Source organism: Apium graveolens, chromosome 7, assembly GCF_009905375.1.
Source record: "Apium graveolens cultivar Ventura chromosome 7, ASM990537v1, whole genome shotgun sequence".
NCBI classification, from domain to species: Eukaryota; Viridiplantae; Streptophyta; class Magnoliopsida; order Apiales; family Apiaceae; genus Apium; species Apium graveolens.
This window is the reverse complement of record NC_133653.1, coordinates 253622114-253766292: the sequence shown is the minus strand read 5'-3', so window position 1 is coordinate 253766292 and position 144179 is coordinate 253622114. Positions and strand designations below refer to the sequence as shown.

Genomic DNA, 144179 nt, shown 5'->3' with positions numbered 1-144179 from the left:
CATAATGATTGTAAATGGTAATTAGGCTAACTTCACTTGTGTGTAAACAAAAACGCTAACAAGAAATTTTCAAACTAATAAAAGTAAAACTGAGATCCAGTAGAATGGAATGAATGCAGCTGGTTTCATAGTTAAAATGCTACCAGAAGAAGCACTTGATCCAGTCATTTAGTGCTAGAGATTTCGATGTAAACATAGACATTTCTTGTGTCCTCTCAGTGCAACCATATAACAAATCAAAATGCCAATCAGAAAGCATAATCACTTTTATTTATCTTCAACAAAAATATATGCCGGCATCCGTTACTTACACTCGCTTCATCAACAACATTTGAATCATCGCATCAAGTACAAATCTTAGTTCCGAACTTCCAATTTAGGAGAGAGCAGAACTAACATTTTCAAAAGAAAAAGGCTCGGGGGAGGAGGACAAACCAGCAAACAACCTCTCATCTAGCACCCATAAAAAGCATTCGAAAGTTGCCAAGCCAAGAAAAAGAGAACGAAGAATATACAAAAGAATTATGAGCCATTATGATTGATTGTTAGTCGAAGCTTGATGAGCGGCTCCATCTGTCCCCCAGATAGTCCTCAAGTGTGATACTTTGTTCAATGCTGCTTGTGGAAAGAGACTCTTCCTCGACATCAAGTAATGCGAGGTTTAGGTGGTTTTTAAGATTTAAAGATGATAATCCGTCATCATCAAATGTATCACACTCTTCTGAAGTACTATTTGGTAATATGGCATCACAATTTTCTGAAGTATCTACTTGGACTCTTGCCCACTTCATCATCTCAACATCACCTTGGAGGAGCTTTAAAATCTGTGATCAAATATAAAGAAGTTATAAAGTTGTTCAAGAAGCTTTGTCCCTGGTAATTACATGCTTACTCTAGCGATGTTAGTAAGAAGTGGTTTGTCCAAGTTGATTAAACACGAAAGAGCCCGAAAATTGTCAGTATGATAAGAGATCAGAGAATTTTCTTAACAGTCTATGATAATCCACAAATATCGAGTAGGATGATGTCTGAAAAATCCAAATTATAAAGGCCGCCTATGTAATCATCTCCATCAAATGATGAATCCGTAAGATATAGTTGTGCAATTTTTCATTTTTTTTGGTTAGGGAAACCTTGCATGATTGGGAGAAAACACAAGCAAACAAATACAGAAGCTTGACAGGACTTACAGGGGTGATTTGCGGCCTAGCTCGTGGTGAACGTCTGATACAAAGGGTAGCAGCTAACACCATCCTTTCCATCAGGTCACAGTCATAGTCGGTGTCCAAGCTTGGGTCTAAAATTTGGACAAATTTTCCTTCATTCAAAATTGGCCTCGCCTGTGTTCAAATATGATATTAGGCGTTCGGTTAAAAGTGAAACTAAAACAGACCTCTAAAGGCCAAATAGATATTAGTAAGCAAAAGACATACCCACATAACCAAGCTCTCTTGCCCTTTGGGATTAACACTGCTTATAGGCTTTCTTCCTGAAAGAAGTTCAAGAAGTACAACGCCAAACGCAAACACGTCAATCTTGTCATTCACTTTTCCGTACATGAAGTACTCAGGAGCCAAGTAACTGCAGGGAATTTGTTTCATAGAAAACTAGTCAATGATCAGTAACTACTTTGTGGATTATAAAGAAGTTCTGATAATTTATGCTAAATTACTAGCAGTTTCCTTTATAAAAACTTTTTTCTCATGATAAATATAGATCTGATGTCTCCGCGGGAATACAAAAATAGGTGGATTTTACAAAACAAAACTTCAATCTTCAAAACCATTGGATGGTCCAGAAAGGTACTAACCCAAATGTTCCTGCTACATCAGTGCACGTCAAGTATGATGAGGTGGTTGATGCCCATTTAGCGAGTCCAAAATCAGAGAGCTGCAAACAATAAACAACAGACCATGAACATCGACATTTTCTTGTGGCTAAGAGTTCGAGAAATTGAAGGGGAACAAAAACGATACCTGTGGCTCAAAATCATCAGAAAGGAGAATATTTGAGGATTTCACATCTCTATGGATCACAGGTTGAGAACATGTATTGTGTAGATATAGAAGAGCCTCAGCTATACCCACAGCCACCTTATATCTCTCACTCCATCCGAATGCAAAAGCATCTTTCTTGTTACCTGCATTTAGAGGGGTATCCAATGGGGTCAGAGATAGCATTGTAAAAGATAAGACTTTTGATCCAGTAATCACGATAACTAACCATGAAGATTGTCCTCAAGACTTCCTCTCGACAAGAAATCATAAACTAAGAGGAGGTTGTTGTCCTCAAAACAGAATCCAAAAAGAGAGATGATGTTTTTGTGACACAGAGAAGTAATTATCTCAATCTCCATAACAAATTCTTTTAAAATGTCTTCAGATTGCTTGAGAACCTTCACAGCAAGTTCTTTGCCATCAGGTAGACAACATCTGTAAACCTCGCTATTGCCACCTTTTCCGATCAGGTTGTCTGAAATAAAAAAATATTAATAAAATTTCAGTAAGTGCAGATATATCTGGGAACAAAGGTCTATTCAAGTAATTGTATAGACTTCGGTAGAAGCAAACCAGGACTAAATTTGGACGTTGCTGAAAGAAGCTCGTTGTATTGAAATAATCTGCAAGTTGCTGAGTACTTTTCATAAAGACCCTCCAGTTCTTCTGGCAGGCTTTTTGTAGTACTACTTGGAGAAGATGGGGAATTCAAACCTCTGTCACCAACAGGAACAATTGCGCCATTTTCGCCATTTAATTCTGAAAATTGACCTTCATTACACTGAAAAAAGCTTTGTTTGTCACTAGAATCAAAGCTTGAAGAACAACTTCTACTAGGCAACCGCATTGCCCATTGAACAACAGAGATCTGCCTCACCAAAGGGAACATAGTCCTGCCAGTGTCCCAATTTGTTGAAATAGCTCGGCAAAGAAGTGGCCATCCAGGTTTCTGTTCAGGTGACTCTCTCCTCGACAGAGACCATGACCTGGATGGAACTATTGGCTTCTGTACAGGCACTATAGCCATAGAGTTGCATTCATCACCATCCGCAGAAGAGTCTTCTATTAACAAGGCACATGTATTATCCGTAGAACGACAATCAGGTGAGCAAATCGAACAATTATTAACACTCTCATTCAGATCAGCACCAGACTTTGGTAAGGTCTGTTCTAATTTTGTAGAAGTATCAAGTCCACATTTTAACATGGAATTTGCCAAACTTCCGTCAAGCAATATCTCATGTTCCTTACTCACTGAGCTCTGAAGTGCAGACAATATGCCGTTCCTATGATGCTCTTCAGCTCCTGTAGAAAATAGATAGTCACAAACATCTCTACAATCAAATAGCATTTGTTTCATGTAAACATCTAAACTAATTAAACACCTTTTGCAGCACCGATATTAGATCTCGAAGAAGTTTCTTTATGAAATGCAATTTTTCCATTATTTACAGCAAGTACGGAACAATTTTTCGATAGTTTCTTAGCACAGTATTTTGCCACTGAAACAGAAGAGCGAAGTGAATGATGATTTTGAGCAGTGCCTACTATAACTTCAGTTGCAAAGTAAGCTTTTGCTTCACGAACTAGTATTTTTCGAACTGATGATCCTCTACAGATCTTGAGTTTAAGGTCCACCTGTAAAAGATCTCAACATAAGTCTTCAAGAGTGAGCTAAAGTAAATTTAAATTACTCATTGTTTTCCTGATTAGAAAGTACTTATTAACTAAAAACCCCAACACACTTATAAGAAAAATATCTAAAAGTAAAAAAGACAAATTGCTTGTAGCTACTGTTGATATCCACCGACAACATCTCTATTATCTCTGGAAACTCATTAATATTTTGCCTTGTTGCAAAGGTAAATCAACAACACTGAGGAAACACAAGCATAAACAAAGAATTTCATATCTGAGGAAATCAAGCAGATTGCGAAAAATCCAAAACAAAAGAAATTTTAAGGGTAAAACTTGTATTTAAAAGGGAAAAAAATGTGTAACCTGTTTCAAGTTGCAGAAGCCTTCATAAACAGCAAGAACAGAATCAAAAGCTTTTACCAGCGACAGCAAAGATGATTTCCCATCTTGATCCACAATTTCTACAATACACAAATTCAACAAATTATTCCATAACTAAAACTCCTAATTAACGCCTAAACGTTCAATTACAAACTAATTTAGCTTACAAACTGAAAATTCGAAGTAAATGATTTATACATGCAAGATACATAACATGATTATTGATCACTACTCAACACCTCTTGGTACAGTGGCATTTCTCTCTTTGCTTTACGAGATATCAAGGGTTCGAAACTTGAAAAGACAAGATGGGTGCGCGAGCATGTGTAACTAATTAAATCATTTATCACTGCCCTAGTGCATGTAAATTTCATTCTCATGTAACAAATTTTTTTAAAAAAAATCGAATTTGCAAAAAATAAAACCATATCATAAATATAAAATAAAAAAATTTCAAACAAAAATCTAACCGTGATCACCAAGAACATGAAGAGCAATGACACGATCACCAGTTTGCGCAACTTTAACGAGAGCCCACGTAAGTAATTCTTTACTATGTGAGTCCATCTTCACTCCCACCACTACTGTCCTTTCTGAACAACATTCCGGCTGATCTCCGACGACTGCATTATGGATCATCTTTGATTCTTGATATTCCGGCCAAATAATGTATTTTTCCGGCAACTTCACCAACATTTCATTTAAGTAGTGAAAAATAGTTCCGTTTGCTTTTTAAAGTGTCTCTCTCTCTCTCTTAAAACTAAAACACCACCAGAATAGGAAAGAGAGAGATGTAGATATGAGATATGATTCGGTACTGATATTACTCTCTTGTTGCTGTTAGTATAATTATGAATGTATCTACCTTCATGGCCCCACTTTTATAGCAAAACTGTTTGTTTTCTTCGTTATGTTCTTTTCAATTTTCTAAATTTTTTGAATACTAATGACCTCTGCGTATTTTTTAAATCGGAACTAATTGATAAAGTTATTAATTTATAATTTATCAAGCAATGACGATTTATTAACAATTTATTAAATCAGTCAAGTATTTTTAATTTCAATCATTAATATTTTGTGAGATATCAAGAATCTCCGATCATAAAACATGAGATAGTTGTTTTATTATATGACAAGTTAAGATTATATTATCCGAGTTTTCTTTTTGAAAATAATTATATTATCCGAATTCATTAATTTAAAATGTGCAAGATAGTCGGTAAATAAATCATAAAATTTTGTTTTATCGTAGATGATATTAAAAACCCATATTCTAAATTTTTTGTCTTTTTTAAATTTTAAATGTGCGATCTTTATTCTGTGTTTGATGGGCTGAATTAATCAAGTGGATCTTAAAAGAACAATTTTGGATTTTTCATAAAAAGGCTAATTTCCGCACCAATCTTTGAGCTTAATCACATGCTCACGTTATCATATCTCCATGCTATCATATATTACAAAAGTAACATAAAAATGAAAGTGTTCATAAGAAAAGTGTGTAGTTTTTGGTGTTAAACTATATATTATCAAAAGGAAATATTATAAACTTGAAAAGATGCCTTGAGAGTTAGGTAAAACCGGTAGTTTATGCACACGAAAAGAACCAAAGTAATGTAAGTTAGGATAATGTTTTGTATTACAAATCACCATTGTATGTGATACCGTACACGAATGAATAAAATACCAAAAGTAGAACATACTGCTGTGCTGGTATATATCCTTGTGTTTTACCCAAATTCTTGTATATCCTCGCATTTAATCAATGTATCATCCAGACGTGTCCTGCTTCTCTTTCTAACGAATCAAACTGCCACGTGCTACTATGCATATTGTCAAGTGTTAATTATATGATATTATTAGGTTTTTGCTTAACATCTTGAAATTTTAGATTAATTGATTATTTAATGATATCAGAATTTACACTAAAAAAAATTTAAGTTTGAATCTTTATCAATTTTAATATTCTTACAATTTATTATGAACATTAAAAATAACTAATATCCCAAATATTAATGTCAGTGTTCTACTATTCTTTTCATATATGAACTTTCGAGTGAGAGTGGGCGTTAATTATATGATTTTGTTAAAATCTTTCTCTAACACTTAGTAATACTCCACCTATAAATTTTAAAAAAAATACGAACACGAAAATATACAATCCTAATTTAATTTCATGTATATTTACAAACACAAAAATACATAATTTTAATTTAATTTTATATATTCACAAACACGAAAATATACGATCAACATTGATTTAGTCTCGTGTTTGGGTACGGTGCAGGGGCAAGACAAATGTTAGTTCTTTTACCCATTTGTATTTTGTACATACAAACTTGCTTAGTAGTTGATGACACGTTTTTATATTTAATTAAATTAACCATCAAATGAACAATGAGTTATAATAATGAAAATCGTCCCATCATTTCAGCAGTAGCACACCTGCATGGCTATATACGTACTGTAATTGATTTTGCATTTGCAGATGTGTATTGTGCTACTATTGTTTAACAATGAATTGGCCGGTCCGAGGCTCCAAACTTTAGTTACTTCACGTGCAATCATCCTAAGCCATTGAATTTGCGCCTCTTGTCTTGGTTCATCAACTCAAAAGCAATGTGGAACCTTCTATTGTTGGTCCTTCTGAAATTATTAGTCCTTTTTAGAATGATTGGTTGATTATATTAATCCCAATCAACAATGGTACAATTACCATTAATGATTTACCCATTTCCTCTTGAATAATTTACATTCATTTGAAAAAAACTATTAATTTTATATTAACCCCGAGGTCTTTGACTTGGTACTCCTCTATCAAAGGAGATACCCTGCCATAAATAAAATGTTTTGGAGAATAACGGCGGATTCAGGTAGGGAATATGTGAATTCAAAAAAATAAAAATTAATAATTTTTATTAATATTTTAAAATATAAATATGTATATTTTATAAAGTATTTTAATCAAAAAAGTTAAGTATCCCTATGAGATTAGTAATTTTTTTTATAATTTAAGTTATATTTAATTTTATTTATAATTATATAATCACAAGTAGAGGATGCTAGAATTTAAGTTAGACTAGCACTTATATATAAAAAAATGAAAAGTTATTAAAAATGACAAAAAAATAAATAAATTTGTACTACCAACTCCTGACATATTTAGTTAAGTACATGTATGTAAGAATATTTGGTTTGGTTAAATTTTTATCTCAAAATGGATCTAATTCGAACTGCGAACATCACCACCAGTAATTTCTATTTATGGGTTTGCCTAGTTGAATTCGTTCCGTTAATAACTCTATCTCTTAAGAAAATAATTTTATAATCTGTACGAATTTATTTTTAAAAAATGCATATATAGTAAACAATCACACTTCACACAGTCCAATCGGCTAGACAACAACTTAAAGTGCAGGCTCCACTACCAGTGGTATTATGTAATTGCGAGAAAGACGATCTCTATTTTGATTCTCATGGGACTTTGATTGCTGAATTCTAACCTCCCACTATATTTCATATTGTTAGTAGGGTACTCTTATCAGTCTTGTGTGTCTTTGCTTCTTATTTTTCATTTTGTTAGTCTCACCATGTATGCTGGTCACTCTTGATAGATGTACAAAATGGACATTGTGAAATCATCAGAAGAAAATAAACGCCTCTTTTCCAAGCTCTACACAAAGTTAATTATTATCCAAAATTTAGGATTATTCAAATAAATTTTGTACTTGACATCCCCAACATGCCCCTCAAAATTTTCAAATCTAGCTATGCCTAATATAAATGGTGAAGTTTATATTACGAGCACATTGTCATTTGTGACAGAATTTTTATAATGAAATCGCCATAATTTGTTTAATTATAATGAAAATAACCATATCTCATGTATGTATAATAATCTTAAACTGATTTCCCTTAACATCCTCTAAACCTCCGATTGCTCCGTCTTTTTATATTTTAGATTTTATGTTGAACAAATTTTTAAAAGTTTATATTACAAATTGAATAATATATTATTAAAATTCAGTATATATAAATAATATCCTTCCACCACAATCAACGCCTTTAGAGTTTACCATCAAACATGCAAACACATATTGGAGTGAGACCCATACAGAATCCAAAAGACATTGAGATCTATCAACTACTACTTGATGAGTTGCAACATTATTATATGCCCTAATAACAGGTAACATGAAATATAAATGTGTTACCACGTACTCCCTCTATTTTTTAATAGTTAATTTGATTTTTTTCGCATATTTTTAAGTGCTTTGATACTATAACTAAAATAATAACTTTTACATTTTTAAAAAAAAATATATAACTTACAAAAAGATTTTTTTTAAAATAGTAATTTTTATTATACGGTCAATACATTTTTAGATGTGTACAGAAAAATTAAACTAGAGTTAAAATTAAACTGAATATGTTTGATCGATAGTATGAATTTTCTCATATCCAGATTCTTTTTTTACATGTTGATAAACGGTACACACATTATAATACCTATTCTTACTCGATTAATATCTATACATTTAAAATGACCAAAAATTTACTTTAAAATATTGGCATTGACTTAAACAAATTTGTCTACCTGCAATTTTTGTCAGAGCAAATGAGTACTAGATAGTAGAAATTTTTGTTTCAACAAGATTATTAGTATATAGAGAAGTGTATTTAAATGAACTTTAGATACTAACTAACCTATAGATTAAAAAATTATCTTACAGAAAAAGGAACTCATAAATGCAGTTTTAATAAATTTTTGGAGTGGTCAGTATCTTTTTAATATTTTTGACTTGTTGTTTTGTATCGTTGAGAATGATTCAATTGGTGTTTCGGGAAATCTTAAAAGATCGCATCGAGTCTGAATCGGTGGTGAAAATCGCAAAAGTTCACCTTTCACAACGGAAAATTGTTCATATTACGAGGACATCTGTACCTTCAATCACTTCTGAACATTGGATTACAACTAAAATTAATTGTGTGAAGGTCAATTGTGATGCTACTGATTTTGGAGATGGTGTAGGATGGATTTTTTAGGAAATTATTGTAATCTTTTTCAGTTCAAATAATATTTATATTCTGTATGTTAAGCGATCTGGAAACAAAACGGATATTCATTTAGCTCGTTTATTTGTTTGTCAATATGATCGTATCACCGGTTTTGGGGTTTGTCCAAACTGGATTAAGTCTCTTTAATGAAATACATAATATTTTGGCAAAAAGAATAAAATACGGAAGAGGCTGGCGGCTACTTGTAATGATAATTACTTTGAGTTTAAAATTTCAGATAACTTACAATTAACTTTACAACATGATAGGGATTTAGAGAAACAACAGCTTACCATAATTAACGACATTCTTTTAATAAAAATATTCATTAACAACAATCCTTCCAGCGCCATCTTTGATAAAACCATTGTTAACTAACATTTGAAGTTATAACTAACTGAAAAAGAGAGCCAGGCCTCCGTTTGGCTTGCAGTTTAACACTACTTAACATGTAACCTAACTAGATTGACAAGTAATTATACATATAATGATTATGACTTCTATTATTCAAATCTGAAAAAATGATTTCATTTAATAAGAGGTCATTATTTTATATTGACAGAGAGGGCGTCCGGGAATTGCGGAATTTTTAAGATCTTATATATATTTATGAATAACAATATTACTCGTACCATATATGATAAATGGGCTTACTTTGATAGCAATTGAAATTGGACTTTTGGATGAAGTGAATGTCGAAAGTGTTTTAAATAATTTTTTTACAAAAAATGTATATGAATAAACTTTCTTAATTCGTAAGAAGAGTCTATATTTTATTTGTCAAAATAAACATATTTTAAATTTATATTGAAGTAACAATAATGGGCCCAATTTTTTTTATTTCCGATTATCTTGTCTCGACTTGTAAAATAATTTAGCAAAAGTGTCAAGGATCTAAGAGAAAGAAACTCAATCACAAAAACACGCATTTTATTTTGTATTAATAATCATTTATTTACTAATTAATATTATATAAAATATATTTTCTTTCAGAAAACATGCAGCAAAAATTTATCATTTATTAAAAATTAAATGTTTGGATAAGTCAAAATCAAATTAAAAAATCATAATATTAGGGGGGTTGGGGCAGGAAATGTAACAGTCTCTTGAATAAAACAATAAATTTGACATGTACACGCACCTACAAAGTAAGGGTTCAAATTGAACCCCTCTTCACAAGCATTCACTAACAAATCAATGTAACAAATTTATTACATGCTTTCCCTTTCATTTCCCCCATTCATTTAAATATGACTATTCCAAATAAAAAAACATGGGCAATCTATTAGTTAGGGGATGGGCGGTGATTGAACGGTGATGAGGATAGTTTGTTACGAGAATCACAAGAAATATATGAATTGGTTGGTTAATTTTCAACCTTAATGAAGTAGACCATGTAAATGGATAGGTTGATATTGATTAATGCATTTTAGTTTAATTTCTTTAGCTGGGCTAACAATGTTTGGTGTGTGGGGCTGTTTGTCTCTCTGTCTCTCTTTATATCTTCTCCCACGTGATACATTTTATGTAAGAGAACATATATGGATTCATCTTTCTCATCATCAGATTCTTCACAAATATGGTATTTGTTTGATAAGATTGAAGTTTATTTTCGGTTTTTAAATTTTAATACAATATATTAGTATACTCTTCAATCCACCTAATTGTTAACATTTGAATTAGAGACAGGCCACTGATCATATTAAAAAAAATGGATAAGTGGTGAAATTTACTAAATTAGAGAAGAAATACATGATATTTAAGAAATATTAATACGGTTTTTCTAGTACATGTCAATGCGCATGTGCTAAGCGCGGAATATCATGAATTTAACTTATTTTGATTGGTGAATTTTGTGTGTATGAGGGGATCCACTATTATTAATAGATATCAATCAATCAAATTGAATTAAAATTATGAAATTTCGCGTATAGCATGTGTTTATGGTGGATATACACTAGAAAATTCGATTTTAATATTAGAATGTGATATTTCGGAAAACGGAAATGATAACAATTTGTTGGATGGATCGAGAAAATTTTAGTGAACAGCAATGGTATTGATCCGTTAGAACGAAAAAAACATGCAGATAACTTGATTCCCAATTTTTAAGAAGTTGTGTTATCATCATAGTGGAAGCTCCTAAAATTGGATAAAAAGGCAATTGATAAATTCTACCAGTAAAAAATTATAGTCACTCGAGCCTAATGCTTTGGCCCAAATTAACAAAAAGGAGTTCACAAAGAATATGGGCCAAAACTTGGGTAGATCCAGTCCCGGAAGTGAACCCAAATTGTCTTGAACCTGGAGCCCAATATAAAGTGTTCCCCCATATTCGTATGAACACATGCCGGGTAACATCTCTGGTCTACGTTAAACTTCTCTATTTGCATAAATTGATCCAATTTTAAGTCGTTACTAGTATTTCATAGTTTAAATACTTTCATTCACTCGCTGGTCCAAGATTTCTGAAACAATGTCGTTGAAAAGGTTCAATTCCGAATGTAATAATGAATGTTTGTAAGTTATTCGATCGAGTTCAGCTTAATAAAGATTTACGTACGGTTCAATTTTTATCAAGTCGAGTATGAGTTTAAACTATCCATAAAATTTTATAAAATTTTGTGATTTGAGTCCAAGAGTTTTGAGTTTCTTAATAAACTCAAGCTATTCACGTAGATTATTAAACCGAGTTCAAGAGCTTTATGTGTCTAATCGAGTTTATATTTTTGTTAACCAAATACTTTTATTAAGTTATATACCGAGTTTCGAAGTTGAAATCTATAAGTTGATGGAGTTTGATTTCGAACTCGATCGCGAACTATTTAGCCAAAAACTAGAAAACCATATGTCATCGGGATATTGGTAAAAGTACTAATCAGCTGTCATGCAGAGTATGAAAACCATTCGAATCTGCAATACTAGTTGATCTCTCACGCTCTTAATTCAGAGTTAATCAGGCTGATATAAATAGTAACATGATCCTTGTTACATGAACATTATAAAACTTATATACATAACTATTTTATTTTCATTCAAACTTCACATTTTACGCACGTGGAAACTAATTTAACAATTACAATGACAATAACGCATAGGACTTCCTGGGTATTGTATGCAATAGCCTCCTAATCCTTTGCCACACCTGAGATTACACATACCATTGCATCTTATTTCCTGAGCTGTCCCTGGCATGCAATTGCTTCCCATTGGATTATCAATGCAACATGTTAATGCTTCCACTGGCCCCACACCCATTTCATTATCTGATGATCAACATCAAAATTTAAGTTTTAGAAAATGCAGGATCAATTATATATCATCCCTGATCTTAAAGAAAATAAAAAGTAAACATATGATAATCATACCTGAATAAATTATTATAAGAACAACAACTAAGATAGTTCCAATACTTGACTTGGCCATTATGTATGTCTGTGTGTGTGCAAAGACTAGAGAAGATCAGTGTTGCACCATTATATATGCAGTAAGTTGTCAAGTTGATTACCTGATTTTATATATTGTTAAGTGCTTGATTTTGATTTGTTTCCCATACAAGCAACCAAGCAAACACGTGTTTGCAATTACAAACAATTATGGACTAATCTTTCTAAATTAGTAAAATATTTATGGATTACTAGACGGCTCTGCATGTAGGCTAAACTTTATAGATCAGCTAGCCAGGTAGGGCTGTAGGTTTATTCAGAAATTAAACACGAAATCTCGGGCTTAAAAATGAAATAATACCGTGAATAGTAGACAGTGAATAGTAACTAATGAATAGTAAAAGGTACATGAATAGTAAAAATGAAAATAAAATAAAATTTGAAGGTTAAATGAGACCTCCGACAAGAATAAATAGAGTAAGGAATAAAAGATATAAATCTAAAATAATAGCAATTCTATTAATTTTATTTATAGTAGAAAACAAAATAACACAACAGATGTGTAAGAAAATTTTATACAGACAATTAATCTGACTTATGGAAGATTTAAGGATACGATCAATTCAGTATATAACTGATAAAGAACCAACATATAATAGACTAATAAATCAACATATTGAAAGTTGTAAGATAAGCATGCAAATAATAAATGAAAAATCATTCATATCGATTTGGGTTTTTCTGCACCATATTTTGATCTGCCTAGATATTATAGCTATATTACAAACAATGTTGGAAGAAAGAGATGAAACAATTAGGAGACTAGAGGAAGAAAAGCTTTTATTAAAACGAGAAAAATTTATTAAAGAAACTAATTTAGAAATCGAAATAAAAGACTTAAAAGAAGTATTAACTAAACAATATAGATTAATAGACGATTTAAGACAAAAAATTAAAAAATGAATTGGACAGATCCAAATGCAATAACTAGAAATAATAGAAAACTAAAGCAATTAATAAAAAATCAAGAAAAATTAGAAATAGATCTGGAAAAATTACTAGAAAGAAAAAAAAATAACATGGACAAGAGAGAATAACGAAGAAATTATGAGAATTTACCAACAACTTGGAAATATGATAATAACATTTAGAAATGATAAACTAAGAATACAAGGACTTAAAAGAATAATTTTAACAAATAATGTAACTGGATAAAATATAGATGGATAAAATGTCATTAGAAGAAATAAGTGAAAAACAAGATATATATTATCAAATGGATGAATACGAAGGAGGAACATCACAAACCCTAAGTTTTAAACCAGATATATATAATCAAATTCAAAGTGAAACAGAAGAATTAACAATAAAAAAGATATTCAAGACATCATATTTTGAAAGAAATAAGGAAGTTAGGTATATAGCCCAAAAACATGAGAATGTAATAGATATAGATACAATAAATGGAAAAACAAGAATAAATTTAATAACAGATGGATTAATAAAAAGAGAATTATCCAAATTAAAACAAAAGGAAGCAAATAAACTAAAATATATATATTTTGGAGTAATAGAATTTACAATAAAAGCATATTTTCATAAAAATATCGATACTCCTATACAGATATATGTATTGGATGATAGAATAATAGGAAATATACAAGATTCATTAATAGCGGTAATAAAAGGAAACTTGATATATCAGAAATTAAAATTTATAATACAACCCGATTTCAGTATATCACTAAGGGATGAAAATAAAGAAAGATCTTTAACATTATACTATAAGTTAGATGGAATAAAAATGCAAAAAGGAAGTAAAGTTATTAGTATAGAAACCAAAATGGTTTATGCTATGACTGGAAACCATCACGTAAAGAAACAAACGGAATTAAGAATAATAGTACCAAAGTTATATAATGATATATTAGAAAAAATTGAACATAAAGAAGAATCTCAAATAACAATCCCAGAAGAAATTACAATAGATTTTAGTAATAGACAAATGATTCCAAGACAAAGAATTAAACCAATATTAGAAGGATCTAGATTAAGTTTTAGAAAAGAACAAAATCCTATAAGATTAATTAGATCAATGAGTATGACGAGTAGAAAGATAAATTTAATAAAAATAGATACTGATAGTTTGAAAATAAAAATAATAATATTTGACGAAACAATAACAAGAGACTGTATAGCAGAAATTAATACCGGAGCTACCAAAAGTTTTATTCATATAAGCAAGGTAAATGAAGAAAATTGTAAATGAATAGAACCTCAGACTTACAGATATGCAGAAAATGATAGAGAAATATTTATTACTAAATGTACTAATTTAAAGTTTAAAATATTAGACTTGGAATATAATATAAATATATGAGTAATAGAATATGATAGTTCGAGTGAATTATTATTAGGAAGCGACTTCTTAAAAATGATAAATTATAAAATTAATAATAATGGAATAAAGATAGTAGATCAAGGAAAAGAAAGATTTATAGAAAAACTATGAATATACAAGAAAAATTAAGGAATAAGAAAGAAAAGTTAAAGAAAATACAGAGTATGTTAGAAAGCGAAATAGATTCACAAATAAAATACTTAGAATATAAGGAAAGACAAACAAAGTTAGAAAATGATATTAAGAAATTAGAAGAACACAGTAAAAATACTAGTAAATATTGGATAGATGTTGGAAATGGTTGGAAGAAGCGAATCAACAAATAATATAATGTCAGACTCAGAATTTATAAAAAAATTATGGGAAGAAATAATAGTTAAGGAAAAACTAAATGCAATAATGAGATTGGTAGAAAAACAAGATAATCAAGAAAATTTGAGACAAATAATAAGAGAAGAATTAACAAGCTTATGGAATAATTCTGAAATACCTACTTTAAAAATGATACTAGACAAGTTAATAAAATTAGAAGAAGGAAAACAAAAAATTATACCAGAAAAAGAAATTACAAATAAGCCAGAACTAAAAACCATAAATGCATGGAGAAGAGTTAATGAGCCAATGATGATAGATATAAGTAAAATGAAACCTAATATATCTGAACCAATAGGAAAGGTATTAGATAATTTGGGACAACTTAGTAAAAAAGGAAAGTTCTAATGGAAACTAAAGAACAAAAAGAATATAACGTGATAACATTTTTAAAGAATCATGGAAAAGAAATTTTAGAAAGAGAAAAATATAAGTATGAACCATTAAAAAAGGAAACAACTAGTGAAAGCAAAACTGAGTTTAAGATTGATACAACTGTGATAGAATATTTAAAGTCAAAATTAGAACAACAAAAGGAAGAAGTAGAAGAAATAAGGACGGAGAATAAAAAACTACGATTAAATACTAATGAAGAATGGTTAGAAAAATATAAAAAATATAAAAATAAATATAAAGAAACTAAAAAGGAACTAAAAGAGGTAAAAAGAGATTTAAGACAAACAAAAAAGGAATTAAATGAAAAAACAGAAGAAAATAAAAAAGAAATAGAAATATTGAAAAGGCAATTAAATAAGTTAAAAGACAAAAAAAAGGATACAAGTGAAGTTTCTAGTACTGTATCTACAAATAATAATACAAGCACTAGTGAATCGGAACAAGATAATTTAGGAAAAACGGTGAATATAATAGAAGAATATAATAGTAGTTATGAGGAAAATTCTGAAATGGAAATAGAAAATAAAAATATAATAGAAGCTTTAGAAAGAATGAAAAATGTAAATGCAGTAATAAAACAAGAATCGAATAGTGACCAAGAAGATAAAAATAATTATACTGATATAGAAACTGAAGGAATAAAAAATGAGGAGATGGATAACTACCCAGAAGAAGAAGTAACCGACCATAATATGGAAGTTATAACAAGATATAGAAACACGATACCAAAACACATACCAATAGGACAACATAATGAATTTAAAGAATTCATAGGATCAATGTCACAAGGCGTAAACCTAAATGGATACTTTTTAGACTTAGATAATGTATATGAAGAACAAGAAATTAGCAGGAGAATAACTGATTGGAATTTAGGAATGTATATAGCATTAATGAATTCCACTCATACAGATGAGTTAGAATATACTTATAACTTGATCTCAAAAACGTTAATTGGAAAGGTAGCATATTGGATAGAATCCATAGAATATCAGTTAAAACTGAAGTACTAAGGTATGCAACGGATTGGAAATCAATGTTACAAATATTTGATATGATATTAAAAAGAGAATTCTTAGGGGAACCTTGGATAGTAGCTAGAGACCAAGTTCTAATAGAAAGAAAAATAGAAATAATAATGAATCTAAATAACATGAAATGCTGTAAAATTAACAAGTTACCAGAATATACTATAAGTTTTACTAAATTCTTTTATGAAGCTAGATTCTTACCCGAAGAAGGACATATATATCAATAATTATATTATGATCATTTACCAGAACCTTATAATACTGAGATAACTAAGGAATATAATAAGTTAGAACCTCGTGAGAACACTCTGGGTGAAAGAATAAGAGTATTAAGAGGATATCTAATGAGAAAATGTGAAGAATATAGGGTACAACAGAAGGTTAAAAAGGATAAAAAACTAGGATTAAGAGAAATATGTGGATTCACTGAAAGAAGACTAGTATTTGGATGTGAAGATAAAAAACCCTATAGGAACTATAAGAAGAGGTATAATAAGAAAAAATCATATGATAAGTACAGAAGCAAACAAAATAGAAATAATTATCCTTATAAATACAACAGATATAAGAGAAAAAGATTTAGGAAATTTAGAAATACACCAGAAAATAGGAGAAGATATAAAAATAAGAGAAAGTTTAGAAGAAAACCTTTTATAAAGAAAGATATAAGTGAATGTAAATGTTGGAATTGTAATGAAAAAGGACATTATGCTAATAAATGTCCTAAACTGAAAGAAAAGAAAGTAAAATATATAAATACATCACAATTCATAATGGAAATAGAACAAATTAAAGAAGATGACAATAGATGGTATGAATATGAAGAGTTTTATATTAGTGAAACTGATAATGAAATAAACTTTATAAATTATGAATCATCTAGTGAAAGCAATTGGGAGGAATGGTAGCAATATACATAGAAGCAGATGTAGAATATAAAAAATATAAATTCCTAAAACAAAAAATATTTATAGATAGTGGAGCAGATCTATGTCTAGTAAAAAAGGAAGTTTTAGCTTCATATAGATGGGAAAAATCTAATGCACATAGAACTAGGGTATCAGGATTTAATGAACAAAAGAAGGAATTAGATGTAATAGCAAAAAATATGAGAATAAAGCTAAATAAAACATTATTCAGTCTACCTATTGTATATCAGAATAAGATGAAGCAATCTATATTATTAGGAAATAACTTCTTAGATTATTTTAAAACACATATAGTAACTTCAAATACCCTATCATTACAAACTCCGTGTAATAAGTGGATAGTATTAAAAAGAATTATGTCAATAAGTACTATAAATACTATAAGAATAAACAATCTAAGAATAGAAAGAAATAATAATCTACAAGAATTAACTGAAAAATATAATAATTTATTAAAATCCAACTTCGGAGAAAATCCTATGAGTTTATGGGATAAGGAAAAGATATATGCTGAAATAAAATTATTAAACCCTAATGATATAATAAGATCTAAACCTATAAGGTATAGCCCTTCAGACCAAAAAGAATTTGATAATCAAACCAATGAATTATTAAAACTAAAATTAATACAAGAAAGTAAAAGTCCGCATAGCAGTCCGGCTTTCCTTGTAAGAAAACATAATGAACAGAAAAGGGGAAAAGCCCGTATGGTAATAGACTATAGAGAATTAAATAAGAAAACTATATTTGATGGATATTTCTCACCATATAAAAGAAATCTTATAAATAGACTAGGAAATAAGAAATGGTTTAGTAAATTCGATTGTAAAAGTGGATTTTGGCAAATAAAATTAACCAAAGAATCAAGGCCTTTAACAGCCTTTAGTGCTCCGCAAGGACATTATGAATGGATAGTATTACCCTTTGGATTAAAAAATGCGCCACAAATATTTCAAAGAAGAATGGACCAAATTTTTAGAAAATTAAAAGATTTCTGCATAGTATATGTAGACGATATATTAATATATAGTGAAACTCTAGAAGAGCATATAAAACATTTAGAGCAATTTATAAAAACAATAAACCAACATGGAATATTATTGTCTGAAAAGAAATCTGAAATCTTTAAGAATAAGATAGAATATTTAGGATACAAAATAGATAAAGAAGGTATACAATTACAAGATCATATATAGTAACAAAGATTGTAAATTTTAAGGATAAATTAGAAAACAAAAAAGAGGTACAACAGTTTTTAGGAATAGTAAATTATGCCTCAGATCATATTAAAGACTTACCTAAATTAAGAAAACCATTACAGGAACTAACAAAAAATAAACCTTTTGAATGGACAAAAGAACATGAAAATTGTATAAAAATTCTTAAGGAAAAGGTGAAAGATTTACCAAAACATAGAATACCCATAGAAACAGATCATTTAGAATTATATACTGATGCTAGCGATATAGGATGGGGAGCAGTCCTAATAGCATATGAGAAGGATGACATAGATAAAGAAAAGCCACATATATGTGGATATGCAGGAGGAACTTGGAAACCTAATGAATCAAACTACCACATAAATGAAAAAGAACTATTAGCTGTAAAATATGGGATTAAGAAGTTTCATTATCATTTATTGCCTGTTAAATTTGTAGTATGAACAGATAATACTCAAGTAAAAGCCTTTATTACTAATAAAATAGAATTATTACCAGAATTAAATAAAAGAAGAAAATGGCAATCTTTTTTCTGTTGTTATGATTTTGTAATAAAAAATATATCAGGAACAAAAAATGTGTTAGCTGACTATCTTAGTAGAGAAAATAAACAATGAAAATAGAATATACTAGCAGACAAGCTCAACCATGGAAAATAATATCAGGATCTTTAATAATATGGACTACTACTTTAGAAGCAGTAGAATTCATAAAAAAATTTGCTCTCGAAGGATTAGATGAAAATAATACAGAAAAACTAGAAGAAGCATATAAAGGATTTCTAGAAATAGAAAAACACATTGGTTATTATTTCACTCCTAATAGAAGGTATATTGATGAATTATTAATATCAATTATTAGAAAATTAAATGCCATTGAATGTCATGCATTTTGTTTTTGTAAAGGGAAAATTTAATTGTTTGTTGTTCTTAGCAGGATATGGAAAATTTTGAGAAATATATCACTGATGTCACTTCTCATATATCAACCAATAATGAGAAAATCACCAAACTCCAAAAGGAGATAGAAACCCTGGTTCAGGAGAACCAACATTTTCTGAAACAAATTATGGAAGCTATAAAAGACAAAACAACTCTACAAGCTTCAGTTGCAATCCCTACAATAAAACCTATAACATTTTCATCAAAGCTTGCAACCATGCCATCACCTTCAACCAACATATCAACTACTCTGTCAAATTTATCAATGAGTGATAGGCTGAAACACTCACCTGAGATAGTGAAAACATATGAGCAAATGATGAAATATTATGATTATAAATCTAACCCTGATGTTTGCAGACTGACAAAATCTATAAAATATCCCAGATATATTTGTTGTGAAAATGCAAAACCTGACATAGTCTATAACCTGTTTATACATGGTTTTGTTGACAAGATCTTAACAAATGAAACCATGTATTGTATATCAAAACTACCAAGTATAATTGTCAAATCCATGGAAGCTATGGTACGGGAAATGGGAGCAGGCTCATACGGAATACAAGTTTTTGATGCATCAACTGATCTGGTTGGAAAACCCATAGTAATATGCCAACTATTCAAATTAGGAAGGAATATGGCAGATATTGTGGGAGAAACCAAAAGCTTGAAATTGCCAAATCCCTGTGATATTAACAAATTCCAAGAATGGTTATGTGAAAAACGAGCCATTGGTCTAGCTACCCTCAGGTCCAAAATACAAGATATACTACGAGCTCGGAAAGTTATAATCATTTCTGAAAGCCATGGTGGAGGTTTCACCGAAAGTATAATAACCTTATATTATGATAATACTATACAAAATTCAGGTACTATGGCATTAGGAATAATGCTTGATAAAATAGAAAACCTGAAATATAATCATGCAAAACATACTACTGAATATTATCAAAGAATAACAGGTCCTAGAAAGAGACCTATTATCAGTCTAAAAGATAATGATAAAAGGAATTCTGATCCCTTTGCATGATACAAAAATGGTGTGATACACCAAAACACTGTAAATTGAATGGTGAAAACCAAAAAATATGAAAGAGCTATATTACCAGAAGATAAAAGATTCCTTTCAACAACAAAATATCAACGCAAAATGACAAAAATGGAAAAAGAAGAAAAGGAAAAGCAGATTTCCTGGAAAAGATGACAGATCCTGCAAGATATCATGGCAGACACAGAAGATAAAGATGAAGAAAATATGAAGAGACGACAAAAGAAGAAATGGCAGACAAAGAAATGGTAGACAAAGAAAATAAAAGATTCGTGGAAAAAACCTGCAAAAGAGAATTATTAGTAATTATGTAAAAGAAACCGGTTATCTCGGTAATCTATAACCATATAGAAGGACTACTATAAATAAGTCCATACATAAAATGTAAAGGATATCTAAAAATTTCTGAAGTTCAATTCTCTCTTTGAATATGTCTGGCTAAACTTCTTCACTCTCTATAAACTCTACTAAGAATACATCATAATAATAGAAAAGATTATTTTATATGTATCATATACAATCAAGATTAATTCAGGAAAATAATACCTTGGGAAATAGCAATATGGAAGAGACCGTGTGAGGACTCCTGCATTCAGCCAAGAATATCCAAAGGAGCTTGGAGAGCGTTGAGGATAATAGGGCAAGGGTGAGTTGAGACTTCCGGTGACCAGAAAGCTATTGTAAGAGGTAAAAATTCTGATTTAAATCTAAAATGTGTATGATAACATTATAAAATAATGTTCTCTAAGATTATGATGTTTAATTAGTATGAGGTTATAGGGATGATTTCATTTAAAATAATGAATTCTTCTGGATCATTTATATATTCCAATTTTTGGGGGAACCAATTTCTGGATCGTTTATATATCTCACAACCCTAATGAATTCATTTTTGTCTACTGCTTACTACATGCAAATATTAATCGATATGAATATGTATTTTAATGTGCCTTCCCTCTTTAGGGTTGTGAGATATATAAACGATCCAGAAATTGGTTCCCACAAAAATTGGAATATATAAACGATCCAGAAGAATTCATTATTTTAAATGAAATCATCCCTATAACCTCATACTAATTAAACATCATAATCTTAGAGAACATTATTTTATAATACTATCATACACATTTTAGATTTAAATCAGAATTTTTACCTCTTACAATAGCTTTCTGGTCACCGGAAGTCTCAACTCACCCTTGCCCTATTATCCTCAACGCTCTCCAAGCTCCTTTGGATATTCTTGGCTGGATGCAGGAGTCCTCACACGGTCTCTTCCATATTGCTATTTCCCAAGGTATTATTTTCCTGAATTAATCCTGATTGTATATGATACATATAAAATAATCTTTTCTATTATTATGATGTATTCTTAGTAGAGTTTATAGAGAGTGAAGAAGTTTAGCCAGACATATTCAAAGAGAGAATTGAACTTCAGAAATTTTTAGATATCCTTTACATTTTATGTATGGACTTATTTATAGTAGTCCTTCTATATGGTTATAGATTACCGGGATAACCGGTTTCTTTTACATAATTACTAATAATTCTCTTTTGCAGGTTTTTTCCACGAATCTTTTATTTTCTTTGTCTACCATTTCTTTGTCTGTCATTTCTTCTTTTGTCGTCTCTTCATATTTTCTTCATCTTTATCTTCTGTGTCTGCCATGATATCTTGCAGGATCTGTCATCTTTTCCAGGGAATCTGCTTTTCCTTTTCTTCTTTTTCCATTTTTGTCATTTTGCCTTGATATTTTGTTGTTGAAAGGAATCTTTTATCTTCTGGTAATATAGCTCTTTCATATTTTTTGGTTTTCACCATTCAATTTACAGTGTTTTGGTGTATCACACCATTTTTGTATCATGCAAAGGGATCAGAATTCCCTTAATCATTATCTTTTAGACTGATAATAGGTCTCTTTCTAGGACCTGTTATTCTTTGATAATATTCAGTAGTATGTTTTGCATGATTATATTTCAGGTTTTCTATTTTATCAAGCATTATCTCTAATGCCATATTACCTGAATTTTGTATAGTATTATCATAATATAAGGTTATTATACTTTCGGTGAAACCTCCACCATGGCTTTCAGAAATGATTATAACTTTCCGAGCTCGTAGTATATCTTATATTTTGGACCTGAGGGTAGCTAGACCAATGGCTCGTTTTTCACATAACCATTCTTGGAATTTGTTAATATCACAGGGATTTGGCAATTTCAAGCTTTTGGTTTCTCCCACAATATCTGCCATATTCCTTCCTAATTTGAATAGTTGGCATATTACTATGGGTTTTCCAACCAGATCAGTTGATGCATCAAAAACTTGTATTCCGTATGAGCCTGCTCCCATTTCCCGTACCATAGCTTCCATGGATTTGACAATTATACTTGGTAGTTTTGATATACAATACATGGTTTCATTTGTTAAGATCTTGTCAACAAAACCATGTATAAACAGGTTATAGACTATGTCAGGTTTTGCATTTTCACAACAAATATATCTGGGATATTTTGTAGATTTTGTCAGTCTGCAAACATCAGGGTTAGATTTATAATCATAATATTTCATCATTTTCTCATATGTTTTCACTATCTCAGGTGAGTGTTTCAGCCTATCACTCATTGATAAATTTGACAGAGTAGTTGATATGTTGGTTGAAGGTGATGGCATGGTTGCAAGCTTCGATAAAAATGTTATAGGTTTTATTGTAGGGATTGCAACTGAAGCTTGTAGAGTTGTTTTGTCTTTTATAGTTTCCATAATTTGTTTCAGAAAATGTTGGTTCTCCTGAACCAGGGTTTCTATCTCCTTTTGGAGTTTGGTGATTTTCTCATTATTGGTTGATATATGAGAAGTGACATCAGTGATATATTTCTCAAAATTTTCCATATCCTGCTAAGAACAACAAACAATTAAATTTTCCATTTACAAAAACAAAATGCATGACATTCAATGGCATTTAATTTTCTAATAATTGATATTAATAATTCATCAATATACCTTCTATTAGGAGTGAAATAATAACCAATGTGTTTTTCTATTTCTAGAAATCCTTTATATGCTTCTTCTAGTTTTTCTGTATTATTTTCATCTAATCCTTCGAGAGCAAAATTTTTTATGAATTCTACAGCTTCTAAAGTAGTAGTCCATATTATTAAAGATCCCGATATTATTTTCCATGGTTGAGCTTGTCTGCTAGTATATTCTATTTTCATTGTTTATTTTCTCTACTAAGATAGTCAGCTAACACATTTTTTGTTCCTGATATATTTTTTATTACAAAATCATAACAACAGAAAAAAGATTGCCATTTTCTTCTTTATTTAATTTTGGTAATAATTCTATTTTATTAGTAATAAAGGCTTTTACTTGAGTATTATCTGTTCTTACTACAAATTTAACAGGCAATAAATGATAATGAAACTTCTTAATCCCATATTTTATAGCTAATAGTTCTTTTTCATTTATGTGGTAGTTTGATTCATTAGGTTTCCAAGTTCCTCCTGCATATCCACATATATGTGGCTTTTCTTTATCTATGTCATCCTTCTCATATGCTATTAGGACTGCTCCCCATCCTATATCGCTAGCATCAGTATATAATTCTAAATGATCTGTTTCTATGGGTATTCTATGTTTTGGTAAATCTTTCACCTTTTCCTTAAGATTTTTTATTCAATTTTCATGTTCTTTTGTCCATTCAAAAGGTTTATTTTTTGTTATTTCCTGTAATGGTTTTCTTAATTTAGGTAAGTCTTTAATATGATCTGAGGCATAATTTACTATTCCTAAAAACTGTTGTACCTCTTTTTTGTTTTCTAATTTATCCTTAAAATTTACAATCTTTGTTACTATATGATCTTGTAATTGTATACCTTCTTTATCTATTTTGTATCCTAAATATTCTAACTTATTCTTAAAGATTTCAGATTTCTTTTCAGACAATAATATTCCATGCTGGTTTATTGTTTTTATAAATTGCTCTAAATGTTTTATATGCTCTTCTAGAGTTTCACTATATATTAATATATCGTCTACATATACTATGCAGAAATATTTTAATTTTCTAAAGATTTGGTCCATTCTTCTTTGAAATATTTGTGGCGCATTTTTTAATCCAAAGGGTAATACTATCCATTCATAATGTCCTTGCGGAGCACTAAAGGCTGTTAAAGGCCTTGATTCTTTGGTTAATTTTATTTGCCAAAATCCACTTTTATAATCGAATTTACTAAACCATTTCTTATTTCCTAGTCTATTTATAAGATTTCTTTTATATGGTAAGAAATATCCATCAAATATAGTTTTCTTATTTAATTCTCTATAGTCTATTACCATACGGGCTTTTCCCCTTTTCTGTTCATTATGTTTTCTTACAAGGAAAGCCGGACTGCTATGTGGACTTTTACTTTCTTGTATTAATTTTAGTTTTAATAATTCATTGGTTTGATTATCAAATTCTTTTTGGTCTGAAGGGCTATACCTTATAGGTTTAGATCTTATTATATCATTAGGATTTAATAATTTTATTTCAGCATATATCTTTTCCTTATCCCATAAACTCATAGAATTTTCTCCGAAGTTGGATTTTAATAAATTATTATATTTTTCAGTTAATTCTTGTAGATTATTATTTCTTTCTATTCTTAGATTGTTTATTCTTATAGTATTTATAGTACTTATTGGCATAATTCTTTTTAATACTATCCACTTATTACACGGAGTTTATAATGATAGGGTATTTGAAGTTACTATATGTGTTTTAAAATAATCTAAGAAGTTATTTCCTAATAATATAGATTGCTTCATCTTATTCTGATATACAATAGGTAGACTGAATAATGTTTTATTTAGCTTTATTCTCATATTTTTTGCTATTACATCTAATTCCTTCATTTGTTCATTAAATCCTGATACCCTAGTTCTATGTGCATTAGATTTTTCCCATCTATATGAAGCTAAAACTTCCTTTTTTACTAGACATAGATCTGCTCCACTATCTATAAATATTTTTTGTTTTAGAAATTTATATTTTTTATATTCTACATCTGCTTCTATGTATATTGCTACCATTCCTCCCAATTGCTTTCACTAGATGATTCATAATTTATAAAGTTTATTTCATTATCAGTTTCACTAATATAAAACTCTTCATATTCATACCATGTATTGTCATCTTCTTTAATTTGTTCTATTTCCATTATGAATTGTGATGTATTTATATATTTTACTTTCTTTTCTTTCAGTTTAGGACATTTATTAGCATAATGTCCTTTTTCATTACAATTCCAACATTTACATTCACTTATATCTTTCTTTTTAAAAGGTTTTCTTCTAAACTTTCTCTTATTTTTATATCTTCTCCTATTTTCTGGTGTATTTCTAAATTTCCTAAATCTTTTTCTCTTATATCTGTTGTATTTATAAGGATAATTATTTCTATTTTATTTGCTTCTGTACTTATCATATGATTTTTTCTTATTATACCTCTTCTTATAGTTCCTATAGGGTTTTTTATCTTCACATCCAAATACTAGTCTTCTTTCAGTGAATCCACATATTTCTCTTAATCCTAGTTTTTTTATCCTTTTTAACCTTCTGTTGTACCCTATATTCTTCACATTTTCTCATTAGATATCCTCTTAGTACTCTTATTCTTTCACCCATAGTGTTCTCACGAGGTTCTAACTTATTATATTCCTTAGTTATCTCAGTATTATAAGGTTCTGGTAAATGATCATAATATAATTGTTGATATATATGTCCTTCTTCGGGTAAGAATCTAGCTTCATAAAAGAATTTAGTAAAACTTATAGTATATTTTGGTAACTTGTTAATTTTACAGCATTTCATGTTATTTAGATTCATTATTATTTCTATTTTTCTTTCTATTAGAACTTGGTCTCTAGCTACTATCCAATGTTCTCCTAAGAATTCTCTTTTTAATATCATATCAAATATTTGTAACATTGATTTCCAATCCGTTGCATACCTTAGTACTTCAGTTTTTAACTGATATTCTATGGATTCTATCCAATATGCTACCTTTCCAATTAACGTTTTTGAGATCAAGTTATAAGTATATTCTAACTCATCTGTATGAGTGGAATTCATTAATGCTATATACATTCCTAAATTCCAATCAGTTATTCTCCTGCTAATTTCTTGTTCTTCATATACATTATCTAAGTCTAAAAAGTATCCATTTAGGTTTACGCCTTGTGACATTGATCCTATGAATTCTTTAAATTCATTATGTTGTCCTATTGGTATGTGTTTAGGTATCGTGTTTCTATATCTTGTTATAACTTCCATATTATGGTCGGTTACTTCTTCTTCTGGGTAGTTATCCATCTCCTCATTTTTTATTCCTTCAGTTTCTATATCAGTATAATTATTTTTATCTTCTTGGTCACTATTCGATTCTTGTTTTATTACTGCATTTACATTTTTCATTCTTTCTAAAGCTTCTATTATATTTTTATTTTCTATTTCCATTTCAGAATTTTCCTCATAACTACTGTTATATTCTTCTATTATATTCACCGTTTTCCCTAAATTATCTTGTTCCGATTCACTAGTGCTTGTATTATTATTTGTAGATACAGTACTAGAAACTTCACTTGTATCCTTTTTTTTGTCTTTTATCTTATTTAATTGCCTTTTCAATATTTCTATTTCTTTTTTATTTTCTTCTGTTTTTCATTTAATTCCTTTTTTGTTTGTCTTAAATCTCTTTTTACCTCTTTTAGTTCCTTTTTAGTTTCTTTATATTTATTTTTATATTTTTTATATTTTTCTAACCATTCTTCATTAGTATTTAATCGTAGTTTTTTATTCTCCGTCCTTATTTCTTCTACTTCTTCCTTTTGTTGTTCTAATTTTGACTTTAAATATTCTATCACAGTTGTATCAATCTTAAACTCAGCTTTGCTTTCACTAGTTGTTTCCTTTTTTAATGGTTCATACTTATATTTTTCTCTTTCTAAAATTTCTTTTCCATGATTCTTTAAAAATGTTATCACGTTATATTCTTTTTGTTCTTTAGTTTCTATTAGAACTTTCCTTTTTTACTAAGTTGTCCCAAATTATCTAATACCTTTCCTATTGGTTCAGATATATTAGGTTTCATTTTACTTATATCTATCATCATTGGCTCATCAACTCTTCTCCATGCATTTATGGCTTTTAGTTCTGGCTTATTTGTAATTTCTTTTTCTGGTATAATTTTTTGTTTTCCTTCTTCTAATTTTATTAACTTGTCTAGTATCATTTTTAAAGTAGGTATTTCAGAATTATTCCATAAGCTTGTTAATTCTTCTCTTATTATTTGTCTCAAATTTTCTTGATTATCTTGTTTTTCTACCAATCTCATTATTGCATTTAGTTTTTCCTTAACTATTATTTCTTCCCATAAATTTTTTATAAATTCTGAGTCTGACATTTTATTATTTGTTGATTCGCTTCTTCCAACCATTTCCAACATCTATCCAATATTTACTAGTATTTTTACTCTGTTCTTCTAATTTCTTAATATCATTTTCTAACTTTGTTTGTCTTTCCTTATATTCTAAGTATTTTATTTGTGAATCTATTTCGCTTTCTAACATACTCTGTCTTTTCTTTAACTTTTCTTTCTTATTCCTTAATTTTTCTTGTATATTCATAATTTTTCTATAAATCTTTTTTTTCATTGATCTACTATCTTTATTCCATTATTATTAATTTTATAATTTATCATTTTTAAGAAGTCGCTTCCTAATAATAATTCACTCGAACTATCATATTCTATTACTCCTATATTTATATTATATTCCAAGTCTAATATTTTAAACTTTAAATTAGTACATTTAGTAATAAATATTTCTCTATCATTTTCTGCATATCTGTAAGTCTGAGGTTCTATCCATTTACAATTTTCTTCATTTACCTTGCTTATATGAATAAAACTTTTGGTAGCTCCGGTATTAATTTCTGCTATACAGTCTCTTGTTATTGTTTCGTCAAATATTATTATTTTTATTTTCAAACTATCAGTATCTATTTTTATTAAAACTATCTTTCTACTCGTCATACTCATTGATCTAATTAATCTTATAGGATTTTGTTCTTTTCTAAAACTTAATCTAGATCCTTCTAATATTGGTTTAATTCTTTGCCTTGGAATCATTTGTCTATTACTAAAATCTATTGTAATTTCTTCTGGGATTGTTATTTGAGATTCTTCTTTATGTTCAATTTTTTCTAATATATCATTATATAACTTTGGTACTATTATTCCTAATTCCTTTTGTTTCTTTACGTGATGGTTTCCAGTCATAGCATAAACCATTTTGGTTTCTATACTAATAACTTTACTTCCTTTTTGCATTTTTATTCCATCTAACTTATAGTATAATGTTAAAGATCTTTCTTTATTTTCATCCCTTAGTGATATACTGAAATCGGGTTGTATTATAAATTTTAATTTCTGATATATCAAGTTTCCTTTTATTACCGCTATTAATGAATCTTGTATATTTTCTATTATTCTATCATCCAATACATATATCTGTATAGGAGTATCGATATTTTTCTGAAAATATGCTTTTATTGTAAATTCTATTGCTCCAAAATATATATTTTTTAGTTTATTTGCTTCCTTTTGTTTTAATTTGGATAATTCTCTTTTTATTAATCCATCTGTTATTAAATTTATTCTTGTTTTTCCATTTATTGTATCTATATCTCTTACATTCTCATGTTTTTGTGCTATATACCTAACTTCCTTATTTCTTTCAAAATATGATGTCTTGAATATCTTTTTTATTGTTAATTCTTCTGTTTCACTTTGAATTTGATTATATATATCTGGTTTAAAACTTAGGGTTTGTGATGTTCCTCCTTCGTATTCATCCATTTGATAATATATATCTTGTTTTTCACTTATTTCTTCTAATGATATTTTATCCATCTATATTTTATCCAGTTACATTATTTGTTAAAATTATTCTTTTAAGTCCTTGTATTCTTAGTTTATCATTTCTAAATGTTATTATCATATTTCCAAGTTGTTGGTAAATTCTCATAATTTCTTCGTTATTCTCTCTTGTCCATGTTATTTTATTTTTTCTTTCTAGTAATTTTTCCAGATCTATTTCTAATTTTTCTTGATTTTTTATTAATTGCTTTAGTTTTCTATTATTTCTAGTTATTGCATTTGGATCTGTCCAATTCATTTTTTAATTTTTTGTCTTAAATCGTCTATTAATCTATATTGTTCAGTTAATACTTCTTTTAAGTCTTTTATTTCGATTTCTAAATTAGTTTCTTTAATAATTTTTTCTCATTTTAATAAAAGCTTTTCTTCCTCTAGTCTCATAATTTTTTCATCTCTTTCTTCCAACATTGTTTGTAATATAGTTATAATATCTAATTTTTCATTTATTATTTGCATGCTTATCTTACAACTTTCAATATGTTGATTTATTAGCCTATTATATGTGGGTTCTTTATCAGCTATATACTGAATTGATCGTATCCTTAAATCTTCCATAAGTCAGATTAATTGTCTGTATAAAATTTTCTTACACATCTGTTGTGTTACTTTGTTTTCTACAATAAATAAAATTAATAGAGTTGCTATTATTTTAGATTTATATCTTTTATTCCTTACTCTATTTATTCTTGTCGGAGGTCTCATTTAACCTTCAAATTTTATTTTATTTTTCATTTTTACTATTCATGTACCTTTTACTATTCATTAGTTACTATTCACTGTCTACTATTCACGGCTACTTTTGCTACAGTGTTTTACTGTTCATTTCCCGCCTATTACTGGCTCTGATACCAATTTTTGGGGGAACCAATTTCTGGATCGTTTATATATTCCAATTTTTTGGGGAACCGATTTCTGGATCGTTTATATATCCCTGGTTATCTATAAAGTGAAAACACGTTTTCACCTCTCAAACTTAGTAAGTTTCTTCAAATTTTTGGAGCACAGGAAAATAATCTATCTATACTATCTATAATAACGAAACATTAAAAATTTGGTATTCCATCAGTAGATACCTGATTAAATTATTTAATGACCCTTAATATAAATATTAATAAATAATAATTATTCTGACAAGAAACATTAATAATACTTAATTACTGTTGTTATATAATATTAAAGTAATTCAAATAGGAATTGACTTCTTTTTTTTGAAGAAAGAGATATTTCATTAAAACATCAAGTTTCTGACAATATTGTCTCCAACAAAAGGTCTGGAGGATACGGAAAAATCCTGAAACTATTTAACTAGCTCGCAAGGAACTCTAGCCATGTTACGAGCTACCTTGTTAGCTACGTTTCATATAAAACTAAGAGAGAATCGTTGATTACACATCAAAATTTCCCTACACTATTGCGCTATATCCCCAACCTCAAAGAGTTCTCTTGACCATGTACTACTAGAAATAGTAGATACGACATCGGTGTTTAGACATCGGCACGTAATGCACCCGATGTTAGAAGTTTTTTTAACATCGGTTTTTAATTAAGCGATGTTGAATAAGAATATTGACATCGATTTCTTATACTAGCCATTGTCTATGTTTGAAAATAAAAACTACCAAATATACGTTTTTAACTTTGACATCGGTCATTTTTACAAACCGTTGTCTATGACCAATTTTTAAAAATTTAAATTAACTTGTCCTTTTTCCCCCGTTTCAGTGCCAAAATTTCCCCCCTTTTTTATAGAAAAAATTATTTCCCCCCTTTACATATAATTTTTTCCCTCTGACTGAAACTATATCCCCTCTTTTGCTCACACCCCCGATTCTCTCTCTCTCTCTTAAGATGGAAACTCTCTCTCCCTCTCTGTGAAACCTCAACTTCATCTCAAACCCTCCGACTCTCTCCCTCGTCTCTATGATCTTTCTCTCCTTTCTCACCATTCCTTTTTATAAACCCTAATTTAGAACTGGTACAAAAAATCTCCTCTCTCATCGTTCTCTCCTTTCTCACCACTCCCTCTTACAAACCCTAATTTAAAACTACAAAAATGACACTGAAATTTGACCTAATTAAGCATCAAATCCAGCATCAAATTGGTAAGCTTAGTCCTTGATAGCAGTTTTAGAGCTTTAAAGGAGACCTGGGTTTCGTCCGATTAAGTTCCAATTTTAAAATTGTTTTAGTAAATTTTAATTTTACAGATGTCAATATATATATAGTTGGTTAATTTATATGTTTACCCCCTCTCTTACCTTCTTTCTCCCTCGTTCTCTTTTTTTATGTTTTACTTTGTCTCTCGATTGTTGCAGGGAACTCTCTTCCATTTGGTTTTGAGAAGGTTTCATATGGCTCTGACAAGTTAGAAAGAATAGCTTTATGCGGGTCAGGTGTTTTAACTTTTTTATGTGTAAATCTGAAAATTTTGTATGTTTATTGGAGATATTGATGCATGATTTATTCACTTGATATTCATAGTGTTGCTTATAAGAGGAAAGAGGCGGTCGAAAGTACTCTTAATATTTACAAGGCTGCTTAGTAAATATGTTTTATATTGTGTATTTGACTTCTTATGTATATGTTTAAATCATTAGTCTTTAGGATCTATAGTTATTTATAATGTTGTTAATATTGTGACACTAATTATTTTGAGATCGCAGATGAGGAAGAAGCGTTTCACTTCAAAGAAACGATAATGTAAGTACAATATTTTACCGATGTAGCTGAAATAATATTTCTGTACTTGCTGTTTTTACCTCCATTTTGGTCTGTGTACTAGAGCTACATATATATATAAATTGAAACTAAGAGTAAACTAGAAGTCTATTTCCACATGACTATTAAATCTTTAAAAGGTATAATCCACATGCAATGTTTTTATTAGATTTTTTCATGTCACTTCAATTACTAAACTATAGTTTAATCTTGCATGGTTCAATTTTATATGATCTGTTTGTGGGCTAAGGTCTATGTGCAAGTTTTGTTAGTTATGGAGTCATTGATAGACTTTGCATGTGTTAAATCCTGATTAAATATAGTACATCATGTTGTTTTTTATATTATTTGTTAAACATTACTTTGCCTTTTCAGATTCTATAAGTATGTCATGTTTCTTTTATCCAGCACACATTCAAAAATGTTAGGAATTAGCATATACAAAAAGGGAACCAGTTATGTGGTTTTGTAAAATTTGGTTTGTAGGGGTAAAAATAGCCTCCCCTTTAATGGAGGAATATTTGGTAACTATTAGAGTTAATGAGATTGGCAGCATGAGATGGATTATAATGCTTGGGTTGTGTTTTTTTTTCTTTTATCCAATGAAATCTTCATGTTCATAGTTGAGTGATTTTGTTCGCAAAAGTGCATGAAAGGCAGACTCCTTTCGCTTTAGGTGGTTTCTGGAAAGCCTGACTTCAAATTTGTTGCAGATGATGATGTATGTGCAATCTGCTTTGGTGATTTTAGTGTTCCTTGCATGACTAATTGTGGCCATTGGTTTTGTGGTACCCCCTTCCCTTCCCTTCCCTTTTCTTTCTTACCCTTGTTTTCATTGCTTGTTTTTTTTGTGGATATTTGGTTACACTATTTTTGTAACTTTTTGTTTGGAAATTGATTGCTCTATCAATCTATTAGACTTCATGTTATGGTGTTAGGGTTGGTCATTTCGGGTTGTGTTCGTAAAAGTGTTAATATGTATTGTGTCTATCTTATTCTATAACATAATGCAATACGATGAATGATGAGAATAAAAAGATGAGCAGGAAGCTTACCGATATGAAATTTTAAGGAATGAATGAACGCTCTTTTTTTGCTGTCATATTTAGGTTTACAAATTTGCAGCATGTTATTCTGAGTATTTTCTATCTTCTGTAATCCTATCTTTTTTTAGATGTTTTCTTTTTTCCTTGACTTGCCCTTTTGTGTCAACTTTGGTTGTTTCTTTTTATATAAAACAACTATTTGTCAGTATTTTTTTCCATTCTAGATGCTATTATGGATTGATTAACATCAATGGCCTAGAAATCGTCTATAAATGTAACCATATTTAACAGATTCCTTATATGGTTTTTACTTATGTTTAGTTATATTAAAATACCATATTGAACTTGAACCAAGGTGTATAATTTTGGTTTTTCGGCTTGGTGTTTTTTTAATGGTTTTGTTTCAATTTCAGTTCATTTACTCACCCCTAGTTTGGCCTGCGTGAGCTAACTCATCCAGTTCTACACTCAACTAACCAATGCTTAGGTGGTTGTATCATATGTTTATATCACTTTAGAATCTTTTCTGCAGATAAAAAGCATGTAAAATCAGTGTTCTTAAACTTTTTTCTGGCTTAAAAATTTGAAGCATGCCTTTTGTAACCTGTGATATTTTAGCCTGACTTCAAATTTTGAACCTTCAAATGACTCAGAAATTGCACAAGTTTTTACTCCTCTGTTGTTATACTTATGTTCTCAACATTGAAATCTTGTTCTTCATTTCCCTCGATTATTTTTTCTTTGTGTAAATTTGTGGATCTGACTAGACTTTGTGTTGTAATTTTTTTGTTTCAAGTAGGTTATTTCTAAAATGGGTGGATGCACTGGCAATGGGAAAAGTGCAACAGGCAACAGTATATTGCAGGAGGATGCATTTGTATCTGATGCCGACTCATTTGGTGTTACTCGCACATGTGAGATGCGTACAACTGTCTTAGAAAACGGCCAGACTCTTAATATTATTGACACGCCTGGTATAGTTTCTTTCTAGTTGTCTAGTTGGACTTCCATAGTTCTCTACTACAACAAACAAATAGTTTCCTTTAAGCTTTATTTGATCTAATAAATCTTACACAATACATATGGCAGGTTTATTTGATTGTTCTACAGAAACATAATCCACTCTTAAAGAGATTGCTAAATATATCAAGATGGATCAGAATGGTATTCATGCGGTCCTTGTTGTTCTTTCGGCCAAGAGTCATTTCTCATAAGGTGAAGAGACAGTCATAAATAGCCTGAGGACTCTGTTGCAACATGTGAAAACAAGACAAAGTCTCCTGGTGCTACATATATATATAAATTGCAACAGGTGGAAACAAGACAAAGTCTCCTCGTGCTCAGTCTGCACTTCGTGCACTTGCTCGTTCATGAATAAAATTGGTCGCATTGGTAATTTTTTCCTTATTAGCTTATGAACTTGGAAATGAGTAGACTATAGCCATGTAAGGAGTACATAATTGACTTTCTATTTGCCTCTTTTCAGAGGATGTTACTCCAATCCCCACTGATAGCACTCGCAGAAAGGGTGGTTGAAGAGGAAGGAGGCTGTGAGTTCTGGTACAGCAGCACAGAGCAAGTTGCTTTTGGTTTTAGTACTTAAAAATTGTATAGTATGAGTTGGCTAATGGAATGCTTGTATTTTATTTGAAATGTATGTATAGTATGGTATGAGTAATATTTTGGTATTAGAATTGTAATTTGGATGAGTACCTTTATGCTTCTGTTTGAATGTTTTTTGTTGGGATGTTGCATTGTTTCGGTTCCCTGTGGCTGTAAATAGTACCAGGATGGCATGCAATTTACAGAATATTAACATCACAATGGTACATGTAAACCGATGTAAAAAACTATACAAAAGACATCATGTAAAATAATATTAAATGAAAAAGAACTAAAAAACCCGATGTGAAATAGTCATTTGACATCGGTTCTGAAAAGAAACACAATATATTTTAAGTCAAATAACATCGGTTAGAGAAATTGGCTGATGTTAAACAAAAAGATTTAACATCGGTTTCGTGAATAAAACCATGTCTTATCCATCATTTCAAATCGGGGGCTAACTTAACCGATGTCTGATCAAACATTTCACATCGGGCAACTAATCTAACCGATGTCTGATCTAGCATTTCACATCGGTTTGTTCGAAAGAATTTTAATAAATGGCGTTTAGAGCTTGTAGATTTCATGTTTTAATGGATAAATACCTCATAATATACCCATATTCACCTATAAATACTGTAATATAAGCTGAAATTTGTTGCAAAGACATCACATTTAATCTTAAAACCGATGTATAGCACTGTAATAGACATCGGTTGTTAACCGATGTCAAAGGCTGATGACATTTAACATCACACGCGAAGACATCGGTTCAGATTTTTTTTAACATCGGTTCTGAACCGATGTCTGATCCCATATTTCTAGTAGTGATGTTGCACTGCTTGGATACTAAGAAGTGAATCACTCTCAACAACTACCTTTCCAAGTACAATATCTCTGGCCCATAGTAATGCTTCGACGATGCCTGTGAGCTCTGCTTCCAAGACCGAAAAAGCTCCAACTTTCTTCACTTTCTTCATAACCTTTCCTGATTCATACTGACCTAGATGGTTCCTCAGAACCATACCCACGAAAAATGAGTTCTGGCCTACCACAATAGCAGCATCGACATTAAGTTTAAAACTTCCAGCTTCTGGAGGTTGCCATCTTCGATAATTCAGATATCTGCTCCCATTTTCATTTTTTGCATCAGTTGATCTTTTGTTAGTTGGTTTCCAATCCAGAATTTGCTTCTTACTCCAGACCATAATCGCTTCTGGGGTCATAGTTTTACCTTCAAAGATACTTTTGTTCCTTAAGAACCAAATACCCCATAGAACTTGTGAAATATTTATAACCTCCAGTTTAGACCCCTGTGCTAATTTTTGTAGGAGCCAATCATGACTGCTTTCTATCTCCCAATCATCAACATTAATACCAACTTGATGCCAACAACTTTTCGCAAAAGGGCATTCAAAAAATAAATGTCGTAGATGCTCGATTTCCCCAGTACACATATTGCAAATTATAGAGGTTTGCACACCCCTTCCCCTTAATAAGTTTCTAGCAGGAAGGGTAGTACGGCAAAATCTCCATAGGAACACTCTAATTTTGTGGGGGATTTTCAGTTTTCAGAGAACACTCCAACCTTTAGATTGTTGAACTTCTGCCATAGTTGCTTGACTCTGACACCACTGATAATACCCAGACTTCACCGTGTACTTTCCATTCTTTGAATGGAGCCAGGCCACCCTGTCTCTAGTACCTCCCTGTGGAATTCGGGTCCTCAGAATAGCATCAACATCCTCGCTACTAAACCCTAATTTAAGAAATTAACAGATTACCTATTGTTTGAATGATTTGATGGCATAAACAGAAAGAGCATGAAAATCTGAACATTTTGGTTACTCATACTTCAAAAACTGAGATCTGCATCACCCTCAAATTTGGGTTTGATTCTCAGAACTCTTCAAGAACACCAATAACACATATTCAAATAATTTTCAGAGAATCAAACCTTAATTTCTATATGATATTGAACTCTATTTTGAAGTATAATATACCAAATTGACCATAAAAATATTATCTACAAGATGGAAGCATCAAATCACATCAATAACATCAAGAACAAATTTTCATAATTTAATCTATAATTAATTCGAATTAAAATAATTAAATAAGAAAAATACCTTGATTTCTGGACAAAAACTGATGATTGATTCAGAAAGAAGATTTCGAGACCTTCGTTTTGATATGCTGCACGCCCGAATCGGAGTTCGATAACGCCTTCGTTCGTGCGATTGATTCTCAGGAACGTATCAGTTTCTAGGGTTTTTCTCTGTATTTCCCGTATTTTTACTGGTTGCAAATGAATAAACGGAATAAATGAAATAAGAAATAGGCTATTTATATTTACGGAATATTGGTTCGTTCTGGATCATTTTGGATCGTTAAATTAGTTGCTTAGCCGCTAAGTAACTACGAAATGATCCAAAAATAGATTACTTAGCCGCTAAGTAACTATAAAAATGATACAATTTAATACCAGAATTGAATAATTATCAAAACCGAGATTTTCATAAAACACTATATACGAAAATAATATAAAAATATCCCATCTCTCGAGAATACGGGTTTTGTTGATTTATCGAAATGGTTATCGTACCGAAAATCTTCTGCCAGGCCGCGTACGGGTCAAACCGTAATCCGGATCGAAAAAGTCAAAACACGGAAAATGTCCGGAATTACCAGATTAGGTTAGGAAGGTGTTTTCGGAAGAGTTTCGGGTTGTAAAAACGCAAAAACGGTTAAGGTTGAACGATTCCCGACTTTATAAAATAATTTTGTAATTATTCAGAAAATAATTAATAAATCCATAAATCATTATAAAATCATGTAACCATCCAAAAATTACCAGAAAAATATCACAATTATCTAAATTTTATTCTGCACATATAAAAATTCAAATACTCAAATAATATCACATATAAACACCCAAACATCAATTCCAATTACCAGATAATTCACCAAAATTCACATAAAATCACATAAACAATTCCAAATAATTATAATAATAATATTTGAAAATATGAGATATTACACTCTACCCCCTTATAAGGATTTCGTCCTCGGAATCAGCAGAAGAAAGCACTAAGGGATCTTCTCGCCAACTTTTCATTTCCAAATAATCTCAATTTTCCATAATCTCAAATAAATCTCGTATTCCTTGTATAATAAAACTTTTCAGGAGCTTCACTGTGCACTTTGTTCCATCCCACCTCCTTTGACCAACTCTTCAATAGAATTACTTTTACCGATTGCGAGAAAGAAGAATAGAAAGAAAGATGGAGAGAAAGAGAAAGAAAAAGAAAGAGAGATAGAGAGAGAAATAAAGGAACAGATCGACTTCGTTGTACGCCATTGATATTTTAATCGCATTGCATTCCACTCTCGTCCTTTGTAATTCTATCACATCGCCTTACTTTGACTTGACCAGGATACTCAGCTTAACTTGATTGGCATACCTTCGAATATTTGGAATGATAAAATCATGAAATTTCAAAAAGAAAATAATTTGATACCATAACGGGACCAAAAATCTGAATTTGCGAAAAAAAATATTGTTGAAATAAAAGAATAACTGAGAGATCAATGTGATCAAATGAACTTGGTATTGCGTGCCCAAATTTAGACACTACTAGAGGTTGTTAACCTTCATGTATTCACAATACACACAAGTGATGACGTCCCATCCAACTCCTATCACACGGACAGGTATACCTTGTGTCCCCTATAGTTAGGGTTGTTCATCTTAGTCAGAATAAAGAATATCAAAGGGATCCAGAATCAAATGAATAGAACTGAAAATATTTCAAAGATGATATATCTGAAGGAAATGAAGTCCAGAGAATAAAAATTCTGGTACAAAATGAATAAACTAGTGTTAGGAATTATATCTTCTAACTGATATTTCTTTTTGAGAGAAGTCAAAAGAATTTATAGAATGAAAAGGTCTTGCCAAAGTCTTAATATTTATCTTTTATTTGAACTCTTCTGTTGACTCGCCATTCGATTGTAGACACTTCTTCAAGTTCCAAAGATATCGATAATCTTCATCATCATCGAATCGTAGTAGCCTCGAAAAATTCCGCCATAAAAGTTTGCAGCTTCCCAGAGTTCCATCCAGCTCAGCACAATCGTCTCAAATGAATCTGCCTTATCTTAACTTAATCGTTGGTACTATATCCGATAGTACAAAACGAACTCGATATGAGCTCAAACGTTCTCACATAGCTATACACACTCCTACACACTCTCGTTTCTAGTTTACTATAACCTCAGCTCTAATACCAACCTGTAACGCCCCCAAATTCGGGGTCAAGAGATTTGATCGTCACGATGAAACCTCAATCCAAATCAACCTGTTTAATCGAAATGCAAATGCCAGCGGAAGATATTTAGCATCTATGACCCCAAACTAATCCAAGATCTTTTAAGTTTACAGTTCTAGAAACAAGATATCCAAATTCCATAAATAAATTTTTCACTTTTTTTTAAAACTCCTTTTTAACAAAATCTAATTCAGAACTAAACCCACTAGTATAACTTCGAAATGAAGTATACTAGGCCCAAATAAAATATACAACTATAATATAATATAATATAAACAACTTTACACAATAAAACTTACACTAGCCCGCAAACCCTTGACCAACCACCTTCCAAGAGCTTTTTCTTTGCTTCCTCGAATTTCGCAGCTAAGTAGCACAACACTACTAGAAATAGTAGATACGACATCGGTGTTTAGACATCGGCATGTAATGCACCCGATGTTAAAAGAGTTTTTAACATCTGTTTCTCTGAAAGCGATGTTAATCAATAATATTTATATCGGTTTTATATAGCAATTGTTGTCTATGTTCAATTTTAAAAAATACCAAATAAACATTTTTTACTTTGACATCGGTTATTTATACTGGTCGTTGTCTATAATCAATTTTAAAAAAATAAAAATAACAAGTCATTTTCCCTCGTTAGTACACATACATTTCCCCCATTTCATTTCAACAAAAATTTTATTTCCCCCTTTTCAATAATATCTTCTGTTTCCCCTTTCTCACACCTCGACTTTCTCTCACCTGCCTACCTCTCTCCGTCTTTTTCGGTCATCTCTCACCTCACTCTCTATCCCGACCTCACTTTATCACTCTCCTCTCTCTCTCTCTCTCTTAAATTACATTACATAAACCCGATTATATGAATCATTAATTGTTCGATTATTTGAAGGTCAAACCCTAGATCTGTCTTCTTCAATTTGTTTGAGTTTTGCTTAATTTTAGTGTTAAATTAGTTGATTTATGTGTACATGTTACTATAAATTTTATGAGAAAGTGGCTACGATGGAAAGAGGGGGATCTGGTTATTATTCTAGAAGTCTGATGATTTTTGTGGATCTGATGAGGTGAAGTCTCTCTCTCTCTCTCTATCTCCCCCTCTCTCTCTAATTTTAGTGTTAAATTAGTTGATTTATGTGTAAAGGTTGAAGAACTTATTCTATATGTTTCATTGACAGTTCAATACTGGCCATGTGCTTTTTCAGGCGAGCGAGCAAGTTAAAATAATGTTTATGATATTGAAAAGGGATCTGTTTTTGTTTTTGATTAGGCTGGAACATGAATCTGGTTTCTACTTCAATATAAAATACTTTGACGAGCAAGTTCAGGCGGGCGAGTGGGATGAAGTTGAACGCTATTTATGTGGTTTTACGAAGGTTGAGGACAATCGCTACTCGATGAAGATTTTTTTCGAGATCAGGAAATAGAATATCTAGAAGCTCTTGATAGGTGAATTCTTATTACTGATTCTTCCATCAGTCTGTTGAAAGAGGCCAAGTTAATCTTTAACATAATATTTTGTTTTTATTCTCAGGAATGACCGATCTAAAGCCGTTGAGATTCTTGTGAAGGATCTGAAGGTGTTCTCGTCTTTCAATGAAGAACTCTTCAAGGAAATCACTCAACTACTTGCTCTGGACAATTTCAGGTGTTAACCTTGTATTTAATACCTCTGTTTTTAAGATACACCTTCTCTGATTCCTTGTCATTTTTATGTTATTTTTACTGGTTGAACAGGCAAAATGAGCAGCTCTCTAAGTATGGGGATACAAAATCAGCACATAGCATTATACTGGTTGAACTCAAAAAGCTTATAGAGGCGAATCCATTATTTCGTGACAAACTCGCCTTTCCAATATTTAAAGCTTCACGGTTGCAGACATTAATTAACCAAAGGTCACAGGCCAGCCTCATATCATATTATTTTCCTTTATTATGCAATATCATATTGCTTGTCATGACAATTAAACATGCAAACCAACACATGTAAACAGTGCTCCAGAACAGGTAGTTTATTACTCAAATCTCCTTTGTTTTCTTTCGCGCAGTTTGGTTTCATGTTTATCGCTCTGATATGGAAGTTCGACTTATCTCCATTCTGTACAGACACAATATATCTATGTTATGTTTATAAGGAACTATTATGACAATCTCAAAGGATCGAGTAAAACCATCTCCACTGCCTGATAGCTGGAAGTTGAAAGAGATATTTGCTACTGGCATAGTGCTTGGAGGTTACTTGGCATTACTAACTGTTATCTTCTTCTGGTTGATGAAGGATACTGATCGGTTTCCGGTATGACTTTTTTTTTTGTCTGTAAATTACTCCGACTTTTTTCCCCAGAAGATCTACTTCTAAAATTGACAGTTCATTTATTAATATATTGTTTTTTGGTTCAGAACACATTTGGTGTGAGATCTATCAGATATAATCCTGAGGAAATGATGGCAGCCCTCTACCTCCAAGTCAGTATTGTAAGCCAGGCTCTTATTTTCGTCACAAGGTCACGCAGCTAGCCCTTTGTTGAGCGCCCTGGATTCTTGTTGCTTGGTGCCTTCCTAATTGCACAATTGGTATGATTAAATTCCTTCAGAATATAGTTTGCACATTTTTGTTGGTTAGATAAATTAAGCAGATAAAATTTGAAAACCATTGTTCTTCAGATTGCAACTCTGGTAGTTGTGTACGCAAACTGGGGTTTCGCCAGGATTCATGGATGGGGATGGGCTGGTGTCATATGGCTATACAGTATTGTATTCTATTTCCCGCCTGATATCATGAAATTCGCTACTCGTTATGCTTTGAGCAAAAAGTCTTGGCAAAGCATGATTGACAACAGGGTACTTTCAATAAACATCTCCAGCAATAAACTACCCGTAAGAACAATGACAAGGCGTGCCAAAGTTTCCATTTGTATTAGTTACATACATGTACACTTATGATTATTGATACAAAAATAATTGTGAACTATGCTACTTCTAGTTGTGCAGTGAAGAAATTTGGTATCAATGTAGCTTTATGTTTATGTTGCATTATTTGGTATTTTTTTGTTTGTAAATGTAATTTATTCATGTGGATGTGAACAGTATCAGGATGGCATGCAATATACAAAACATTAACATCATATTGGTAAATATAAAACGATGTAAAAAATATAAGAAAGACATCAGGTAAAATAATATTAAACGAAAAAGAACTAAAAAACCGATGTGAAATAGTCATTTGACATCAGTTTTGAAAAGAAACTCAATGTATTTTAAGTTAAATTACATCGGTTGGAGAAACTGGCTGATGTTAAACAAAAAGATTTAACATCGGTTTCGTGAAGAACACCCATGTCTTATCCATCATTTCATATCGGGGGGCTAATTTAACCGATGTCTAATCAAACATTTCACATCGGCCAACTAATCTAATCGATGTCTGATCTAGCATTTCACATCGGTTTGTTCGAAAGAATTTTAATAAATGGCTTTTAGAGCTTGCAGGTTTCATGTTTTAATGGATAAATACCTCATAATATACTCATATTCACCAAAAAAATACTGTAATATAAGCTAAAATTTGTTGCAAAGACATCACATTTAATCTTAAAACTGATGTATAGCACTGTAATAGACATCGGCTGTTAACCGATGTCAAAGGCTGATGATATTTAACATCACACGCGAAGACATCGGTTCAGATTTTTTTTAACATCGGTTCTGAACCGATGTCTGATCCCATATTTCTAGTAGTGCAAGCTAATCCTCACTAGAGGTTAAATTTGAAAATAGGCAAGTATGAGCGAAAGAAATGCTCAGCAAGATCATTATAGCGAATATAGGGTCGTTTTGATATAAAACCAACATCTGCATCAGAGCAGAATATTTAAAAATCATAATTGCTGAATCATAAGATTTTATAGTTAAGGAACCCCTGAATTGATTCCTTAATTGTATTCAAAACCATTTTGATATTTTTGAGCGAAATGCTTCAGCAATACTTTGAATCTTGACGAGAATAAAACTCGTAAAGTGTTTACGGAAATATCGTAAACCGCAATAACATGAAACAATGATTATGGATTGAATCATAAACTTTACTCAAAACCGAACTCTTGATATTAATACTTATTTTGCTGTCATATCAAATTTGATATCAATACGAACTTTGATGCTAACAACATTCTATACTGAAGTCAACATCAATCATCTATATTAATACCACCTTTGATATCTAACAACAACGTAAGTATCATCATAAATTAGAATCTGTATCAAAACTGCATTTCACCATTATTCCAAAACAGAAACAGTTGATAATTCATTTATTCTATGAATATAAAAAACGATATGATAATTTAGATTAGGATCATCCTCCGACAGACGTACTTTCACATTCTGATCAGCCCGTGTGATAACACAAGGTCATGAATCGTAGAAACGTGACCCCAAAAACACGAGTACTCAAATAAAAAGGCAATATACCTGCCTGTGGCAAAAATTGTGTCATAATATTCCATATGGCACTTAGAAATAGCCCTCCGCTGGACCGTCCGTCCCGGACACTTACGCAATTATGATCCAATCTTAAAACCATTTATTGAAATGGGGTCATAATAATCGACACCCGAAATAATTTTATTCCCCCAATTCTTGGATAGGAATATTCGCAACCAAATCACTTTTCTCAAAATCCAAAACATTTATAAATCCGATAATTGGTTAAGTAAAATCATTTGACTATCCTGAACATAATAGCAGATGAGTATTTGCATAAACAGAATTATTTAATTCAGCGATATGTAAAACATTTATCTACTTTGAACTGAGAATAAGAGAAATCAATACTTGCATAATAGGATTCAAGATAAATATCACTTGAACAATAAGTGATGATAAGGATACTTGCCTTTGGGATTTAGCTGTTAGTCACACTCGCAATGACGCATCTATTCTGACATTCCGTCTCAAAATATAACCGTCTTTCCTTTCAACACTTTACTGATATGATGCTCCTGCGATTTCTAAAAGCCAGATATCCAATATCATTCCATCTCATTCTTTATCCAACGTCTTGTCCCGATCAACTTGAGAGATCTGCATCTATAACTAAAATATAGAACTTAATCGTCTAATCGATAATCACTCGACGAACTACGCGTCAAAAGCCTATCGTCTACCCATACGATATCCCACATATAATTAAAACAGTCAAACACAAGACTTTTGATCCACATACACACATAATTTGCATAGCACATAACACATATATCACATAATTCATATCACATATGACTCGATTCGTCAAAAGGGTCGACTCGGTACGTTTAAAACTGAAATCGGGTCAAAAATATGATTTATCGATCAAAAATTGACTCAGAATGATTCGTAAAATAAGCAACCTTTTGAAACAAAAAGGATTTGGGTCTCGAAAGTATTTTTATTGAAAGCGGAATATTTTTCTGAGTCTGGAGGCGTTTGTTTCGTATTAAACGGACGCACGGTTGATTTATTATGAATTTTTGAACATTTTTAGAATAAAAATTGGACTCCGAATCATTTTATAATTAAATAATAGGGCTCGAACACCCGAAACTAATTTTATAAGAATTATCGAGCCTGGAAAATAATTTAAAATAATATTTTAAAACTCGAAACTATTTTTCTGAATTTTTAAATCAAGAATAAATAATTAAATCTAATTAAATAATCAATTAAAATTAATTAATAACTAATTAAATTAATTAATCAATTAATATTTAAATTAATTAACTAATTAAATAATTAATTATCAACTAAAATTAATTAATGAAATAATTTGGATTTATTTATGAATTATAAATAAATTTTCGGAATTAAAATAATGATTTTCAAAATAAAAAATGAATTTTTAGAATTAAAAACTGCATTTTGATTTATTTTTAAATATAAAGCTGCAGAAACATGAATACTTGGGTTTTGTTTCAGCAATGAGGATCAAAAGGGTTCAGGGGAAGGGGGTGACCGGAGTTCAGGATGAACTCGGCCAGAAACTGGGAATCTTATCCAGAAACGGCCGAGTTCCGTCCGGTTCCGGTGAGCCTGAAAACAACCCAAAAACCTCTGATTTCAACACGGGTTTTCAGCAAAATCGAACCCAAATGAACTCAGCAATTACATCAGGACCAAAACCAAATCAAAACGTGACTGAATCCCCGATTCCGATCAAAACTCGAACTCGAGTTCATCTCTTCCGGCGACAATCCGATTTCAGTCATTTATCTACCAAATTTAATGAAATAAAGACGAAAATGAAGCTCAGGAACTCCCCAATCATATCATATCATTATAACTAACACCCACATCATCTATAGTCCGGAAAATTCAAAAATAAAAATAATAAAACTTAATAGCTCGGCTCACACCATCCGGTAATAGAATAAACACAAAATTGACATAAATCGATTGCAAATGATGCAAGAAAGCTATTGGTATCATCAAATCGAATCAAAAATCTTTCAAACAAAAACCCCCAAATTTCAACATAAACCCTAATTTAAGAAATTAATAGAGTACCTATCGTTTGAATGATTTGATGGCATAAACAGAAAGAGCATGAAAATCTGAACATTTTGGTTACTCATACTTCAAAAACTGAGATCTGCATCACCCTCAAATTTGGGTTTGATTCTCAGAACTCTTCAAGAACACCAAGATCACATATTCAAATAATTTTCAGAGAATTAAACCTTAATTTCTATATGATATTGAACTCTATTTTTGAAGTATAATATACCAAATTGACCAGAAAAATATTATCTACAAGATGGAAGCATCAAATCACATCAACAACATCAAAAACAAAATTTCATAATTTAATCTATAATTAATTCGAATTAAAATAATTAAATAAGAAAAATACCTTGATTTCTGGACAAAAACTGATGATTGATTCAGAAAGAAGATTTCGAGAGCTTAGTTTTGATATGCTGCACGCCCGAATCGGAGTTCGATAACGCCTTCGTTCGTGCGATTGATTCTCAGGAACGTATCGATTTCTAGGATTTTTCTCTGTATTTCCCGTATTTTTACTGGTTGCAAATGAATAAACGGAATAAATGAAATCAGAAATAGGCTATTTATATTTACGGAATATTGGTTCGTTCTGGATCATTTTGGAACGTTAAATTAGTTGCTTAGCCGCTAAGTAACTACGAAATGATCCAAAAATAGATTACTTAGCCGCTAAGTAACTATAAAAATGATACAATTAATTACCAGAATTGAATAATCATCAAAACCGGGCTTTTAATAAAATACTATATACGAAAATAATATAAAAATATCTTGTCTCTCGAGAATACGGGTTTTGTTGATTTATCGAAATGGTTATCGTACCGAAAATCTTGCGCCGGGCCGCGCACGGGTCAAACCGTAATCCGGATCGAAAAAGTCAAAACACGGAAAATGTCCAAAATTACCAGATTAGGTTAGAAAGGTGTTTTCGGAAGAGTTTCGGGTTGTAAAAATGCAAAAACGGTTAAGGTTGAACGATTCCCGACTTTATAAAATAATTTTGTAATTATTTAGAAAATAATTAATAAATCCATAAATCATTATAAAATCATGTAACCATCCAAAAATTACCAGAAAAATATCATAATTATATAAATTTTATTCTGCACATATAAAATTTCAAATACTCAAATAATATCACATATAAACACCCAAAGATCAATTCCAATTACCATATAATTCACCAAAATTCACATAAAATCACATAAACAATTCCAAATAATTATAATAATAATATTTGAAAATATGGGATATTACACTCTACCCCCCTTATAAGGATTCCGTCCTCGGAATCAATACAAGAAAGCACTAAGAGATCTTCTAGCTAACTTTCCATTTCCAAATAATCTCAATTTTCCATAATCTCAAATAAATCTTGTATTCCTTGTATAATAAAACTTTTACAGGAGCTTCACTGTGCACCTTGTTCCATCCCACCTCCTTTGACCAACTCTTCAATATAATTACTTTTACCGATTGCGAGAAAGAAGAATAGAAAGAAAGATAGAGAGAAAGAGAAAGAAAAAGAAAGAGAGATAGAGAGAGAAATAAAGGAACAGATCGACTTCGTTGTACGCCATTGATATTTTAATCGCATTGCATTCCACTGTCGTCCTTTGTAATTCCATCACATCGCCTTACTTTGACTTGACCAGGATACTCAGCTTAACTTGATTGGCATACCTTCGAATATTTGGAATGATAAAATCATGAAATTTCAAAAAGAAAATAATTTGATACCATAACGGGACCAAAAATCTGAATTTGCGAAAAAAAAATTGTTGAAATGAAAGAATAACTAAGAGATCAATGTGATCAAATGAACTTGGTATTGCGTTCCCTAATTAAGACACTACTAGAGGTTGTTAACCTTCATGTATTCACAATACACACAAGTGATGGCGTCCCATCCAACTCTTATCATACAAACAGGTATACCTTGTGTCCCCTATAGTTAGGGTTGTTCATCTCAGTCAGAATAAAGAATATCAAAGGGATCCAAAATCAAATGAATATAACTGAAAAGATTTCAAAGCTGATATTTCTGAAGGAAATGAAGTCCAGAGAATAAAAAATCTGGTACAAAATGAATAAACTGGTGTTAGGAATTATATCTTCTAACTGATATTTCTTTTTAAGAGAAGTCAAAAGAATTTATAGAAAGAAAAGGTATTGCCAAAGTCTTGATATTTATCTTCTATTTGAACTCTTCTGTTGACTCGTCATCCGATTGTAGACACTTCTTCAAGTTCCAAAGATATCGATAATCTTCATCATCGTCGAATCGTAGTAGCCTCAAAAAATTCCACCATAAAAGTTTGCAGCTTCCCGGAGTTCCATCCAGCTCAGCACAATCATCTCAAACGAATCTGCCTTATCTTAACTTAATCGTTGGTACTATATCCGATAGTCCAACACAAACTCGATATGAGCTCAAACGTTCTCACATAGCTATACACACTCCTACACACTCTCGTTTCTAGTTTACTATAACTTCAGCTCTGATACCAACCTGTAGCGCCCCCAAATCCGGGGTCAAGAGATTTGGTCGTCACGATGAAACCTCAATCCAAATGAACTTGTTTAATCGAAATGCAAATGTCAGCGGAAGATATTTAGCATCTATGACCCCAAACTAATCCAAGATATTTTAAGGTTACAGTTCTAGAAATAAGATATCCAAATTCCATAAATGAATTTTTCACTTTCTTTTAAAACTCCTTTTTAACAAAATCTAATTCAAAACTAAACCCACTAGTATAACTTTGAAATGAAGTATACTAGGCCCAAATAAAATATACAACTATAATATAATATAAACAACTTTACACAATAAAACTTACACTAGCCCGCAAACCTTGGACCAACCACCTTCCAAGAGCTTTTTCTTTCCTTCCTCAAATTTCACAGCTAAGTAGCGCAAGCTAATCCTCACTGGAGGTTAAATTTGAAAACAGGCAAGTATGAGCGAAAGAAATGCTCAGCAAGATCATTATAGCGAATATAGGGTCATTTTGATATAAAACCAACATCTGCATCAGAGCAGAATATTTAAAAATCATAATTGCTGAATCATAAGGTTTTATAGTTGAGGAACCCCAGAATTGATTCCTTAATTATATTCAAAACCATTTTGATATTTTTGAGCGAAATGCTTCAGCAATATTTTGAATCTTGACGAGAATAAAACTCGTAAAATAGTGTTTATGGAAGTATCGTAAACCACAATAACATGAAACATTGATTATGGATTGAATCATAAACTTTACTCAAAATCGAACTCTTGATATTAATACTTATTTTGCTGTCATATCAAATTAGATATCAATACGAACTTTGATGCTAACAACATTCCATACTGAAGTCAACATCAATCATCTATACTAATACCACCTTTGATATCTAACAATAACGTAAGTATCATCATAAATCAGAATCTGTATCAAAACTGCATTTCACCATTATTCCAAAACAAAAACAGTTGATAATTCATTTATTCTATGAATATCAAAAATGGTATGATAAATTAGATTAGGATCATCCTCCGACAGACGTACTATCACATGCTGATCAGCCCGTGTGATAGCACAAGGTCATGAATCGTAGAAATATGACCCCAAAAATACGAGTACTCAAACAAAAAGGCAATATACCTGCCTGTGGCAAAAATTGTGTCTTAATATTCCATATGGCACTTATAAATAGCCCTCCGCTGGACCGTCTGTCCCGGTCACTTACGCAATTATGATCCAATCTTAAAACCTTTTATTGAAATAGGGTCATAATAATCGACACCCGAAATAATTTTATTTCCCCAATTCTTGGGTAGGAATATTCGCAACCAAATAACTTTTCTCAAAATCCAAAACATTTATAAATTCGATAATTGGATAAGTAAAATCACTTGACTATCCTGAACATAATAGCAGATGAGTATTTGCATAAACAGAATTATTTAATATAGCGATATGTAAAACATTTATCTACTTTGAACTGAGAATAAGAGAAATCAATACTTGCATAATAGGATTCAAGATAAATATCACTTGAACAATAAGTGATGATAAGGATACTTGTCTTTGGGATTTAGCTGTTAGTCACACTCGTAATGACGTATCTATTCTGACATTCCGTCTCAAAATATAACTGTCTTTCCTTTCAATACTTTACTGATATGCTGCTCCTGCGATTTCTAGAAGCCAGATATCCAATACCATTGCATCTCATTCTTTATCCAACGTCTTTTCCCGATCAACTCGAGAGATCTGCATCTATAATTAAAATATAGAACTTAATCGTCTAATCGATAATCACTCGATGAACTACGCGTCAAAATCCTATCGTCTACCCATACGATATCCCAAATATAATTAAAATAGTCAAACACAAGACTCTTAATCCACATACACACATAATTCACATAGCACATAAGCACATAACTCATATATCACATAATTCATATCACATATAACTCGGTTCGTCAAAAGGGTCGACTCGGTACGTTTAAAACTGAAATCGGGTCAAAAATATGATTTATCGATCAAAAATTGACTCATAATGATTCGTAAAACAAGCGACCTTTCGAAACAAAAAGGATTTGGGTCTTGAAAGTATTTTTATTCAAAGCGGAATATTTTTCTGAGTCTGGAGGCGTTCGTTTCATATTAAACGGACGAACGGTTGATTTATTATGAATTTTTAAACATTTTTCAGAATATAAATTGGACTCCGAATAATTTTATAATTAAATAATAGCGCTCGAACACCCCAAAATAATTTTATAAGAATTATCGAGCCTAGAAAATAATTTAAAAAAATATTTTAAAACTCGAAACTATTTTTCGAAATTTTTAAATCAAGAATAAATAATTAAATCTAATTAAATAATCAATTAAAATTAATTAATAACTAATTAAATTAATTAATCAATAAATATTTAAACTAATTGACTAATTAAATAATTAATTATCAACTAAAATTAATTAATTAAGTAATTTGGATTTATTTTTGAATTATAAATAAATTTTCGGAATTAAAATAATGATTTTCAAAATAAAAAAATGAATTTTTAGAATTGAAAACTGCATTTTGATTTATTTTTAAATATAAAGTTGTAGAAACATGAATACTTGGGTTTTGTTTCAGCAATGAGGATCAAAAGGGTTCAGGGGAAGGGGGTGACCGGAGTTCAGGATGAACTCGGCCGGAAACTGGGAATCTTACCCAGAAACCGGCGAGTTCCGTCTGGTTCCGGTTAGCCCGAAAATAACCCAAAAACCTCCGATTTCAACACGGTTTTTCAGCAAATTCGAACCCAAATCAATTTAGCAATTACATGAGGACCTAAACCAAATCAAAACGTGACTGAATCCCCGATTCCGATCAAAACTCGAACTCGAGTTCATCTCTTCCGGCGACAATCCGATTTCAGTCATTTCTCTACCAAATTTAATGAAATAAAGACGAAAATGAAGCTCAGGAACTCCCCAATCATATCATATCATTATAACTAACACCCACATCATCTATAGTCCGGAAAATTCAAAAATAAAAATGATAAAACTTAATAGCTCGGCTCACACCATCCGGTAATAGAATAAACACAAAATTGACATAAATCGATTGCAAATGATGCAAGAAAGCTATTGGTATCATCAAATCGAATCAAAAATCTTTCAAACAAAAACCCCCAAATTTCGACATAAACCCTAATTTAAGAAATTAACAGATTACCTATCGTTTGAACGATTTGATGGCATAAACAGAAAGAGCATGAAAATCTGAACATTTTGGTTACTCATACTTCAAAAACTGAGATCGGCATCACCCTCAAATTTGGGTTTGATTCTCAGAACTCTTCAAGAACACCAAGAACACATATTCAAATAATTTTCAGAGAATCAAACCTTAATTTCTATATGATATTGAACTCTATTTTTGAAGTATAATATACCAAATTGACCAGAAAAATATTATCTACAAGATGGAAGCATCAAATCACATCAACAACATCAGGAACAAATTTTCATAATTTAATCTATAATTAATTCAAATTAAAATAATTAAATAAGAAAAATACCTTGATTTCTGGACAAAAACTGATGATTGATTCAGAAAGAAGATTTCGAGAGATTCATTTTGATATGCTGCACGCCCGAATCGGAGTTCGATAACGCCTTCGTTCGTGCGATTGATTCTCAGGAACGTATCTGTTTCTAGGATTTTTCTCTGTATTTCCTGTATTTTTACTGGTTGCAAATGAATAAACGGAATAAATTAAATAAGAAATAGGCTATTTATATTTACGGAATATTGGTTCGTTCTGGATCGTTTTGGATCGTTAAATTAGTTGTTTAGCCGCTAAGTAACTACGAAATGATCCAAAAATAGATTACTTAGCCGCTAAGTAACTATAAAAACGATACAATTTAATACAAGAATTGAATAATCATCAAAACCGGGCTTTTCATAAAACACGATATACGAAAATAATATAAAAATATCTCGTCTCTCGAGAATACGGGTTTTGTTGATTTATCGAAATGGTTATTGTAACGAAAATCTTGCGCCGGGCCGCGCACGGGTCAAACCGTAATCCGGATCGAAAAAGTCAAAATACGGAAAATATCTGGAATTACCAGATTAGGTTAGGAAGGTGTTTTCGGAAGAGTTTCGGATTGTAAAAATGCAAAAACCCAAAAACGGTTAAGGTTGAATGATTCCGGGCTTTATAAAATAATTTTGTAATTATTTAGAAAATATTTAATAAATCCATAAATCATTATAAAATCTTGTAACCATCCAAAAATTACCAGAAAAATATCACAATTATCTAAATTTTATTCTGCACATATAAAAATTCAAATACTCAAATAATATCACATATAAACACCCAAACATCAATTCCAATTACCAGATAATTCACCAAAATTCACATAAAATTACATAAATAATTCCAAATAATTATAATAATAATATTTGAAAATATGGGATATTACATTTGTAAATACCTAGAACATCTTTGATCTCACATTGCTTATCCCTCCTTACGTTCGAGCTAAAGAAAATGTCAGATTTTTGATAGTTGACAGCTTGGCCAAAGTAGCTTGCATAGTCAATTAACAAGGACTTTACTGCTAATGCTTCTTCTTTGGTTGCTTTGAAGAAAAGAAAGCTGTCATCAGCAAATAGTAAATGGGTTATTGCTGGTGGAGAACTACAGATACGACTCCCGTTAATACCTCCCATACCAGCTGATGTTCTAAGATCACGAGATAAACCTTCAACACAGAGTAAGAATAAATACGGGGAAAGAGGGTCCCCTTGACGAAGGCCACGCGTAGGACTGATAGGGCCTATCAATGATCCTTGAAATGAGATAGAATAAGAAACAGTAAATACACAGAGCATTACCCATTGAATCCATTTTTCTGAAAACCCTATTGTTACCATTCGGTAACGAAGATAGTCCCAATTTATTCTGTCGTATGATTTGCTAATATCCAGCTTTAGGGCCACCTCACCAACTTGACTATTATGCCTCCTTTTCATATAATGCAATAACTCAAACGCCGCCATTATATTATCTGTAATATTTCTACCCGGGACAAATGTCGACTGCTTCCCCGAGATGATTTCTGGGAGAATTTTCTACAACCTATTTGCTAAAACTTTAGCAATTATCTTATAAAGCACGTTACATAATGCAATTGGCCTGAGGTCTGCAGGGGTCTCCATATTGTCTTTTTTTGGAATCAACACTAAGGTGGTATCATTTACTCCAGGCGAAAAATTGATCTCTATTAACCACTGCTTACAACACTTAAATACTTCTTTCCCAAGTAGCTGCCAAAGTTCTGAAAGAAGGCCGGATTAAGTCCGTCTGGGCCACTAGCCTTATCAAGATGATGTTCTTTACAGCTTGAGTGAATTCTGAGAAAGACGTCCTTCGTTAACAAATCATTTTGACTTCTTGAAATTCTTATGGCAGAATTGTAACGCCCCCAAATCCGGGGTCAAATGATTTGGTCGTCACTATGAAACCTCAATCCAAATCAACTTGTTAAATCAAAATGCAAATGCCAGCGGAAGATATTTATCATTTATGACCCCAAACTAATCCAAGATCTTTTAAGGTTACAGTTCTAAAAACAAGAAATCCGAATTCCACAAATAACTTTTCACTTTCTTTTAAAACTCTTTTCAACAAATTCTAAACTCAAAGCTAAACTCCCTAGTATAACTTCGAAAAGAAGTATACTAGGCCCAACTATAAAATACACAACTATAATATAATATAATATAAACAACTTTACATAATAGAACTTACACTAGTTCGCAAACCCTGGACCAACCACCATCCAAGAGCTTCTTCTTTATTTCCTTGAATTACGTGGCTAAACAACGCAAGCTAATCCTCACTGGAGGTTAAATTTAAAAATAGGCAAGTATGAGCGGAAGAAATGCTCAGCAAGATCATTGTAATATATAGGGTCTTTTGATATAAAACTGACATCTGCATTAGAGCAGAACATTTAAAATCATAATTGCTGAATCATAAAATATTAGTTGAGGAACCCCAAAATTGGTTCCTTAATTGTATTCAAAACCATTTTGATATTTTTGAGCGAAATGCTTCAGCAATACTTTGAATCTTGACGAGAATAAAACTCGTAAAACGGTGTTTACGGATATATCGTAACCAACAATAACATGAAATAATGATTATGGATTAAATCATAAAACTTTACTCAAAATTGAACCCTTGATATTAATACTTATTTTGTTGTCATATTAAATTAGATATCAATACGAACTTTGATGCTCACAACATTCCATACTGAAGTCAACATCACTTATTTATACTAATACCACCTTTGATATTTAACAACAAAGTAAGTATCAGCATAAATCAAAAATTGAATCAAAACTGCATTTCACCATTAGTCCAAAACATAAAAAGTTGATAAATAATTTATTCTATGAATATCAAAAATGATATGATAATTTAGATTGGGATCATTCTCCGACGGACATACTATCACATTCTGATCAGCCCGTATGATAGCACAAGGTCATGATTCGTAGAAACATGTCCCCAAAACACGAGTAATCAAATAAAAAGGCAATATACCTGCCTGTGGCAAAAATTGTGTCATAATATTTCATATGACACTTAGAAATAGCCCTCCGCTGGACCGTCCGTCCCGATCACTTACGCATTTATGATCCAATCTTAAAACCTTTTATTGAGAAGGGGTCATAATAATTGACACCCAAAATAATTTTATTCCCCCATTTACTTGGGTAGGAATATTCGCAACCAAATCATCTTTCTCAAAGTCCAAAACATTTATAAAAGCAGTAATTTGATAAGTAAAATCACTTAGCTATTCTGAACATAGTATAGCAGAAAAGTATTTGCATAAACAGAATCATTTAATTCAGCGATATGTAAAACATTTATCTACTCTGAATTGAGAATAGGGAAAGCAATACTTGCATGATAAGATTAAAAATAAATATCACTTGAACAATAAGTGATGATAGAGATACTTGTCTTTGGGATTTAGCAGTTAGTCATACTCGCAATAACATAATTATCTCAGTCTGGTATCTCAAGACATCACCATCTTTCATTTCGCTAAATCTCTGATATGTTGCTCATGCAATGCTGCAACCCAATATTCCATACTATTCAACTCTAGTCTTCATCCATACCATCTGATCTTGATCGTCTTGAAAGACGCGTATCTAAAATTAGAAAATATTATTTTAATCGTCTAAACGATAATTACTCGACGAACTGCGCGTCAAAACCCTATTGTCTACCCATACGATAGCCCACGCATAAAGAAAATAGTCAGATACAAGACTCTTGACTCAAATACGCACGTAATTCACATAACATATAAGCACATAATCCATGTATCACATAATTCATATCACATATGACTCGGTTCGTCAAAAGATTCGACTAGGTACGTTTAAAACTGAAATCGGGTCAAAAATATGATTTTTCAGTTACTACACGACTCAGAATCGATTTACAAAATAAGCGACCTTTCGAAACAAAAGGTTTCGGGTCTCGAAAGTATTTTTATTGAAAGCGGAATATTTTTCTGAGTCTATACGCGTTCGTTTCGTATTACTCAGACGAACGGTTTATTTTCTACGAATAAAATACGAATCATTAGGAATAAATCAGTTAATAATAATATTAATTGATTTTTAAATACCAAAATATAATTTTAAAAGCTTAAAAGTAATTTTTAGGAATTACTTGAATTAATTATAAATAATTTAAATTTATTTAACTATTTATAAATGAAATTAATTGAATAAACGATTTTAATTAATTAATTAAATTCATAAATAATTAAATAAAATGAATTATAAATAATTAAATCAAATTAGATTTTTGAATATAATAAAAGAAAACAATTTTTGGAATTTAAAACAATTAAGAAAATATTTTTTTAGGATTTAAAATAATAAGTAAATGATTTTTAATATTAAAATAATTGATTTTTGGAAATAAGGAAAAGGAATTTTAAATTATTTTTAAATCAAAAATGCAGAAACAGAATTCAGAAATGGCAGTTGGGGTTTTTGGTATCAAACCCGGGTCAAATGACCGGGTTGAAACCGGGTTAGGAGGGGGAAACCGGGTCGGCAAGAACACCGGCCGGTTTCTGGAACGAACCCAGATTCCGGCACGGTTCGCCGGACTCCGGCGAGTTTAGTTACAGCCGAAAACAACCCCGTTTCTATCCATTTTTAAGCCACATCAATCCTACATCAATCCAGCAACATAATAGTACCAACAGCGACAAGAACGAAGTCGCAGAATTCAAACTCCGGCCAAAATGGCCATTAAAGCCGGCGATAAACCGAGCTTTTCCGGCCAAGTCCGATTTCGTTCAATCCTATATTAACTCGATGATTTATAGCTCAAATCAAACCCATGAATATCTACAATTTATCCATATCATCAAACATAATCACCAATTCAAGAAAACTTCCAAAAATTGATTCGAAAATTATATAAAAAACAAAACTCGGATTAATCATTTCGGGGATCCAACAATCGAAATAAACATGTCAATTTATTCTAGAGATCAAATTAAAGCTATATATAACATCAAAACCCATCAACAACTACCCAAAATCCAAAAACGAATTCCAAGTTCATAAACAAGAACACAAAATCGATTTTTTCATAATACTTCACCTCAGATGCTAAAACCGGTACCAATAGAACGGGCTTGAAACAAGGATCAAATTGATATGCAGAGCGTTTGATATGGTTTCCAGAATCAATCAAAAATCGTGTTTGAAGTTGAGAAAGAAGATTTCACCCCCAAGAACTTGTTCTTGGGTTTTATGAATTTTCTGAATTTTAATAAAATAAAATGAATAAATAAATCAGTTTCAGCTATTTATATTAATTGTAAAATAAATATCCAAAATCAAATAAGGGTGTTTTTATTCCCAAATTAAAATAAATAGGCCCCAAAATAATAATTACGGGGAAAAATTTTAAAATGATAAAATATAAAGTTCGTATCAAAATTTCCCAAAATTTACGAATAATTCAAAAATGCAGAAATATTGGGTATTCGAAATATGTATAATTTTCTAAAAATAAAAGCACAGATTTTGTGGGGTTTGACGTCTCGGTGGGGTCCCGGTTCGTTTATTTTTGAAAAATAGAAATGATCCTTAAATAAACAGAAAATCCCCAAAACACATAAAATACATTCAACACACATACAACGAGATAAAAACGAATAACATAATTAAACACACGCCCAAATTACATATCGATTCTTATAAATACATCTTAAACACGTAACAAGTATCCTATTAGATCATATCGGATCCGAAAATAGGTTACTTAGCCGCTAAGTAACTATAAAATGATACAATTTTAATATCACATTTGGATAATTATCAAAATCGAGCTTCTTAAAAACACTTCATACAAAAATAATTTAATAATGTCCCCTCTTTCAATAATACGGGTTTTGCTGATCTATCAAAACGTTTATCGTATTGAAAATTTTGCGTCGGGACGCGTATGGGTCAAACCGTAATCCGGATTGAAAAAGTTAAAATACGGAAAATGTTCAGAATATCCAGATTAGGTTAGGAAGGAGTTTTCGAAAGAGTTTCGGGTTGTAAAAATGCAAAAACGGTTGAAGTTGAACGATTTCCGGCTTTATTAAATAGTTTTATAATTACTCAGAAAATAATTAATAAACTCATAAATCATTATAAAATCATATAACAGTCCAAAAATTACCAGAAAAATACCATAATTATCTATACTTTATTCTGCACATATAAAAATTAGAATACTCAAAGAATGTCATATATAAACATCCAAAACATCAATTCCAATTACCAGATAATTCACCAAAAATTCACGTAAATAATTCCAAATAATAATAATAATAATATTTGAAAATATGGAATATTAAAAGAATCCTCATTCACAGGAAGGGTACAGTTATCCGAGCTTTTAAACACCTGACTAAAATAATTTTCCAAGAGTTGGCACATACCTTCGTGATTTGACACCACCACCCCATCTCTGTTTTAAGATTACCAATATGATTTAATTTTTTCCTACTCGAAGTTGCTTTATGGAAGAATTTGGAATTGGTATCTCCTTCTTTTAGCCAAAACTTCTTTACTCTTTGTTGCCAATACGTCTCTTCATGAATTAGCAGTTCATGAAATTTATCTTTCTCCTCAAAATACATTTGAACCCCATCATCATCTTCTCTATCCTTAAGGTCATCAATAATCTTCTTCTGCCTCATGATTTTATCTCTGAATTTATGGAAAACTTCTCTGCCCCATTGAGCCATATATTTTGAGATTTCTACTAACTTTGGGAGAAGATGCATAGCTGGAAGATGTTGCCAATAGTTCGAGATTTCAGAATAAAAATTAGGCTCCTTCAACCATGTATTCTCGAAACGAAAGCGAAAATTCTTTTTTGATATGAACGTATTCAGCATGTCAAGTTTGATAGGATCATGATCGGAGACTGCGACATAAAAAACTGTAAGAGTGCATAACGGAAATTTGCTCCACCACGAGTCATTTGCAAAACACCTATCTAGTCTTTCTCGAACCCAACTGGACGTCCCTTTGCTCTTTTCCCATGTATATTCTCCACCTGTAAGCTCCACTTCTATGAGAGAGCTATCCTCCGCTACACTTCGAAACCCTTCCAACACGTTATATAGATGTCCATGCTTTCCTTTCTTATCACTGCTATAAATTAAGTCATTGAAGTCCCCAAACACGCACCAATGCATTTGATAAATTGAAGAAAGGTGTCATAAAAAATCCCAAGAAGTTTGTCTCCTCTCCCTTTCCGGAAATCCATAAAAACATGTTAATCTCCAATCCACTCCTGACCTTTCATGGATTTGAACATCAATGTGATTATTCGAAGCATAAAAAACAGAATAGTTTAACTTATTACTCCTGAAAATTGCTAAACCTCCTCCCCTACCCTGCTTGTCTACTGAATAAAAATTAACAAAACTAATTTTTGGTGCCAGAGATGCAACCTTATTACTGTCTTCTAGAGTCTCAGATAAAAATAGTAAATCGGGCTTATGAGATTTTATCATCTCCTTCAACACACGAACTGTACGAGCTGAGCCCACACCTCGACAATTCCAGGCTATGGCATTCATTTTGAATGGCTTATTCATCCCATGCTACAATTGCTTTTCGACAAAGTTAGTATTAAAATCTTTTACCAACTGTACCAGTTCTCCGACATTACTACGACAACAATCGGTACCTTTCTTTTGTTGTCATCAAAATCTAAAATAAGACTAATACTACATAGGGTAACAATCTACGAAAAACCGTCTTCTATAAAAAATCATGGAGAACCATTATTTAAAAAATATAAAATATGTAATTTATTTCATTTTATATTATATATAGTTATATATTTTAATTATCAAGTTAAAAATTGAAATTACTTAATTTGTTTATTTAAAAAATCATTAAAATTAATGAAAAAGTCTAAATTGGTTCTATATTAGAATCACACTTATTAAAAATTATTCCACTGTAAAATCAAATTTAAAATCAAGTAATTTTATCAAATTTTAATTGTTAAATTTTTATTATATTCAAATATAGTTAATATTCTAGATTAGCGTCAAATTTTATATTTTTTGAAATAAAATTTTATAATTTATGATGAGATTCTATAATAAAATCAATGGTTCTCCACGGTTCTCCATAGAAGATGGTTCTACACAGAGTAAAGGTCATACTATATATGTGGTTCTCCATAGAAGAGATTCAGGCAATGTCAGCTAATCTGGTGGAGCCGCGTGGCAAAGAGGCAAATGGATTGGCAATGCCGGTCTATGTAATGACTAGTGTGCTGGTGTTTACAATGTGGGCTCTAATTGCAGCATTTCCTTGCCAGGAGCGTAATGGATTGCCTACACATTTTCCTGTGGCGAAAAATCTGAACCGGGCTCAGTCGTTAATATCTTTGCAGGCAAGCAAATATACAGATCACTTCAATGACTAAAATTTAAATGAGAACCACTTTAGCCTGAAAACATTGGTTGTTCATGTTATGCTAACAATTTTAAAGAACACCGAATTAAATAAATTGCGTTACAGATAATTAGCGTTCTATTGGAGTTGCTCTAAGACCTGACTGTGTTATGTTTAGGTCAAATTTAAAGATTGATCCTGTTAGTTTTGTTAGGATTTGTCTCACATCGGAGAGTTTGCTAGAATATTAGCAACCAGATAACTTAGAATGAGGCCTTTTGGGATGCTCAAAACCAAATCCGTGCTGGCTCGGCCCAGAGCGGACAATATCATACTAATGTCGAATTAGGTCTGCTTAGCAAGCTCAACAAGTTTAATTTTATAGTATTGAAATTTTTTATCCGAGTAGCCCTAATTGTTGACTATGAACCGTGTTTTCAGGAGAAGATAGGCGAAGAATGGAAGAAGAAGGAGAAGAAAGGCAAAGGTGGATTGTTAGATGAGGTGCAGAAGATGGAGAAGGTGGCAACATCACTCGTTGAATTCATGGATGCCTTTAAGTTTCCGGCAGAGGAAGAGAAACTGAAAGAGTTAGAGGAGCAGGTGAAAGAACTATCGGAGATTTGTAAGAAGTTGGACGAGGATTAGCACCATTGCAGCAATAAATAAGGGAGGTATTTCATAGGCTTGTAAGAAGCAGGGGTGAGATTATGGACCTTGTTGAACAAGCTAGCTACATGATGGGTTCATCAGCTTAACATTAATAACCAAAATCTCTGCTTCCTGTTATTATCTTTTTTGTACAGTTTTCTACATTTATCAAATGTATCAGTTTGTTTTTGCCTCAAATTATTGAGGAATTTTTGCAGAAGCATGCTGATCGCTCTACGCTCACCTTCTTATAGAAACGAATGGTTTTAAAAAAATCAAAGTGTCAAGTGATGCTCTGCGCTCACCTTCTAATAGAAACGAATGGTTTTAAGTAACCAGTCCCGTCTAAAACCAATACTAAGTACCACTATCAACACGACTCAGACCGGGATCACTCCCTAACTAAGCACTGACGACATGTTAAGTAATCAGTCCATCTAAGATGTTAAGGTGTCAGACGAAGGTCCCAACAAGATCTTATGTTTTTCAACACAAACCATGTCAACCGTTTATCTCAGCATAAATATATCAAAGTATTAAAAAGTAATATTTAAACTAGAATATGATCTTGACCATCTAAATTAGATATCATATCTGGTATTAATAGTTACAGGCCGGTTGACAATGGGAAGGCTTGTGTCATGTCGCTCTTGTAAGTTGTACCTAAATCTGACCTTTATTTCAACTATTGACATGGGGAGATTCTTTTACCGGGGACAAAAGAGCAGATTCTCCTCTTTTTTCTTAATTTTCTGATACGAACACATTTTAACGTGAGAACATAACATCATGCTCTAAACAGAATAGACTAATCACCCCTCTTCCTAACTACTCTGTCCATTCGAATCTTGAAAGTAGCACTTACATTTCTACTGAATTTTATCATGTCAATATCTCCATAGTCCATACGTTTACGAAATAAACTTATTTAAACTACAATCATTTCACAAGATAATAAAAAAGATTATTTTGTAGTTAAAAAATGCATCTAACTTTTGGGGAAAGGATTCAAACAAAGGCAATGGATTGACTTTGATGAAACCTTTTACCTGTAGCCCTGTTAAAATCAGTTCGGATTTTGCTTGCGATTGCTGCTTACTACGACTATGAGATCTGGCATATAGCCAGATGGTTTTCTTTCCAAGGGAAATGAAAACCTAGTGTGTAAGCTGCTGCGAACCATATGTGGTTTAAAGCAAGCTTCTCGAAAGATGGAACATTCGTTTTGATGAGACAATCAAAGAGTTTGATTTTATCAAAAACGCAGATGAACCATGCGTCTACAAAAGGGTTAGTGGGAGCGCGGTAACATTTCTTGTATTGTATTGAAATATAGTTGACACACATAACAACATAGCAGACCCACTCATAAAGCTACTTTCTGAAAGTCACTTTGATCGTCATAAAGACTAGATGGGTATTAGATACCAGAGTGATTGGCTTTAGTACAAGTGGGAGATTGAAAGGAATATGTCCTAAGTCCAATCATGTATTAGGATTTAGGAATAACTTTTTATGTAATCTGTTTTGATTTCATTGATATTAATAAAAGACTTGTTTTGTTTTTATTACGGGCTCTATCTATTTAAGTGTTTAAATAAGATATACCATAGTTTAGAGTAAAGCTTTTTATGGATAATGATGAGATCATAATAGTGAGACCTAAAAGATGATAACTCTAAACTTAAATAGTTCCTGGTCGTAGGATTACTAACTGGTAATTAATAATCCGCAGAGATCGGTACATACTATGCTTGCTTCATTATGAAGGATGTCTGTTCTCATAGACATTTGTGTGGTGACACTATAGCTAGTATGTAGGTGCTTATTATGGAATAAGTTCACTGAACATGACTCGCACAGCTGAACAACTGATGGAGTTCACTCATGTGTCAGCAGTTGTTCACAATAGTGATAGTTGTACAAGTATCCTTAGACTTGAGGTCATCATAGTCATCTTGTGTACACTGAACTATGCTTTTGTTTAGTTCTTAGTCTCCAGGGACAATTATTAGGGCTCTACTGGGTATAGGAATTTGTACACGAAGATAGTGTATGATCAATAAAGGATCTACCCCTTCCAGTGAAGGAAGCGAATGTTCAAGGCTGATCCACTTATGCTAGTTCAGGAATCTCTGGCCAGAGTGAATAAAATTAGAAAGGAGTTTCTAATTTGCATAGAACTAAGCATAGTAAATGGTAAGCAAGTGATTGAATTAGATAGGCTTGACACGAGATCCATGCCTTGTATTTAATCGGGACATTGTAGGGTAGAAGGAGTTTATTGTACGGTAACTATTCACTGAATAGGTTCTTGGTATTCTAAGCAGTGAATTCATATTATCCGGATAGTCGCGATATGCTGAGAAGTATCCCTCACGATGTAGAATAAATGTGATTATTAATTAATCATATTTAATAAATTAGAGAATTTATATAAATAATGATAAAATAGTTTTATTATTATTTATTTCTACTACCGGCTTAATATTGAACTTACAGGGTCACACCATAAAAAGAGAATGATTTAATGGTGGAGGAATTAATTAATAATGCATAATAATTATTTATTTGTGAAATAAATAATTAATTGACAAATTTAATAATTGATTAAATGAGATTTAATTGATTATAAATTAATTAAGAAAAGTTCTTAATATTATTAATTAAGGATTTAATTTTTGGAAATTAAATCAAGAGAGATAATTATTTCTAAAGTGTTTAGAAAAAGGATTAATAATTAAAAGGTGTTTTAATTATTAATGAGAATAATAAATGGGATAATAATAATAATATTTATGGGAAAATATCAGCTGAAAATTTTGCCTATAAATATACTATTATAGACCCTATTTTTAATTCGAACCCAAAAACCCAAAAGTTTTAGAAAACCAAATTCTCTCCACCTCCTCCTCCTCCTTAACGTCGTTTTCTTGGTGGATACCGGTGGAGTGCTTCACGTTTGAGGAGCAGCTGCTAAGGATCTCCGACGTTGCTTTTGGATCGCATATTAAAGGTTAGTAATCGATCCCTATGTTTTTACCATGATTTATATGCTTTTATTTGGATTTTATATGTGTAAAAGTGTTTTACCATGCCTCCGCTGCGTTTAAAATCCAACAGTTACTTGGCCTAGTGGCCCCAGAATAAAAAAGTAATATACAATATTAATTTGGGCCTCAACGAAATTATATTATTAATTAGTGATAAAATAAAAATAAAAAAGATATAAAAAGATATAGTTAGTTGGATTTAATGTATCGGGATAACAAAATAATAAATAATATTGACGCGGTAAAAAAATATGCAATTAAATCGACCAAAATAAAATTAAAAATGAAAGATAATTTATTGATTGATGTAATGACAACATGCTATAAAACAAAATAATATATACAACTCATGTGGACTTAAACAAAATAATCTTTAAATCGCATTAAAATAAATCAAAAACAAAATAATTATAGTTATTTAAATTGGGTTGATATGAAGATGTTATACCAAAATACCCAATTTTTCAATTTCAAATAAATAAAATACCTACAGACGTGAAATTTAGCTTAAATACCCGTTTTTTATGTATTTGGAATATATATGCATAATCATTTTTTCCTAAATTCTTGTTAAGAACACGCATGTCACTCATGCATGTTTTTTTATTTAGAATAAATATGCACCATGAGCATGCGTGTTCTTTATAAAACTCGAAAAAAAAATTGATACGCATTTTTCAGATACGTATATAACGGTATTTTGCATTTTTGGTAGTTAGATATACTCCAAAAATAGGTATATTTGTCGTTCTATCTTCGTATTGATAACTCTGTTTCTTCCCCGGTCTTCTCCTCTCTCACTCGAGTTCGAGCCCAGCCCACGGGGCAGGTGGTGTGTGGTAAGTTGCGATGTGGGGGCTTCTGTAAAACAAAACCGAAGGGGGATGTGTCCCCGCGGCAACTCCGGCGTGGGAGTAAGAATGGGGTTTCTTAAAGAAGAAGAACAAAAGGGAAGAGGGAGCTATTCAAAAATATATGCAGTGGTGTGTGTATATGTGTGTATTAGGTGAATATTTTCCAACCCCTAAAACCCATTTTTTGAGGCCTTTTATAGGCTCCCAAATTTAGGGTTTTTAGGGGTTTGTACCTCTTCATCCCAGCCCTTGGTGATTCTTGGTTGGTGAATGATTGGATGGTTTAGATTTCTAGTGGGGCCCGACTGTCCTTTTGTAGCTGGGGTGTCTTGAGATTCACCCACGTGGTCGGGTGGGATGTTGTTGTTTCATTTCGGGTAATATGGGACAATTGACATTTTGGTCCTTTGCCACGTATCCCAGGGACCACCCTGTTTTGGGCCCGGGGTGTCCTCTCTTTATGCTTTTGTAACATTTTTTTTGGGCTTGGTTATACATTGCCTATCATTTGTCTCCCACTCCCTTATGCGGGTTTACTCGGATGGGGGAGTAGTATGGTGGTCCGGAGTTGTGCTATTTGATTTCTGTAACTTGGAGAAAATTTACAATTTTACTTTGATTTATGGCCCCTAATACCGGGGTGTTGTTGGGTACAAGTCTCCGGGTTTGTGTATGGGTAGACCCTTTTGATTTCTGTAGCTTGGAAAAAATTTGTAATTTCTTCTTTAATTTATGACCCTTAATCCCATGGTGTTTTTGGGTACAAGTCCCCGGGGTTGTGTTTTGGTAGACCCTTTGATTTCTGTAACTCGGAAAAAAATTATAATTTTTTCTTTGATTTATGGCCCTTAACCCCGGGGTTTTGTTGGGTAGAAGTCCTCGGAGTTGTGTTTGGGTAGGCCCTTTGATTTCTGTAACTTGGAAAAAAATTGCATTTTTTCCTTTGATTTATGGCCCCAAATCCCGGGGTGTTGTTGGGTACAAGTCCTCGGGGTTGTGTTTGGGTAGACCCTTTGATTTCTGTAACTTGGAAAAAAATTGCAATATTTTCTTTGATTTATGGCCCCTAACCCCGGGGTTTTGTTGGGTACAAGCCCCCGGGGTTGTGTTTGGGTAGGCCCTTTGATTTAACTGGCTGGGTACGGACGTGACTGATGTACAGTATTTTGTCGCTTTTCCGGGGTGTCAAGCGGCGGTTGAGTTTCTTGTTGGGATATATATATATATATATATATATCAAACGTTGCAGTTTCCTCCTCCTTCTCTCCTTAAAAGACGCGCCAGTTAAATAATTACAGTTAAGTAATCATTAACTACTGTGGTTGTTTTTCGGATGTCCGGGACCGTGCCACGTTGTCCCAAACTGGCGGACACGATTGTTCAGCAGTTGAATGGGTTTTCACCCCACTTTCGCCTATAAATACCTGTCATTTAGTCTCTCTTCACATTTTACGCAATCACAAACACCCAAAAAGCACTTCGAGTTCTTTTTCAAGGCGAATTTTGGAGATTTCTTTCTTGAAGCCTTTTTATATCTCCTGCTTTCTTGTAAGTTTTTGAACTTCTCTTCTTGTTTTGATCTATCGTATTTGTCCTCGATTTGATGAGTAGAGTAGGTGGATTCTTATTTCGGATGCATGCATTTATTTTCACATGTAACTGTTGATTTGATTGTGGGTTTTGATATTTCATATGCGAAACTGTTGTTTGTGTTTAAATTTTTGGTTCGAGTATGTTTAGTTTTAATGTTGCATAAAACTGGGTTTGTTTTTCGGTCTTTTGTTTGTATGAGAAAGGGGGTTTGATTTATGTAAACACTGGGTTTGTGTTTGTTGTTCGTTCTTGTTTTTGGTGCTTTAGGTGTAAGTATATTGTATGTATAGGCTATAGGACGTACTTTGGTTATTTTTGATTTCGAAGTTATTTGTTTCTAGTTTTGTTTCTGTTGGTCTGTTTTTTGTACCCGAAAGGGCATAGACTCCATGTAGTTATATGAGACCTAAACAGTTGGCTAACCTTAGACTTAGATCTGTCTGTCCCCAATTCGGTTTTCCTGACTATTCTTCTAGTGACTCTTCCCCGGAACCTGAGAATATGCCTCCCCGTCATCAGCCTGTAATTGAGGAATTTCCCACCTTCCTTCTACACCCCGGGAAGACTTTGGGCAGAAGGGACGGGTCTTGGATAGATATAGATCATTATTTTGTACAGACCCGGGAGAACAGTCTCCCCACGACTACTACTTTAGGGACCTCTCTGATGCTTACAAGCCCATAGGGAAGGAACCTTACGACCGGGCCCGAATGGATGAGCTTTTCTATAATGCTCCGGGGACTGGCTATATTCCTACCACTCGTCACCCTGACCTTGGTATATACACCACCAGCCAGATAGATGACCTAGTTAAGAGAGTATTCCACTTCGGGGAAGGGATGGAGTGGAGGTGGCCCGAGCCTCATGAGAGGGTTTATCATCGTCCCGAGGGGGTTGGGTAGCTATTCCGCTAGAGCATCTGCGTAATATGAGGCCTAACCTTCACCAATTCACCAAATCCCTTTGTCGTGATGTCTACAGAATTTCCTTTACCGAACTTTCCCTGAACTCGGTTAAGTAGATATCCTGGTTTCTTTCCTATTGCCATGTGAAGGGTTACTTGCCACCCTTAAAACTTTTTCACTATCTCTTCAAAATTAAGAAGTCCACCAATCATCCCATGCATGAGTTTACCTTTAATATAGATGGTTATGGGTTCCCTGTTGATGCCAGGAATTTGCCTGTGTTTATGTTGAATTCTCTCCGGGGTTGGCATCAGGAGTTCATCTTCGTCCGGGACGGGGACCTAGAGTTTATGCCGGTGTATAAAAATATTCTTAAAAATAGCGTGTTCCTAACCCAGCGGCTCAGGGGAGCTGCCTTGACGAAGATGTATGACTTTGTCGTGGCTCTGGGGGCTCAGTGGACTCGGGACACTTTTTAAATAATCAAACATTATTTAATGTTGGATGTAAGTGCTTTTATTATATGTAGCCTTCTGTTTTATCTTATCCTAATGTGTACTTGTGTTTCTGAATTGTTATTCCGTTGTGCAGGTCTCCTTTTCACTACAAGATGTCGAAGCAATTTCAGGACTTGGCTGACAAATTCAAGAAGATTGGTGGTGTTGTTCAGCTTGATTCGGGTAAGAAGAAGGCTGATGGTGGAGGCAGCGGCTCGCAGATCCGGGACACGGGGTCGTCTGGAAATAGTGTAAGGCACAGTATCCCAGAGAGGGTCGCTCCTGTTGTTGCTGAGCCCGAGGAGGAGGTTCAAGTTTTAGAGATGGAGAAGGAAAAAGTTGGTGCTCTGAACCCTCGTAAGAGGAAGGCTGTTGAAGATGCTGCTGGCAGATCCGGGACCCCGCAGCGTAGGAGGGTGGCATCCCAGACACTTATAGAATAGGAGAGCCAGAAGTTGGTGGAAGAGGATGCCCTGAAGAAACTCTTGGCCCGGATATCTCTGGACGACCGGAGGAGTGAGATGTTTGATAACTATGCCACCCCTGGGGACTTTGAGGTTTACGCTAAGGAGGACGTTGACACCTTCCTGGATCACCTTGTTCGGGATGTCACGGAGGTTCGTGTATTTTGTTATTACATTTTTCTTTTTTCCCTTGTATTTTTGCTCAGCCTTTGTTTTTTTTTCAGGCTAATGCCCGGATCAGCAGCTGCTATACTATTATCCACAACTATTGGGTTAGGGTGGCGAAGGCGAAGACCGCAGTGAAGGAGTTGGCTGAGGAGAAAGAGAGATTCACCAAGTATTGGGAGGTCAAGGAGAGGGAGTCCCGGGAGCACAAGAAATCTCCTGCGGAGGAGGTCAAGGCTCAGGAGGAAGCTACCCAGGTTGTAGGTACCCTCCGTGCGGAGGTTGAGAACCTGAAGAAGGAGCTTGCTGCTCGGCCTCGGGAAAAAAATGTTCTTGCAGCCTTCCGGGTACTCCTACCTACTACGAAGAGCTCAACAACAAAATCTTCGAGAAGGTTAACATGTGCTGGGAAATTGTCACTTCGTATCTGGCTGAGAACCCGGGTTGCGACATGGACGGGTTTGTAGAGCTATACCTTGCTGAGGAAGCTAAGGCTGCTGGAAAGGGCACTTCCGGGAACCGCCACCTCCTCCTTCCAAAGATCGTGAGAAGACTCTTTATCCTCTCAAAGACTGATCTGCTGTGATGATCCAGGCTTTATGCCTTGTAATTTCCCTTTAAGTTTATTTTTCTGTGTTTGTAATTAAGCCTTTATGGCTTCTTAAACATTTATTTGTGTTTCGTTGGATTTGGTCCTGGGGTTCGTCTACCTCGGGTGGTTTATGTAAATATATTTCCCTTTTCTGCATTTTGCTTTAACAGCTTTATTGTGTGTTGGTAGCTTTTTATCCCCGGGATGGGGCTAAAAAAGTTAAATGGGTAAAAATTTCCTAAGTACACATAGTTTGTGAAATCGTCCCCAGGATGGGGTTAGAAACCTTTTTGACTGAACAAAATTTTACAAGTACACATGGCTTGTGTAATCGTCCCCGAGATGGGGTTAAAACGTTAAATGGGTAAAATTGTCCTAAGTATACATGGTTTGTGTAATCGTCCCCGAGATGGGATTAAAAACCTTTTTAACTGAATAAAATTTTACAAGTACACATGGCTTGTGTAATCGTCCTCGGAATGGGGTTAAAAACCTTTAACTGAAATTGATTGTGCATGTGGGTATGCAAACAATAATTGTAATGTAATCATAAAAGTGACATCATTCTAATTTGAAGGAGTACAAAACATGACCTTTTTTATTGCAAAATAGGCATCGAGTATCGGTTATATTCCAGATGGGGGAGATACAGATTTGAATTTCTTAATGTTCAAAAACTATGCAAACATACACACCTTTCTACTGGTAGAATTTTCTGAGACGAGCTCCGTGCCAAGTGTTCGGGACCTCAGTTTCATTGGGATAGCTTAACTTGTAGGTCCTCGGGTGGAGCACCTTTTTAACTATGTAGGGCCCTTCCCAGTTGGGCTATAGCTTCCCTTGGTTAGTTGGATCTGAAGCCTCAGTGTGCCGGAGCACCAGATCTCCCATTTCATACTCTCTGATCTTGGCCTTCTTTGCAAAATAGAGTTTTGTCCTCTCTTTGTAGTTTTCCATCTTTTGCACAGTCCGGTCTCTTACCTCATCTAAATGTTCCAGGTTAGTTTTGAGGCCTTCAATATTTAAGACTTAGTTGAAATTGACAACTCTGTGAGAGGGTAATCCGGTTTCAACCGGTAGTCGGGCTTCGGTGTCGTAGGCAAGTTTGAACGGAGTTTCCCTAGTTCATGTCCTGGGGGTAGTCCTATAGGACCATGAGACCTTCGGGAGTTCATCTGGACAAGTCTTCTTAGACTCTTCCAATCTTTTCTCTAAGCCTCAGAGTATGGTCCTGTTGGTTACCTTCACTTGTGTGTTGCCCTGTAGGTGGGCTACCGAAGACCTTTTATGTTTGATGCCCAGTTCCTTGAGGTAAGTTTCAAAATCTGAACCCACGAACTGGGGGCCGTTGTCTGAGACCAAGATAACAGGAATCCCAAATCTCATGACTATAGAATCAACGAACTTGATGCAGTCTTGCGGATTGATCGTCCTCATAGCTTTGGCTTCTGCCCATTTAGTCATGTAATCGATGGCCACTAGGACGTAGAAGAGGTCTCTTTTTACCCGGGAAAAGGGACCCATGATGTCTATGCACTAGATGGTAAATGGGATCAGAGAGAGAACGGACGCAGGTAGGCTCGGGATCTACTTAGGGACATTGCTGAATTTCTGGCATTGAGTGCACTTCTTGACATAGGCAACAATGTCGGAGTGGATCGTGGGCAAGTAGTAACCTTGCCTGATAATCTTGTAAGACAAAGCTTTGGCTTCCAGGTGATCTCCAAAAATACCTTTGTGGACCTCCCGGAGATAGTAGTCTACTTTTTCCGAATCCACGCATTTCAGAGTGGGTGCCGAGAAGGTTCTTCTGTATAGTTGATCGCTTTCCAGGAAGAAGCGGGCGGCTTTGTGCTTCATGTACATGGCCTTGTTCTTGTCTTCCGGGAGTGTTCCGTCTTTCAAATATGCTATGAAAGGAGTCATCCAGTTATCCGGGCTCTGCTGATGCATAAGATCTCTATCTTTTCAGTGCTTGGTGTCTGCAATTCTTCAAAGTAGACCGAAGAACTTAGGTATGATGAGTTTTTCACTAACTTGGAGAGCTCATCTGCTTTGTTGTTCTCTTCCATGTTGATTTGTATGATGGTGGTGCTTTGGATGGATTCCAAGAGACTTCTAACCATAATCTGGTATTGGCCCATCTTTTCATCCTTGGCGACATATTCACCATTCTTCTGTCTGACGACTGCCTGGGAGTCGCTGTGTGCAACCAGGCTCTTCACTCCAAGGGACTTTTCTAACCTGAGTCCAGACAACAGGGCTTTATATTCGGCTTGGTTGTTTGTCGCTTTGAAGACGAAGGTAATTGCTTGCTGAATGATGAACCGTTCGGGACTAATCAGAATAAGTTCATCTCCGGACTTTCGGCTGTTGATGATCTGTCCACATAGAGCTTCCAGGAATCTGTGCTAGGAGTTTCATTTTCAAAGATGGTCTCACTGGGAGTGAGTTCTTGTGGCTCCGGGAAGGTGCACTCCATTACAAACTCAGCCAGGGCATGGGCCTTTATTATTGTCCGTGGTACGAATTTGATGTTGAACTTGCTTAGCTCGATTGCCCAGTTGACCAATCTCCCGGAAGCGTCCGGCTTGGGGATGATTTTCCTTAGTTGCTGATCTGTAACCACTCTGATTTCTCGGCCTTGGAAATATTGCCTTAACTTCCTGCTCGAGTGCACAAGGGCTAAGGCGAATTTTTCCAAGTTTGGGTACTGAGTTTTGGCATCTTTGAGGACTTGGGGGACATAGTAGACAGGGATCTGAACTCCTCCCTCTTCCCGTACAAGAGCAGAAGAGATGACTTTCGGGTCGGCAGCGATGTAGAGGGACAGGGGCTCTCCGGGCCTTGCTTTTGTCAGGACTGGGGGTTCATCAAATGTTGCTTAACTTCTTCGAAGGTTGTATTGCACTCCGGGGTCCAATCTATCAACTTATAAATATCCAACATTATTTTACAAAATTCAACAACCAAGTATGTTTATTTTACATTAAGTATCGAGGTGTATTAGAAATTCAAATTGAATATAACATGTCAATATTTTTGCATAAATATAATTTTTACCAAGTTACTGGCCTCAACATTTCGGGTGGTCGTTAGAATGAAAGACCTCTGTATAAATATAGACCTTTGTATGAATATTTGTCAGAAAGTAAAGGATTTGATATATGAATAATAAAGTAATTACAGAGAGATTGTATAGAGAGATTACAGAGAGACTATGGACTAAAGAGATTGAAGAGATTACATTATCTTATTTAGAAAGAAAACTAACTAACTAAGAGCTTATATACTAGAATTTTTTAACAGAATTGATGCTAGCCGGCACCTCTGGTACACCTCTGGCATCTTATATGCAATATGTTGCATCAGCCGAGTAGTATTAGTAGTATTAATACCAACATCCCCCCCTCAAGTTGGATATAGGAAAGAAATTGAGAATATCAAATTTGAAGATCAACATCGAAGAAGTAATAAGATCTTTGAATTTAGACACCAAACTTGTATGACGCATAAGAAGATAACCTCAAGTCAGGATGAAAGTAACAATTCGCAACCAGCACTAGCAGGAGCAGGAGTATATAACCAACTCCACGTAAGATGAGAATAACCCACAAAGGGCAACAAACTCACTAAGGAGCATCAGACCCGCAGAGGGCATCTACCATGTTGACAATAGCGACAATGGTACAATGGTCAAGAAAAAAAATGCAACAATGCATTATGCATCTAAATGCAGTAAGAAACAAATCCACAAGGGGAGAAGAAACCCATAAAATGACACAATAAACCCATAATGTGCCTTAAATTCATAAAAGGTGTAGAACCTAAGAAGAGGCTTAGAATATGACTTTAGAAAATGTCATAACCAAGAATAGTTGGATATCGAATCAAATGTCACAACCAAGAATAGCTGAAACAACCAACCCACAAAGGGGCACAAGCCACAAAAGGTAAACAAATTTGAAATGTGAAAAATTCACAACCAAGAAATACTTGGACAACATATGAGATGTAACAACAAGGCATTGAGGTACAGGTTTAATGTGTAGAACTTAGAGGAACATTTCAGAAAATGGAGAGCAGAATTTAAAGTATAAATTTGCTTTCTGAGTAAACATCAATCCTAGGCATTATAGCATGTGCCTAATCATGTGAAAGCACAAACAAATCAATTCTGGAGTAACCTGAACAATAGCTCCATTCTTACAAACCTCTTCAATAGCATATTGTTGTACCACTAATCTTCAACAGACAACAAGTTCAATCACATCTACAAGGTGAGAACAAAAATCTTCTTCCATTTGTCAATTACACAGCAGTACACAACCTAACTACTTCTATAGTGACAGCACAACTTCAAAAATCACATTGTATCAGGACTTCACAAATGAATAATAACACCTCCAGTAATTCTTTTGAAACATTACAAACAAACATGACATGCGGCAATTCTCCAATCGCAACACAACACCAATACTAGATATAAACTGAAGAAAAACACGTCAATGCACAACTTCTATGTATACTGTTGTATTTCAAAAATCCACCACAACATACAATAGAACTACACTTTTATGAACAAATGACTCAGAATTAACATAATTGTGATGAGTGTTTTGTAACGCCATCATAGATCAAGAAACGTAGAAGAACGAGTGAATTGAGTTGTAGAAATGATAAAGTTTCGAAAAGAACAAGTATCAAACACATCCTGTGTAACAAAACAAGAACGAGATGAACATATAGATAAGAAATCGCAACGAAGAACCAAAGCAAAATTCAATGCAGGCATCATGATAACATATCAATGAAGAATTGTTAATAAAACGGACGAATATACTCAGATCAAAGAAAACGAATTGAGATCAAAGCACACATCGAGTGAGAAGATGTGACAAACATTTTAATTGCACAGAGATAATTGTTTAGAAGAAGATGAAATCAGGTAAAAATTGGAGGAAAAAACAAAAGAAACTAGGCTAAGCAATTAATCAAACAGTTGATGTACGAACTTAGCTATGATATGTATGCCCTGAAACTTAATTCTGTTAACCAGTAAGTTGAAGTAGAATCGAGAAATTAAAACTCGAAATCATCGGAGATTAATCAGTGATCAGAGATAGAGAAAACGATACAAAATCACAACGCAAAGTTTACAGTAGCAGTACTTGAACATCAACTTGATAGATCGAAGCTTCGATAAGAATAACAAACAAGCAGAGTGAAATCAAGTGCAAATGCGTAAAAATCGAGCTCGTGACTCTGATACCATGTTAGAAAGTAAAGGATTTGATATATGAATAACAAAGTAATTACAGAGAGATTTTATAGAGAGATTACAGAGAGACTATAGATTAAAGAGATTGAAGAGATTACATTACTTTATTGAGAAAGAAAACTAACTAACTAAGAGCTTATATACTAGAACTTTGTAACAGAATTGATGCTAGCTGGTACCTCTGGCACACCTTTGGCATTTTATATGCATTGTGCCGCATCAGCTGAGTAGTATTAGTAGTATTAATACCAACAATATTTAGAGCATCTTCGATGAATTACACATGTTAGTTAGCTAAAAAATTTGAAAATATATCTAATATGTATATTTTTAGATGACAGAGAAATCATACGCTATATATATTCATCTATATCAAATTCACATCATTTCCCTCTACAATTTAAATCTACCGCTATAACCTAGAACTAAAATTTGTATATGTGCATCTATATTATCTTTTAATAATTATATTATATATATAAATATCTTATTTTTATAATTTTATATTTTAATTTTATGTAATGTTAAGTGTAAAAAAATTATTTATAAACTTATAAATATTTTTATTATTAACCGAATTTATTAATTACTTTTATAAAAATTAGTAATAAACTAATAAAATAAAGAAATGAGTAATTTTTCTGTAATATGTAAGTAATATTTGTTAACTAAGTTTTTTCATGTTTAAATATTACAATAATATCATTAAATATGCTTTTATTAAATATATAATTTATTTTCACTTTTATTAAATGAAAATAATTATTTTTTCTATTAATAATTTCTTCACAATCTTTGTTATCAAAAGATAGTCATTAAAATATAAGTGTTGAAATTTAAAAATAACAATTAAAATTATTTTTTTAAATATAGCTAATTATTATAATTAACACATATCATTGATGAAAAATTTCTTAAATATTCAATAAATTTTAGATGATATCTGTTTTTTACTATTTTAACTAATAATTATAGCTATTTTATAATTCAAGATGCTCGGAACTAGAGTCACGATTTCAATGTCATGCACCGACGGAACTGGACTAATATTAAGAGCAACTCCAATTGCTACTCTATCCTCTCTCCTAAGTCATATTTTAACAAAACTAACACACAAATCATATCCAACACTCTATTTGGGCCTCCCTATAAATTTAAAATCTTCAAAACCTTCCTCATTATTAAGGAGCATATAATGCTTCCTCAACCAATTTTATATAATATATAGTACTTCCCTCTAAAATATGATCAGCCCTTCATTACTTGCGGCATATCCTAGTGTTCATATATTTATTTTTAAAATAAATAGAGTTTAATTGAGGAGAATTGTTGGAGCTGGGTCATAATAAATGACTTAGGAGTGTATATAATGGGCCTCTGTGGGCACGACTTATAAGTTAGCTTATAATTTATAAGTCCGTAACAACTTATTAACGAGTGTTTGTTGATCCAACTTATAAATTGAATTTCTAATTTTTAAGGTAATAAGTTGAATGTTAGTGTAAACATATTTATTTTCAACTTATTTTAATTTTTCACTTTTTTATTAATTTGAGTTTTAAAATATATGTTTCTAAATGTTAATCTAATCTAAGTTTCACAAATTAATACAATTATATTTAAAAAAAATTTGTTTAAGTAAATTTTTTTTTTACTTATAAGTGAAATTATTCAAACACTTATATAACTTATAAGTATTTATCTACTTATCACTTATAAGTCATTTATTCATTTTAAGTTATAAATTACTTATTTTAAAATTTTTCAAACGAACAAAAGTTTATTTAGGAGTTTGTCAAGCAACTCTTAGAGTTGCTCTAAATCACTCCTGTCATACATATTTTCTAAGTTCATTGTTTTAAAGAGGGACGAAGCCAGTAAATATATGGATAAGGAGGTAAAAAAAATCATCGATGTAAGTAAAATATTCAATAAAATAAATACAAAAATATTACTAAAAAATTTATATTGGACTTTAACATTCCTTCAAATTTAGAAACTCGTATATAATTGAGTCAATACTTAAAATTTTCATTATTTCTCTTTCAATATGAATAAGCATACAACCATAAAATGAAAGAGAAATTCATCATGATAATTCTAAGTTATGCTCTTTAATGAACAATAACACACATAAAATTAAGTTATATTTTGAAGAGTAGTAAGTAACATTTTCACCAATGACTCAAAACAAAATTTTTTACTTGCTTATAGAAAGATAATAAGTTATATTAGAACAAGAATGTGGATAACGAAATTTGAATTGACTAGTTGAGTGGGTAAATATAATTTAAAAAACCTAATAATACAAGAGAGTATTATCTATATTTGTGCTAAAAAATGAAAAAGTAAGTTATAAGTTTCCGGAATAAGAATGGAATAAGAATACCAGAAGACTTTTAGTTTTAAAAAAAAAACACATTGACGTTCACCTTTACTATATTCCACATTTTATAACCGATTTTTTTAAAATAGTATAATTGTTTATATGCATATTTTTGTTAATTTTTATATTTGAATTTGGTCTAATAAAATTAATAAGAGAATGTTACTGAATTAAAGTTTTATTTTATAAGGTCAAATACTTTTTAGGGGCGGTCAAATATTTTTATTAGGTGCGATTATGGTTGAAAATTTAAAAAAATCGCTATATGTGATTTGGTGCGATTTAACCTTCTAACCGCACCAAAACTAACCGCGTACACCCCTATTAAAAAGTACCCATACAATAATATAAAGATGATTTTCATGAAAGAAAGGGAAAAGGAACACCCGTGAAATATTTATATAAACATAATACTAACGGAATTAAAATCTCGATTCCAATATTGGGTACGAGAAGATGAGGAGTTGTTCATTTTTTCTTTGATCGATGTTATCTATGTCCATTCGCCGTATTGTGTAATTAGTTCTCATATTATTCTTAATTGTTGATTGAGTTGTTCTTAATCATCATTTGAGCTTTAATTGGATTTTATTTGTGATATGATTTGTGTTTAATGGTAATAAACCTATGATTACTTGAAATTTTGCCTCTCTCGAATTTTGGTGTCAAAATGTTTTACCTCTTAATAAGTATTATCACAAATCAAATATACGTGACTAAAATCATTTTAAAATTGGAGATTATAATAAAAGCTGTAACTCATAAAAAGGCCGGGAAAGAATTTATTATAATTATATAAAAACTGCAACTCACCAAAAGAGGAAGGAAAAAAAACACTTGTAAAAGATTTGTATAAATACGCATACAGCGGAATTAGAATTTCGATTCTAACATCATGCAATGACCGTAAAATGACTGATCTATTTTTAATAAAAATAAATAAAAAATTAGCCTTACACCAACACTACTATTCCAGGCTCGAGAAAAGACATGAAATAACACATCATTTGGCTGTTGAATAAAATGAAATAAGAATAAATCTTGCATCTGATTGATTCAAATGATATATTTACACTTAAAAAGAGGAAAATGTTATTTCCCGAGCTCCTTTTTTATTTCCAGAGCAAAAATGTGCAAAAAGATAAAATTATCCTTATATTCATATTTTTTAGGGCTTTTATTGTAAATGCGGGCAATTTTGTCATTTAAGTCTTTTTTTCTCTGGAAATAAAAATTTTGCTCTGGAAATAGTAATTGTTACTGCTGAACCATTATATTTTTCTAAAATATAATGGTTCAGCAGTAACAATGACAATAACGAGCAGGTGAAATAACTTTACAGTAGCCTCCTTTGCCACAGGCTCGTTTGCACATACCATTGCATCTTATTTCTTGAGCAGTCCCTCGCATACAATTACTTCCAAAATTATTATCATAACAACATTTCAATGCTTCTACTCCATTCGTCTTCATTCCGTAATCTGGTGAGTAATTAAATTAAATATCAGTATACACTAATCTTTGTTTATGTAAGTGAAAATTAAAAGAAACTTGATTATGAAGCAATAAATATTGAAAAAAAAAATGAAGTGCATGGAGTCATCTAATCAAACCTGAACAAATTATTACAAGGAAAATAATTGACAATGTTCGAATATTCGTTTCTTCTGATTTCTTACTTCGTGGGTGTATAATTTATGTATAAAATTGTGTCTGATAAAAAAGATGACCATTGTTACACCATTATATACACACGCAATAGTCAGAATCTTTGACGTATACTTGGTTTGATTTATGTCCTAAAAAGTTTACAAATATTGTTTGGCGGGATTTTATGTCTTATTTTGCTTAATTGAAATAAATATTGTCTGATTTACTTCCAATTCAAGCAAATATTTGTAAACATTTCTTTGTTTTTTCCTCCGGCATTTCATCCTATTATACAGTACATGCAATGAAGTTTTTAAAGTTTTTTTTATGTGAATATAAATTTAAATCTTAAATTTTATCCACAAAAAAATTAAATAATAATTAAACGAACTAGGCGGTCAATGGAACCGAACAAGAAAATTGAGATGAAGGAAGTATCAACATTTGAAATTTCCGGGATCTCTACTATTTCTCCTATCTTGAACTGGTCCAGGCTGAAACAAATTTGTATCACATTGTTTAAGCGAATTATCTAGTGTATCTATTAATTTAAAATATATATATATATATATATATAATTCAAATAATAAATTAGGAAAATCGTCTTCTTATATATAATAAAGACTTAAAGAGCCAAGGCCAGCTTTACATGTTTATGGGCCCATAAAATGACTTCTAGTAAAGCAAAAGAATACGAGCTCAAAATCAATATATGAAAATATGGCAAACCCATTGGCATAAAAACCTTATGAGTACGGCAAACAAATCAACCCATATAGATAGGCATAAAATCCACAATTCTATGGAAATTTACAACTTGAAAAAGATATATGTGTATATCTGATAATTATTCTTTTACACGACTTGTGGTTATTTTTGAAGAAAAATTTCCTACAGGCAAAAACAATAAACTCGCCTTCATTTCAAATATCAGCTCTTACTTCACTTGACTACAAGTAATATTTCCAGTGAGATCAAAGACAATCATGCTCCAGAAAGATGCGGCACTAATCTTAGCTTGATATTATTTCTTATACCACAAAGGGTAAAACTTCTATAGTATACTGAATTTTGAAAATTATATTACAAAAGCGAGTATTATTTCTTTACCTGTAATCCAGTCAACAATTGTGATGCATGTCATTATATCTCAAAGGTTATCTGCCCCTGGTCATTAAAGTGCAAGTTGAAAAAATAAGGCCTAAACCTATCGACATTCCACTCTTTGCCTCCAGCTGTACGTTTGAAAGCACTTCTAAGATATGGTTTTGGCAGCAGCAAAAACCTAGACATGCTTGTTCCTCATCAAGGATGTCTACTAGTGTTTCCATGCAACTGGGTAGATCTCAAATTTGGATCATCCTGCAATTTAGATCAAATGTGAGGCATTACAGTTTATGAATCAAGTGTTACTGCTAAGCCGAAAATGTAAAGTGACTAGTTTACAGACTGACCTGCAATCCATAACTGAAAGTTGATGGTCTGAATTCTAAAGGCCCCTACAATAATGAAAGTTAATATTGAAAAAGATTATATATACCAAAGAAGTGGTATTATAATAAAGTAGGAAAATGTTATACCAATCCATGCAAGCTGGGTTGAGTCCCAAAGAAACCATCATGGCTCGATGCTAATGAATTTAATTGTCCCTAGATAAAGATCCAAGTTTAAATTTAGACACATATTGCATTAATTTTCGAGCTCGGGACTCCAGTGAACTTACCAGTCCTTGCATACTCTGTTGGTTTACATAGTAACCATCTTGTGGTGGCTCCATCAAGTTCAACTGTATCTGCAACAAGTTAAATTTAGAATCACTACTGTTTGGCAGTTCACCAGTAACATTGGCCCAATATTAGAATGTTCAATAGCGAACTGAATACTAAATTCGGAAAATCATAGAACATACCATTCCATGGACGTTCTGATGAGACCCATAATAACCGTTAAGAGCCATACCCTCCGAATTCAAATTGTCCTAAGACCATAAAATTTAATTATTGATGTATGACTGTGAAACTACAGATACGCCTATTTAATTATTTATTACCACAAAAACTATGCACATTCTTGTAACAAAAATTAACACCATGTACACAAAACTAATTCTAGATGTTTACCTCTTTAGTTAGAAAAAAAAATTAGTTGTCAAATCTTAAAACAAATGATTTCGGAGTAGAAAAATAGTCCACACATATATAATCAAGTGAGCCAACAGCACTTGTGCCAGTAACGATAGGCTTATAACAGAAGTCCTGCTAAAAGGATAACTAGGATGATAGTAACGCTTACAATTTGCTGCAAGCTATCTTCAGCCTCAACCGCTATGGATTCAGGTTGTGCCTGTACCTGGAAAAAAGATGTTAACATTAAAATATCTATGCATATAGTTTGTCATAAGATATTAAGAGGGTGAGGAGAAGCACATGGTTGACCACAACAAGTAACAAATTATCATTCAAACAGCATATTCACAAACCTTCCTTTTCTTGCCCGTGTTCTTTCTTTTCTTACTTGCTTCAGTAGCAATTAATCCCTGTTGCTCTTCTTCCCCATTGCGAAAGCAAAGAGTGCTGCTGCTAGACTCTGCTGCGGCACTTTTATTATTGACATTTACACAAGTCTTGAGAGCTTCTACTATTGCACGAAATGCAATACTATAACTCTTTTCAGATAAGGAACCTTCTTCAGCCAATTCAATAGCATATTTACATAAACCATTATACAACTGCACCCTACTTTGCTTCAGTTCTGCTCCTTCTATTATCGATTGATAGTTCTTTGCATCTTTTGTCCACCTTTTTAAAATGTAATGAGATGGGATGCTTGAAAGACCGCAAATTTGGAGAACAATCATAGAATGCCTGCAAAGATAACCTTTGTACTGAAATAAAAGGCATGAACAGGAAACCTCCGACTTTGCCTCGTCAAACATCACCGTAAAACTTTCACTCTTTTCACAGTCATCGACAATGAATGTCATACTTGTAGCACCTTCACTTTCTTTTTTTGGATGACATCCAACTACACCCAAGACCTCAACTTGGAACTTTTTAAAAATTGAGTGTGTATATACTGTTGACATCTGTTTTTCCCAAGGTGAAGGAGATTTTAGAGCAGGCTGTTTGTGCCAAGTATCAAAGTCAGATATAGCTTCCTCTTCGTACCTGTTTTGCAGGATTGTCCCGTATTGTCTAACAAACTCTTTCAAAGTAATTTTCTTATGAATATATTTGTCAAAGTAAGAGTTTATGCTTTCAGAGCGCTGAAGTGTTGACATTCCAGCAAGAAAAGTATCTTTCATAAAGGTAGGCACCCACCTCTTACGATCTTCATACAACGAATGTATCCAGTCATTCTCTTGAAGTTCAAATCTGCTGACCATTTTCCACCACCTCATATCAAATTGTTCATCTGTTAATGACTTAAAGATACACTTGCTGAATTTCTCCATAAAATTTTCATGCTGTTTGATTACATCATCAAGAATATCAGGAACCCTTTCCAATACATGCCATAAAGAAAAGCAATGACGAGATGTTGGAAAAACTTCTTTTATGGCAGCAGTAAGAAATTTTTCTTGATCAGTGATTATTACATTCGGAGCTGTCCCACTCATTGCTCTAAGCCATGTCTTCATTAACCAAACATATGTCGCTTTAGATTCATCAGCAAGCAGTGCACAGCCAAGCAACATAGGCTGAAAATGATGGTTCACCCCTATAAACGGAGCAAATGGCATTTTGTCATTGTTTTTCATATAACTTGTTTCGAAAAAAACAACATCACTAAAATTTCCATAATCTCTTCTACTTTTGGCGTCAACCCATAGCAAGTTTCTTAGCTGCTGATTTTCATTCAAGTCAACTGCATAGAAAAAATACGGATTTTCTTTCTGGATATGTACAAAGTATTCCAACATAAGTTGGGCTTCACCTACTTCCAAAGCCAAGCAACGCCCCTTGTCATTCTGGAAATTCAAGTCATTTCTTAGAAAATTATCAAACCGATCCCCACCTGTTTGTCTGGACATCTGAACATACATTTTTCTTGTTCTTTCACTAACCGCATGAAGAATATCAATGTTACTCTTTTCAGCTAGTTTCACATTCCTGTGAACTCTGAAATGATATGCCAGTGCCGGTAGAAGTTCATGATTATGCTTCTTCACGAATTCGTGAATGTACCATTTTCCATCTCGTTTTCTTTTCACATGCATGCTGGCTTTGCAGTCAGTCTTCTTTACGCATGGTCGTCTACTGCCACCACTATCAGACTCTGGGGTGAGTCCATATCTAGAGCATGCAAATTTAGCATCAATAAATTCTTTCGACTTCTTTGAACGTCGACTATTTTTTATGGAGGTCGTAAACCCCATAGACTTGGCATATTCTTGATAAAAGGAATATGCTGCCTCATGTGATTCGAACTCAATGCCATCACGTGGCTCAAGATCAGCATCTACTTCGATCCCTAAAATATCCTTTTGAGGAGAATTTACAATTCCCCCATCCCTACCACACTCTTCATCTACAACATCAACCATTTTTTCTACTCAATTATTTCTCAACAATGTGGCTGATTATAAAGCACATTGCTGTTCCTCCTATCTTTACTTTATTTTCCCAAACAATTACCGGTCGGACATCTATTTCCGCAATAAAAATTTCTCAAGGATAAATCACCATCCGTAATGTATCTGGAACAAAGATAACATGAAAATTTTATATACATATAATGTAGATAATAAATAAAACTATAAAAATCGTTATTATTTAAAAACTGAAAATACACATTATGTGATAAGGAGTGTCACTTCCCAGGCATCAGCGAACAGAAGACCAAGTGAAAAGTAACACTCAAATAGAAAGATGCCAATGGCAAGCCATCCACGTACGTTATGCAGTACAAGCTGACTTTTAATTTGAAAACATGCAACAATATTACGAAAATGGCATGTAGTTTCAATGTCATATGTAAATCAGCAAAACTTGAACATCAAAACTTAATAATAGGATTACGACAACCGTAGTGAAGTCTGGAAACGATTGATGAGGTACATAATGTGATCTTCTATCCTTAACCAGAAAAAATAAACACAATAAATCCTTATGAAGTTTGAACTTCTATTGCATATTTTATTAGTTTTTAAAAATTCTTATTTATATATCTTTCTTATTTAGATAAATATAACTTTTAAAAATTGTTCAGAACTGTTCAACATAGACTTGATGTGCGCACTTTTAAATACATTCTACACAACATTAAAATATTTCAAATCAGAAAACATATATTCTCCAAAGTAAAACGTTTCAGTAATGAATATAGTAACCTTTACAGACACACAAGGTTAAATTATTTTACAAAAACAAATCAAAACAAATTAAAAAGTAGATATGTCTAAATATTATACTATAATATTTGAAACCTCCAGATAATTTGATTATCAAAGAGCTGCCTATATAAAAGCATTTCATGTCATTGCAAGAAGAGCCAAAGTAAAAAAGACAAAAACAAAAAGGAGATTAGAGAACTAGATGTGGGTTTAAGAAAATTGTTCATTATTGCTCTTGTTCTCTTTGCCGCAGTGACATTTTTTGCTAGTAACCAGGTAAGACTACATTTTTTTATAATAACTTACTATTATTATTGCTAATTATACTATTATTAGCAAGAAGTAATATCTTTCTGAGTACATGAATTATTGCAGCTGTGGATGACCGGTGACACCATATTGTTATAGGGAATGCCTAAAGAGCAAAGGTTATGATCCTGAGTATTGCGACCAGGGCAGCTCAATGCAAGGCTTTGAGGGGATTTTGCACAGCCAGTCATGTAAACAGATGTTGTACGAATGAATAAATTGATTACTGACATTTATTTACTTTTTTATTATTAAACTTCGTATATTCACCCACGGACAATCCATGGCTTTAACAGATTGAACTCAAACACAAAATTGGTTGGATTTGACAGTGTCATATATCATACAAAAAATAATAATACTGCGTATATTAAGAGCCTAATTATTAACAGTAGTGGTGCCTCACTTGAAAGTTCGTTCTAAACTATCCCTCCAATTGCTTTTACCATAATAACTAAATCTTATCTTCCAGAAGCCAATTGAATGTAGACAAAAATGGATGTCCCTATTTTTCAATTTAAAACAATATGTATTATTTAAAAAAAAGGAGACTGGAAATTAAAGTAAACATGACAGCAATTCATCAGCTCTGAGACTCGAAGGCAAAGAAGAGGACAGAATAACATACCAAAATATTTGTTTCATAAATTCAGAGGGTCATGCTAGTCCAATCCTCCGCTCCTACTTCCCAAGAGTTCCTCAAATTAATTAACTGGATCCATCTGAACAACTATGGTAATTAACACCATTTCGAAAAAAATAATCACATCTAGACTTTCGAAAGTAAATACATAAAATCCTAAAATATAACATTGAGGTAGTAAATCATATAATATCTAAAACAGAATTTATTTAAGATCAGATTGGTAATCAAATTCACATTGCTGTGGTTCACATGTGGTAACATTTCAGTTAGCATTATATACACACGGATATATATAGAGATATAAAGCAGATATACAATATTTTGAGAAAGTTAAAATTAAGAAGAGATTCAATTGCAGGAGGAATGAAAGCTTACAATCAAATTTAGGGGATGGAAATTGACAAGTGCGCCGCTGATTTGCTTCTCTTTTAGCATGAATTTTATCTTTTTGTGTGTGTGTTGGTTTGAACAATTGAAAAGGCCCCAATCCAGAGTCTCATATAGATATATAAACTGTTTTGTAAGTATGTGTCGATGCTGTTGTGAAATTGGTAATCGCACGTGCTCACGTGTACAAGAGTCATAGGTTCGGACTTCAGAGGAAGGAAAAAACAGTATTTTAAGGGATTGGTTGGGTGAAGTTGCAATGTAATGTAATTTAATTAAAATTAAAAAAACTATTGTTTATAAAAATTATTTCTTTTTACATTTTTAACAATATAAATTTGTTACATTATTTATATTATAAATTCATTTGTTGAAAATTACTATATTTAATAAAAACTTGTGCTTTCACTTATTTTTGTATTATATTTGCATTTGTACATTTCAGTTGTCTAACAATTGACTACTTTGTAAGTTTATAAATTAAATTAACAGAAAATTTCTATAATGTATCTGGGACAAAGATAAATAAATTTTCATAAACATCTAAAGTAGGCAATAAATAAAACTAGAAGAATCACTATAGTTTAAGAAATATAAAAAAAAGTTGCATTGCGTAATACTGGGTGTCACTTCCTAAGCATCAGTGAATAGAAGACCATGGCAAGCCGTCACAATTGTTAGCAAGTACAAGGTGGACTTTTCTTAAAAAACATGCAACAAAATTACAAGGGCATGTAGATTCGATGTCAAGTGTCAATTACAAAAACTTATATGAAGAGAACTTGATAACAAAATAACGTGGAAATGATTATGAAGTTCGGAACCAGTTCACCAGTTCGGTGAAGTACAGAATGTGATCTTCCATCCTTGACGAGAAAAAAATCACAATATATCCTTAAGAAGTTTGAACTTATATTGCAAAAGTTATTAAATATTCTTATATATATATATATACATATTCTTTTTTGGTTAAATCTCTAATTGTAGAAATTGTTCGGAGCTGTTCAACATACACTTAAATCTTAATGGGTCACTTTTAGATACATACTCTCTCCGTCCCTGTAAATTTTTTACATTGAAAGACTGGGGTTCAGCACGCATTTTAAGGCTCCTATAAAGTATAGTTCCTTAAATAATTTTTTTTTAAAAAAACTTCTAAATAAAAATATAATGTTTAAATTTTTATATAAAAAAAGAAACTTTTAAAGATAAATTATGCAACTATACTTTATAGTAGTCTTAAAATGTGTGTCAAGCATGAGAAAAAAAACTGTAAAGAAATAAGTGGAACGAAGGGAGTACTACATAACATTTAAATATTAAAATTACAAATCAGGATATATTCATTCTCCGAGTAAAAAGTTTCGGTAACCTTTTAGGTCGCACAAGGTTATATCCACGTACGGAAACAAATTACAACAAATTCAAAAGTAGATATTGTATTGATATAATACTAACATACTTTAAATCTCCGGATAGTTTGCTTTTTCAGGGAGATGCCTATATAAAAAGCATTTCATCTCATTACAAGAAACACCAAAGTAGAGAAAACAAAAACAAAAAGGATATTGTAAAACTAGGTGCTCGTTTGAGAAATCTTAAAATAAATAACTTACGACTTAATATTAATAGTTCCAAGCATTAGTTGAACGTATGTCATCAAGGACGATAAAACATTTTACCCTTTGTTGGATTTGTTACAGATTCTTCACTAGCACGTCATCGTGCTAGTGAAGAATATTGATTTGGAGGGAAATATATTGAAAAGGATGTGAGAGTTTCTCCCCAAATCATCCCATTTTTGGGAAGAAACTTTTGGGTTGAAAATTTTCTTTCTCAATCTTTTCTCTTCTCTCCTAAAAAAACAACACGGCTATGAAAGAAAATTATAAAAGTTTCTTTCCCGTTCTTTTCTTTTGTCTCCTGATTTGAACTCGGGAGCACAGCGTTAAGGATTTCATTTTTCTTCTCAGGGGCAAGACGTAGAAGAATAACCTCCAACACCTCTCTTCCTTGCCACTTTTGCTTGCTTCACCCATGCTAAACTAGTAAAGTGAGTCTTTACGCTTGAATGATTGTATATCTTCCGAGCCATGCTAATTTATTAATTTAATCGATTCTGAACCCGAAAATTAACTTGATCTGCCAGTTCTGAACCCTGAATTATATCTCATTCTTAAACTGAATTCTTTGAACTTTCATGGACAGATGCAACAACATTAAAATTCATACTTAGATCAAGTTTTGAACAACCAACTAAAAAACAGAACGGAACTTATTTGCAGAAATTTGTGAGTACTCCCTCCGTCCCATTGAATTCTTTACATAGAGGGTTCGACACGAAAATTAAGAAAAAGTGTAATTTAGTGAGAAAAAGTAAGAAAAGTGGGTAAAGTGGTGGGACCGATTAATTTTTAATGTATATAGTGAGTATAATGGAATAAAGTAGTGGATGTAGTTGATTTATATTATAAAACTTTACTATTTATGAAATGTAGAGAATTGAGAGGGACGATTTGCAGAGAAGTGAATACGAATACTTAGAAGTTATATAGTGTTTGATTAATTTCATTTATAAGTCAGAATATTTTTTACTTGAATGGACTAAAATAAATAATTTTAAAATAAAATTATCTTAATTCGTAAATTTATATTAGATTAACAATTAAAAACATGTTTCTCTAGTAACACATATTATACTCCAAATCTTCACAATCTCGTTAGTTCATCTAATTACTGTTATCATCCTTACTATTATCATTACTTCTAACATCGTTATTATCATCATCATTATTACTAGCCAAAGTTAATCTCCTTCTCTCTTAATACATGTACTGTTCCTGAATTATTGTAGTTGTGGATGACTTGAAACAGCCATATTGTTATGAGAATCCCCTGAATTACCAATTTTATGATCTTATGTATTGCGAACATCAATGTGTAAAAAAAGGCTACAAGAGGGGAAACCACAGTGACGGTAGTGTAATGAAATGTTGTTGTACGAATCAATAAAGTAATTATTGATGTTCAATTACTTCTTTTATAGTCAAGTTCGAATATTCATTATTAAACCATGGGAAGCCCTGGGCTTCAACAAAAACATATACTACTTAATTTTTTATTGTAAAAAATTAACCAAAAAGTTAAAAATACTATAAATATCCTGATGCTAATATCGGAAGTAGTATTGCATAATTCTGGAAGTTACAAAATTTGGTCAAAAAGAGGGTGTGCACAAGTCAGCTCCACCCCGGGGAGCTATATGTGCACACCCTTGATTTATAGGTGCACACACTTCATTAAAATTAAGATCAAATTATCCTTGCTGTACATGAAGATAGGTTGGAGATAATTATGTATATGAGGGTACTTTGGTCTCAATGTCAACAAAGGGGGTGCACCTATAAATGAAGGGTGTGCACAAGCCGGCTCTACCGCGTAATTGGCTGACAAATATTAGACAATCTAAGTATAACCTAACACCTAAAACTGATGCCTCGCTTGAATGTTCATCCTACACTATCACTCCAATGACTTCTATCATAATAGCTAATCGTCTCTGCTAATGGCCAATTGAGAGGGAAAACTGAAAAAGGGAATGTCCTTATCTTTTCCTTAAATACACTACGATATAAATGAAATAGTACTAATAATAATTAAACAAAATGTAGACCGGAAAAAAAATAGACATGACAGACGGCTATTTAGTCAACTCCAAAACTCTCGAAGGCAAAGAAAAGGACGTAAAACATACAGAATCACTGATTTCAAAATTTCAAATCACTCGACCAGAAATACGAGGGCACAATGCACATACTACTTGCCTAATCCTTGGCTCTGATTACGACTTCCCTAAATTACGGAATTCAGCTAGATAACCACACTAACTAACTCCATTTTAAAAGAATAACCGCATCCTCGACTTTCGAAACTAAATACATAAAATCCTAAAACATAATGTCAAAGTAATTCATAAAAAATCAAAACCAAAACAAATTCACATACTCACAGTTTGCATAAAGTAACATTTATAGTTTGCCTTTTCATCATGTGTGTATATATAAATAAATACATAAATCAATAATCTGAGAATGTTTGCTTACACCGGAAATCGACAAGTGAGCAGCTGAATTGCATCTGTTCTGCGTCAATTTTGTTGTATATGTGTGTATTGAAAAAGCCCTAATTCAAAGTTACAGGTCTCGCTGTGAAATTGGTAACGTGCTCACGTGTACAAGACTCATAGGTTTACAGAAAGCAAAAAAAAAAAATTAATTTAAGGGTCTGTTTGGCTGTTTGGTAACATGCCAATTTTTCTATATTTGGTAACGTGAAAAAGAAAAAGAACGTCGGTATCTTATCGAAATGATATTTTGCACTTATATTTATTTGTTTTGTAATATATTTGTTTTGTAATAGTTAAATTTTATTTCTGAAATGTTCTTTTCTACATTTATAGCGACAAGAATATATGATTATATAAATTCAATCTAGCAAATAACTGAATTTATTGAAAATTTATGTTTAAATTCATTTCAGTTGTCCAAGAATCAAATTTTTAATAAATTTTAGAGGCACGCCGGAACATATTTATATTCTACTCCCTCCGTCCCAAAAATATAAGTTTTTTGATTTTATACGCGTATTTTAAGATGTGAAAAAGTCATAGTTCCATATAAAAAAAATCTTAAATTAAAATTTAATATGTATCAGAAAAATAAAATTTAAAAATAATTTGCAAACTATCATTTTTATTCACTTTAAAATACGCGTAGGGGATTTTATTTTGAAACGGGGGAGTATATAGCATTTCTATAGATTGATAACTGATTAAGATAATGCCAAATTCTTTCAAAAAAAAGATTATTATAATATAGTGGTGTTAATGTATGCCATTTTTTATAATATACTTTTGTATAGTAATATTTTCTTATAATATTGCTATTGCTTTCCTGTTATATGCATTATATGCTGTACATTGGCCTTTCGGCACTTTTATTTGCCCGTGGAGATGTCAGAGTTTTTTTTTCTTTTTGTCAGGGTGTAGATGTTAGAGCTAGAATATAAATTTCCATACCCTATAAATAGTTGCCAATACAATAGCTAAAAAAACAAAAATACATATACTAAGTTTAGATCAACTATTCAACATAAATCAAGATTAAAGAACCTAAAATTTCAACCTGATCTTAACAATCATCTATGTGGTTGAAATTTAGGAATAAATAGCACAACAAGATGAACTTAACTACCAGGCAAGAACTTTATGTAAACCAGTTCCATCATGGGCTGAACACAAGTCCTGATCACTGAAGGACTATATAGCTCGAGCTGCTTTGATGTCTTAATTGTCTTAATTGTGTAGCTGCTGAGTAAAAAGAAAGAATATATATTACATAAAAGCATGATATGTGCCAATATATATATAATTGAACAGTAAAAAGAGAGAGAGACCATACCTTGTGTCCAAGTTGTAAATTTTTGCCGATATGCCCTACTACATAAAAAGTTCTATGAAACCTGTCTTAAGCCTAAATCACTTCTGTGACCAATCTCCAAAAATTTAGAAGTAGTGTAGATGTGACTAAAACCAATTCGACACGCTGAAGTCCCGTAGCTTTCTAAGGTGTCGTTCCATATCCTTTCTAGTTTTGTCCCACTCTTCCTTCTCAATTACAGTGGTAGGATCATCTCTTTCGCTCTATATAGTAAACAACGGAAACTAATTAGAATGTGCACCAGAGTAAAACGGATGTAACAAGTATTTTTCAGTATAGAACTCACAGAAGGAATAATTTTGAAAGTGTTCCCATTATCACGAATAACAAGCAAGTCCTCCTTTCTATCTCTGTCTCTACCTTCTGGAACTGTTACCTATATATAGAAACATAAAAAAGTTCGATTTTGGAATGCACAAAGGGAATAATGCTATATCAGTGATTATAAACAATTCTAATTAACAGTAGTAGATTTATAAGTTTACAGTCAAAATAAATTGGGAAAATTGATATTTTTGTCACTAAACTATTATCCCTTTTAGAATTTTACCATCCAACAATTTATTTTCTCACATCTAGACTCTTAACTAATTTCTGTATTAGCATCCTGTCTTTCCATTAAAACACTTAGCATCCGTTAAGTGTTTTTCCAGTTTGACAAAGCAAGTTTACATGGCGAATGACATATGTAATAATAATATATTAAATTAAAAATAAAACAAAACAAACTAGAGTGTTATTATGTTTCATAATATACTTTCATTTTTATTTTTCTACATTGCTTTCAAGAAAGCAATTTTAGTTGTTGTACACTTAAATTTTTTTTCTAGTAATTAGACTCAACTCCAACGCGACCTTCTCGATCTCTATCTCCCGAATCACATTGTTTGTTCTACCGAAATATCTTATCATATGTATTCTTGTCTTTGTAAAATGGACACCCGTAGGATTTTAGTTCCGTTATTTTCGATTTTGATAATGTCCAAATCGGTGCTTTGTCCCCAATTGTAATGTACGAGACCAGTGCGATTGACTTGAGAATCGATTGAAGAAGATGGTATGATACAAGCCATTAATTTGAACTCATTCGAAAACTCAATTAGATATATTCTCCAAATATTAGTGACCCATATATAAATATGATCCATATACAAATATGATATACCCGATATTTTAGAATGTCTAAATTATATAATTACATCATGTCATCGACACACATAAACAACCAAATCCACATTAACAATTTTTTTAAATATTTAGAAAGAAAAGATAACGGAATGACTAAAATCATAAACGTCTATAATGTTAATGGTTGTTTTTCATAAAAAAAATTATTGGATGGTAACTTTCTAAAATATATAATAGTTTAGTGACAAAAAAATCGATTTTCCCAAACAAATTCAGATAGTGAATTGTATTTAAATTGTCAAAGGGAGTATGGTACTTCAAGCGTCAACGAGAATGAATATGGAGCAAACCACAATATAAGAACTAATATCATTCCTTACCAGAACTCTAGCTCTTGTAATTGACTTTGTCTTTGAATCGAGAACATAAATTTCCTCAAAATCGAGGACAAAATCTGGGTCCGCAAGCCGTCTATTCCTAAAATGTTTTGTCAAGAACACCTGTAATAGTAATTACTTAATTAAGTATTGTATCGTGTGGCATTTAATTACACTTCACTTTTTATGTCATGTATGTTTTTAACAGATCCAAATTACAGAATCGCTTCTTTCATAATTATCACAAAAATATTCCCTCCGATCTATTAACTCTTCCAGACCACGAGATCAACTGATGCTAAGCAAATTGCAGGTACTTTAAAATATCATGTCTGAAGGGAGAAATCTAAACCGTACTTGGGGAAGGAAACAGGTTTACACCCGATGAACAGGTGGAGGAAGTTGGTCCTCCAAGCAAATACCTTAAATTCTTAATTTTTGACCAAGTTCTATTTAATCATAATATATATCTATGAAAAAAGTAAGCGGAACAAGGTTGTAAAATAATACAATTTACATGTACCTTTGAAACCTCCCTCTCTGATTTATACATGGGATCTCTGGGCGCGTCAATGGGTGGCTCCGAGACATTATAGCATCCATAATCACTCGTTGCACATCGGATATACTGTTATGTCAATGAAAATGCAGAATGGATTAAATAAAATCTATGTTAGTGACATAAAATAGAAGGAATTTATATATGTATATACAAGATGTTTTTTAACATAACACAAGTATAATGTCATAACCACTATATGGATAAAGAAAAGGCATATTAATAACGATAAAGTAAATCTTGATTTTTTTAACCTTTTGCGGCATCGGCGCCAAGATCCTCGGAATTGCGTATATATCCGTATCTGGTGGAGTAACATACATCTAAACATGACAAAGGAAAGCATCATCAATCGTGCACAACAGCTTGATTTTAGTGATTTTAAAGATAGGTGCGGTGTGATGAGTACAGTGTTATTGAGTGGCTGAAGAATTATAAAATCGATAAAATGCATTAACGTCTATACTGATTATTAAATTAGAACGGAAGTACCATTGACCTGTTTTTGGATCCTTTTTTTTTTGGGTTCAGGGCCACTGTAATAATTTCATTATTAGTTTTGCACCATGCAGGTTGAAGTTTCTTCATGATGGAAACGGAAAATAGGATAAGTTGACTACTCCAGGGGTTGATCATTACATCTACCTAGAATCAGTACCAAAGCATACATTCTGGGACCAGTGGCGAATCCAGGACCCGAGTTAAGGGGGGTCCAAAATATTTTTTAGAGGTTCAATATTTTCTATTATATTAGGAAAAGTTTGACAATCAAAGCTTTTTTTTTACCATTTATTATTTTTAATTATACATATAATTTTTTCTTGAATAATTTAAATATGAAGTACCATATTTTTCAATTGTTGGCCCAATTATTCATATATGCATTAACTCAAAAGTAAATGTACATAGATAAAAAAAAACAAGTGGGGTCCAGTGACCCCACCAGACCCCTCTACATCCGCCCCCTCTCTGGGACGAAGTCAGCACTAATTAGATATAGATGTGCTGATGTGGATTGTGTAATAATGTTCTGTATTAGTGCTAAACATGTCAATCGGTTTTTAGGAAGTTGCAGGCTTCTGGTTCTGAGTATATTTTCTTTTCATACCTCACTTTTCTAATTTTGTAGGTCTTGTGGGTAAAAGAGATATACATCAGCTTGACATAATAACCTAATAAAGGTTAAAGGCGATTCGAAGCTCAAACTGAAAACTTAGCAATAAAAAAAAGGTAAAGGGGATTGTAGCAAGCAATGAGCTGACTAATTAAAAAAGTAAATGACAGTTGGATCTGCATTTGGTTCAATATTTACATTAGCATTAGATTACAATACACTGACAAATTGGGAGGATTGTGTACCCGTTGCCAGATTCGGTTCTAGTGATTATTTCTGAAGGTAGGAAAATGGATATACCTTATCTTACCTACAGGGAAATAACAATACAAAGTGCAACAGTTTTTTCGTATTCGAGATACATCCACAAGTAGTTAACTTGACACCATTTTAACAGCCAGAAGCATTAGTTTACACTTCATACAGACAACTGATATAACTAAGTTTTCTAATAGAATCGCCACTAACTAATTCATAATTCTAATATTCATCCATTAGTATCCACATAAAACTATCAAAAATACTCAACTTTGAAAAGAAATTCAGGTGTACTTTACCGATATTAAAGAGTCAAAAAGGAGTGATTTAAATAATTAAAAATGCATCTAAATGTTAGCAACATTATAAATTGATACAATTATACCTCCTGAGAGGGAGAATGAAAAACTAACAATAGCACTCGACCATAAGTGAGTAATTTACAAGTAGCTTATGCTATTGAGTATTTTGAGTGTATGGTGTAATGGAGTCGAGCTGGACCTATACTAAACGGGCTAGCCTAAAAATTATCAACCTTAATCTAGGCATTTGTTCCAAGGTTAGAACGGAACTCAACTATGATTCACACACTCAATGCACTCAAACTCAGCTCGAAACTTGAATTACCTTATTAATTATTCAATTTAACTTGGCTTGACCTCAAACACGACAAGCTCATCTCTACCACGGACCACTTAATAAACATGACAAGTTAATTCCAAATTTACAAATAGATAAATTAAAACTCACTAATATAGTACTAGAGCTCAGCTAGATTAACCAACCAAGCTCATCTACATTTCATTCCTAAACACCATACACGTAAAACTCAATAATATAGTACTCAATCTCAGCTAGATAAACTAGTTAGCTAGTCCACAATTAACAAAAACCCTATACACGATAAATATTAACCGAATAATTAACAAAACCAGCATAAATTCAAAAACAAATAACCGAAACAAACCTCACGAAAATCATAAACATCGTTATCAAGATCAGGAGGCTTCCGAATAAAAAAATCGCAATCCGCCAAACTAATCTTATGAAACTCCTCCTCATTAATCCGATAATCCACAATCATCTCCGAGTCCCAGCCTTGCGTAAACACGAAGCTCTTACTATCACTCATTTCAATCTCATCGCCGTTCAAAATCGGCTCATACTCTAATTCATAGTCCTTTTTGTTGTCCACTTCCTCGACCTCGTCGTCGTCCATGTCGTAGTCGTCGCCGCCGTCGGCGTCGCCGTCGTCGGCAAAGATGCGGGAGGGAGTGCGTAGGGGTTTGGGGAAGGGTTTTAGAGAGAGAGAGGAGAGATTGGGGAGGAGAGAGAGAGGGGAGAGTTTGGGGAGGGTGGGGAGGAGTGGAGGAGGTGGTGTGAGATGGAAGAAGGTGGCGTTCATGGTGGTGGAGGAGTGGAGTTGCCGGAAAATGATTGGATAATTGTAGGGATGGCAACGGTAGGTTGTGGATGGCTACCGTAAAATCCAAATCCAAATACAAATATTTTCGGGTTATTCAAATCCAAATCCGCCGGGTTTCAAATCAGATCCAAATATTTTCGGGTTATTCAAATCTAAATCCGTCGAGTTTCGAATCAGATCGAATAATTTTCGGGTATCCAAAATTACGAATAATGTAGTCAAATTTAATATTATTTATACATGTAAACATTATTAATCACATGTATATGATATCTAAAGTTAAAATACATTAACTAATAGGTAGTGAAACATATTATATTGCACGAGTTGGCATGGTGAGTAATATCTAAAATATGTTGATAACATATTATTTAATATTTCATCATAAATTATTATTTTTATAAACATATACAAAGTACATCTTACATAATAAAAGCTGATTTTGAAATAAAAAGTTATAATTCACTATATAAGTATTAATAATCTTGAAAATAATCTATTATTACTCAAATAATACAAGAAAACTATGTATATTATATGTATTACATCTAAAATATTACATATAATCTATAATAAATGTGTCGGGTTTTAATCGGGTTTCGGGTTTGGATCGGGTATGGATTGCATTTCGGATTTCGGATCGGGTATCGGTTCGGTATAGTTGAAATCCAAATCCAAATCCAAAAGTTCGGGTTCGATATATCCAAAATTTCGGGTTTCGGATTGGATATCCATCGGATCGGATTAATTTGTCATCCATAGATAATTGTGAGGATTTTTGGATTTATTAAAGCAGGTGTAGAAATAAACCAGAGGGTTTTAGCGAGGGTAGATTTGTAAATACAGGGAAAAAAATACGATTTGTTTGACATGATCGCTAAATGCAATAAAAATGTGTTTCGGGCGGTAATCAGCAATTACACGGTAATCAGCAAATACACATTAGCCCTAGTCAATATTAAATTAGATGATAGCTCATTAATGAAGTTTGACTTAATCAATCTGTACGGGAGTTAGTGTACACATCTTGGTTATTTATTGTTGCTGATTGTTAATCGTGCTATTACACAAATAATTTTTTTATGTAATAACTTATTTAACGTAACTTGTTATTATTTTTTTTAATTTTAATTCTTCTAAATTAAAAATTTTAGGAAATTTAATAATTTATTTAATATACTAAAATTTCAACAATCATTTTCAAATCACTTATAAAAAATAAATATACATAAATGTTTAAAATTACAAAATATTATTTAATCGCGTATCAACTTCCTATTCTCGATTCTAACTTTCAAAGATACCTCCCATCCATGTATAGAAACTTCACGAAACTTGACCAAAATCCATAAATCTCTGTAACGAGACAATTATCCATCAGGATAACCTGAAAAATACTATTTGTAACGTAAATAATGAGTATAGTGTAATAAGTTAATAATTAAAGTATAACAACTCTAGATAATAATAAATACATAACGGAATAATAACTAAAGTATAAAAATTGTAGATAATAGTAAATGCATACCGAAATAAAATGGTTATACTTTCTTAGAAAGGCAATGTCAATTAGCTTATTTGGACTTGTAATGCCTTCGAAAGCATATAATGGCAAATATGTCAAAGTACCCATTTGTATAGGGTCTATAGCAACTAATATCACATTATAAATAGTTGCAATCACTGGACCCATCTCTTCCATAGACATCCAATATTCATATGGACAAGGACTTTCGCAATAGTTTACCCTGCGTAGCATCTAACAACAGAATTACAGAAGGGGGTTGAATGAAATTATGAGTTTTTTTTTTTGGAAATTTAAATAATCTTTTATATATATATATATATATAACTGTGAATGAATATGAAGTAGTGCGGATTAAAAAATTCAAGTATTCAAACACAAAGTAAATAAACAAGACATTTTAAAAACTTTCTGTTGAATTGAAATTTCCACCATATATATATACATATATATAAAGATTAGAGAATTCTGTGATGTAAGAATGCACACAGCTGCTTACAAATGTTTTTCAAATATGAACAGAGAGAATTCCTAATAGATGTAGCTTTATCTATTTCTCTATTCAACTCATATTGTTCACACACCTAAACACTTGTTACTCTTGATTTATAAACTACCAAATTACATATGAATAAGACAAATAGTAAAAACAAGAATTTAGGTCTATTCACGTGTTGCTTCATTTCTCTATCCAGCATCTTTGAATATCTTCAGTTAAGCATGACAATGGAAATGCTTCTTTGTTCTCTAAAACCTGCAAACAGGCTGCCACATTCCTTTTGTATACAATCAACTCATGTGACTGTCAAGTCGCTTTCAACTGCTATTTGAATTTGTTATTCGTCGAGACTTCGACATTATCTGTTGATACTTCACTTGAGTTATCCGTTGAGTCTCTAATGGATTATCTATTGCAAGTGTCTTAAGTCATCCGTCGAGGCTTTGCAATTTATCCGTTGAGAATGTTTTCTTAGCAGTTGATACTCTTTCACTTATGCAAATTTACAAGGCATCTTCTATTTATAATTAGCCAACCTATTTTGCATATCTTGCTAGTAGTCAACATGACTTAGAATTTCCAATAACTTTTAAACCTCTAAGTAATTATAGTATACATAAATGTGCTACAAAAACTTATTAAAATATAAGCTACTCTATCAACGGATGAACAAGTGTGGTTATCCGTTGATAGTTACAAAAATACTTAATTAAATCTACTAAGGTGTTTTGGTGAATTATCATCAAGTCTACATCATATTTTTAACAATAATCTAAACGCCCTTCAATAAAATCGTATAATTATGTATGTACTCTTCTCCATTGATGTTCCGACCCATAAATTTGATGAGCTAATGATCTATACCCACAATTACCATCCGCTGATACATCTATACAATTATGAATGTGAGGGATAACAAACTGCGGAATTTCTAGAGGAAAATATTTTACACTTGTAGGAACTTTACGTTTATCTCTTGAATTGTATTTGGGAAATTTTTTCCAACATGCTCAAAAAAGGAAGGATCTCTCTTTGTGGAGCTACTACCTGTCGGTCGACCTTTACTTTTTCGATCAGTGAGGGGTTCATCCAATGCAAGTTTTTCAGGATGTATTAACTTCTCAAATTGACAAATGTACATTTTCCTTGCTTCCAATGATTGTTTCATCGTTATATTAAAATAAGACAATAAAATTTCATCATCATCCTGAAATTGAGTGTGCTGGTCATCTGAATAAGAAGTACCACCTTTCATATGAAGGGTTCTCCAAAAAATATGAACATCATGCAATGATAATTACATATTTTTGCATAATTCCATACCTATTTATTGTTTGCTTTCATATTTTAAATAAATTAATTTGTTGTATTCTCATCATTTTGTAGATATTTCGAAAAATGAGAAATGTGAAGAAAAAAAGAGAAAAGGGCAAAAATGAAGAAATATAATGTCACCAAGCAACTTGAAGAAAAAGACAAAATAAAGAGTTAGTGGAAATCAAGGGTCAAGATCAACAAAACACACATCTCACTTGGATGGCCAAGATTCACCCAACTCTACCTTAAACCCTACTTTTTAGCTATAAATACCCCATTCCCCCTTGTATTCTTCATCACCTTAGTCTTATCTTAGTTTTACCCTTGTTTAGTAATAGCCTCTCTTTTCTTATTTTCTGGATCTAGTTTTCATTTTCATGATAGCTCTCAAAAGTTGTAAACATTCTCTTTCAATTAATATTATTCAAGATTCTTCTTTTAATTTCATCTCTTTCTTTACTCTTGTGTTCTTAGATCTACTTTTATATTTGTTGGCAATGAACTTTTCAATATTAGCAAGTGGATAAAGTAGCAAATAAGCTAACCACTTGTGGTTGAAAGAGCCCTTTTTAAATCTAGTTTTATTGTAAAAAAATTAATGTTTTCAATCTACTTTTATTTAAGTTGTAGCACTCGTTTGATTCTCTAGCTTCTCTTTAATATTATGGCAGTGCATTTGCTCCGGTATAAACTAGTTTTCTATTCGGTGTTTTGCAATTTCCGATGGGCTATTTATGTATTTGTTCATGCTTGAAGTTTATTATAGCTTGTGCCATTTAGTTATATATTATTGATCTTTCAACCTGACTGTTACATGTCTTAAGTTTTTAATTACATTAAGGGGTCGTTTGGTTCAGAATACGGTATGGGTTTGGAATAAGGAATAGGGTTAGCTGGTTTGGGGTTGAGGAATCATTCCTGATATCATGTGTTTGGTTCGGTACTGTAATGGAATATGTTTCATTTAAATATTTTTTATTTATTGATTAAATTAAACTTTTATATATTGCATATGTCGAATTTAAGTTGTTATACAACTTACAAATAAAAAATAATTAAATATAAGTGATTAAAAATTTAAAATTTAAATTTTAATGTTAATTTATAATTTTTAAAATAAATAAAAATAAAATATTATTATTTTTTATTAATTAAAAATAAGCATAACTTATTTAAAATTAAATATGATATTTAAGATATATGTTTTAAGATTGTATTTAACTTTATAAGTCATGAAATAATGAAATTTATTTTGATACCTCATACCCCTCTGTCAAACCCACCTCCCCCCTGGGGTATCAAATCTGATTCCATACGGGTATAAGGAATGGGTATCAAAATTTAAAAACAGTCAGTCAAACACCAGGTATGGGTTTGGAATGAACGAAACTCATACCTGATACCAGAATTAGCCGAACCAAACGACCCCTAATACTTTTGAAACTTGTCCTAGCTTAATAAATATCACTTTATAATTCGCATTATCTATTAGAATTAAGTGTATTTAATATTTTTACTCCATTTCCTTTTGGTCATGTCCTTAATCAGCGGGAGATGGATTACTAATTTAATCAAATAATTTAATGTTGATTTAATATAGTTCCCTTTATTAAAATGGTTTAGTTAAGTTATGTAGATATCCTCTTTAATTTAAGGTTTTGTATATGAAACCCATTTTGTATTAATTGCAGTTGAGTTAATCTCTCTACATAAATCTGGAGCCCATTGTCTTTGTTCATTAGCGGGCCATTCATAATTCCTTGGCCCATTTGCTTTTCCATCCCATAATCCTATATCTCACTATTTTGTTTGTTAACTAGTTTAGTCATTAAGTTTTGGTAGTATTAATTAGTAATTAATAGTAACACGGGTATTTGGTAATGATAATTAATGTTAATTAAAGTAGTTAGTAGTACTAGTACTAGTTACGTAAATAGACTTTATCATTTGGCCCAAACTAATTTCCTGGCTCATTTTAAGTTTGGGCCCTTTACGCCGTCTTTGTATTTGTTTCTCTCTATTAGTTCAAACTAGCTCTCTAGCCCGTGCAAGGCACGGGCATGTTCTAAAATATTACAATATTTTTTATTAATTTCGGTGTATCTTTGATATATTTGAAAATTTAAATTAGTGATAAATATTGGCGATTACCAACCTTATTTTTCTATGTGTTGTATTCAAAGAAGTTCTCAATGACAATTATATTATTGTCGACTTGTTTGATACTCCATAATATGTTTTTTGTATTTTGTGTTGTATTAGTGTTAATTTCGTGTAACACACATGCATAGTGTATATGTGACCATATACCATCGACGTAGCAATTTATAATTTGATCTGCAAAAAAATGTTTTTTGTGTTGTATTGATAAGAATTTCATGTAATATATGTGCATGATGATTTAAATGTGATTATGTTATTGTCTATTTTGTAAGTAAGTATTTGATACTCATAATATGTCATAAATAATCATATTAAATTTCAAACAATTTTAAAAAATATTATATTTTGCAATTGTACTCTAAAATTAGTGAGTGATGTTTTTTTATCAGCTACTTAAACCATGATTAATATGATACATGTTATTAAAAAAATTGATGTAATTTAATCATGTTTATATTAATAAATATATGAGATATCTAATTCTTAATTAAATTAATAACTTTTAAAATGATTTATATTATTGTAAGTAATATATGTATGCATATATATATGTAAGTGTGTGTATATATATAGCTATTAATTATAAAATAATTAATATGCATTAATGAAGATTAGCTATTAATGGATATTAAATACGAAATAATAAATAGGATAAGGGTTAAACTTGTCATTTTACATTGACTAAATTGTCTCACCCAACCCCCCATTTGTTCCATTATATATATAACTAGCATAATAACCCGTGCGAGGCACGGGTCATTTTCTAGAGTTTTTTTATACACCACACAATTATAATGTTTTTAGAGCAATTCCAACAATATCCTCTTGAGTCAAATTTTGAAGAAATGGAGATAAATTTTCTCTCCAACAAGTTTCATGTCCCCCTCTATAACATTAAAAATTTCGAATGTTTCCTCACTTTAAGGAATGAATATCCCATCAACTATTATTATATTATATTTTTCTTACCCGTTATTTTATATTTAAAGAATGAATATAAACAGGGTAGTAAGTGTACGTTTAAAACGAAACGATTAAACTTAATCTGTAGAATGTCGTTAGTATGTTTACAAATAAAAAGCTAAAAATTAACATACATGTTGAATATAGAGTTGACCAAAATCTTGAATTTTATTTAAATAAACTCTATGTACTGCTCTATATTATTACTGAGTTCGCTACTAACTTACAATTGACATACTCAATTTAAAAAGATAAAAAATGCATAACTGAAGTCAGAATGCCTTGCAATCATAATATACAATAATGTAAAATTTACATTATTATTAATATTAAAGTTGATTTTAATGAAAAATATTAGTTTTTGAAATTCAACGTATGTATATATCATGTATGTATGAGAAAATGTTAGTTTTTTATTTACACTACTGTTAAGAAAGTAAGATTAAGTAATATGTATATGTGTGTGTTAGCATGTAAATTATTGTATGTTATATCTCTTAATAAATTATGATGGTTTCAATTATTTATATGCTAAATATCTGATTTATGTACATGTATAATCATTACTAACATCTAGTGAGATAATTGATTACTTAACTAACATGCATTTATAATTATTCAAAAATTAAAATTATGTAATAAATAAATTGCTATTATTTATATATGATAATTACATTATCACTGACAAACGATCCATATCTATTTTTTACGCAATCGGGTATCAATCATGGTTGTAGCATAAAAATGAATTATATATTTTTAAGACTTATTATTGATATTCATGATTTTTTTTTCAAGAATTCGAAAGAAAAATTATAATTATATCGTTATTTAAACTGTTTTTAAGTTTCTTTCATTACGACTCTAATATTTATTCATATAATAATTTGATAATATTTTATACTATTCTCCTAAAATTAAAAATTTTCAGTTCGATAAAGTTTTATAAATATTAGTTGAACTGGTTAATTCCTTCAAATTACTGAACAATATATGTTTTTTTCCTTAAATAATATAAAATGCATTGATTCAAATGCTACAATATTGTATAGATATAACTTTTGTTTGAATAATTCAAAATATTAAAATAATTCAAAATATTTGTAAAATATTATCTTGATCAAAGAATATTGCTAATCTAAAAGAATTCATTGCTAGTTTTTTAAAGTGAAAAATGAAAAATAAATCGATTTAATATATCATTGTAGTTTTAACAAATCTCTTGAGATCTCATTTCAAATTTCAAATATTCTTAAAATCGGGACAAATCCCAAAAATAATAATACGTTACCAGTAAAGTTAGTAATTTTAATATAAATAATCAATTGACTTGATCCTATAAAGACCTCAAACACATTAATTTATATTAACACAAGATATTAAAAAATTTTACATTATTGGTAAGATATTCTCGCCGAGCTTATAATTTTAATTTACTAAACGTAGAATGTGACGATGTTTTTCGGCCGGGTCATGTAGTCAAATTTTGAGTATTTTTTGAACAATGGGCCAAGTTCTAAAATGCATTGACTCATTATAATTCGAACTTATCTAAATATGTAATACCAATATAAATTATTTATATATAAGCGATCCTATTTTCAATATTGTTAAAAAAAATTATGTATGTACATTTTAATTACTTTTTATAATAAAAAATATGTTAAAAATATATGAGATATATTTTCAAACTAAAAAATGATTAATAAATAAGATAATAATCCATTTATGTACTATGCCTAATTTTATATCTATTTTTTAAAAAATTATATATGTACATTTTAATTACTTTTTATAATAAAAAATATGTTAAAATTATATGAGATATATTTTCAAACTAAAAAATGATTAATAAATAAGATAATAATCCATTTTTGTACTATGCCTAATTTTATATCTGGAATTCAATTCTTTAAAATTAACTGTACAAATATTTAACTAACTATCTTTTTTTTTTGCATAATTCAAGTAAGTATCTTTAAAGTTAAATAAAATATTCATTTAGCACACTTACATATTATGTGTATGATAAAAAGCACATGTGAGAATATGGTGTAGTGGTAAAAGGTTGTATGGTTGAATGAAATAACCCGAGTTTGATTCCTACGAACCACATCTTTTAAATAAATTTTAAAAACAGGGGTAATTTAGTCTTTTTAATGAGATTTTTTAATCTCATGAATTTATACCCTTGTTGGGCTATTATATATAGAAGAGATAGACCAGTGCCTTGTTTTGCTTTCATTTTTTTTTCCTTTTTTATTCTCTCATTTTTACTTTTATTATTTTTTTCTTCCCTTTTACTTACGTAAATATTTCTAATATAATTTCCGCTTCTTTAAATATCTTTGTTTATATATATATTTATATATTAGTAAGCTTTCTTGATCTTAATTGCTAGTTAAAAAATTCAAAACCACTTCTCAAAAATTAAATTGTCTAGTTTGATTAAATTAAAAATTGAGATTTGCGAAAAATTAAATAGTCTCTGCGGAACGAATCTAAAATATTAAAACGAGAATTGTGCGCTTGCAATAAAATGTTTATTTTTGGCACGTCAAGTTTTTGGCGCCGCTGCCAAGGACTATAATTATTTTTCGTGCCTTAATTTTTAATTTTTCGAATTAGTTTTACTTGCTCTCTTTGTTTTTTTAGAAAATTGACGATTTGGAAAGCTCGTTGGAACTCCGAAAATTGTCGAGGGTCGAAGGAATTTTTGGAAGCTTGCTTGGGTAACCCGTATCTCTCTCTTTTCGTATTTTTCACCAGTTATAAAAAAATTCACATAAAAAAACAAAAAAAATTGAAAATTCAAAAAATAAAAAATAAAAAAATAGTTAGTTAAATACATAATTGTTGCATCATGCATTTATTCACCTAGGAGCACATTATCTTAGATTTTATTTTCTTGTTTGTAATTTTTCATACCTTATAAATTGTGGTGATTGCTGGAGGACCCAAGGTACGTTAAATTTCTTCTTTTCTTTAGTTAGAACACGTAGTTTAGAGCATCCATAATTGTTTATCGCTTTTATATCTCGTTGTGTGTTGCATCATTTAAATAAATTTTAAGGGCAAAACCACATCACAAGATAAGGGGAGGGATTTCATCACTCTTTCCTTGGCCCACAACCATTAAATCCATCATTTTGCATACCATAGTCTTTTTAATAAAATTAAGTAGACATTAGCCCCTAGGACTTCGCGCTCAACTAGGAAGAAAACCTGAAACGATCAAATCTCTAAGTATTCATTCTTTGGTGTCTAGGCTAGCGAAAGCTTACTTGGCCATTTAGATTGGTGACTAGGCTGATGTTTAGCCTCTTGACAATGCTTGCACCTACCTGGCCAATCAGAAAGAATATTTTTAGTTTTGTGAATTTTAGTAATATCTTTTTTAGGAGCAAGTCTAGAGTTTTTTAGGGAACCATAGATTTAGAATTTTTCTTTCGATTTTTCACCCTTTCTTGTGCGTGTTTTAAATTCTTGCACTTATTTGCTACTTGATTCCTATCCTGTTTATGCGTACTACGTGGATTAGAGATAATTCCTCTAGGTTAGTGAGACCAATTGAGCGTACTTCCTCATCAGAATCTGAACCCGTAGAAATTCTTGAACCCGTAGTAAACATGGCAGTTTCTCTTAAGGATCGTTGTTACCCCGCCCGTTCGGCCCAACCTTCTTGTATTACTCTTCCACCGGTTGATGGTAATAATTTTGAAATTAAAGGTCATCATATTAGCATGTTACCTAAATTTACCGGGAGTGAATGTGAGGATCCGTATCTTTTTATTCATGAATTCGGGGAGTTTGTGCTTTACAAAAACTCCAACAATTGACCGAAGACTCCATTAGGCTTAGACTAATCAATTTCACTCTTAAAGAAAATGCAAAAAAATGGTTATATAGCCTACCGGTTAATTCTATTTCAACTTGGGAGGGATTCGTAGTCATTTTCTAAAAAAATATTTTCCAAATCATAAGACTACGAGACTTACAAATGAGATTAATCAATTTCATCAAAAGGAAAAGGAGTCTTTTTGGAAATATTTTGATAGATTTAAAAATCTTTTGTCCCAATTTCCCCACCACGGAATAGATAAGTGGAGACTTTGTAAGATTGTTTACGAGGCCTTAGATAGTTCTACAACCGCGTTGTTAGAGTCTATGTGCCAAGGTAAATTCATGGAAACAGATGAGGATCAAGGTTGGGAGTTTTTCGAGGAATTAGCGGAGAAAATGATGTTGTGGGAGTCTACTAGGGAGCCTAGTAAGCACAATGAAACACTCCGTTCATTTTCTAACAAAGGCTTGCATTTAGTGGGTAATTTTATAGCAACCGAAGCGAAGTTAGCTACTCTTACTAGAAGATTAGAAGCTTTAAAAACCACTAATGCCCTTTCCCAAGCGTCTTTGTGTGCGAACTATAACTCTCATAGTCATGGACCTCAAAACTTTCAAGAGTTTGAGCAAGTGAATGCTATGTTTCAACCTAGACCTAGGAATGGCCCTTCTGCACCCACTTACAATCCCGGGTGGAAGAATCACCCGAATTGCTCATAGACCCAAGGTCAAACTTGTCAAGCTTCGCAACCTACTTTTCAAAAGCCTGATCCAAACTCTTACCCCACTTCTAGTCAAAATTCTTATCCAAACCCAATTCAAGCACCCTTGAATCCTCCCGGGTTTCATGATTCAGATAAGAGACTTAATTTCTTAAAAAGAGTATTGAGGCTTTGCTTAAGTCTCAAAGTAATTTGACTCAATCCCAACAATCCTTCATGCAAACCATGACCCAAGATAGGAAATTATTAAACTCTAATACTCAAGCCATATCTAAGTTATAAGTTCAAGTGAGTCAATCGGCCAACACCATTTGTGTGAGAGAGAGAAATCGACTTCCTAGTCAACCCGAGGTTAATCCAAAATTCCCTCTCAACCAAAGACCTCATGAAAATGTTAATGCTATAATTTCTTTAAGGTCGGGAAATTAGGTTAATACTTGTTTGATGAGCTAACAAAACTAGCTTTAATTTCATTTTCTTGAAGTTCTCATAATGAATGCACTTTTAACCAAATTGTGTCTAAGCTCCCGGTAGATGTCGTTAGAAATCTCTTCAGTGAATTATGAGCGCTTTCAACCCTATTTTCATAAGAGAGAGAAAAATAAAAATAATAAATTAAAATATTATATTAAATCTAAAAGCGAAATATTGATAACTTCAAATTAATACGTGTTTGTGGTATAATTTCCAAAGTGTAACACCTTATTTGTGTGAGCATTGTATATCATAATGTAATGTAACATGTAATTGAGGAATTATAACTCAACATGAAACAGAAACATATAAACAATATTAAATTGTGAAGCACAGGAACCCTAAAGATGAAGACATGATATATACAAAGAATCAAAAGATGCAAATGACTCTTTAAGTCCACAATCAAGTCATGGGAAGAAGTTCATCAACATGTTCAAGCATCCATGAAGAATAAGACATCAAAGGACTTATAGTATCAGTTACATGGTTTAATTTGGAGTATTGAATATCAGGGGTTCAGTGGTTGAAGCTAGAAATAACCATCCAAGATGTATCAGCTTTGCAGTGTAAAAGGAATTGAATTAAATCAGTTCATGTTAGTTGTTTGTGAACCAGACCAGTGCACTAAACATCAACATTCCATAAAAGATTTAATTCAGTAACACAGATGAAATGGTTCTTTGATTGCAGCTATTTGATATATAAAATAAACCAAGGCAAATTCAACAGCTTGAAGGTCGCAGGTTAAGGGGTCGCAGGGTGGAATTATAAAGAAAAATAACTAAGGCAAATCCAACAAACCTCTTAGTCGCAGGTTGAGACTTGGTCACATGTTAGCAAACCAAGTACTTAGTCGCAGGTTGAGACTTAGTCGCAGGTTAGCAAACCAAGCACTTAGTTGCAGGTTGTGCTATGGTCCCAGGTTGTGACTATGGTCGCAGGTTGAGTTTTTCAGTCGCCAGTTAGCACTTGGAAGTTTATTCAGATTAAAATGAAGCAATTAATTTGGTTTGTGTAGATAAAATAAAGCCATCTATCTAATACAGATTGAAGACTACAAAAGCAGCAAATGAATGTAAATTCAATTGGTTATTTTCTTCAATTCAATAGAAAGTGTTTACGGGAGCTCCATTAAAGAACCTCATTCATTAAGCTTATAAACATAAAGTTGTGCTGCTGAATTTATTGTAGCTAATCAATTCATTGATTAGATTGTAGCAACCTCAAGGATTATATTAATAAAACAATATATTCCTCGAATTGTTTTATATCTATTTTGATTCCGTATTTATAAAGAAGAACTTATAAACGAATCGAAAAGATTGTAGGTATCGTATTCAACCCCTCCTTCTACGATACTTTGGGACTAACAATTGGTATCCGAGTTTGTTGATTGACATACAAATCAAGATCCGAAGAAAGAAACAAGTGCTTGAAAAAATTCTTGAAATTCTTTAATTTTCAAAAAAAAATCATTTCTTGAAATTTTTGAACTTTAAATAATTTTAATTCTGCCAAGATGATGAATAATCAAAGAATTGGAAGTATCAAGGATTTGATAGAGATAATTACAACCTATGGAAGAAAAAGATGATGCTGTTTATGTCAGCTTCGAATCCACTTTATATTGGGATATTACTGAATGGTCCTTATGTCCCAATGAAAGTAGTTGTTGAATCCACTACGGCAACTGGTGCAAGAATTCCTTCCTCATCTACTCCCAGAGATCCGTCTAAATATATGGAGACTGACAAGGAGTTGATAAATCTGGACACAAGCCTTTAACTCATAATTGTGGAATCGACCGATAATGATATGAGTCATCAACTTCTAGGAAGTAATAGTACAAAGGATATGTGGAATACCATTGAGCTTTTGATGAAAGGTACAGAAGAAGTCAAAGAGAACAGGATGGATATTCTGACCACTCAGTATGAGGCATTCAAACTTCAACACGGAGAAACACTATCTTTACTCTTTGAGAGATATACAAGATTGTTAAGCGAATTAAAGTTATAAGGGAAATTTTATCCTATACGAGAGTCTAATATAAAGTTTATGCTGACTCTCCAAGTTCACCTGGAACAAAAGAACACATAAATTAGGGAAATAGCTGATTTTATTACCATGTCTCTAGATGTGATTTATGGAAAACTAAGAACCCATGAATTGGAGCAAGAGCAGAGAGCTATTATCTATGGACCTGGTTCACATTGACAATAAGAGTACGACACTTGCAAAATCCACTGCACTTGTAGTTCGTGAAACTGAAACTCAAGAAGTCAAGGTTGCACATTCCTCAACAATCAAGGAGATTGTTGTAGCTAATATTGCTCATGGTGAGCCAGAGGATGAAAGTGATTTTTACACCCAGGAAGAACTTGAACAGTTGAAGGACAAATCTATGGCATACATGGCTGCAAAATTTAGTCATGTTAGATTCAGAAGATACCCCAACTACAAACCAAGGGGTTCATCAGGGAAATTTTAAAAAGGAAGCTACTCATCAGGGTCAAGCTCTAGAGGAGACTACAAGTCAAGTTGGGTAGACAAGAGCAAAACACGATGTTACAACTGCAATGAGTTGGGGCACTTTGCATCTGATTGCAGAAAGCCCAAGGCAGCAAAAGGAAAATATTCCTATGAAAAGAAGGAAACTTATGAAGATATAAAGAGAAAGAATGAGAAGCTGAAACAGAAGCTGAATGCTTATGTGGTTAAGAAAAAGGGAAGAGCATATATTGCTAAAGGAAAAGGTTGGGATGATACCGATTCAGATGAAGAGGAAGAGTATGTAAATCTAGCTCTTATGGCAAACTCTGCAGAGGAATCACCACAATCATCTCAGGTTCCTGAACTTACCACTATATATATGTTTGTGCCTAATTACAAATCTACTGTGGATGAACTTACTTTAGAATTGTATAATGTTCACACAAGCATGCTTGCATATAAACTTGAAAATGATAAGTTAGTTCTTAAAACTGAGAGTTTAACCTCTAAAAATGAAGAACTAGAATTGTTTATAGTTGGCTTAGAAGACCTTAAACAAAAAAATGAAAATCTAGAGAATAAGGTTAAGTGCAACGCAGACATAGAAGCCATTCTTAGAACCCAAATTGTTGATTTAAAAAAGAAGTTACAGGCTTTTAAGAATGAAGCTTTGACTCAGAAGAAGATAATAGATGGTCAAAGATTTAAATCTAAGACTTCAATAGGACTTGACTAATCTAAGCTGAACAGTAAGAAGCATAGTGGTGCATCTGATATCAACATGTTTGTCTCAGAAAAGGTACCACATGTTATTAAGGATGTTGTATCTCCGTTGTTCACTGAGTCTGTTTCAGAACCTTTGGATGAAATAAGTTTGCTAATCAATGAGGAATTGATTGTTGAGGACAGAGAGTAAGAGAAAGTAGAGGAATCCCCTATGACTCCTAAGGATCCAGCTAGTAAAGCTAAATCCATAGCTAACCTAGGTAACAAGGTGGATAGGAAAGAACCTGACACACTTAAGAAACCAGACCCAATAGATAACTCTAAGACTGGTGAGAGTGCTAAGGTTAAGGCTAAGAAGAACAGAAATGGCAAGGTAGGTGTAAATAAGAAATCTTATTTTGCATCTTCCTCACCTGCATCTAGGAAGTTATGTAACAATTATAATTTTGTTGCACATCTTACACGTGCATACATTAAAGCTAAAGTAGAATCTATTGCAACTTCTAGTGCGCCTAACATGCCTAGTTTTCATGAGCCTTGTGGCATAGTTGGTTGTATGCCATGTGCATTTGTTACCATGTCTGAATATTTTAAAGCCTTTCGTGCAACTGCTAACACTTGCACTGACACTAAGACAAGCATGAGTAATGATCACACACAGGCCAAGACTATAGTACCTCTTATCTCTAAGTCTAACAATTCTGTTGAGACTAGCTCTGAGAAGGAGTCAGTCAAAGTAAAAGCTAAGCTTGTTAATGTCTCATTTGTTGATTCTGTTTCTACCCCTAAACCTTCGGGACCCAAGAAAACTTGGGTGCCAAAGTCTTCTTAATCAATCTGTGGTTGCAGAGTAAGGTACAAAAGGAAAAGATCATGTGGATTCTGGACAGTGGCACATGACAGGAGAAAAGGCCCTGCTCACAGGTGTGGTTGAGAAAGCTGACCCTATAGTTACCTTTGGAGATGACAGAAAATGATTTACTAAGGGATATGGCAACTTGGAAATTGGGAATGTCATCATTGAAAACATCTCTCTTGTGGAAGGATTGAAGCATAATCTTCTGAGTGTCAGTCAGTTTTGTGACAAAGGATACAATGTTGATTTTAGACCAGAAAGATGTTTGATCACTCACAGGAAAGATGAGAAGCTTGCTTTACAGGGAATAAGTAAAGGTAATCTATTCTTAGTTGACTTGAAGTCTACATGTGATGGAGTAATGAGATGTTTCTATAGCAAAGCTTCATCATAACAAAGTTGGTTATGGCACAAGAAGCTCTCGCACTTGAAATTCAAGACAATGAACTATGTGGTTAAGAGAGAATTGGTGAGAGGATTACCATAGATGGAATTCTGTCAAGAAGGACTCTGTGAAGCATGTGAAAAGGGGAAATCAAAGAAAGCATCACACAAAATTAAGGAAATGACAAGCATAACTTAACATCTTCAGTTAATTCACATGGATTTATTTGGTCCAGTGAATGTGTTGTCACTATCAAGGAAAAGATATGCTTTAGTGATAGTCGATGATTACTCCAAGTATACATGGGTGTTGTTCTTGCAATCAAAGGATAAAGCACCGCAATTGATAGTTGATCATATAAAGAAGATTGAGTTGGAAGCGAAATTACCTATCAGAAAGATCATATCAGACAATGGGACATAATTCAAGAATGCATTTCTAAATGAATTCTGTACAGAGAAAGGTATTTTGAGATAGTACTCAGCCCCAAGAACTCCACAATAAAATCAAGTAGTAGAAAGGAAGAATCGAACCTTGGTTGAAGCAGCAAGGACTATGCTAAGTGAATCAAGGCTTCCTACCTACTTCTGGGCTGAAGCTGTCAACACAGCGTGTTACACTCTAAATCATACCCTGATCAATAGAGATCATGACAAGACTCCTTATGAGATTATGGCTGACAAGAAACCAACACTGAAATACTTTCATGTGTTTGGTGATAAATGTTTTGTGCTGAAGGAAGAAAATAAGCATCTGGGAAAGTTTGATGCTAAAGCGGAAGAAGGCATATTTACTGGTTATTCTCTGGAATCTAAAGCTTACAGGGTTTATATGATTATTGATCAGAAGGTGATTGAAAGCCTTAATGTAAAATTCGGCGACACCAAATTGGCAAGCTTGTAAAGAGAAAAGGATTCTGAATCTCTGGAATTTGAAAATCTGTCAAATGATCCTTTGGATGTAGAACAACCTAAGATTGCTAGTTATATACCTATAGTACATGGAAATGTTGATTCTGGATCAAGTTGTGGAAACAATGATTATGATAATCATACAAGAACACCTTTAAGAACTAATACTCAAAGATCAGAATCATCAAGTCATGGTAGCAGCAACTCAGGGGGAGCAGGAAGAGGATTTACAGTTCACACTCAACATCATGCTGAACAAGGGGAAACATTAAGATCTTATATGCCTCGACAAAGAGTTTGAAACAGAGACCATCCCTTTGAACTTATCATTGGTGATCCTGATACATGAGTGAGAACTAGACATGCCACACAAAATGAATGTCACTTTTCAGGGTTTCTCTCAGAAATGGAACCTAAGAAAGTGGATGAGGCACTTAAAGATCCGGATTGGGTTATTGTTATGCAAGAGGAACTCAATCAGTTTGAGAGGCAGAAGGTATGGAAGCTGGTACCCCGACCAAAGGACAAGTCAGTGATATGCACTAAATGGTTATTCAGAAACAAGTTAGATGAAGATGGTATTGTAACGAGAAACAAGGCCAGAATGGTAGCTAAAGGTTACTCTCAAGAAGAGGGTATAGATTATGATGAAACCTATGCACCAGTAGCTAGACTTGAGCCAATCAGGATGTTTCCGGCATTCACAACACATTCAGATTTCAAGATTTATCAAATGGATGTGAAGAGTGCATTCCTGAATGGGGAGCTAGAAGAAGAAGCGTATGTGGAACAACCTTCAGGTTTTGAAAATCCAAATCTGGTTGATTTTGTATACTTTTTATTCAAAGCTCTCTATGGTCTTAAGCAAGCTCCAAGGACATGGTATGACACTCTCTCTGAGTTTTTATTTGAAAATGGTTTTACTAGAGGTGTTATAGATAAAATTATGTTTCAAAAAATGCATAAATATGATATTATATTAGTTCAAATATATGTTGATGACATTATATTTGGTTCTACAAATGATGATCTTTGCAAGGGATTTTCCAAGCTAATAGAGAGTAAGATGAGCATGATGGGAAAGTTTGATGCTAAAGTGGAAGGAGGCATATTTCTTGGTTATTTTCTGGAATCTAAAGCTTACAGGGTTTATATGATTATTGATCAGAAGGTGATTGAAAGCCTTAATGTAAAATTCGGCGACACCAAATTGGCAAGCTTGTAAAGAGAAAAGGATTCTGAATCTCTGGAATTTGAAAATCTGTCAAATGATCCTTTGGATGTAGAACAACCTAAGATTGCTAGTTATATACCTATAGTACATGGAAATGCTGATTCTGGATCAAGTTATGGAAACAATGATTATGATAATCATACAAGAACACCTTTAAGAACTACTACTTAAAGATCAGAATCATCAAGTCATGGTGGCAGCAACTCAGGGGGAGCAGGAAGAGGATTTACAGTTCACACTCAACATCATGCTGAACAAGGGGAAACATTAAGATCTTATATGCCTCGACAAAGAGTTTGAAACAGAGACCATCCCTTTGAACTTATCATTGGTGATCCTGATACATGAGTGAGAACTAGACATGCCACACAAAATGAATGTCACTTTTCAGGGTTTCTCTCAGAAATGGAACCTAAGAAAGTGGATGAGGCACTTAAAGATCCGGATTGGGTTATTATTATGCAAGAGGAACTCAATCAGTTTGAGAGGCAGAAGGTATGGAAGCTGGTACCCCGACCAAAGGACAAGTCAGTGATATGCACTAAATGGTTATTCAGAAACAAGTTAGATGAAGATGGTATTGTAACGAGAAACAAGGCCAGAATGGTAGCTAAAGGTTACTCTCAAGAAGAGGGTATAGATTATGATGAAACCTATGCACCAGTAGCTAGACTTGAGCCAATCAGGATGTTTCCGGCATTCACAACACATTCAGATTTCAAGGTTTATCAAATGGATGTGAAGAGTGCATTCCTGAATGGGGAGCTAGAAGAAGAAGCGTATGTGGAACAACCTTCAGGTTTTGAAGATCCAAATCTGGTTGATTTTGTATACTTTTTATTCAAAGCTCTCTATGGTCTTAAGCAAGCTCCAAGGACATGGTATGACACTCTCTCTGAGTTTTTATTTGAAAATAGTTTTACTAGAGGTGTTATAGATAAAATTATGTTTCAAAAAATGCATAAATATGATATTATATTAGTTCAAGTATATGTTGATGACATTATATTTGGTTCTACAAATGATGATCTTTGCAAGGGATTTTCCAAGCTAATAGGGAGTAAGATGAGCATGATGGGAAAGTTTGATGCTAAAGCGGAAGGAGGCATATTTCTTGGCTATTTTCTGGAATCTAAAGCTTACAGGGTTTATATGATTATTGATCAGAAGGTGATTGAAAGCCTTAATGTAAAATTCGGCGACACCAAATTGGCAAGCTTGTAAAGAGAAAAGGATTCTGAATCTCTGGAATTTGAAAATCTGTCAAATGATCCTTTGGATGTAGAACAACCTAAGATTGCTAGTTATATACCTATAGTACATGGAAATGCTGATTCTGGATCAAGTTGTGGAAACAATGATTATGATAATCATACAAGAACACCTTTAAGAACTACTACTCAAAGATCAGAATCATCAAGTCATGGTGGCAGCAACTCAGGGGGAGCAGGAAGAGGATTTACAGTTCACACTCAACATCATGCTGAACAAGGGGAAACATTAAGATCTTATATGCCTCGATAAAGAGTTTGAAACAGAGACCATCCCTTTGAACTTATCATTGGTGATCCTGATACATGAGTGAGAACTAGACATGCCACACAAAATGAATGTCACTTTTCAGGGTTTCTCTCAGAAATGGAACCTAAGAAAGTGGATGAGGCACTTAAAGATCCGGATTGGGTTATTGTTATGCAAGAGGAACTCAATCAGTTTGAGAGGCAGAAGGTATGGAAGCTGGTACCCCGACCAAAGGACAAGTCAGTGATATGCACTAAATGGTTATTCAGAAACAAGTTAGATGAAGATGGTATTGTAACGAGAAACAAGGCCAGAATGGTAGCTAAAGGTTACTCTCAAGAAGAGGGTATAGATTATGATGAAACCTATGCACCAGTAGCTAAACTTGAGCCAATCAGGATGTTTCCGGCATTCACAACACATTTAGATTTCAAGGTTTATCAAATTGATGTGAAGAGTGCATTCCTGAATGGGGAGCTAGAAGAAGAAGCGTATGTGGAACAACTTTCAGGTTTTGAAGATCCAAATCTGGTTGATTTTGTATACTTTTTATTCAAAGCTCTCTATGGTCTTAAGCAAGCTCCAAGGACATGGTATGACACTCTCTCTGAGTTTTTATTTGAAAATGGTTTTACTAGAGGTGTTATAGATAGAATTATGTTTCAAAAAATGCATAAATATGATATGATATTAGTTCAAGTATATGTTGATGACATTATATTTGGTTCTATAAATGATGATCTTTGTAAGGGATTTTCCAAGCTAATAGAGAGTAAGATGAGCATGATGGGAGAGTTGAACTATTTTATTGGATTACAAGTGAGTCAAAGGAAATATGGTATATTCATCAGTCAATCCAAGTACATTAGAGAACTTCTCAAGAAGTACAATATGGAAGATTCAACTACAGCAAAGACTCCAATGCCAACAACCACTAAGCTTGATCAGGACAAAACTTGTGGCGCCCTCCAAACCCGGGTCGAAAGTTTGGGGTCCACAACACACACAAACACACAATATATAAACCTGTAAATTAAATATTATTTGTAATGACCCTACTTTACACAACCATGGATCGCAACAGGTTAAAGTATAAAAACAAGCCACAACCTTAACTTTTATTACAACGTACCTAAATCCCAATTAATTTAACTTACAACTGATAATGAAATTGTTCTTACAATCTTACTATCTCACTACCGTATAAAGCTCTTGCTAGCTCGATCCAACTCAATCTGGAATCCTAACTCATACTCTGGACTAAGGAACCTAGCTATCAACCCTATCCTTTTTAACTGTAGAATACATAAAAAGATTCGTAAGAGTGAGCTAACTAGCTCAGCAAGTCATAATAACGATAACTGAGGTTAAACAATGTTCAAATGGAATGATTCATAATAATCAAGTTTCTTGTTAAACAATCATTAGAATTGGATATTCATTTTAAATTTTAAACCAAGGTTAAGCTGTTGATCAGTCACGCACTAACCCCGAGCAAGGCTTCCCGCTTTGCTCTATATACTGGATCCAAGGAACACATTGGCCTTCTACGACCACGAATCTGGTCTGACCACGAATCTGGTCCACATAAAGAAAACTATCCAATTCTAAATCAGTTCAGTACGATATACAATGTACTTCAATAAAACAAGATCATAATCAATGATGATAAAACACTTGAATAAAAACATAATGCAATTCATGGGTATCACAAGGATGTATCAAAGTATATATAAGAAATGGCCTTCAGCCTGTAGGAGAGTCGGGTAGTATATGAGCAAGGATTTTACAAGGTTTAGTTCTTTGATGTCACAAGGTATGGTTGAGTATAAAAGTTTCTGTATGTTTAAACAATTATGTTCTAGTGTTTGGTATATGATGGGTATATATTTGTGGAGTAGTATCGTATTTGTGCAGGTAAATCAACAAGGAATGGTTCACAAGGAATAAGGCTTACAGCTCAAAGATCAAATGATGTGGCTCAGGTTCAAGGTTGAATGATTCAAAGTACTTATAATATAAAACAGAGCTATTTTGAATACTTAACAATATGTCACGAGAGAATTTAGAAATATTTGCATTATATCCCGAAAAAGGTTTAGAAGTACTTGCCTTGCAGGGCTTTACAACTATTACTGATCGACTCTGAGCCGACTCTGCCGCTCAGGCTTTATTGTCTATCCACTAGATCACCCTGGATTCGACCTCAATACTTAAGTCCTTTGATTGGAACCTTACTAAGCTTTTCGACTGACCACCAAACTATCTTTTGTCCAATGCCAATTCTCGGGCCTTCCGACTAGAACCTACAGAGTCGAAATACCCTGATTTAGACTTTCGATTATGCTTGACATATCCTCACTAACAATCTACCTGTGCGTTAACAAAACCCGACTCGTAACACATACATTATTGTAATACATGCATCAGTTAGGGTTCACGTATTCAAAACTCAGCTTGATATTCACTTTCGGAAAATAAATATACTCATTATTTCAGAAAACGGGTTATCAGTTATATTTTACAAAATAATTTATATATAATTATATAGTTATATACATTCGGCTGATATTTCCGATATTTTACAGGATACGTTCCCGAAAATCGGGCAGCATCTCTTTTGTTTATCAGACTACCTGTCGAAACATAATCGACGTCAAATCCCAATCATAAACACAAATCAATCAATTTCGCAATTCACAATCCAAACCAAATCAATTGCACAATTCACAATCACAATCTGAATTAACTTGTACGACTATCATATTTAATTACTACTGACCCGACTCTCAAATAACTTTTACGAACTATGTATTATTTATTTAATACTTCCACAATTACATATTTAAGTAATTCAAAAATACGCGAGTCGTTATATCCTTCCCCCTTAAAAAGATTCCATCCTCAGAATCTGATCTAACTAAATAAGTGAGGATATTTGTCAAGCATATCTGACTCTAATTTCCAAGTAGACTCTTCTACTCGAGGATTTCAAACGTACTTACTATAGATATACCCTCATTTCCAAGGACTCGCCTTTAATGATCAAGAATTTGGATCAATCACTATATGCGGAACAAACTTGGACAAGAGCCCATTGGCTCTTAATCAATCACTTAATTCAAATCAGATACTTATCGCTTTAACATTGACATACAAAATATATTATATGTACACACTGTTGTGACGGTAACATCAACTCATGAACAACTTTATCTATATTATCAATACCTCGAATGGTTCACTAAATTTAGGACTTAACTTGTCCCTTCTACTCAGACTTATCCAATCTCTTTCAAGATGAAACTTTTACTAACACTACTGGTCCTATTTCTATATGCATACTCTCTCTCTCTCGATACAAATCCGCCTTCTTTCTTTGTCTACTCCGAGCTGCTTCAATCAATATCACTCCGCCCTTTGGTGTACTGAATTAACTTAAAATTTGACAACTTTCTTTCTCCCTCTTTACCTCAATAAAGTGGGGACCTACACTTGCGTGGCATTCTAAAGTTGACAGCAATGATAATGATCATTCCAGTTTTTCCTTAAAACTCAACCTTTCAACATATCTTATATTTCCTGAATCGCTTCCTCACTTTGACCCTTCGTTGAAGGATGATAGGCGGTACTCATTTTCAACTTAGTTTCCAAACATTTGAACATCTCATATTCGTTTCTACCAGTTAAGGCTGAAAAGTAATCTCATATATTCACTTATTATCACCTTTAGGTATTTGAACTTTATATTCCACTCTTTCCAATTTCGTTTATTAACTCCTCAGTGGTCTTACTTACATCCAATCATTTCTTTCTGCACCAGACATCTGTTACCATATGGCTTTGTTTAGGTAATTGTTAATGGATTAATCAGAATCTTTTGTTAACCTCGGTCAAAATTTCATACTTGAAAACTCAACGTATAGTTGCTTTCCTTCTAATCTTTGGAGGAAAATCCTTGGGAATTCCACACAGACTTTCTTATTCTTTGAATAGTTGAGGATGTTATCAATAAATACAATTCGCTTATCCGAGTACTCCTTATACACCATGTTCCTTAATTCCTTATAGTCAACTGATACACTTGTTATTTCACATAATATCACCAGAGCTTGCAATGCTCATAACTCATTTTATTTGTAATCTCTGATATGTTCTCAGGTCGGATCTTAAGTTAATCCCCGAAACATAACACACTTCTTGAATTAGGTCTCGTAAGTAATCAATTCTTTATAGGGGTCACTTATTCTTATTCGTTGTTTTGTTAAACTCCCAATAATTAGTACACAATCTCATAATTTCATCCCTTTTTCTCTAACAACATCACTGGTACACTTTATGATTCGCTTTTTGTAAAACCACTCCTAGGTCTGCCTTGTCCACTAGGCCTCAGGTACTTCGCCTTAATTCTTTGACATGTCTAACACTTCCTAATCCATTTTGAAATTTCCTTCTTATACTTGGTTATCACTATTTTTCTTTAAATTTCCGTATATCTTGGCATTTCTTAAATAAATTAAATACTTTATATTGTGAATTTCCTGTAGGATCTCATTTCTTAATTCTTTTTACTTGTAGCATCCAAGTGCTGGAAGAAAACCTGAGAATATCGTGATCGTCCTTCTGAGTGCATAAATTTCCTCTTACTAACTGTTAACATCGTGATCCATTATCTTCTCTTGACATCTCTTTATTTTTTTAACAACTCTGACTGAAAGGTCATACTACCCATCCTTGTTTCCTTTGGATTATATATCTAACTTCCAACTCCAACTTCTGAAATTCCATAGGTAATTCTTTTCGGTGCAGTCTTTATGTTTATTTTCTCCTTTTTGTTTATCGCTTGCCACTACATTTGCTTTTCCTTGTGAATACATACTTCAAACTCTTATGGTCTGTATAGATCTTACACCTTCCTCCATACATGTAAGGTTTCCCAATCTTTCAAAGTGAATATTATTATTACTGCTAATTCCAAATTATGAGTAGGGTACTTCTACTCATAAGGTTTCGGTTGTCTGGATGCATATACAATAACTTTATTGTGATGCATCAACACACATCTTATTCCCTTTATGAGAAGTATCACTATAAACTACCAAGTCTCCTTGATACTTTCAAAGTGATAAAACATGTGTTATAACCATTCTCTCATTTAACTCCGCAAAACTTTCTTCACCCTTCTCCATTTCATATAAACTTCTTGCTTTTCCTGGTTAGCTTTGTCAATGGTATTGCAACTTTCAAGAAATCTTGAACAAATTTCCGATAATAACCGGTCAATAATAAAACTTCTTAATTTTGTTGGTGCCTTTGGTCTTTCTTTATTCATAGCAACTTTAATTTCTGTTGGATCCTCTTTTGTCTCCTCCTCACTGACTATTTATGCTAAGAATTATACTTCCTGTCATCAAAGCTCTCACCTTGTAAACTTTACATACAACTTCCTTCTTCTCTGACTCCCTATTTGTCATTAAATGCTTCGCATGGTCCTCCGTTGACTTTAAGTAACACAAATACAGCTCATCCATATATTCCTTAAGGATTCTGTCCATCAAGTTTAAATATTACTGGTATATTGGTTAATCCAAATGACATTACTAAAATTTTATAACAGCAGTACTTAGTTCTGAAAATCATCCTTGATATGTCCATAGGTTCAATCTCCAATTGGTAACACCCAAATCTTAAATCAATTTTAGAAAATACTTTGCTTCTTCCATCTGATCAAACAAATTATTAGTTCGAGGTAACAGATACTTGCTCTTGATAGTAAACTCGTTGAGCTTTCACTAGTTAACATATAATCTCCTACTTCCATCTTTCTTATTAAACAAATAATACCGGTACACCATATGGGGTACACTAGGTCTAATCGCTCCTTCTTCTAACATATCTTGCATTTGCTTTGCTAACTCCTTCATTTTAACTGGCGCCATTCTATGCGGGGCCTTGGACACTTGTTTTATTTCAGATGCTAAGTCAATCATGAACTCAATTTCTCTATCTGGAGGAAATGTTGGTAACTCGTCTGGAAACATATCTTGAAACTCATTAATTACTATAAAACCTTCAAATTTTGTTTACTCCTGACTTCTATTCATAATCACCGTAGTGTTTACCTCTTGGTCATCATAACCTCTTAGCTTAAGTCATCGTTAACAAATTCTTTACCTTCCTTCATCTTCTGAACCTCATCACATTCTCATTTGGCGTCTTCAGAACTATCTTTCATCATGACGGTCTATCTGGGCATCACGCTTAAATAGTTAATCCATTCCTTAGAATAATATAAAATCCTCTTATCTTAAATGATATCCATTCTTCACAACTTATTGCCAGAAATCTCAATTCCACCATTGGTACTCACTTATTTAACAATTATACGTTCTTGACTTGCTAGTCCTTTAGTCATAATCTTATCAATTCAACAGGATGATTCATCTTACCAACAAAACCTTGAGAGATAAATGATCAAATTGCTCCCACATCTTTCAATAATTTAACGCATAAAGTATCCACAATAATTATTCACGTCATCACATCCGTATTCTAAATAACATATTTCACAGGAAAATCACAAACTCTCATTCTCGGAGACGTATTCCTTATTGAAGTAGATTCCCTTGACTCTTAGTGCATCCCTGACTGGGGCTAGTGATTTGCAATCCTCGCCATATGCCCTTGTTTCCTTTCCATGTATAAGAGGTAGATGGAACATTTCCCGCTTGGTTCATAATACATTGATTTTTGTTTGAAAAACTCTTACAAAGAACGACAGTACAACGAAACAACTAGAAGAATTCACAATTTAACAAAATTCGAGTTGAAAAGAAAGAAGAAATAATGATTTGAATATGAATGAGACAACCATATTGGTACTTAATATGGCCAGTCTTTCGTACCATATGGCATACAACACATGATTAGGTGGCGTCCCACCGACTCTTTGTCATCCCGACAAAGCGTCTCACCATAATACTGCTCGTCCCAATCAGAGAGCAAACTTGAGAGAAAGAATTAAATTTAAAAGGAATAAAACACCTATTTAGGATTTAAAAAGAGAATATACAGTGTAATATTGTAGAAAAGAATGATACTATTGGTCACCATCCACATTTCACCCCCGTACCTCTTCTGAGCTGGTTCGATCAATAAATCCCATTTGATTCATTTAATAACTTCAGAAAGTCCGCTGAAATGTCATCGTAATTTAAGCACTAGGATAGATTCTTACTTATTTGTGTCTTTAGCTTCGTATCTGCACGTTTAATACTCTAACAATTCTATCATAAGTGCGCTCTTACCGGGTAACTTCAAGTTTTATCTATGCCACTTAAAATGACGATTCTTTTGTTAAGAATGTTCTTCCTTTAGAAAAGTCTGAAAATCTTCCCAATCTTCTTCGGTCATGCCCAAGCTCCTTTTAAATCAATGAATTCTTTAAACTTTAATGGTCTCTGCAACTAGATGAATAGATTTTCCGTACTACGGTTCTGTTGTTAATCTCATCAAATAAGATTCACATTTTGCTGTTAGGATTAATCGAAACTGCCTCGTAATAGCGGGTCCATTTGGCCCTCGGAATTAACCATACTAATTTCTGGAACACGTACTTTCTAAGTAATCTGGTCTTATAACAAACAAGAAACTCAAGTAGTGACTTGACAACCAATTTTTAAAACTTATTTTATTCAAAAAGGCTTTTAGAAATTTTGTAAGGGAAAATCTTTTTCGAAAACTTGTTTAAAAATTTTGAAAATCGTACATCTAGTTGTCATTACTATATGAGTTGGTTGTTGTCCTTCCTACCTATAACAAGGTACCAAATTAAAGAAATGATCACAAAAAGGTCCATTCACTTCAATCTACCTTCTCTCCTTTATTGGTTCCATTTGTCTTCCTTAACCGATGAAAACTTCAGTTGCTATTGCATGTTATCTTATTCGTAGCTTCACATCAAAGCTTCCATACCATTAATACCTCCGTCATCATCTCTGTAGTCGTTAAATAGAACAGGCTATCCAATAGTCAACAAGTCGGCTGATGACATATCACATGGTTATAATATATACATCCCATCGTCATAACACCATTATCTAACTTCAAGAGAGTTCCAGATCCATAATCTTCTCCAATTCTCTTTCAAAACTCATCTAATCCCTTCCACAGGCTAATCAGGCGTGGCCTATTCACTAATGGCTTCTTGTAACCTGGTAGCAGCTATCCTCCGGAACACTTAAATCTTCTTTCTAAACTTCTTCTCACCTTTATTTATATCTCAGGTACTCACCAATTGCTTTATATAACAAGTTTTAAACTGGGGTATAGAACATAGTGTAGGGTAAATGGAAGAGATACACTCACAGCCGAATGTCCAGTAAAACAAGAATAAACAGATGGAGGTTCTTAAATAGGTAGTCTCATATCAAGAGGTGGTAAAATAGCGTAGAATAGCTTGAAGGGGTGTAGCTGTTATAACAAGAGGTAATATAGTTAATACTGGTGGGAGAAAAATATGCGAGTCAAATATGGGATAAAATGACGATCCTCAAACGGAAGGCTCCAAACAATCAGATGATACAGGGAAAACACGATCTGCCATTGCCGTTATCTGAAAATCACATCGCGAGCTAAGAATCTCGAATCGTAACACAAATCGTACCGAAAACCTACTATACAGTCACACTCAACCTCACGACGTCCTATCTTTCTATCTCTTATTCCTAATCCTAAACCTCTACCCAATCCCGAAAATCTAGGCTTGTTTCAGTGACTTATAACCTGTAGCTCTAAAACCAACCTGTGGCGCCCTCCAAACCCGGGTCGGAAGTTTGGGGTCCACAACACACACACACACAATATATATAAACCTGTAAATGAAATATTATTTGTAATGACCCTGCTTTACACAACCATGGATCGCAACTAGGTTAAAGTATGAAAACAAGCCACAACCTTAACTTTTATTACAACGTACCCAAATCCCAACTAATTTGACTTACAACTGATAATGAAATTGTTCTTACAATCTTACTATCTCACTACCGTATAAAGCTCTTGCTAGCTCGATCCAACTCAATCTGGAATCCTAACTCATACTTCGGACTAAGGAACCTCGCTATCAACCCTATCCTTTTTAACTGTAGAATACATAAAAAGATTCGTAAGAGTGAGCTAACTAGCTCAGCAAGTCATAATAACGATAACTGAGGTTAAACAATGTTCAAATAGAATGATTCATAAGAATCAAGTTTCTTGTTAAACAATCATTAGAATTGGATATTCATTTTAAATTTTAAACCAAGGTTAAGCTGTTGATCAGTCACGCACTAACCCCGAGCAAGGATTCCCGCTTTGCTCTATATACTGGATCCAAATCACACATTGGCCTTCTACGACCACGAATCTGGTCTGACCACGAATCTGGTCCACATAAAGAAAACTATCCAATTCTAAATCAGTTCAGTACGATATACAATGTACTTCAATAAAACAAGATCATAATCAATGATGATAAAACACTTGAATAAAAACATAATGCAATTCATGGGTATCACAAGGGTGTATCAAAGTATGTATAAGAAATGGCCTTCAGCCTGTAGGAGAATCAGGTAGTAGATGAGCAAGGATTTTACAAGGTTTAGTTCTTTGATGTCACAAGGTATGGTTGAGTATAAAGGTTTCTATATGTTTAAACAATTATGTTCTAGTGTTTGGTATATGATGGGTATATAATTCTGGAGTAGTATCGTATTTGTGCAGGTAAATCAACAAGGAATGGTTCACAAGGAATAAGGCTTACAGCTCAAAGATCAAATGATGTGGCTCAGGTTCAAGGTTGAATTATTCAAAGTACTTATAATATAAAACAGAGCTATTTTGAATACTTAACAATATGTCATGAGAGAATTTAGAAATATTTGCATTATATCCCGAAAAAGGTTTAGAAGTACTTGCCTTGCAGGGATTTACAACTATTACTGATCGACTCTGAGCCGACTCTGCCGCTCAGACTTTATTGTCTATCCACTAGATCACCCTGGATTCGACCTCAACACTTAAGTCCTTTGATTAGAACCTTACTGAGCTTTTCGACTGACCACTCAACTATCTTTTGTCGAATGCCAATTCTTGGGCTTTCCAACTAGAACCTACAGAGTCGAAATACCCTAATTTAGACTTTCGATTATGCTTGACATATCCTCACTAACAATCTACCCGTGCGTTAACAAAACCCGACTCGTAACACATACATTATGGTAATACAGGCATCAGTTAGGGTTCACGTAAGAAGCCTGTTTGTTGCATATCTAAATTCAGCAATAAGGATGGAATATATTACTTCTACACCAAGGCATCCATTGAGAAAAGCAAGCCGTGGCACAAGAAACTCTCTCACCTGAATTTTCCAAATCTAGAATTTGCTCTAGATAAAGTTTGTAAGGCTTGTCAATAAGGAAAAATGAAGAGGTCCGGTCACAAGAACAAGACTGTAAATTTAACAAGTGCACCATTGCAACTCATTAACATGGACTTGTTTGGACTAGTTAATATCTTGTCTATTTATAGAAAGAAATATGCACTGGTGATGGTGGATGACTACTCAAGATACACTTGGGTGGAATTTATGCATTCAAAAGATGAAACTCCACACATCATCATTGAACGCATAAAGAAAGTTGAGAAGCAGGTTGAGGATCAAAAGTATGTTAAAAGATTGAGGAGTGAAAATGGCATAGAATTCAGAAATATAGCTTTAAGTGATTTCTGAAAAGATAAGGGAATTGTTCAAGAGTTTTCAGCTGCAAGAACACCCCAGTAAAATGGTGTGGTTGAAAGGAAAAATAGAACTCTAGTTGAAGCTACAAGAACAATGTAGCAAGATGCCAATTTGCCAACAAGTTTTTCGGAAGAAGTTGTTAATACCGCATGTTATACTCAAAATAGATATTTAATCAACAAAAACCTTGTAAAATCACCCTACTCAATTTTTTCTAAAAGAAAGCCTATTGTGAAGCATATGCATGTGTTTTGAAGCAAATGCTTTGTGCTCAAAGATAACTCTAAATATGTTGGAAAATTTGACTCTAAAGTATTTGAAGCTATTTTCTGGGATATTCATTGGAAAGAACTGCCTACAGAGTTTATGTGCTTGAGCAAAATAAAATTATGGAAAGCACAAATGTGACCTTTGATGATGACAACTGTCCAGGCTTGGAATGCGTTGATGAAAATGAAGCCGAAGCCCTAAAATTTTGAAAATCTGAACATTGATAGTGATTCTGAAGATGATGCCGAGATCAACACAAACAATAGAATGGAGGAAGAAAGAATGAACCAGTGAACTGTGAAGATGAGAATTCATCTAAAAGTAGAAGCTAACATAATAAGAAGGAGAAATTTGTTAGTAGCGTACTCAATCAAATGAGTTATTTTCTCCCCAACCACGAATCCTTTTTCCACTCTGTCCCGAAGAGTATATTTCCGATATTTTACAGGATACGTTCCCAAAAATCGAGCAGCGTCTCTTTTGTTTATCGGACTACCCGTCGAAACATAATCGACGTCAAATCCCAATCATAAACACAAATCAATCAATTTCGCAATTCACAATCCAAACCAAATCAATAGCACAATTCACAATCACAATCCGAATTAACTTGTACGACTATCATATTTAATTACTACTGACCCGACTCTCAAAATAACTTTTACGAACCAGGTATTATTTATTTAATACTTCCACAATTACATATTTTAAATAATTCAAAAATACACGAGTCATTATAAAACTGGTAAGAAAGTTGACATCACAAGCTACAGAGGTATGATAGGCTTATTACTTAATCTCATAGCAAGTAGGCCATATATTATGTTTGCAACATGCTTATGTGCTAGATTTCAAACTGATCCTAAAGAGTCTCATCTTATAGCTGTTAAGAGAATATTTAGGTATCTTAAGGGGACTCCAAATCTCGGAATTTTGTACCCTAAAGGTACAGGTTTAACCTAGTTGGCTATACAGATTCCGATTTTGCAGGTTGTAAGATTGACCGGAAAAGTACCTCAGGATGCTGTCAGTTTCTTGGAAGAAGGTTGGTATCTTGGCATAGCAAGAAGCAACACTCATTATCCACATCAACTACTGAAGCTGAATACATAGCTACTGGAAGGTGTTGTGCCCAAATCTTGTGGATGAGGAACCAACTCCGGGATTATGGTATGTTGGTATCAAAGATTCCAATATTATGTGACAATACGAGTGCCATAGCAATCTCAAATAACCCAGTTCAGCACTCAAGAACTAAGCTCATTGATATTTATCAGATAGCATGTCACAAATGGCACTGTGGAATTACATTTTATACCCATAGAGGATCAAATTGTTGACATCTTCACAAAACCACTTGATGAAAACACTTTTTCTAAGTTGGTTACTGAACTTGGGATGTTAAATCTTTATAATTAACAAATTAGGAATCAATAACTGCAATTTGTCTCAAACAAATTCACTTGTTATTTAAATGTCAATATTTTAAGGACATGTGAATTTGTGTGTCTTTATTTACTTCTCGTATTTCAAATATTTGTGTACTTGTATCTAATTTATAAATATGTTAGCACACTTATATTGATAAATTATTTGAAAATAATTTAATCATAATTGGTTAAGTTATGAGTAAACTATTGCAGCATAATTTTGATCTAACTGATTGAGCCTTTATCAATTTAATGATAAAAGATTCAATAGTAATAAATCAAAGTTGTGATTTATTAATTCTAGCGAACTCTAAATAATTTAATATTTCAAGGGGTTCATTAAAATTAATTTGATACTAGTAGCATAATTTATTTCATAAAAATACAAGATTATCAAGTAAATGATAACAATTGTAAAATTATGAATAAATTTATGAATTAACAATGAAATGGATTTTAAATAATTCAATATTTGAAAAAATTCATTTAGTTGATATTTTAAATTGCAGCACAATATTTGTTTTAATTTTATTAATATTTTTCTGAAAAGAAGAATTTTAATAAAATAATAAACAAAATTATTTGTGATAATAAAAAGGTTTGATATTTAAATGTTTTTTTAACCTGCGACTTTATTTACTGGTCGCAAGTTAGAAATTAGAAATATCCTATTTACTAACCTGCGACGTAGTCTACTGGTCGCACGTTAGAAATTAGGAATATTCCATTTCCTAACCTGCGACCTTGTTTACTGGTCGCCAGTTAGAAACCTCGAATATTCTATCTTCTAACCTGCGACCTTTACCCTTAGTCGCATGTTAACACTTCACTTTTTTTTTTGTTTTTCTTTTAGTCTGTGTTTATATATATAAATTCTCAGTCGCAACTTAGCTCATATACTTACACAGCAGTTCTAAGAGAAAGAAGGAGATTCGCGTTTGTGGTCATTTTGCTTAAGGCTCTGTTTGGATTGTACCCTTTAATCAATTAATTAACTAAGTTATGTGGTTCTCTAGGGCTTTTTAGTAATAGTTTATTATTCAATATTTTGTGTAATCGATATTAGTTAATTGTTTTAATTTTTGTGCACGATCAATTTATTTTGTAATCAAAATTTTATTCTCATTTTTTTTAAAAAAATGGGAGATAATGTTAAGATTTTAAAAACAAATTTTGTCTCGGTTATAAAATGTGATCCAACTCAGTTAGGTGATTTTGAAAAATGGATTCGTTTTCTAAATGAGCATTCGATTCATTATGCTTTAATTACTAATGTCCAACTGAATGTTGAGCTCCTCAGACACATTCACAGTACAACACAAGACATATCAGATGACAACATGCTAGGATTCTCATTTCTCATTGGTGATGAAACAATACAAATCACTGATGATGATCTTAATGAACATCTACAACTTCCTTGAGATAATTTGATCCGTCACCAGAAAAAGGGGAACTGATTAATTTCTTCAGAGACATCTACAACACCATGCCAAATGACACATTTCCCAAACACTTCAACAAGAGCCATCTTACAAAACCCTGGAACTTATTCTTTAGTATTATATCCTTCTCTTTGTCTCCCATGACTGGTGGATTTCATGGAATAACACAATTCATGAGGGTAGTTGGTGTAGCTGTTTCTAGTAATCTTTGAATCAACTTTGGGCGGATGTTCATGAGAGAAATTCTGGATAACTAAACTCAACACCAAGAACACATTCTCTATGTCAGGTTTCTCCAGATTGTTCTAAATGGTAAGCTCACAGAAGCTCAAACATAAACAGTTCTCAATGAAGACATGGAACCATCTGCAGAATTGACCTCCAAACTGGTGGCTACCATGATAAGAAATACTCCTTATTCTAACAACAACCCCATTTATGTGACAGACTTTATGCAATAATTCTTTGACTCCATTGCTGAAGTACCTGTCTCTGAGTCTGAAGAAGCTCAAGTCCCCGAGAATCAAGACCTTGATGCTGTGAATGAGGATGTTGCATGAGCAGAGGCTAAACATGAAGCAGATGCTCAGCCTAATCCTGATGCTCAATCAACGAATGTTGACCAAGAACCTGTAGTTGTTGAACAGACAGAAAAGGTTTCCCAACCTGAACCTGCTGAACATCAAGTAAAAGTTGAGCCAAATCAATCAGAAACAAATGTTTACAAGCCAGACTTCACAGGTATGAATGATTCTTCAATGAGCACTAATTTTGATGATTTAATTGATAATGATTCACTTAATCTTGCTAAATTTCACACACAACTTGCTCAAGAACAATTACTATCAGGAGGCAATGAGTTTATTTTCTCGCAAATTCATAACCACCCTCTAAGGCCAATACACACATCTCAAACTTTTTTAGCCCAAACCCTGGAGTTTAGTGATCCTATGAGTATAGAGGGAGAAACTGCACATGATGCAGCAAGTAAGGAAGGTACGTTGAGTGAACCCACAGCTCTGTCTCCAACGAAGCAAAGCAGTATCCCCCTGAGACAACTGTAACCTCCCATGTATCTTCCCAAAAGGATACAATGGCTGAAAAGGCACATAAACAGTTACCAGATCCATCTTCTCAACAAGGTGGGTCTATTGAAATTCGCTCGTCGACCACGGCATCCTGTAATGCGTCAAATACACTCTCAAATATTCAAGCTCTTGAAGCTTTAAATGAGTCAATTAGAAGAGCACAATTTGGTGATGAAGTATTGACGGAAACAGTGAATTCAACCATATTATGGTTATAATATCATGTTCAAGGTCCTTCAATGGATCAACTGCCTTCACAGGTGTTAAGAGAGAATGCTATAATTACTGCCACATCTAGCACAACACTTACCTCCCCAGGACTAATAAAACTGGATGCATCTACGGATAGGGGATCCGACATAGGTACGGATCAACAACCCATTGGCGATGAACCAGATTCAACTGGTGAGCCTACGGGGAAAGTGTCTTCACCAATACTAGAGGAATCCGGGGAACAGATGCCACATATGACGACCTCAGTTATCCTCCCAAAGATTCCAACTCTGAATCAGTCATATCATGATGACATGCAACTTGTCTTGAACAAGGATCGGGACTCGCGAATTCCCATTGCACTATTGCTGACCTCCTCAAGGATGACTCCAGTGTTTTCTGTAGGTACATCTTCTAGATCTCGGAGCTATGAGCGGAGTGTATCCGTGAGGGTGAGTGAAACATAAACCCATAAACTGAGTGATAGAGTGTTGAGTGATACACTGCGAAAAGCCCATGAGGCACCTACCTCCCAAACCACACCTATAGACATGTCACAGTACGTCATAAAATCTTACCTTGAAGAACAATTAGCATTTAAGATAGCTATCTAAAAAAACAACTGGCTATCAAGGATCAATATCTCAAGAATTAACTTTCTAATAGGGATCATCAGACTGCACATCTTTCCAAAGAACTTGAACTTCAACAGGCATCATTTGCTAGTTTACGGAAATTCGTGGAACAATCTCTCTCTCTCTCATTCTGGGAAGGGAAAGGCAATTGCCCATACTGAGCCAAAGATATCCGTTAGCAAGCAAGCGCCAATCCCTGTCTCCACTGAAATAGCTCTTGCCAGTACTGGGCCAAAGATCTCAGTCAGCAAGCAAGTGTCTATTTCAAAATCATCTTCTCAAGATATCCTTATCTTGATCTTGCCTGCTTAATCAACCCCAGCTCTGAAGGATAACACAATTGAGGGGGAGAAATGGGTGGAGCAAGAAAAAGTAATTACAGCTGTGAACATAATTCATGATGCTTTTCAAGCAGCTGACTCTGGATATGATGAGATTCAAGAAGAAAAGGAAGAGTAAGAAGAGAGGATTGATGAAAGGGTGCTATTAAAATCAAGACATGTTGTTGAGAAGATTTTCCAACTCAGTTGGAGCAATCAACATCAAAACAAGATCTCCTACGTTAAGTCATTACAACTCAAAAGGATATTATGTCAGAGATATATGCCCCAAAGCCCCTATTCTCGGAGTATGAGCTGGAGGAGGGAGAAATAGATGAGAGCGATGTTCCAAAGGGTTTTGAACCCAGAGTTGAAGAAGTGATGACGGAAGAGAGAAAGGTTATATCTGAGGACGAAGAATTTGAAGATGAAGATGTTTTCACGGATGACTGTTTGTTCTATGGAATAGCGGAAAAGCTCAATCCATCATATTAAGAAATTCAAGGAGATATTGAAAGATCAAGAGCTAGAGTACAGAGAGCAATATAGAGAATGGAAGCCAGAGAAGCAAGAGAATCATATCTTCGTGCCAACAGGAGAGGAAGGGAATGGGATGAGATCAAAAGGAAAATGGACAAACCTGAAAGTTATCATAAACTAGACCCTGACAACATGAATCTTCTAAACACTATAGAGAAGTACATAGTGGATTATCCAAATATTAATGAGTTTTATGATCAGCTCAAGGATAATCACTGGCACCACTGTGAATATTCTAAAGAATGGATGGAAAATCACTGTCAACCACAAAGATGGACTCCAAATGAAGATCTCTACTAGTGTGCTGAAGAAGCTAAATATAGTGGAACTGTTTGTCTTAGCATCAAACATCCCTTGATTGAAGTCAAATGAGAATGAATACTTCAGAGACAAGCTTCGGAAGTTGATGATGGATGTATTTCCTCAAACATTCTCTTCTCCATTTGTGATCAAAGTATTTGCATGTGGCAGAATGCAGAACATCACCATGTCTGATCAACACATAATATCCATTCGTTATCTACAACTCACTTCCCTGAAAAGTCAACTCAGGAGCAAAAGAGCAAAACTGGAGGCACCGGGAGTTAAAAGATCATAAGCAGACTTTGAAGTTGCTGAAGTGCTATATGCTTACAGGCTCAATGATAAAATGATCAGGGATTCAGAGAAGGACATGAAGAAACTCAACAGAGCTTATCATGAGATTATGCTCATCAATGAAGAGCCAGAGATTAATCTTTTAAAAGATATTGAACCTATCATCAGCACTAATAGTGAAGGGAAACTAGTCTTTGAGATTAAGAAATAAAAAATTAAGATTAATGATTTCATGACAAGTGGATCAGAAGCAATAAATCAATCCTTAATGGATGTTAAACTCTCCACATGTAAGAAGAACAAGATTGCTTTGATTCCAATCATAAAGATACTTGATGAGGTGGTGGAAGAATAATCGATCAACGACACCAAAAGAGTACAAGGACATCCTAAATGGATAACAGTCTTCGTAATGTCAAAAAGATCTACAATGTCATTTGAACTTGTTCCTAAGTGCTCCAAAGTCAAATATCTTCAGATGATGCTTAATGAATTGAATAATCCACCTCCCATTAATGCACTTGAAAATAGAAGCCTGCGATTTGGTCCAAGCTAGACTGGATGACCTTCTGAATAAAATCAAAAGATCATCTCTCCCAGATTCAACAAAATCAACAGATCCCAAAATAAAAGCTCCCAAGAGAAAGTTTGTTCAGACTCAATCCACTCAAGAAGGAGAAGGCAGTCAAGGCAAGAAGCTCAAGAAGACAAACACAATGAAGACATAGATAATTTGTTCAAGCTAAAGGAACACTTCTTTGTAATTTGTAATTTAAGAAATCTGGAATTGAATATGTAATCTAGAATGTATTTAACATCTTTATATGTTTTGAGGTTGTACTTTTTCTTATTGTCAGTTGAGTTATCCTTAGGGATTTGCTTGCCAAACTATAACAATCAAATAGGGGGAGATAGTAAAGCATAATGTAATGTAACATGTAATCGAGGAATTATAACTCAACATGAAATGGAAATCGATAAACAATATTAAATTGTGAAGCACGTGAACCCTAACGATGAAGACATGATATATACAAAGAATTAAAAGATGCAAGTGACTCTCTAAGTCCATAATCAATTCATGGGAAGAAGTTCATTAACATGTTCAAACATCCATGAAGAATAAGACATCAAAGGACTTCCAGTATCAGTTACATGGTTTGATCTGAAGTATTGAAGATCAGGGGTTCGGTGGTTGAAGCTAGAAATAACCATCCAAGATGTATCAGCTTTGCAGTGCAAAAGAAATTGAATTAAATCAGTTCATGTTAGTTTTTTGTGAACCAGACCAGTGCACTTAACATCAACATTCCAGAAAAGATTTAATTCAGTAACACAGAAGAAATGGTTCTTTGATTGCAGCTATTGGAGACAGAGAAAATAAACCAAGGCAAATTCAACACCTTGAAGGTCGCAGGTTAAGGGGTCGCAGGTTGGAATTATAACGAAAAATGACTGAAGCAAATCCAACAAACCTCTTGGTCGCAGGTTGAGACTTGGTCGCAGGTTAGCAAACCAAGTACTTAGTCGCAGGTTGAGACTTAAACACAGGTTAGCAAACCAAGTACTTAGTCGCAGGTTGTGACTATGGTCGTATGTTGAGTTTCTCAGTCGTCAGTTAGCACTTGGAAGTTTATTCAAATTAAAATGAAGCAATTGATTTGGTTTGTATGGACAAAATAAAACCACATGTCTAATACAGATTGAAGACTATAAAAGCAGCAAATAAATGTAAATTCAATTGGTTATCTTCTTCAGTTCAACAGAAAGTGTTTACGGGAGCTCCATTAAGGAACCTCATCCATTAAGCTTGTAAACATAAAGTTGTGCTGCTGAATTTATTGTAGCTAATCAATTCATTGATTAGATTGTAGCAACCTCAAGGATTATAATAATAAGACAGTATATTCCTCGAATGATTTTGTGTCTATTTTGATTCCGTACTTATAACGAAGAACTTGTAAACGAATTAAAAAGATTGGATGTATCGTATTCAACCCCCCCCCCCTTCTACGATACTTTGGGACTAACAAGCATGCACAAACTTTCTCGCATGAATTAACCATGTAGTCTCAACATATTTTAGTAATCCGTGATAATTAGCATAAGTCTTTTGAGATGTTGCAGCCTTTTTTCATAATCTTTTTCTGTTTCAGCATAGACAACTCCATTCCAGGTTTCCAGCAAATCCAAGTGCAAAATCATGATTCTTGATGAGCAATCTTGCTCTAACTTCCACATTTTTTTGCTATAGGTCGTGTAAACATCATATGATAAGCACTTGAAAAAATATCATCGATTACATATATTAAGGCAAGCTCTTGGTCAGTAACTATAACTTCTGGGAGATGATTTGGATCAAAGAGAGATTTGGCACATTGAAGGGCCCAGACAAAACTGTCTTTTTTCTCATCTTGTAAGAATGCCATTTCGATGATAAAATTCTTATATGTTGGGGCACATCCAACAATCTCTAACAATGACATTTTATATTTATTAATCTTGTATGTGCAATCAATTAATAAAACATAATAGAAATGATGCAAAAGTTGGGCAGCTTTTTTATTTGTAAAAAATAAATCAGTAATCATGTTGGTAGTGGATGAATCTTGATACTTGAAAAAAATATATTTTTTTTATACAAGTAACTCATAAGTTGATGAGTAACTGGTCGGCCTTGCATTTCTTCCTTGTTAGGTCACACACACACTGTAGGGGGGGGGTGAATACAGTGTATAGCACAATCAAATCGAACTTTAATAACTCAAGTAACAGAAAACAAACTTTATTCAAAACAATAAAATCTGTTACAGTATGGAACTGTCCTCTCTCAGTGATGAACAAATATCACGAGAGTTGCTAGGGTTATAATGAATAATCTTCTCGATAATGATAACACTTATAGTGTAAACCCTATGTCTGTGTTTATATACTACACAGTTACAAGATAATCGCTAATTGATATGGAATATAATTCTGCTTCCTAAAATATATCAATCAGATATCTTTTCTTCCAAGTATTCTATTCTTCATAGAATTCCTTCTTCATGCATATCTCTTCTTATGTTTGTCTCGATCTTCTCTTCCTGTAAATCAGCTGCCTTCCTTATCTGAACGTTTCCTTTAAGTCCTGATATTATCTTCTGATAAATATCTCCTGAACCTTAAGTACTGATGACTTAAGTTCTGACTTCAGTATAAGTGCTGATTTCAGTTAAGTACTGATTTGTCCTGTTTAAGTAAGATCTGAAAACTAAACATAAATCACTTTAGTCATGACATTATCAAATATATCTAACAATCTCCCCAAACTTGTAAATTAGCATAATATACAAGTTAACAGATATTTGATGATGTCAAAAACATTAAGTATAAATGGATGAGAATTTGACTAGATAACCACAACTTACAGTCTTTAAAGCTTTACCAACTTTAACTTCTGATAATAACCTCAGTCTGTATTCATATTAGAATTTGAGCAGTTGTAGATCTTGACTTGGCTTCATCTTCTGATCTCTCTGATGTCAGGAGTTGTTCTGAGATAGTTCTTTAACTTACATCTCTCAGCATATCTAAGTTCATCAATCAATCCTCCTTTTAGCATCTTTAATTTCCGCATAATCTTCACTAGTTTGAAAGATTGCAGCCCTGAGATCATTAATTTTAGCTTTCTTTATGTCCTGATCCATTCTGATCAAATACGCCTTGTTAGACTCAAGATTGAATTCCACAGCCCTGTAACCCAGAAAGGTAGTTATAATCTTAGCAGAGTTAGGCTTCATCTCAACAATATCACCCTTGTGATCTCTGTACTTTGGAAGATATGTGCTGTCAGACTTAACAGAATAAAGCCTATCTGTCTCTGAATTTAACTCTTCAAATAGTTTGCAGCACTTTCTGTTATTTTGTCATTCACTTGAAGTAAGAATAATACATGTTCCAATTCTTCATAATACTTCAGTGGAATGGCATTTTCCCTTATATGATAAACCCTACCATCTGTCATGAAGTACAACAAGATGTGTTCTTTCAAGTAGGTATGATAAACCATCTGTACAGATTCTAATTGATTCAATCTTTCAGGAGTTGCTCCAATACCTGGTTCACTTAAGGAAGTTGGATCATTGGTTGTGTTCTATATTCTTCATTCATCAGCACTTCCCAATCCAGTTTTATCTCTTGCTTCCTTTCCAGTAACCACTCTTGCTTCAAAACCACTTGCAGCAGTCTTCAAAGGTTGAGTCTGTTTGGCTTTGGTAAATCCTTGTAGGAGTATCTTTGAAGGTTTAACATGAGCAATGTCAGAGGTTTCCTTTGATTTATCTTCTGATATCAAGTTAACTTGAGCTATGTCAGAGGTTACTTGCTTCTTTGAGATATCAGAACTAACTCTATCTTTACCCTGAACAACTTGAGCCATGTCAGAGGTTGTCTTATAAATTTTTCTTGAAGTCAGAACAAGATCAGCATCTTCAACAGTAATTTCTTCATCCACGGGAGGCACATAAACCTTGATAGGTTCACCAATTTTCTCTTTGCCCTTAGACCTTGGATCTATCTGCAATTGTGATTTAGCCTTGGTTGCTTCAGGATTTGTTCTTTCTTTTATCACAATGCCTTTGACTTTTGGAAGTTTCTTTTTACCAACAGAAGCTTCAGATTTAGATTTGACTTTTTCTGACTTAAGTCTAGATTCTTCTTCCATCAGACTTTCCAAGTCCATTCCTGGATTCTCCTTTAGAAATAACTGTCTTGATAATTCTTCATCAAGATCCAAAAGTTCATCAGAACTTATCTTTTTACCAGTAGCAGAAGTAATTCCTTTTCCAGCATCAGAACTTGTCCTGTGACTTGTAATTTCAGCTCTTCTTGATGAGAAACTTCTACCTTGACCATGACCTCCACCCATTCCAGAGTTTCCCTGGTCATCTTTTTCATCATCCTTCCCCTTCAGTGTCTGATCAATTTTGCATTTGGACTTAATTACTTTTTCCCCCTTTTTGGCATCAGCAGGTAAGAGAAGAGAGACAAGCAATTCCACTGAGGCTTGGATTTCATCGAGTTGAGATTGCTGAGAAGCTTGATTTTTCAAAATATCATCAATCTGAGACTGTTGCTTCTCTTGGGTCTTCTCAATGTAAGCAACTCTGTCAAAGGTAGGTTGAAAGAAACTTTTCTTTCCAAGTTTCTTAACTGTTTCTTGCTTGAGCAATTCTTCCTGAATTTTATGTAACTCTGCATGAGTTTTTGAATGAAGACCTTGAAGATGTCTAGTACTCAATGCAGTGACTCGAAGCTGTATCTTGAAATTATCATTAATTAACATCTGATCAGCTTTGTCCAAGTGCTCAGCAAGAATCTTTTCAGATGGAACAAAGGTAACTGAGTTCCATTCCTTAGTCCACTCCTGTCCTCTAGGAGTTTCACTCCAAGGTACTGGTGCTTCTCCTCGTATAAACTTCTTGACTAGTTCTGATTCAGAAACAGTTTGTGGAGGGGCATGTCCTGAAGGACCAGCTTCATCAGCATCTGCATTTGAAGCAGCATCACCAGTATCATCAGCATTTGCAGCATCAGAACTTACAGAATCAGCATCTTCTGATAAAACAACAGTATGATAAGCAATCGAGGCTTCAGCATCATCCTCTAAGTGCTGATCTATTTCCAAGTTCTGATCAACAGCCATATCATGATGCTCACCTATATTTTGATCATCAACATCTAGATGCAGAGAATGTGTGGTAGATAATTCTGGAGTTTGAGTAGCATCAGTAACAGGTGTTGTTGATAGATTAATTGTTGTTGGAGCTTCTAAGTAGAGAACCTCAGGCACAACCAGGTTTTGAATATCAATTTCAGCACTTGTGCCTGGGTCTATAGGAGATACAGTTTCATGTACAGGAGACACAGATGGTGTGTTTGCCTTGTCTGTAGCAGCTTCCTGAGGTGGGGATAATGAAGAAGGAGATGCAGTAGCTTCAGCAAATTATGGTTCTTTTGAGATCAGAGATTCCTGATCTCCTTCCTTAGCTGCTGGTTCCTCATCATCTGAAGCTGGCCTTTTAGCTCTTTGTTTCTTGTATCTCTTTGAAGGTGGGGATTCCTTGGGAGGTTCAGCAGAAGTCATTCTTCTAAGCCTTTTGAGAAGCTTAGATCCCCCAATTCCAGAATCCTTCTGAGAAGGAACCTTCTCAGCTTCTGTAACAACAGGTTCTGATGTAAAAACCTGTTCCTCACTATCAGACTAATCTCTCAGAACAATCCTCCTTCTCTTCTGTGGTGTCTGAGGAACGGTCTTTGTCCTCTTGGGCTTGGAAGATGAAGGCTTCACAGTATGTGCTGAGGATGAAGGTTGAGCTGTCTGTGAAGGTGTGAGATATGTTTTAAGATATGTTCTGAAGGGGGGTTGAGGTATAGATGTATCTATGGTTTGTTCTGATGGTTGGTGTGATGTTTGAGATGTGGTGGTAGATTGAACATCAGGATAAACAGATCTATAGGTTTGAGGATCAGCATTTACCAGGACCTGTTTTACAGACTAAGGAATCTGTAAAGGTCTAACCACCGTTTTCTTAAGGTCAGCATTTACCAAGTCATTAAAGGCTCGTTTAGCAATTTTAAAGGGTGGGTATAAGTCAGTGGTAGGTTGGGGTTCATCAGCACAACAGAAATTATATATAAGCTGACAAAATCTAGCAAAGTAGACAACATTCCTATCCTCTGTCATCCTATCAACAATAAAACCTATCACAACACTTGCAAAATCAAAATGAGTTTGGTTAATAATAGCATACCCGATGTGCTGACTCATTATAGGAATAATATCAAAGTTAGAACACTTATTCCCGAAGGCTTTAGTGATGCAGTCGAAGAAGAAGCTCCATTCTTTTCTGATGTGTGCTCGTTTCAACTGTCCAAGCTTAGCCAAACTCCGCTCATACCCCAATATAATAACCCCAATTTTTGGAATTTTTGAAACCCTTATGAATAGTGATTTTGCTGATTATGTTGAATAAGAAAACTTTTCATACCACACTATGTAGGGGCTCTTTTATTGATCTTCTGGGATATTATTAGTACTCTATATGATAAATAAGTATATGTAAAGATCATCAGAATCCAAATTCGAACACTTTGATTTTTCCCGAAAATCTACCAGATACAGAAAGAATTGAGTATAAGGTAACAGAATAAAAAGGATTTAAATTCAAGGATTATAAGAGAGGATCATGAAAGGAATATAATGTATTGAGAAAGGTTAAAGAAACCTAAGTAATAAGATCCCGGGTATGATCCCTCAAATGATAAACGAAAATGAAAGTTAAGCGAACCGTATACAGATCAGCGGTCATTAGGCAAGCAATTAGGAGTTAATCAAGGAGGTTAGGGATGATGATGTCATCAAACCAACAAGGTGTGGACAAGTGGAAGCATTATGACATGTGCAAGATGACATAAGCATGACAAGGGGTTTTGTTTTGTTGGTTGATTTTGGGCCATGTAAAATTTACCATGGTAAAAAGCTAAAACATTTTCCAAGGCAAAAATGAGAAGCAACCAAGCAAATATCATAAAACACAAAAATTAGAAGTTGACTTTCCCATTTCAAGAAGAAAGCTCTCGGCTAAAACAAACCCAGCAACTTTAAACTGCCATATCTCCTTCAATACTCACTCAAATATTGTGTTCTATAGCTCGTTGAAAAGGTATTGAGATTTCCTACAACTCTTGTTCACAAGTCTCTTCCAAATAAGCATGGTAAGACCCTCATTTTTACAGTTTTTAAATCGGACTTTTAGAAACTTCAAAGCCTAACTTTGTGTTCTTGATTTCTTTGGAAAGATCAAGCTTGTAGGAGGCTCCCTAAGGCTTCCTAGAAACTTAACACCTCCCAAGGAAGGTATAAATCTTCACACCCTTTAGTAATAAGTTTGAATGTTGAAGTTTGGAGATGGTTGGATGGATGAGTAGTAATTTGAATGATAAGCATGATTCGAGCTTAATTGTTAAGTAGTTTAGTTGAATTTGGAGATGTTATAATATATGATTGGATTGAGATCCTTGAGCTTATTATGACTGAAATCAGTAGTATTGATGTGTATCTTGAGTTGTTGTTGATTGGTAGTTGGATTGATATGATTTGGAATGGTAAAAATTTGGGAAATCGCGTAAATATAGCCGTCGTAATGTCCGATTTACTTTAGACTGCTTTTGTTCATAACATTAGGACCCGAGAACTCCCTGTTAGGTTTTGACCATTGCCATGTTTAGATAGTTCATGTTACGAGCTTCGTTTTGATATGTGGTTCGTTTGATTCCGATGTACGGTTTAGGAGAAACGGCCGTTTTAAGTAATGATGTTTCGCGAACGAACCATTACCCCTCGCCTTACTTTGAAACATATGTTAATGACCTAAAAGGGCTAATTGGAGTATGAAACATTTATTTAAAGTGTATTAGGCAGTTGGTAATACACTCGCGAAAGAATCGCCTTAAAACCCTTAATGGTTAATTTATTAAAAATGGTGGAGCTGAGGATACTCGAGTGACTTAAGTGAATCGTTAAGCGCGAAAGCGAACATTAGGACTCTAAATGGTTAAAGTCTAGTTTCTTACGCGACCGGAGTCTAATTCCGACTTATGTTGTTATTCATAGGTTATCGGACCCACTCTAAGCTTAAGTCTATCCGGGAGCGCTCAGGCAAGTTTTCTACCCGTTATACTGTTGTTGTGATGTATATGTGTATATGCATGATCATGCGATAAATGCATATTTGTTATTAGCAAATTTTTGCGATATATTGTAGCATGTGATATGGTATATATGCATGCATGTTTCATATTCTTGATTATATATCTGTTGGTTCAATTGCTTATAAAGTTGCATAATACGTATGCTAGAGATAAGCAGTAGTTGTGTATACCCTTAGTATAGGGACCCAAAGGTGAAAACATTTTCTAAAACCGGGAGTCGAGGATCCCGAGTAGATTATATATATATATATATGTTTATAGTTTTCAAAACTATTAATCGAATAAGGTTTATTCGATAACTTCATTTTATTAATTGAATATTATTTAAATATTCATTCGAGGATTTATGACTCTTTTATATTATTTAATGAATATTATTTTGAATATTCATTCGAGGGCTTATGACTCCGTTTATTTTATTAATGAATATTATTTTGAATATTCATTTGAGGGCTTATGACTCCGATTTATTAACTAATTAATATTCTTTATTTTATTAAAGAATAATGTGTCGATAATCAAACTTACTTTTGATTATTCAAATAAAGATAGTACTTTCGTATAAGTATATCTTTGGTTATTTAATACTCATTTCAAGTATAAGTTTTACAACTTCTACTTCGAATATTTTTATAAGGATTATCTTTATGAGAATATTATTTAAATAATAATATTCGGATATTTCCTAATATATCGGGACTGATTTATTTTATTAAATCAGCATCACTCCGAACATTCTTAAAAATGTTTTGCGAGTCTTCAAAATGATTTTTAAAAGTTAGAGCGGATCCCAAAACTCATTTTTATATTTAAGATCCTCCTTTCGAAGGAGATTTAAATACTCGCTCAAAAATCTAAGGGATCCGGCTCTGTGGTGTATTTTATATTCGCAACAAGGTTGCTCTTTTGATAAATGAATTGATTACTTACCCAACACTCGGGAAGTAAAATTCTTGGAACAAGTTAATCCATTAACAGGCATCGCCTGAGAAATATCGGTGAGTTCTCCTTTCCAATTAGATACGACTTCTTGGTGGAGCCGTATCAACAAGTTTCTACTTGGGGAAAGGGGGAACGAGCTTTACGTTTCAGAGTCATGGATTTCATCTGAACTAGGAGTGGCGTAAGTGGTCGAGTGGCGCCGGCCCAGCCTTATTATATTGGCCCAAAATGGCCTGGAAGTTCCGCTAAGACGGTTCATTCCTTACGAGTCCAGTGTTCGGTTGACAAGTAAATCCGACAGGTTCTCCTCTACATGTAGAAAATGGTGGGGTTGTACTACTACGACTGATCATCGTAAGTGGTCTTCCTGGCGCGGCAAACTCCCGTAATGAGTTCATCATCCAATTGGATATTTCTGCAACACTACCCAGAGCACTTCGATAGAAAGGCTACGGTTGGGCGATTGTTGAGTGTTGGCAGGGTCAAGTTTTCAAAATGATGTTTGCATCAAATGAAGTATCTCATAACTTCATTTTATCTTGATGATATTTTAAAGATTGAATCTATTCAAGTATTATCTTGTAGTCTCATCTATGTGATGAACTTTTGAACTAATTATAACTTGAACGGTGGTAGTTCAAGTATTATTTGGAAAAGATATAAGTATATTGGAGTATCTTGTAACTTCATCTTTTAAAACTTATATCTAGTAAATGATTATCTTATGCATGTCAAAGATTTTCAGAAAAACGTTGAGACAAGGTTAGATATATGAGATCATCTTACAACGATAGTTTTATACAGTTATAAACTGGAACTCTGTGTATATTATGCATGGAAGAGGACTTCCAAGATTTTGAAAAGTATATATGTATATATACTGAATATTTTGCGACTTCATCACATTAAGATATCAAACTTGGTTCATTTCTTTTGACCAAGACTTTCAGGAGTACTATGAGAATGCTCATATATTGTAAATTATTATACATATTATTTTGGTGGGCTTGTTACTCACCCTTGCTTTCTTCTTTTATCACACAACATCAGATAGACAAGATGAACAGGATCAAACTCCCAATTTGTGAGCGGATATGCAACGTTCCGCAGTTTCCTGTAGGCGTTGATGCCATTGTAGCTGAGGTAGGATCTACCAATAGGCTAGGCTTTTAACTCTTGATGTACCAGACTTATGTATATTTATGAATTATAATAATGGCAAGGAAAATGTAAATTTATTCAGAAACCCTTTTAAGGTGTAATGGCAAATAATGGTGGAATAAAATGACTCGTGTTATTTTTGGATATTCATCTCTGAGACTATAACTTGTGGTGTGTGTGTTTATTGTGGGGTCACAGTATGGAGTAGTTGATTGTTTATTAAGATTGGGTGTTATTAAGGGAAATGCAACTCGTGACAACCCGGATCCCCGACCCCGGATTTGGGGGTGTTACAGAAATGGTATCAGAGCTAAGCGTTATAAACCTCAGAGATGATGTGACGTTAAGATAATAAGTTCACTAAGATAATAAGAACTCTTGCCAAGTTCATAGTCGGGCTACCTAACGTAGTACTGACAGTTAAAACCCTTATGGGAACCCTTATAAATATCGTGATAGTTGCGTAGTTCGTTATCGTATATGGTAGCGGGACTCCGAACCCTGAGGTCGAGGAGCAACAACGCGATGATGTTTTATTACTAATTGGAGATCGGATTGTGGATCCGATAGAGCTTCCTAACGCAAGACCAGATGATGTTCATATTGAGGATGTAACGGTTGAGGATGTTATCCTAGAAGGGATTGTTGCTGAGGAGGATCCCGTGA

The 144179-nt window shown here is 32.9% G+C and overlaps 5 protein-coding genes, 1 long non-coding RNA gene and 2 pseudogenes across 11 annotated transcripts; 2 read left to right on the top strand and 6 right to left on the bottom strand.

Moving 5' to 3' along the window:
- Positions 1-242: 242 nt before the first annotated feature.
- LOC141671875 (protein kinase STUNTED-like) lies at positions 243-4846 on the bottom strand (annotated as a pseudogene).
- Positions 4847-34460: 29614 nt separating this feature from the next.
- LOC141670713 (uncharacterized) lies at positions 34461-35292 on the top strand. Its single transcript, XR_012554689.1, has 3 exons — positions 34461-34514; positions 34630-34932; positions 35027-35292. It is a non-coding gene; the product is annotated as an uncharacterized LOC141670713 (long non-coding RNA).
- Positions 35293-35966: 674 nt separating this feature from the next.
- On the bottom strand, positions 35967-36602 carry LOC141674673 (uncharacterized). Its single transcript, XM_074481379.1, has one exon. It carries the CDS (start codon positions 36600-36602, stop codon positions 35967-35969), a length of 636 nt encoding a protein of 211 aa, XP_074337480.1.
- A 4997-nt stretch (positions 36603-41599) lies between these two features.
- Positions 41600-53346, top strand: LOC141674672 (plasma membrane ATPase 4-like; annotated as a pseudogene).
- Positions 53347-56808: 3462 nt separating this feature from the next.
- Positions 56809-59740, bottom strand: LOC141674671 (uncharacterized). The gene is made up of 3 exons (XM_074481378.1): positions 59457-59740; positions 58589-59309; positions 56809-56814 (listed from the first exon to the last, which is right to left on the bottom strand). The coding sequence occupies exons 1-3, from the start codon at positions 59738-59740 to the stop codon at positions 56809-56811; spliced, it is 1011 nt and encodes a 336-aa protein (XP_074337479.1).
- Positions 59741-70933: 11193 nt separating this feature from the next.
- Positions 70934-71272, bottom strand: LOC141674670 (uncharacterized). The gene has a single exon (XM_074481376.1). The coding sequence runs from the start codon at positions 71270-71272 to the stop codon at positions 70934-70936; it is 339 nt and encodes a 112-aa protein (XP_074337477.1).
- An 8208-nt stretch (positions 71273-79480) lies between these two features.
- Positions 79481-89600, bottom strand: LOC141671111 (protein FAR-RED IMPAIRED RESPONSE 1-like). 4 transcript variants are annotated; one of them, XM_074477233.1, is made up of 9 exons: positions 89444-89600; positions 84936-85029; positions 81143-83362; positions 80956-81012; positions 80573-80641; positions 80387-80455; positions 80244-80312; positions 80118-80162; positions 79481-80025 (listed from the first exon to the last, which is right to left on the bottom strand). In XM_074477233.1, exons 3-9 carry the CDS (start codon positions 83207-83209, stop codon positions 79969-79971), a joined length of 2433 nt encoding a protein of 810 aa, XP_074333334.1. In that variant the 5' UTR covers positions 83210-83362; positions 84936-85029; positions 89444-89600; the 3' UTR covers positions 79481-79968. The 4 variants fall into 4 exon arrangements, with proteins under 4 accessions (XP_074333334.1, XP_074333336.1, XP_074333335.1 ...); XM_074477235.1 differs by having other exon boundaries at positions 80118-80152; XM_074477234.1 differs by lacking the exon at positions 89444-89600 and adding an exon at positions 85329-85541.
- A 794-nt stretch (positions 89601-90394) lies between these two features.
- On the bottom strand, positions 90395-95772 carry LOC141672882 (PLASTID TRANSCRIPTIONALLY ACTIVE protein 6, chloroplastic). 3 transcript variants are annotated; one of them, XM_074479570.1, is made up of 7 exons: positions 95242-95771; positions 93157-93225; positions 92867-92971; positions 92347-92466; positions 91125-91214; positions 90800-91041; positions 90395-90708 (listed from the first exon to the last, which is right to left on the bottom strand). In XM_074479570.1, exons 1-6 carry the CDS (start codon positions 95677-95679, stop codon positions 90925-90927), a joined length of 939 nt encoding a protein of 312 aa, XP_074335671.1. In that variant the 5' UTR covers positions 95680-95771; the 3' UTR covers positions 90395-90708; positions 90800-90924. The 3 variants fall into 3 exon arrangements, with proteins under 3 accessions (XP_074335671.1, XP_074335670.1, XP_074335672.1); XM_074479569.1 differs by having other exon boundaries at positions 90395-90705; XM_074479571.1 differs by lacking the exon at positions 92347-92466 and having other exon boundaries at positions 90395-90705; positions 95242-95772.
- Between the last annotated feature and the right edge of the window lie 48407 nt (positions 95773-144179).

Excerpts from the sequence above, each read along its gene's own strand:
- LOC141674671 (XM_074481378.1), bottom strand. The coding sequence starts at position 59,740 with ATGAATGCCATAGCCTGGAATTGTCGAGGTGTGGGCTCAGCTCGTACA. Across the intron at positions 59,310-59,456 it reads GATGTTCAAATCCATGAAAG|CAGTGATAAGAAAGGAAAGC; the intron begins GTCAGGAGTGGA and ends CTTAATTTATAG.
- LOC141674673 (XM_074481379.1), bottom strand. The coding sequence starts at position 36,602 with ATGTGTACTGGGGAAATCGAGCATCTACGACATTTATTTTTTGAATGC.
- LOC141671111 (XM_074477233.1), bottom strand. The coding sequence starts at position 83,209 with ATGGTTGATGTTGTAGATGAAGAGTGTGGTAGGGATGGGGGAATTGTA. Across the intron at positions 80,313-80,386 it reads AACAGAGTATGCAAGGACTG|GGACAATTAAATTCATTAGC; the intron begins GTAAGTTCACTG and ends ATCTTTATCTAG. Across the intron at positions 80,163-80,243 it reads AACCCAGCTTGCATGGATTG|GGGCCTTTAGAATTCAGACC; the intron begins GTATAACATTTT and ends TCATTATTGTAG.
- LOC141674670 (XM_074481376.1), bottom strand. The coding sequence starts at position 71,272 with ATGACTCCTTTCATAGCATATTTGAAAGACGGAACACTCCCGGAAGAC.
- LOC141672882 (XM_074479570.1), bottom strand. The coding sequence starts at position 95,679 with ATGAACGCCACCTTCTTCCATCTCACACCACCTCCTCCACTCCTCCCC. Across the intron at positions 92,972-93,156 it reads TGGCGCCGATGCCGCAAAAG|TATATCCGATGTGCAACGAG; the intron begins GTTAAAAAAATC and ends TTGACATAACAG. Across the intron at positions 91,215-92,346 it reads TTACAAGAGCTAGAGTTCTG|GTAACAGTTCCAGAAGGTAG; the intron begins GTAAGGAATGAT and ends TTCTATATATAG.